This window comes from Hermetia illucens, chromosome 5 (genome assembly GCF_905115235.1).
Source record: "Hermetia illucens chromosome 5, iHerIll2.2.curated.20191125, whole genome shotgun sequence".
Taxonomy (NCBI): Eukaryota; Metazoa; Arthropoda; class Insecta; order Diptera; family Stratiomyidae; genus Hermetia; species Hermetia illucens.
In genome coordinates this window covers 9,343,645-9,487,823 of record NC_051853.1, presented here as the reverse complement: position 1 = coordinate 9,487,823, position 144,179 = coordinate 9,343,645, and the positions used below count along the sequence as shown (strand labels likewise).

The 144,179-nt window shown below is 43.6% G+C and overlaps 1 protein-coding gene across 1 annotated transcript; it reads left to right on the top strand.

Annotated features, from left to right (window-relative positions):
• The first annotated feature begins 43,795 nt into the window (after positions 1-43,795).
• LOC119656702 (zinc finger protein 236) lies at positions 43,796-142,804 on the top strand. The gene is made up of 3 exons (XM_038063211.1): positions 43,796-44,825; positions 135,610-136,324; positions 136,532-142,804. The coding sequence occupies exons 2-3, from the start codon at positions 135,617-135,619 to the stop codon at positions 140,933-140,935; spliced, it is 5,112 nt and encodes a 1,703-aa protein (XP_037919139.1). The 5' UTR covers positions 43,796-44,825; positions 135,610-135,616; the 3' UTR covers positions 140,936-142,804.
• Positions 142,805-144,179: the final 1,375 nt, after the last annotated feature.

Below are 144,179 nucleotides of genomic sequence, written 5' to 3'. Positions count from 1 at the left end.
TTCTTGGGAATGAGGACATGGACGTTGCTACATCACCAAGTGTGGCGATATCCAGAGAAATCGGACGCAAAAAGCGGAACTTTCGGCGAAAGTTGAGGACAAGCTAGTAACGTAACTTCACTAACTCCAGAGTTGAGTCTATACAGACTCTCGTGGAAGTACACCACCCGGGAGAACAGGTCTCAGAAGTGGGAAGAAGTTAATTGGCGTTTTCTGCAAACCATTCAACATGAAGATGTTGCAAGAGGAATTAGGACATTGCGAGAGCGGTTGTTACCCATGAAAAGGCGAGAGCTGCTATACTACCATTTGAACATTTTAAAGTACCTAGCATGGATGGAGGGTATAGAGCACTTAGAGCAGCTTCTAAGAAATTTGAAATAATAAAAAAACTTGTTTTTTTCTTTTTCGCTGGTGTAGATATATTTACTCTTCCAAATACCGATATTTCGGGAACCATTTGTTCCCTTCATTAGTGCTAACAAGTCTTAAAGGGTCTTAACTTCCTCTCTTCTGGCGTTCCACATTCTCAATTACGGGCCCTTTGTTTTTTTATTTTTTATTATCGACCTTCCCCCCTCCTTACTTGTCCCTGTTTGCTCTATGCAGATAACCTTATGCTGTTTTCCACTGTATCGTCGCCTATGGACTGTATATCCCTTCAATCTAACCTAGACACTCTGGTTCGTTGGTGCTCGACTAATGGTTTAGCGCTAAATGTCAGAAAGTGTCACTCTATGTGCTACCCCCTAAAATCCTCACTCACTTCTTTCTCCTACTCTCTTAACGGACGTTCCCTTGCATGCTTAAATTCCACTCAAGACCTCGGACTCACTTTCGACAATAAGCCCCGCTTTGACACCCATTGCCTCAAAGTCACCAATCGAAGAGCAAAATTGCTCTACTTCGCTCCTCCTCTGATTTTAACTCCATCCAACCCTCCTTAGCTCTCTTCAATTCCCTCGTGAGGAATACCCTCGAGTATTGCTCCGTGATCTGGTCACCCTCCCGTAACTGTGATTGTGTTGCCCTTGAAAATGTGCAACGTAAATTCACCCGTTCCCTCTTCTTTAAGAAAAGCTTCTCTCGTATGGACTACCCCTCCCGCCTCCGCTTTCTGAACCTTCCCTTGCTACAACAGCGTACATCCTATCTGGATCTAAGTACATTTTTTAAACTTTCCTCGAGTCTGCCATGCCCCCAGGCTCGGCATACCCTACAACTCGCATTACCCAAGCTGCGGAGAAGGAAGGGAAACTCTCAGGCACTTTCTCTGCGATTGCCCAGCTCTAGCTAGATTCAGGCTAGGGACACCGGGTGAACCATTCTTTGGGGACCTCAGAGAGATTTCTAACTGCAAGGTGGGAGATCAACTTTCTTTCGTGAATGCTATGGCCCCTATGGGCTGGCTCTGAAGATCCGAGCCGGCTACACTCTGCCTCCCTGCTCTCATAACAGCAGTCACGGTCTTAAGAGTGGCATCAAAACGGCGCACCACAGCGCTAACTGGGCTCCTCGGAGCGGCCACTGATACCTACCTACCTACCCTTCCTCGAGTCTGATGGACTGCTCCGCCGCTAACGCCATTACCTGCCGTCCTGCGTCTTATAACACACGTAACGCAGACATTTTCAACGTGCCCTTCACAGTGCTCGAAGTCTACTTTCATTCCCCGATTGCTAGGCTTTGCCGAAATTACAACCCACAACAACTTGGTCCTTTTAGTTTCTCTACTTTAAATAGTTTTAAGCATAGAATAAGATGATTGCTTCCTCCTCCTCCTGAGGACAATAAGTGATTGGAGTTTTCTCTGTTTGTTGTCTGTTAAATTAAATAAATAAATAAATGCTGACACTAATATTACCAAGTTGTTGGCATACGCGACCACCTTCAGCCCGCTGCTGTCCAATATTCGCAAAATTTCGTCCATCACTATTAACCAGAGCACCGGGGAGATGGCACCACCCTGGGGCGTGCCTCCGTTCACAGCTCTGGTCAAGGTTCTTAGTATGGATATAATCCAATATGTAAGATACCACTCCAATCCAATACTGGTCAAAGCTTCCTTGATGACGTGAGGCTGATTGGTCGAAAGTCCCTCGTGGAGTCATGGCTCTCTTTCGGTATGAAAACCACTCGTTCGCACCTCCAAGACTGTGACTCTGGTCCTAAAGAGATACAGCTCCGGTAAATCTCGACAAACAATGGCACAATTCTTTCTGCTACTTCTGTAACATGACTGGTATTATGCATCAGGACCCACTAACATATCCTCGGTAATTACCGATTTGATTATCTCACACGACTCGGGTGGCTGGAAACCCTCCAAATAAAGCTCCCACTCACAGTCCTCCTCGTTGGCGGGAAAGTGCGTCTGAACCAACAGCTTCATGGTTTTACCAGAAGGCGTCCAGGCGTCCAGGAACCTTCCAACATTTTAAGAAAGGATGGACTTTTATCCTCCTTGGACAGAATCTTACTGAGCCTTGCGAATTCGCTGGTGCATTCGATGTTCTGACAAGACCGCCTCTTGGCAGTCTTGATGGTCGACTTGTATTTCTTCAGGCAGTCCTAGCTGATTGCCAAAATTTATGCCTGTAACAGATGTTGAAGTTTTCCCTGAGGCTATAGAGATCTTCGTTTCACCACGGCGGAAGTGTCTTCTTGCTGTATTTAGCAGAACACGGGACGAGTGGTATCGAATTCCTCTTGCAGAGCCCGGACCTTTGACTCCAGTTCGTCTGTCGTCCCCAAGAATTTGATTACTTAACCAAACCTCCTCCATTTGATCCTCCTGGGGTCTCTGAAGGGTCTGGAGACCTCTGCGGTGACATCTAGACAAAAAAATATCCAACTATGATCTGAGGAGGCAGGAGAATCTCTGGTCAGGCTTTCTCCAGTTCTCCACCCTAAGAATCCCATTTTCAGCTGGTAGGCTGATATCAGGGACCTCCTACCAACCGTCACAGTTTTCCTAGCTGGGAAAATACAAGGCTGGTGTACTGCTCCTGCTACACATCGATAGATTTGTATTAATAATAAAATCAAAGAATGATTCACCTCTCTCGTTGATTTCCGAGCTGCTCCAAAGCGTATCCCTTGCATTGCCGTCGCAGCCTATCAACAGGTTGGCCTACTTTGTTACTATGGTGCTCGTCAAATGTTATAGTTCTTCTGGCGGAGCTGATCAGTCGTGAGCCATGTAAACCGGGGAAATATACACATTCTCTGCCCCCGCTTAATTCAGTTTAACCACGGTTACAGCTGAAACTCAGGTCCGGACACAGAAAACCGTGTAGATTCTTCCTCAAGACGATACATGCTCTCATCTGTCCTGGTCAGCGTCTCCTGTGCTGTGGAATAAATAATAGTATTTGCTTTGGAACCCCTTGATGGTTCGGTCGCTCGCCTCCGAACCAGGGCTCCTGTATTAATGCGATATCGATATCTTCCTCCAGGAGGGGCTTAACCGAGGAGCACTTCGAGTGGTGAAGATAAATCTGCGTTACCCTCAGCATGATCTGCTTGCATGGGGGGTTCATCAGTCCCCCTCGGACCGTCGGACCGTCGATCCCCATCTCCTCCAACAGGTCGTTGGTGGCGTCAATTGGATCCAGGTTGTCGTCCGGTTTGCAGAGCGAAATACTTTCACTTTTGCCGTCAAGAATCCGAACCGAACCGCCGTTATAATCTACCTTTCGAGTGCCTCCAAGCACTCTCCGCATATGCGGAGCAGACAAATTTGGCTGTTTGTCTAGGGTTCCTCCCCCCTGATAACTACACAGCCGTCCATGGAAATCCAGGAGTTTTGAAGGCGGAGGAATTGGACGAGCTTGTCCTTACCCATGTGGATCTTCGGCAACCAGATGCGAACGGTCCACACCTCCGGTCCTAGTTTACTGCTAGCGGCCACGGCGCTGAAGGGTTTCGCAGTTCGTGGCTCGTCGGCTGGCTGTTGCTACGTACTTTTCTTCAGATGTTGCTTAGCATCTGAGCTCTTGCCCACTCTGCTCCACTAGTAATCTTGCTCGACATCGTCTTGAGATCGATTGTGTTTCAGAGCGATGGGCTTCGCCTTCTACTCGTCGGCCAGGCGTTTGCTGTTGTGTTCCTCAACAATCGCCTGGTGTTCAGCGAAGTCTTTTTCATCCCGTTCGTCGACAGTACCGAAGAAGGTATAAGAAGGCCTATTCTCAAAAATCTTGCCAAGAATATACATAGCCTTCTGGTACCGGCTCTTGAACAGGACGCCAGTTGACCTTCGCTTCTTATCTGGTTTCGACTGACCGACATTCTTGTCGGTTTTCCTTTCGAAGGTTTCGGGAGTAAGAGTACTGTGTGGGGTGCTCGCTACATCCAGTTTGACACCAGTGGATTCTAGACTGGAAAACATTACTCCGTCTGCCGCCTAACTCCCAGAGGTCCCTGCGGTTGGTTTCAACACATCGGTACTACTGTTGGACCGTTTGTACTGCTCTCGACGGCTATTGTCTCCTGATGATGCCAGTAGCTCGTCCTCCGATAATGAGTCTGGTATCACCACCTCTTCTCCTCTCGTCGGTTTGTTTTGTTTTTGAGTCCATATCTTGGTCCCACGAGTATTCCCGGAAGAATGTCCACCCTGGCTAGCCGGGCCACCAGGATAAGGATCTTATTTGAAATTGAAGGTTCCCAAGGTATTCAGAACTCGCATACTATACACCAAGCCTCCCATTGGCCACGCTGCCCTCGGCGTATGCTGTTGCACCTTGGTTTGGAGTCCAATTTATACCTTCTCTAATGCAGGGAGAACGATCCCCGGACTGTTGCTTCGGCTCATCCCCCCGGCCGATTAATTTGCCTAACCTAACACATAACCAGCAGGCAAGTGGATCCTTGTCAGTTGGATGAGCCTACCCCCACCCCGGCCCTACACACTCTTGGCCCGTCCGAAGACGGTTTCCAGTGGTCAGCACGAGGAGGTCGTGTGAGGACTTACCAAATTATGCAACTGCAAACTGAAGCATTATCAATCACTGACTGAATGTACAGCTCTTTTTGAAAGCTTCCCTTATACCAGTTATTGAAATCTGGGTAGTTTTTTCAATTTACCTTTCAGGGATCGTGGCTCAGTCGCTCAACGCACTTTTGTACTTCACTCAATCTATCTTTCATGGATTCCTAAATAAAGTAGATTAAAATGGTTCCATGGTCATCGTGGTCTGAAAGGGTGATATCGTTCGACATTCGCGACTCTCGGATAAAAGTCACTATACTAGAGGATCTACAATACGGAAATACGGAAAATCATTGGCCTCAGGAACTGACAACTGTAATGGTAAGGTTCCAAGCTCGTAGACAATCCGGCAGCCTGTTTTTGTTCGAATCATTTCAACATCGACGCTAATAGCAAGGAAAGTTCCCATCCTTTTAGGTTTTCTCTTGGTCTGCTACCTAGCAACATTGAAGACATAAAGCAATTTAAGAACCTCATTTTCATTATGATCTTCATCCGAAAGCAGAGAAAGCACTTATAAATAAGTTTCAGCTCATTGACTTTCTTTAGGATTACGTGCACACTCTCCCATATGCCATTGAAGAAGATACAATACTGCCTCAACCAATGGCTTCAAGTTCGTCGGCAAAGTTGAGCGTGCTATTATACACCTACTGGACAATCCTTTCCCTTTGACCTTGAGGTAATCCATCGCCCGGAGACAGTTTTTTATCCTGAGACAAGTACTTACCCTTGAGTAATACTTCAACCTAGCTTAGTGTCAGACGTATTGACAGATGAAGCCTGCTTCATGTGGCTTGTTAAGGGTTGGTCCCAATTAAATATGTAGAGAATCCCGAGAAGTCCAGACTCAAGCTCTCCCTAGATGAGCTTAGAGTTGTCCGCTCACTTAAGGTGGGGCCAGGAAGATCGGAGTTAAGTTATTTGTTCTTGTTTTTTTAGGTGTCACGAGGGTTTATCAGAGATTTCATAATTGACCATCACGACCTTTGTTTTACCAGGAAAAGTAAGTCGATCTTGGCAGAGCCTCTGTTACCTTTGAGATAAGGCTAGTTGAAACTGGACCCCAGAGGTCCCCGTTCGCGACCAGACCTTAACCACAGTGACCACTCAGCTTTTGGCACCGTAGTCATAAACAAACAAGTCAAAGAGTTGGCAAATACAGTAGACTCCTGATGATACGTATGGTTAAGGACACGGATGGAGATACGAATTATCAGGATTCCTCTGTATAAGCATAAATTATCTTATTTACAGCCAAACACTCAACTTCGAGGTTCATGGTGTTGACAATGTTTCCACGTACTCGTATCTTCAATAATTCGAAAGCTTTCTGTAGGTTACGTTAATCTAATTTTTATTTATCTCTCCGGAAGTCTTTATAGTGAAATAACACCAAAAATAACTCCAGACAGGTTCCAAATGGTCATTCAGAAAATTTCTAGCATCAACCGGACGCTACCTGCAGAGGAATTTCGCCATTCAAAACGCGTTTGATCTCAGGACAAGGCCAAATTTCCTCAGGCACATTTGCTCTAGTTCAGAGCACCGACATGACGAAGATAATTAAAAATCATGTATGCACCTATGTCTGCATGTAGCAATGATTTCTTCTTGCAAATAGTCAACTGGTTTTCTCTAGCCAAGGTATGCTGACTAATTAAGAGTAGATACTATTAAATGCATTAACGGTCCCACAAAATAGATGTTAGTACGCATGAATGCATAGTACGAACAGATATATTTCTAACGTGAAGGTCATATGTGACCGTCAAACGCATTTTTCTCATGCCGTCTTGAGCAAGTTTTACTCCCAAAATCGTTTGGCTCAATTTCCATTTTCGCAGAACGCAATTATGTTATTTATAATGCTCGAGGAAAAAAGTCTTCCATTATATTTTGAACTGTTTTTTTCAGCCCAACAAAGATATCTTCCCGGGTAGTAATCTCATCTGGGTCCATTCGATTGTTGTCAGACTCCAACCCTAGCTTGTTCTTTCTACACTTTTGCCACCTTGGCACGGAAATGGTCCGTGGACATTATGACCAATAGCACTTACTCGTAAAGGGTACAAAGTCACATCAACTTCGTAGTGTCACGTTCTAAGTGGTCTCACTGTCATAAAGTTCCACGTCATCTAGAACGAGGGTTTCAATACGAAACTATCAGGAACACTTGCTGACACTATCGTATTTCTGCCCATCATCCATTGAACACTAGAGAAGCCTCTTAGAGGCTTAACTCTCAGTTACCTGGGGAACACCCAGTGAAGTCAAAGTACCTCTAACTCAGCCTTTACCGCTGAGCAAGAAAAGTTTCTTCCAGCATCCACGATTCAAACGTGTCTATGAACCACTGGGCCCTTGTACTTGTTGTCAACTTAAAGCTCCGTCCAAATCCAATATATCCACAGATCTCCTTCTCCGGTAACCACAAAATTTGAGAAGATGTTCTATGGAATTGTTTACTGGGTACCGCTCTCCTACTGCGGCGGAATTATTTACGACAAGAGCCGTAGTTAAGCCACTTACGACAATTTTTGTCCATATATGTTATCTTATTGCATAAAGACCCAACTACCTGTAGCAATCTTGTTAAACTTTAAACATGGTCTTCTTCAGGCACCTCCCCTTCTTTTTAGATAAAATCTCTCCGCTAAGAAACAACACCATTTCAACGTCGAGATTTTCTGGATCTACCAGTAGTTCGGTCTTCTGCTGTGGTACAAACGTCGTTGCAATTTTGTAAGGTAAGGTAATTTTGTAGCGTAATTACCCAGTGAAACAGCTGAGTTACCTTTTCCATCGCTTTTCCCTTCGGGCCGAGATCTTCTTCTAGGGTGAGTTCCGTTCCCTTAAGTTGAGCTTCACGAAGGCTACTTCAAAAATGTCCGCACTACGTGTGTAATGAGAGGCCATGCGGAAAGTAATATCCGAGTTAGCAGAGCAGTCCATCAGGCAACTGCAGAGTTTGAAAGCAGTACACATATCAAGGTAGATACGGCGTTGCTGCAGGGAGGGGAGAGTGAGGGTGCGGAGTCGTGACGGATAGTCAACCCGTTAAGGCTCTTCTCGTAAAAGAGGGTCCGGGTGAATTTGCATTGTACAACTTCAAGAGCGCGAAATACACGGATGCGGAAGGGAAACCAGACTACACCGCAATATTCAAGGATGTTTCTGACAAGGGATTTGAAGAGTGTCAAGGATAAAACCAGACATTTTGAAAGCTCTATTGATGATGTCAACAAAGTAGATATTGAAAGGAAGTTTGTCGTCGAATATTACACCCAGGTCTTTGAAGGAGGTCAGTAGTGAAAGAAGTTGTCCACCAAGAGAATAGGAAAAGGATGTTGGGGAGGGTTTAAGCGAATAGCACATTATTATTATTATTCTGTTAAGGGAAAGACGCACCGCGTCCTTGAAGAACTATTGTGCCCCTTTTACTGGTTATAGTGTACCTGTTGATCATAGTATCTCAAGCAGGCCTGTAACCGTTAGGAACTTTAGTATGTTCCCCATTTCCAGAAGTTTCAGCTTTGCATCTGGTATTAAGTGTTCTCCCAGATGTATCGACCTACTTTGCACAAGTGCCGGACACTGTCCCAGGACGTGCATAGAGGTTTCGTCCTCCTCCTCACAGAACCTGCAGGCAATGTCCGTAGATATCCCTAGCTTCCCTAGGTGGTAGTTCAGCCGACAATGACCAGTGAGAATTCCCACTATGATTCGAAGGTTCTTTTTGGTGAGGTTTAAGCAATTCTTTGTGCGCATGGGTTCGTATCCCCCAATAAGCACCCTGGACTGCTCCATCCCTGGTAGGCCCGCCCAATATAGTTCCCCCAACCGTTTCTCTTCGTTTCTCAGATTCATAGCCATGAAACCGTTTCCGATTCCACAGAAGGGTTCTGGCCCGTGTAAAGGCATCCCTGTTCCCTTCTTGGCTAGTTCATCCGCTGCCTCATTGCCTTCCAGCCCAGCATGGCCTGGAACCCAAAGTATCCAGACCTTGTTGGACGAGCCGAGTGTATTCAGTCTCTCAAGGCATTCCCATACCAGTTTAGAGTTCACCTGGTTGGACCTAAGTGCCTTGATCGCTGCTTGGCTATCGGTGAGAATAGCTATATTCTGCCCCCTGTAGTTCCTTTGCAAATTAAAGGAGGCACATTTGTCTATGGCGTAAATTTCCGCCTGGAATATGCTAGTGTACCTGCCCATTGGCTCAAAGTACATTTTCCTTGGACCAATGACACCGGCACCCGCTCCCTCTGCTGTGAGGGATCCGTCAGTGTACCAAGTAATCAGTTGCTGGTTTAAGCCGTATGTGGCAACCACGCTCTCCCAGTTTGCCTTGTTACTCCAACGTGTTTCAAACTTCTTATCGAAGTGAAACCTCGTTGTCATGTTGTCCCTCGGTATCAGTAATTCGGGATACCGCCTAGAAAGGATATCAATCTTCCTTCGATTTAGGCAGCTCCCCGCCTCACTCATGCTACCGGCCATCCTGAATATTGATCTCCTTGCCTGCATCTGTATGTGCAGATGGAGAGGGGTTAATCCCAGAAGGACCTCCAGGGATGCCGTTGGGCATGTCCTCATTGCCCCACTGATACACACGCAAGCCAGCCTTTGGAGCTTATGTAATTCCCTGGCTTGTGTGCTGAGTTGGGTTCTTTCTGCCCAGATTACCGCTCCATAGGTAATCATTGGTCTTACTATTGCAGTATATATCCAAAGTAGTATCTTCGGGCTGCAACCCCATTTTTTCCTGCTGTGGATCTGCAAGTCATCAGAGCCCTCGTGGCTTTCCGACAAGTGTTTCCGACATGTGTCTTCCAGAGTAATTTTTGGTCTAGCGTGATTCCCAAATATTTGACCTCTGTTTCTCGTTTCACCTCCATATCATGTAATGTTATGGCTTTCAGGTGATCCAGCTTACGCCTCCTAGTGAATGGTACTATGGTGGTTTTGGTTGGGTTGATCCGCAGTCCCACCTTCCTGCACCAGGCACTAGTAACCCTTAATCCAGTTTGGATTCTATCACATAGGGTATCTTCAAATTTGCCCCGACAGATTAGAACAATGTAGTCCGCGTAGCCCTGGACTTCTATTCTAGTATTAGTTAACACGTCCAGGAGTTCATCCACTACCATACTCCATATCAGCGGCGATAGTACTCCGCCCTGTGGACAGCCTTGAGTGGTGTTCATGATAATAGAATTTGTACCTGTTTGTACCTCTATTTGTCTGCTTTCTAGCATTTTGCCCATCCAGAGTGCTAGGGTGTTTCCCACTCCTTTGCGGCTCAGGGCATCCTGTATCTCTGTGTGCGATGTGTTGTCGAATGCTCCTTCGATATCCAAAAACGCGCACAGTGCAATTTCTTTTGTTTCTATGGCGTCCCGTAGTACCTCTGTCAGCTGATACAGAGCAGTTTCAGTTGACCTTCCTGCCCGGTAAGCGTGTTGACAGTGATGTAAGGGATTACACTTTAGAACGTTAGTTCTAATATAGTTGTCTATGACCTTCTCCACCGTTTTGAGTACGAACGATGTTAGGCAGATTGGTCTGAAAGATTTAGGGTGAAAAGGATCCTTTTTACCCGCCTTCGGAATAAAGACCACTTTTGCCCGTCTCCATGCCCTTGGTATGTAACCCAGTGCTATGCTCCCCCTTACCACCCTCAGAAAAGACTCTAAGATAATTCCTAGGCCTCTCTGGATAAGTGCTGGGAAAATGCCATCTGCTCCGAGAGATTTCATTGGTTGAAAGGTTCCCACTGCCCATCTTAGCCTAGCTTCTGAGCATACCGCTTTTGCTAGTTTCCAGCTCTCTTTCCTTCCCCTTTTATTCGTTGTTGGGGTGTCAGGCAGATTATTGTCGCCTGCCGCCGAGGGGTAGGACCCCGGGAAATGAGTTCTGAGAAGCAGGTGTACCCTGTCCTCCTCATTCTCGGTGAATGTCCCATCTTCCTTTTTCAGGCAGACAGAGGATATTCCCCCGTCTTTGGCTACAGCCTTGTACAGCCTGGTTGCTTCTGTGATCTGTTCAATGCCTTCACAGAATTCCCTAAAGCTGTTCCGTTTCGCTTCCTTGATCGCGTTGCTATACGCAGTCAGTGCATTTTTATACCTCCGCCAGTCCCCGGTTCGTTTTGCCCGGTTAAAGAGTTTTCGTACCTCCGTTCTCATTCTGGCTAAGTTCCTGTTCCACCATGGTACATCCCTTGATGACTTGACTGTCTTGGTCGGACAGCTGGCCTCATATGCGTCAATGACGATTGTGTTGAGGTCTTCCACCACCGTTTCTAATTCTAATTCGCTCCTGATGTCACCGCCCCCTTGAAGGTGGGCAATGTTGTTGCTCAGGTGCATTGTGTAGGATTCCCAATCCGTTCTCTTGGGATTCCTTATTATTCATTTTATTTCGGAGTTACCCTCAATGTCGAATCTGATTATCCTGTGATCAGACATTGAGGGTTCATCCGACACCCTCCAATTCCTGACCATCCCATTCATTAGGGTATTTCCTAGAGTTATATCTAGTACCTCTCGTCTGGTGCTGGTCACAAATGTTGGAGTGTTCCCTACGTTGTATATTTCTAACTTATTACTAAGAATAAATTCGAGAAGGTACTCACCTCTACGATTAGTGTCACTGCTTCCCCACACTTCGTGGTGGGCGTTGGCATCGCAGCCGAGAAGAAGTGGAAACGCCCTCTCCTCGCAATACTCCGTCAGCTTTGCGACTTGTTCCGGTGGAGCCCGGCTCTCGTCTCCTGGAAAGTATCCCGATGCTACAACTACCTCTCGAGTGCTCCTCCCAGCTTCCAATGAGACTTGGATAGCCACAAGGTCCCCGGTTTAGAACTCTGAAAGACATATGTATTTTAAATTACGTTTGAGAATTATGCAAGCTCTTGGTTTTTCACAAGAGGAGTCCCAAATTACCTGCATGTCTCCTCCTTGCAGATTGCGAATCTGCCCCCCGTACACCCAGGGCTCCTGAGCCAGCACTATGGAATTTGCCCTTGCAATCACTGCAGATGCAGCTCTCGCATGGTGGAGGTTTATCTGGGCTATCCTAGTGCTGGCCATTAGCTCCGTTATTGTTTGGAGCTCTTCTCCACTGTCGGAGTGTCACCCTCCTCCTCCGACATGGCGCTTTCCTGCGCGTCGCTGTCCACCCCGAGCCCTAGGAGTCCTAGGTCTAGGTCGTCCAGCTTCTGCTCTTCACTGGGCAGCAGGTCTATTTCCCTGGTTGATCCCGTTCTTTCCGCCTCTATGGCTTCCGCGACTTCTTCAGGGACATCGGTAAGTTTTCCACTCGATGCCTCCTCCGAGGTCTCTTTCCTTGGCTTTTCCTTGTGCACATGCACGGGTATGTTGCCAAATCGGTAGTTGATATGACAACTCCGACGTTTAATTGCCTCCAGGGATCGGTCATCTACCCCGATCGTGAGGAGTTTACCCTTTCCCTCCACCTTGCTTCTGAAGACTCTCCATAGTCGAGTATGGAGATCTTCGTTCTGAGCAATTAGGAGTCTCATAAGGTCTTCTGTTACTATTGCCGCGGCCTTTGGGAGAAAAATTGTCACCATGTGGGCTCCTGGTATATCATCTCCAGCACATGTTGACAGTTCCACCCCTTCCCAGCCTGGCAATCTAGGAATTATGGTTCTAACCCATTCTGCGGTACCTTCCGTCGCGCAGTCCACCAGTATAAGGCCTGGTCGAAAGCGTATCCCGGTGAACACCGGTTTCGACGTCCAACCCTTGATCATCTGCTTGACGACAAGTTCTTCAATGATTTCCTGTTCCTCCCGAGTGAGTATTTGCTCGGGAAACCTTTTTGGCAGTATGGCCAGTCGAATGCCCTTAACCGCACTAGCATAGCTAATGCCGGGCTTCCTGGGTCCTGCTTTCACTCCTGACCTGCCCGGGTTTTCTCCTCCCGTGGGTTCAGGCCTGGGTTTTTTGGGAGCATTCCCTTCATGCGGACTGATCTCTGCTGCTCCCCGCTTTCTCGGCTCCGGTAGAGATGGCTTAGGTCTGTCCTGAGCCTTCTTAAGGGCCTCTTCTGGTTTCAGGCCTTCCTTTAGATAGCGCAGGTACCATTTAAGCCCGGCGCCACTGAGACCTGTCTCCTTCCTGACGTCTGTTATATTTATCTCAGACGTGCTTTTGCTGGTCCCTGCTCTTTGAGCAGTGGTGTTCGTTGGTTGTAGTCCACGCAGTATACCAATGCTCACCTTGGATCCACTGCTTGACGTCCCAACTTCTCCTTTCTTGGGTGTAGTCACCTGGCTTTCAGTAGTTCGGAGACGTGCCTCCGCCTGGTTAACCAGTTTTGGTGCGGTACGGGGCCCCGGTTTTTTGGTTTTTGTTTTCTTTTCTAGTTTTGTACTCATTTGATTCCCACGAGTATGGGGGTTGAGAGGTCCGCCGTGCCATAGCCCCCCGTAGCACGGTAAGATCTAGCTTACTCACTGAGGCGACCAGGTATCAGTGAGGCTCCGTTCGAATACAGTCAGTTACCCCCGACTGCAAACTATCCAATGGGCACGGTTCGCATGGCACCCTGGATTGGGGGAGGTGTTTTTCGACTCCCCAGTCTAAATCCGTAGCGTTTTGTTAATAGTAGGGTCACCTCGTACAGGGTGTGGCTATCACCACTCACTAACGGTCTTGGTAGACGAGAGGCTTGGCCCTCGAAAAGGCACACACCGTCCCAGAGGAGAGACAACTCATCCTTAGAGAAAGATAGGTTGGCCTCGGGGAGCTATGTTCCGCATCAGTCTATCCTGCAGTACACTGCTTGACCCCGAATAGCACATGCAATAGCATTTGCTGATAATCAGTGTCAGCTTGTTGACCGAACACCCACGGATCAAATTATTAAGGTTAGAATGGAAGAGAGCGCAGTCCAGCGGAGACGAAACAGAGGCAAATAATTTAAGGTTTAAGGCTTTACGCAGCAAACACGGGCAGATGAGGATGAAGACGAGGTTATTTATACAAAACTGGAAGGGTAGCGGACCAATTATAGAGCCCTTGGGGACACTAGAGGAAGGAGAAAAGGAACGAGGTGAGTAACCATGAAAAGAAACTTTGCCGTTTCTGAGAAAAGTGCCTGTGACAGACTGACAGACAGACAGACGGACAGACAGACGGACAGACATAACGATTCTCGTTTGGAGCGCGGAAGGTTTTGTTTTACATATTATATAACAAATAAATTTTCTTTTTTTTTAAATTTCCAATTAATCGGTTGGCGAGTGAAGCCCGAGTTCGATGCCCACTTAAAGTGGATAAGTTTTTATAAACTACATTATTATAATTTCACTTTTTTGAGTTAAATTACTGTAAGCAGTGGAGGAAGCGGAGGACTCCGGTGGGCTTCCCACTAGCAAAATGGCCAGTGGGGAGTCCCCATTTTGATTTTTAGCACGAATGATCCTTTCAAGCGGAGCGCAAAATTAGTGCAATCACTGCCAGCGAATTCGGCGGAAAAACGCATGTTGGGCCCTAAGAGTAGCAGCAGTGTAGTTACTGCTGAAGCCGAGGGTGACGCATTTACGAGGCTGGGATTGATGATCAATAATCTAATGGAGTACGTTAACCAACGTAATAATGTACACCACGCGATTAAAGATCAGGTGCGTTCTATCAGGGCAACATACTTCAATGCCAAAGAGGACGTGAAAGCACGGGCAGAAGGAACAATGCCGATAAGCCAACAAAAAGCGATGGTTGCCGTAGCGACTGAAACCACGCAGAAGACATCTCTTCTCAGAAAGCTCTGTGGCAAAGAACTCTTCCAAAGTGAAAAGGATATCTCGGAAATTCGGAACAAACGACTAAGAGATCCAAATGAAGAAGTGCTATCTCCCCAACGAACAGCAAAAAGGAAAAAAGAGAAACAGATGCCGGCGCAACCTAGGAACGACGGAAGATTATCTGGGCATGGGGAAAAGGCCACTAACAGCACCGAAGACACTTGGACTAAGGTAGGACCTAAGAAGAAGCTGCAAAAAAAGAGCCAGGGCGGACGCGCTGATAATAACAAAAACCAGGGAGTTGACGTACGCGGAAATCTTACGCAAGGTTAAAGCAGATGCCTCCTTGACGAATCTGAGTGCAAATGTCACGCGGATAAGACGAACACAGAAAGGCGACCTGTTGTTCCAACTTACAACCAGTGATGACGGAGGCGAAAACCTACGGAAGAAAATTAAAGCATCACTAGGTGAGGCTGCGGCGGTCCAAATGAGTAAGGATTCGGCGGTGATCGAATGCAAGGATTTGGATGGAGTCACCACAAAATGTGAGATCTGCGAGGCCTTGCAAACCCAATTGGGAGTACAATCAGTGAGCGAGTCTAATGTGCTACGACTTAAAAAAGCGTACGGCGACACGCAGATAGCGTCGATAAGTCTTCCTATTGAAGCAGCGAAAAAGGCGATTGCAGTGGGCAAAGTACGTATTGGATGGGTGGTCTGTCGGTTACGGGAACAGAGTCCAGTACATAAATGCTATAAGTGGTGGCAAGTTGGTCATATAGCGAAAGCTTGCAAATGTGGAGAACAAGGCCATTTGGCAAAGGACTGCAACGGAATGCCCAAGTGCGTATTCTGTGTTGAAGCAAAAAGTAGTGACAGCGCCCACATTGCAGGAAGCAGTAAATGCCCAGTGTTCAGAAAAGCGTTCATAAATAAAGCGAAATGAAGTTTATGCAACTCAATCTGAATCACTGTCGAGCGGCCCAAGACCTACTTTCCCAAAGCGTATTCGAGAACAACGTCGACGTTGCGATTGTATCTGAACAATACGAAAATCTGCATAGCGGAGTATGGATAGCAGACAAAACCAGTAAGGCGGCGATATGGAGCTGCTGAAGCCAAGCTATAGTAGATGCGAAAAGACATCCAGAAGACGGGTTCACCCGTGCCAAGATTGGAGGGATATATATCTATAGCTGTTACGCAGCACCAAGCCTCACATTAGAGGAATTCACGTCATTGCTGGAGAAACTATCCTTCAATGCAAGTCGCTACAACCCCAAAGTAATAGCCGGCGACTTCAATGCGTGGGCAGAAGAATAGGGTAGCAGAGAAACCAACGCAAGAGGACGAATATTGCTGGAGACATTCTCGCGTTTGAACGTGGTACTTGCCAACTCTGGGGGAGCCAACACATTCCGGAGGGGAGAATTGCAATCGGTGGTAGACCTCACCTTCGTCAGTGATACCCTAATCAGAGACTTGGAGTGGCGTGTCAGCGAGGAGTACACACACAGCGATCATCAGGCTATCATCTTTCAAACCGCGCAAAGGAATAATTTGAAGCCATTAACACGAATAACGATGAGCTGGGTAACTAAGAACGACGCAGAAATGTTCAAGGAGATACTTCTGGAAGATACATTTCTATCGGGAAGCGCACAAAACAAAGTTTCACAGGTCGTGGAAAAATTGCAGCGGGCATGCGATGCCGCTATGTCTCGACGTAGCACTTTCCGAAGACGAAATCCTAATTTTTGGTGGAATTCCGAAATCTCAAAGCTAGGAGACGCTCCCAGCGCAGAAGAAACCGACCTGAGTTCGAGGAGCTACACGTGCAATATAAAAATGCGAGGAAAAAATTGCAAGTAGCTATCGCAAGGAGCAAATCCGGATGTGTACTGAAGCTGATTCTGACCCATGGGGTAGCGCATATAGGTCGGTGATGTCATCACTAAAAGGCGAGCGCTCCCCACCGATTACTTGCCCAGAGTTTTTGCAGAATATAGTGAACACTCTATTCCCAGTGGATCTGAATGGTACAAGTCTGCCTGCAGTACATTTAAATCCCGACGAAGTTCCGATAGTGGTAAATGAGGAGGTTCTAGACTCAGCAAAAAGATTGATAGAAAAAAAGACTCCAGGACCGGATGGAATCCCTAACATTGCCCTGAAGGTAGCCGCCAGGACAGCACCAGGTATGTTTGCCCAAGTTTTCACGGCATGCCTTAGGGAAAGAGAATTCCCCGAGCAATGGAAGGTACAAAAGCTAATACTCATTCCGAAGGCAGGTAAACCATTGGGTGACCCCTTCTCATATAGGCCGATATGTCTGGTCAATACCATTGGCAAACTATTTGAACGAGAGACTGTTCGCTGTTGCGGAAAAGGAAGGAGGCCTTTCCGACAAACAATTCGGATTTCGTAAGGCAAAATCAACTGTCGACGCAATCAGCATGCTGACTAGCTTGGCTCAGGCTGCAATAGAAGAAGGAAAATGCTGTGCAGTAATAACCCTCGACGTAAAAAATGCGTTCAATAGTGCAAAATGGAAAAAAATCATCGAGGCACTCGTCAAGATACAGGCCTCGAAGTACATTGTACGCATTGTCGTCGAGTTTCTCCTTGGGAGAAGACTTTACTGCGACTCGGACGATGGGCTAAAAATATTCCCGACAACTTGCGGAGTGCCACAGGGTTCTGTCCTGGGTCCCTTGCTGTGGCTAGTTATGTACGATGGAGTGTTGACGCTACGCCTACCGGACAACGTGACAACTATTGGCTTCGCCGATGATATCGGAATAACGTTGGTTGCAGAGCACCAAGACGAGATCGAGATCTATGCAAATGAAGCGATATGGGAGATCAATTCCTGGTTGAGAAATTCTGGCCTTTCACTTGCCGAGCATAAAACAGAAGTAGTTCTCATTAGCAAGAGAAGAAAGAACACAACTGTGAAGATCAAAGTTGGCGGATAAACAATTTACTCCCAACCATCGCTCAAATACTTGGGAGTAATTATTGACAGAAGACTCAACTTTAAAAGACACATTGAGTACGCTGCAACTAAAGCGTCTTCCATCCCTGCAACGATCTCGAGGATACTACCGAACATTGGTGGGCCAAGACAAAGTCGCCGTCTTCTGCTTTCTAGGGTAGTCAACTCCGTGCTACTCTACGCAATTCCAGTTTGGGTAACTGCTCTGAATAACAAAGTCAACTGCCGAAAATTGGGAATGGCGTATCGGCTAAGTGCACTCCGGGTATGCAGTGCGTATCGGACAACATCAGGAGAAGCAGCATATGTACTAGCAGGGATGCTCCCCATAGACATCTTGGCGAAGGAAGGCCGGCGACTCTACGACAAAACAGCTAGAGAGTCTAGCGCATTTCGACGGCAGCTGGCACGGTGGGAATCTATCGAACGGTGGCAAAAACGATGGGACGAGTCCCAAACTGGTCGTTGGACATACCGCATCATTCCGGATATTTGGAGATGCTTTGAACGAAACCATGGGGAATTAAGCTACGAGTTAACACAATTCTTAAGTGGACATGGAGGTTATCGTGCTTATTTACATCGATTTGGTCACGACGAATCACCATGCTGCCCAAGATGTGGTAACGTGGCTGAGAATGCAGAGGATGTCATATTTGATTGCCCCAGGTTCACCGCACATCGAACAAGAATGGAAACGGTCGCAGACAGGCGTTTAACACCCGAAAACATTGTAGAGTTTATGCTGGAGTCAACGAATACCTGGAACCAGGTTGTAAGGAAATTGCAAGCTATTCACCAACAGCTTAGGCAGGAAGAACTACGACGAAAACAAGGAAGGGAGAGAACCATAATGAGCCGCAGTTAAAAGCTAATCCAGCCCCGCGACGCAATACTTTATAGGAGTTCCGTGGGGAGAGTGGAATGAGAAGGAGGTGGCTTTAGTGAGTAGAAGTCTCACATAACTGCGTGGCAGGAGCCAGCAGTAGGTTTTGAACCTTTCCACCCAACGCCGAAAAAAAAATACACAAGACAGACAGACAGACAGACATTAAACCGATTTTAATAAGGTTTTGTTTTGCAAACAAAACCTTAAAAATGAAAAATGCTACATACAACGAAATAATGCAGCTATTACCGCGGGCACTACATAATACCAACACTTGATTCCACTTAAATCCCCTCTTCCTTATCTCCTACCCTCTTTCCTCGGGTCAATAAAACAACATTAATTGATCAACTCGTCTTCCCAATTCAAGGATGATGACAGCATCCCTTGCCTTGATCACAATGAACCAAATCTTCATAACAGCAAGGGTGGAATTGTGATCCAAATGTTAATTACATTGAGCTCCAGACAATTAGATATGCTATCTTGCCTTTTGAATTTCTGCAATTCAGCCATCGATAAAGAATTTAAGATGATGACCATCGATTCATCTGCTCAGAAAGCTTTCCATTGAACACCTGAATCGTACGGAACTCAACTCACAATCTATCCAAAGTTTCCAGATACTCATACTTCAGTCATACCAACAAATTTGAAAAATTAATTTCCAAACGCCATTGCACCTGTTATGGATGAACCATCGACTCATAGGGATGTCGGATATGAACAAATATTGAAGTAAATGGGGAGCAAAGACGAGAAGCAGGAAAAAAGTGACAACGAGGATCATTGTCTCGTCTTGAATTTCACCAGACAGCTCGGTGTGTGGGGTGGACATATCAATGAGCATGATTCCATAAAGCTGCAGGTACAACAGCAATCCTGTCCAAAGGGTCCTCCGTCCACAGCCAAATCGATCAATTAGGAAGCTCTACAACGGCCTCTCCAGAATTAATACTTTGTGCTTCAGAACTGAACCATTCACTCATCCTGTATCCACAGTCATCAAAGGACGCGATACATGGACATGTGAATGTTGCAGCTGACCGGACCGAGTCGTGAACAAGGCAAAAAGGAATTGGCTGTGAATCAGAATTTGATACGAAACTCAGGGGACGGGAGGGAAGGGATTCGGATAAAAAACGAAAAGTGTTACTTCCATCCTTCTTGCCCAAAAAATGGGAAATTACAGGGACATGCTTGTGAGCACATATACGTAGGTAGACGAATATCAAAAGGGACAATGACGTCGATGAGGACAGTCGGAAATTGCATCCGCATTTGTAGTCCTTCTTCCCAAAACTCCAACAACAACAAATCAGAAAAACCGAGAAGGTTTGGTATTTGGTTTCCTCGTCAGGTATCGAATCATATGTGTACACTAAATGTCAAGGAATCTAAAGGTTATTAATCCCGCGAGTTGGTCTGAAAGGAAAAAGTGCTCAATTAAGAAATTAAATGGATGGAGCACTATTTGTCTTTTCGGAGGACTTCAGAAAACAAACAAAAAGTGCCACATTTTATGCAAATTACAAGTACTCCACAATTTTGTATTGACCTAAGAAATCAATGTGGTAATTATAATGATAAAACTGTACTAAGAAGGCAAGTTGGGCCACACTTCAATATATAATGAGGTCAAGCAGTGCACTGCAGGATATGTAGACTGACGCGGAACATAGCTCCCTGAGGCCAACCTATCTCTCTCCGAGGGTGAACTGTCTCTCCTCTAAGGTGATGTGTGGTTTTTCAGGGGCCAAGCCTCTCGTCTACCAAGACCGTTAGTGAGTGGTGATAGCAAAACCCTGTACGAGGTGACCCTACTATTAACGAAATGCTACGGATCTAGCCTGGGGAGTCGAAAAACACCTCACCCAATCCAGGGTGTCATATGAACAGTGGATTTGATAGTTTGCAGTCGAAGGTAACTGACTGTATTCGAACGGAGCCTCCTCACTGATACCTGGTCGCCTCGGTAAGTAAGTTAGACCTTACCCTGCTATGGGGGGCTATGGCACGGCGGACCTCCTAACCCCCATAATCGTGGAAATTAAATGAGTACCAGCAATAAAAATAGAAAATTAAAACCAATAAAATGGGACCCTGTACCGCACACAAACTGGTTAGTTAGGCGAAGGCACATCTCCAAAAGACTGTGAGCCAGGTGATTATTCCCAAGAAGGGAGACGTTGGAACGTCAAGCAGTGGATCCAATGTTAACGTTGATATATTGCGTGGACAACAACCAACAAACGCCACTGTCCAAAAAGCAGAGACCAGGAAAAGCACGTATATCAGACGTCAGGAGAGAGACAGGTCTCAGTGCCGCGGGTGCTAAATGGTACCTGCGCAATCTGAAGGAAGGCCTGAAGCCGGAAGAAGCCCTTAAGAAGGCTCAGGATAGACCTAAGGCATCTCTACCGGAGCCGAGAAAGCGGGGAGCAACAGAGATTAGCCCGCATGAAGGGAATGCTCCCAAAAAATCCAAACCTGAACACAAGGCAGGACAAAACCCGGGCAGGTCAGGGGTGAAGGCAGGACTCAGGAAGCCCGCCATTAGCTTTGCTAGTGCGGTCAAAAGCATTCGACTGGTCATACTGCCAAAAATGTTTCCCGAGGAAATACTCACTTGTGAGGAGCAGGAAACCATCGAAGATGGAAGGATGGACTTCGGAACTTGTATTCACCAGGATATGCTTTCGACCAGATCTTATACTAGTGGACTGCGCGACGAAAGACACTGCAGAGTGGATTAGGACCATAGTATCTAAATTGCCAGGCTGGAAAGTGGCAGGACTGTCAACATGTGCAGGGGATGATATACCAAGAGCACACACTATGACAGTTTTCCTCCCAAAAGCCGCGACAATGGAAACGGAAGATCTTATGTGCCTCTTAATCGCTCAGAATGAGGATCTCTATACGCGACTATGGGGAGTTTTCAGAAGCAAGGTGGAAGGAAAGGGTAAACTCCTCACGATCGTAAATCACTCGGAGTAGATGGTATTTTCCCAGCCCTAATCCAGAGAGGCCTAGGAATCATCGGAATCACCTTAGAGTTTCTTTTGAGGGTGGTAAGGGGAAGCATAGCACTGGGATACATACCAACGGCATGGAGACGGGCAAAAGTGGTCATTATTCGGAAAACGGGTAAAAAGGATCCTTTCACCCTAAAGCTTTCAGACCAATTTGCCTAACATCGTTCGTACCCAAAATGGTGGAGAAGGACATAGACAACTATATTAGAACTAACGTTCTAAAGTGTAATCCCCTTCATCACTGTCAACACGCTTACCGGGCAGGACGGTCAACTGAAACTGCTATGTATCAGCTGACAGATGTATAACGAGATGCCATAGAAACAAAAGAATTAGCACTGTGAGCGTTTTTGCATATCGATAGAGCATCTGACAACATATCGCACATAGAGATACAAGATCCCCTAAGCCGCAAGGGAGTGGGAAACACCCTGGCATTCTGAATGGACAAAATGTTAGAAAGCAAGCAAACAGAAGTACTGACAAGTACAAATTCTATTGTCATGAACACTAGTCAAGGTTGTTCACAGGGCTCCGCTTATGTGGAGTATGGTAGTGGACGAACTCCTAGACATCCTAACAAATACTTGAATACAAGTCCACGTTACGCGGACGACATTGTTTTAATCTGTAGGGGGCAAATATGAAGATACCCTATGTGATTGAATCCAAACTGGACTAAGGGTTACTAGCGTCTGGTGCTGGTAGGTGGGACTGCCGATCAATCCAGCCAAAACCACCATAGTATCATTCACTAGGAGACGTAAGCTTGATCACCAGAGAGCCATAAGGTTACATGAAATGGAGGTGAAATTAGAAACAGAGGTAAAATATTACGCTAGACCAAAAATTTCTCTGGAAGACACATGTCGGAAACACTTGTCGGAAAGCCACGAGGGCTCTGATGACTTCTAGCTCCATAGCAGGAAAAACTGGGGTTGCAGCTGAAGATACTGCTTTAGATATATACTGCCAATGATTACCTATAGGGCGGTAATCAGGGCAGAAACAACCGACCTCAGCACACAAACCAGGAAATTAAACAGGCTCCAAAGACTGGCTTGCGTGTGTATCATTGGGGCAATGAGGGCATGCCCAACGGCATCCCTGGAGGTCCTTCTGGGATTAACGCCTCTCTATCTGCACATACAGATGCAGGCACAGAGGGCAATATTCAGGATGGCCGGGAGTATCAGTGAGGCGGGGTGCTGCCTAAACCAAAAGAAGATTGATATTCTTTCTAGGCGGTATCCCGAATCATTGATACCAGGGGATATCATGACAACGAGATTTCACTTTGATAAGCGGTTTGAAACACGTTGGAGTAGCAAGGCACATCGGGAGAGCATGGCTGCGACATACGGCTTAAACCAGCAACTGATTACTTGGTACACTGACGGATCCCTCACAGCAGAGGGAGCGAGTGCCGGTGTCATTGGTCCAAGGAAAATGTACTTTGAGCCAATGGGTAGGTACACTAGCATATTCCAGGCGGAAATATACGCCATAGACAGATGTGCCTCCTTTAATCTCCAAAGGGACTACAGGGGGCAGAACATTGCTATTCTTACCCCACCCCCCATCTGTCCAGGCCCAGCCCTATTAGACCAATATTTAGGTATTAATACGCAAGGTTCTACTGCTCCAATCTGCTTTTTTTTTACGATTCCGTAGGAAACCGTGTGACAATTCCTGCATATATTCTCATATATCCACAGATATTCTTCAAGCTCAAGCTCCATTGCGAACCTTGGGCGATAAAACATCACATGCTTTGGATCCACCAGTATATTGTGGCATCTATGACAATTCTGTAAATCATCCAACCACTGCCTGTAACAACCACCGTGTCCTTTATGGAACTGTCTAGTGTACTAGTTGGTATTTTCCTGTTTCCACTCGTAGACCTGTGCCACCTGCCTTGACAGAGATCATTTTGTCTGACTCTGACCTTGCAACATTACTGCATTCTGTGTGCCTCTCCATACGTCTAGCGTGGTACAGCGCACTCATTTCTTTCGCCAGAATGTCCGCTGGAATCATATCCGCCACCAGTGCTGCCTCATCTGATGTGACTCCAAAAGCACCGAAAACACTCAAAGCCTTCAACCTGTAAACCGAATTCTCGAGCTTCCCTCTCCGAGAGTTTGCAAGCGCCTCCGCCCACACTGGCTAAGCGTAAAGCTGATTCGATCGCTTCAGTCCGGCTAGAAACAACCCCGACAATGTTTCGGCTAGACAATATTCGACAACATTTCTGTAGTGGGCGTTGTCACATATTTTTTGCAGCTCCACTGCAGTTACTGGAAGTATAATGCATTCGTTGAGCTGGGTCGCTATGTTGCTTCTATTCTGAATACAGAGTGGGAAGGATCTCTTTCAGGAGAGATGGGCAAGTCACCTGGGGTGATCTTCGCAGCCTTTCAATACCGCCCTATAGGTCCCACTCCGATAGTTTATATCGGCATTGTCGCACAACTGTTTGAGGGAGTTATTTTCAATCCTTTGAATGGTTTCTTTGAAGCGGCTGCGCAGCTACCTGTGTGTTTCCTCTCGACCGGGGTTTTCCCCTAAGCCTCTGGTAAAGCGTCCTTCTCCGGAAACATGTGACTCGTAAACTTGGGATTTCTTTGTTGCACCAGTAGTTGGAATGTGAAATGGAGGGCAGTCGCCTTCTAGGCATGTTAGCATCACATGCTTCTGCCACCCAATGGGTAGTTTGGATGACTTTTTCTCTAGCCGTACTAAGGATATGCGGATCGTGAACGTCGTGGAAAACGTGTCCTCCCCGAAAGCTTCACCGTCCAGCCACCCGGCATTTTGCAGGAGCTCTTTTTCGAACTTAATTCACTCTTAATTTCAATGCATATTGCCTAGTGGTCATTGTCAGTGTAGTCCTTACTGACTTGCCAAGCGACTCTACTGACCAAAGCGATGCTTACGTATGCCAAGTATACTATAGACCCCAGCTAGCCTCTCACTGCTGCTAACAAGTTTGTGCTCCCACGTACGCTTTTTGCTTACTCTTGTGTAGTCCAATAAGATCGAATTGCTTCTCCAATGCCTCGCGAACCTCCTCTTTCATAGTAATCTCATCAATATCTTTGTAGATTATAGTGATCTCCTACCTACTCCTTATGCCGGCTTCACCGACCCCTCCAATAAGCAGAAGTCTCCTAGTAGATATAGGGCCCCCAACATTCGCCATTAGCCGACTCAAGGCCGGGACTCCAGCTTCAGACCTGTCTGCTGCTGATCTGATTTGCTCGAAGAAGCTCATCTTCGAGTCGAGCATTAAACCAAGGTATTTAACCGCTGGTTTTGATTCCCTAGTCAACTTGCCGATCGACGTGGAACGCAGAGTTGGGGTTCTCATTCTCGTCAAGATTACTACTTCGGTTTTTTTCAGCGCAAGACTGAAACCATGAGCAGTCATCCATCCGCTAACCCATCACATCAATATGCCAAGTCTGCTTTGCCGGAACGTCGTCTGCATAACCGACCAGACTCGACTCATTGGGTAGATCGAGTCTCAGCAAACTATCCTAGGTCTTTCAAATAAGCCTTAGGGTAAGTCCCTGGTAGTACGGATCACTTCAGCGAGTGTACTCCTGATGAGCGAGAACCGCTGCATCGAGCTCTCTCATTGTGAAAAGGGGGCAATCCTCGACGCTTTCCGCGTTATTGACATAAACCCACACGGAATGTCTGGAGAATAATGCCCGTTCAATGCGGTCCATTTGGTCGCTACTTAGTATGCACGGCTTTCGCGGAGCCCCGATTTTCCGGATGACAAGCTTATAGTCAAGTTTCCACGGTTCCTTATTCACCTCGTTAACCAGGTTCTGCCAGCCGCGAGCTTTGCTTTTATCTATCATGCTGCGGAGTTTCCTTTTAAATAATCTATACTTTGCCTTTATGCCGCAAGCCTCCTCGTTGGCGTGAAAACCTTGTACCAAACGGCGGAGCTTATAACACCCCTCCACAGGTCGGCAATTTCTGCCGTCCACTAGTACAGAAAAAGCTTGCCGCGGCTGGGGCCCCTTCGGGGCGTGAAAGCCTCACACGCTGCCATTATCAGGTTCATCACTGAATGTACGACGGTGTCAGTTCTAACGCTACCACCCCCGGAGCGGCCCACTGCGGCTCTGCCTGCTCCAAGAGCTTCGACGAATTTCCCGATGTTCACCCTCGCGACATTCCGCAGTCAGAGGAGCGTCGAGTTTGTGCTCGCTGGCAAGCAGCGTCAAGCACTTCGGACGCGATGTACTGGTGGTCACTTGCGAGAAGTCTTCTAGGACTCGCCACCCGTGCACCGATGGTGTGAGAGATTCCGACGCAAAAGTGATGTCAGGAATGTTTTCTTCACAGCCTGGGCGCCGAAACGTTGGCGTGGATCCGATGTTTAAAACTACGAGCCCTGTTCTCGCCGCCATTTCCAGAATCCATATCAATCTGGAGTATACTTGAGGCATACCCCATTCAGGGACCCTAGCATTAAAATCACTGCCTACCAGGATTCGCCCACCCGTGCTCGAAACGGCGTCCTCTAGAGCATCAACCCGACGCCGAAAGTCCGGCATCGTCTCGTTATCTCTAAACACCGAATCCAGACAAACCCATTCCCTCGGCCATCGGCAAGAACACGAAGATGAACGTCGTCCTGAACCCAAATGGCAGCGGTGCCCGATAAGTCGAGATGCCATGAAACCGGGTCCCTGTTTCGGTATTGCGCGCTGATTAGCACTAGATCAGCATCTACCTCGGCAGCGAACTGCGCTAGCAAATGGTGAGCGGTGGCACTCCGGTGCATGTTAATTTGTAAAATGCGGGTCATGCCATTCGCGCCCTAGCCATTTCCAGGTCCGCCCTAAAGATTGAACCTCGTCCCAAGTGTGTGCGACACACTCACCGGACGCGCGGTGATCTCTGCAGAGAACGCAACTTTCGCTTTCATTGCAGGTCTTCGCTTGGTAACCTACCAGCCCGCATCTCCGGCATGCTGTTTTTCTGTCCGGTTCCTTGCAAGCTGCTGATGTGTGTCCATAGTCCAGACACCTTGTTTTTGGGGGGTAGGGTAGGTGAATGCATTTACGCACACAGAGTTGGACTCCCGATTCGGTACGTCGTCGGACTACCAACTAAACACCTCCCCATCGTCAGAGAGCTAGCCTGGAACCGTTTGTCACATTACTTCGGGCCAGCCCCCGAACTCTCCCGCCTTGCGGAGCCTTCAAATCAGGGAATTCCTTTCACCGGTTCAGAGACTGTGCGGTACGCAGACGCCGCCCGTAAAGCTCCCCGGCTCTGTACTTGCGCGAGGCATCTACGATATACCTCCTTGTTAAGAGCGCCAGCCCATACCTCTGCGCCGTAGAGCAGGGCAGACTGCGTTGAGCTCATCAGGAGACGTCGCCTACTAGACGTAGGACCCCCAATGTTTGCCATTAGCCTACTTAACGCCGAAACTCCAGCCGCAGCCTTGTTCGCTGCTGCTTGGATTTGCTCAGAAAAGCTCATCTTTGAGTCAAGAGTCAACCCGAGGTACTTTACCGCTGATTTTCACTCGATTATCGACTCGCCGAACGATATGGGACGCAGGGTCGGAATTCTTTTTTTAGTCAGGATGACTACTTCGGGTTTTTTCCAGTGCAAGGTTGAAACCATGAGTAGTCATCCATCCGCTTACCCGTCGCATCAATATACCGAGTCTGCTTTGCGCCTGTTCAACAGTGCGTCCAGCAACAAGCGCTGCGACATCATCTGCGTAGCCGACCAGGCGCGACTCTTCTGGCATGTCGAGTTTAAGCAGACTGTCATAGGTAACGTTCCAGAGGTCCGGCCCTAGGATGGATCCCTGTGCTACCCCCGACGTGACCTCCATCCACCTTTGACCCTCTAGTGTTTCATAGAGCAGGGAGCAGTTCCTCAGATAGTCCCTCAAAATCCGTAAGAGATAGTTCGGCACGTTGAAGGTATTGTCTAGTGTGCCTAGAATGTCTTTCCATCTTACGGAATTGAAGGCGTTTCTGACGTCAAGCGTTACGAGGAGCACCACCTGTCGAGTTCGGCGGCTATGTGCCTCTGCTCGTCGAACGGCGTCCACGACCTGCATGACAGCATCAATTGTCGATCTCCCTGCCGGGGAGATAAATCTCCGGCAGCACGTATCGCTTCAGCGAGTCTACTTCTGATGAGCTTTTCGAGCACTTTCCCAACAGTATCAAGCATACAGAGCGGGTGGTATGAAGACGGCAGTTCGGGATCGCCTTTCCCTTTAGGGATCAGCGCAAGCCTCGCAACTTTCCAACGAGCAGGGAAAATGCCCTCTTTCAGGCAAGCGTTAAATGCGCCGAGCAGTAGGTCTGGCCGGTGTTGGAATACCAGTTTGTACACCTCTGCTGGAATACCATCGGGTCCTGGCGCCTTCTTGTTTTTCATAGAGAGGACTGTCTGTTCCAACTCATTTATAGAGAAAAGTGGACAATCCTCTGCGCTCTCCGCGCCGACGTCACCATCTCATACGGGGTGCACAGGGAAGAGTGCCCTAGGAAACTCTCCTTAAGTTCATCCTAAAAGTATTATTATAGGAATTAATATAAAACACAATTTTGGAAAGTTTGAAGGAAATCCAACTTTTATTAACAAAGTCATAGAAGGTGGAAATTTTGTATTTCACGTACGTTTATCGCAATCTAAGACGTGTATAACGTCATCACCATATAAATTGATCTGGTGATGGTGGGGTTGGATATGAAGGAAGAAAGGGAATGTTTTGAGTTTTAAGCTATGGACGAGCGGAAAAACGGGCTTAGGAAATTTCTCACACGAGGTGATCATAAAACCTTTATACCTGAAGCGTCCAGCCCCTGGTACTCCGACCTGTTTTGACAGGCTTACCTTGCTTTTGGTTAATAGATCCAACTTCTGGAGGTGAAAGACCTTCCCCTTTTTATGTTGATAGTTTACGGGCCAAATGGGACTTACTAATATTGTTCCAATATTATTCGAATGGACCAACCAACTGTCAGCTTGTATCTCATCGCAAGGCCATTTTTATCAAACTCAACTTTTAATCTGCAAACTAACCCCTGGACTCAACCTACGTTACCACATCTTTCGTAACTTATTTGCCTCCAACTTTGTTAGTTGCCCGTGTTTATTTTCGATTGACACCGTTGTTAATTCTGATAGCAGTCCAATGGTAAAACGTCAGAGCTATAATGGTCTGGGATCGTTTAATCTGTTGCATGATTATATTCCAGAGAGCAAACAGAGATAAAGCATCTTTGTGTTATCCGAAACGGTTTAAGCGCGTTATCCATCAATTTGTCATCGACATCAATTGATAACAGATAGCGTCAACTTTACCGGTATATGTTGTTTGTGATGTGGCATGTAGTGTGGATAAGAGCAGCTGCAAATCCGTCATAAACACATGGATCCCAGGAAAAATAGGATCCATAAGTAAACAAGGGGTGATCAGCACCCATCATCACATTAGATGCATGCGTTCATGCCTACATATGTGTACGGATGTATGTCACAAAGAGTTACAGATACAACACCTTTCTCTCAAGCCACACACCTATCAACTCAGTATTGCCACCCCTGGCTCGGACTGTATGGAACTGTGACTAGCAGATGGGATGTCCCCGTTCCCCTGCATGTTAGCCTTCTCAATCAAATCACGAAATGAATTATCAAATCGTTTGTGATGGGAATGGTCGATGCAACAACACTAATCAGGAGTCGTTATCAGGAATTAACATACTTTGATAAAGCCCAACAAACAACACCTAGGAAGCGGCTGGATGGCTTGAGAGATGAGACTGCCATCAAGGCAACAAGAGCAGCTTTATCTGCTTTCATGAACTACTTGTTGGGCGACATTTGTTTACCCTGTGAAGGGGATGCCTCCCTGTTTCACTCCTAGCCGTTATCAGTCCCCAACTAGAACATACAATGTATCGAGCCCACAACGCGTTCAGGTGGGTGAATCTCCAGCGTTTACATGCTTTGGTGCTTTGACGGTACTTCATTGCTTTCAAGCGTGCCTCGTTGAGATTATTGATTATAATTTTAATCTATTCCACGGCTCCGCTCTACAAAAGAGAGCCGCATCGGGTTGTATGTAATCTTTGCCCAGCGTTATGGATGTGGAGTCATTGTCTAAACAAGAAAACGTGTGACACAGTTTCACACAGCGTTCGCGCTCCACCTTTGGGAGATCTGAAGGCTTCTCTGTACATAGTGCACATAGACATCTGCCCAAAAGCCCCCAAAGTGGTTAGCACGCTATTACTCATTAATCTTTTCCCCCGTGAAGGGTGCGCAGGGGGGGTTGTCAATTAATTCGGTTCAATAAGCATAATAGCGAACTGCCTTGGTGGAGAAGTGACGAAACGTATTACTTTCTGTGGATTGAAAAATGAGGCCCCAAGACGCGACATCATGCAGTAATTTCACATTAAAATTTCCAATCACGTCATATGTATTTTGTTTATGTCGCCGGCGAATCTTAAGAAAGCCAACGATAAGATTTCACTCATCATTGATCGAACTTTTTCAATGAGACATCGAATTTGTTTATATGCACGAATCATGAGTCCAAATTTTTGAAATGAAATCTTCACGTCTTTTGTTCAGCCATTTAACCGTTAACATTTCTGGAATATATTTCTGGACAAATAGTCGTACATCTTGCAGAGTATTATCTTCTGAACATACTCTACTCATAGTTCTGCCACTTAGAAAAGAAATTAAGGAATGTTGACTTCCTACTATCATCTCCAAACCAATGCATCCTTGCTTGTCAAGAGGAGAGTTCAAAAGGGGATTCCCCGAGTCCGAAGTTTTCTCGAGATCTGAAACAGAAATTTCAGTGAAAAATAGGAATCCCTTCCGCATAACTGTCACCCCAGATCTTAATAATTTCCACCTCGGGTTCCGTTTTCTGCATAGTTATCTATCTGGTCCCAGGATTTCTCTGCATGGCCCTGAATGCATCGCATCTTTCTCAAAAGGAATTTGAATTGTAGAAAGTTTACCTTTTCCTGGACACCAACGTATAAAATAAGCTTGACCAACTGTGTTTGTGCTAGGGTAGGAGAGAGGCATAGCCTCTGAGACTCAGACCGTAGTGTTCTATTTTACTCGACACCAAACGCGTAATAAAATATCCCAGACAAGATTATATCGCAGGATTTCCGTTAGTAGACGTGATAATACCCGCTGCAACTGGAGCACTTCAACACCAAAGTTCCGATAACTGATGCACCTACTTACAAACAAAATGATCTGTGGATTACGATTCCACATTTGAGGATGGACACGTATCCTTTTATAAAATTCGTATTCATGTGCTCAGCGAATCAATCTGCAGTCTTCCTGCTTTTTGACAGGATAAACATGTTTGGTTCTCACAGGAAAAGTTTGGTATGATTATTTGACTCTGTCCCCGCCCTTATGGGAAGTTTCTTCCCACGTTTGATTACAGCATCACAGCCGTAGAGAGAAAATCCGGTCCGGGGATGGAAATTATGCCGAAAACTGGGCCGGGGTGAAAATTATATGGGTCTGGGGTGAAAATCGCCCGGGGCTCCATATTATCCCTTTTGAAAATTCCTATTACGGCCCCTCGAGAAAAGTCCGAGCCCGGGGGAAATCCCTCCTCCTTCCACCCTCTCTCGTCGAACCTGAGCAGCGTTAGCGAGTCCTGACACTCCAATTGTTGATTCTCATTCCGACATGGGGAAAATTGAACCCTCTTCCACTAAGATATCCGAGATTTCATCCCTGTATCCCCCAATGTAGTTCTACTGTATTGAAGTTTCTACATTCCTAAATGATTTTTGAGGTGATCAAAGGACAACTCAATAGAGCTTGACCATCGCTGCAAACTGGAGTAAGCAATCAAGGATATGGTGAGAGCCATCAGAGTTCTATATAACAAATCGCGGAAAGATTTGAAGGCGAGACCCAAAATTACTCCTTCGACACATGTGACGCAGGTGATACCAAACGGATGGGCAGACGAAAAAATAGGGTTCGGGAAAAGGAAAACAAACATCCAGGACATCAGCAGGTTCCCGAAAAACGAAAAAGCGTATCACCCACTTTGAAGAAAGTCCCTAAAATCTCGGTAGGCGGGAAAATAGTACCTAAAACACCAACCGAGCCGGTGTCTCAAAAAGTACACGATGGTTGGACTAAGGTTGCACCAAAGAAGCCAAAGGTGGTCAAAGGGTAGTATAAGTCCCCATAAGGCGAAACATGGATTGGTACCCTCAATGGAACATAAAACCTGGGAAACGCCGGCAGAATCAACACCAAAAGCTCTACTACCAAACCCTATCTCTACCTCTACGTGGTGATCTCTGGGAGCACTTTCTTAACGAAAAGCTGCAGACAGACAAGGATGAAGGCCAGTCCCCCGCGCCCAGAAACTGGACAAAATGTACAAACTAGTCCTCCAGGTTAGGGGTTGGGTAGGGATGTCAACCCTACACTGAAAACCGATGTCACGAAACCTCAGAAGGAGCCTCGGACAGGATTGACTGCACAGACCACCAGTCAGAATGGGACAAATTGTACCAACTCCAGGTTGGGGATTAGGTAGGGCTGACCACCCTGCACGGAAAACCGATGTTACGAAGCCACAGACTAAGCCTCGGACAGGAAGGACTTTACAACGACGAACCAGGCAAAGACAACGCTCCCTGCGCAGACCGAATGATGCTCAACAGCTAGCCGATACCCTGTCCCAATATAAGGCTTATATTAAAGCGCTGCAAGACTGGATAGGTACCAATTTCCTGAAGAAGAGCCCCTACACCATATATTATAGTGGCCATCCAGTAAACCATATGCTCGGAATAGGTTTCTTAGTCAGCCAAAAAATGAAACCTGCTATTATCGGCTTTGAAAACATCAGCGAAAAGCTATATACTCTGCGTTTGCGAGGCAAGTTTAAAAATATAAGCCACGCCCCTTCAGAGGAGACTGCAAAGTCGGAGAAGGATACATTCTACGGTTCTGATGGGATCCCGGCGCTTGAAGAAGGGCTCGAAAGTGGCCAGACTCGCGCTGATCAATAAGGGTAAAGGAGACCCCCGTATACATGCCGACCGCTGTGTATGCTTGACACGGCCGGGAAAGTGCTCGAGAAGCTCATCAGGAGTAGACAAGGCAGTTCGGGTTCAGAACAAGGAGATCCACAGACGCTAGAGGGCCAGAGGAGTATGTAAATCACATCGGAAGTAGCACAGGGATCCATCCTAGGGCCGGACCTCTGGAAAGCTTCCTACGATAGTCTGCCGAGACTCGATATGCCCGAAGAGTCGCACCTGGTCGGCTATGCAGACGACGTTGCGGCACTTGTTGCCGGACGTACTGTTGAACAAGCGCAAAACAGACTTGGCATATTGATTCGACGGGTAAGAGACGTGACTGCTCACGGTTTCGGCCTTGCGCTGGAAAAAACCAAAGTAGTTATCTTGACCAGAAGGAGAATCCCGACCCTGCGTCCCATAGCGATCGGTGAATTGACTATAGAGTCAAAACCAGCGATTAAATATCTTGGTTTAATGCTCGACTCGAAGATGAGCTTCTTCGGGCAAATCAAAGCAGCAGCGGACAGGACTGCAGCTGGAGTCGCGGCCTTGGGTCGGCTAATGGCGAATGTTGGCGGCCCTGTATCTACCAGGAGACGGCTTATGGGAGCAACCCAGTCGGTTTTTCCTCTATGGTGCGAAGGAATGAGCTGATGCCCTTGACGAGGAGGTGCATCGTGAGCGCCTCGCTCAAGTGTAGAGGTGGGGAGCTTTACGACTGGCATCTGCTTATCGCACTGTCTCCAAACCGGCCATGATGGTGATCGCGGGAGTGAATACCGTTGCCCTCTTTGCCAAGGAGCGCAAAGCTATCTATTGCCGTAAGGGCGAGAACTTAGGAGAGGTGATTGCCCGTGAAGAACGTCAACGCACCCTTACCGAGAGACAATTCTTTTGGGAAAATGCAACAAGAAGCAGATGGACTGCGCAGCTCATCGTCAATTTAGACCTTTGGCTGAACCGAACGCACGGTGAGATTGATTATTTCCTTTCCCAACTTCTAAGCGGGGGGGGGCGTTCAATCTCACCTACACAGGATTGAGAAGGCGCGATCTCCTGATTGTGTGTTCTGCAATGGAGCGACGGGCGATGCTGAACAAACCTTTTTCTCCAGATACAGGTGGGACGGTTTTATGCAGACACAGAGGAGCTCTCTCCAGACAACATTGTCAGAGAGATGCTGAAGAACGCTACCAGCTGAAGTCGGGTTGCGCATTATATTCGGGCTCTTCTTATTGCGGAGTGATCGGATGGTAAATGGTTCCCTGTTCTGTTCTTCTTTCTCCCTTCCCTCCCGTTGGTGTAAGGAATTCCCTGACTTGGAGGCTCCCAAAGCCGGGAGAGCGGGAGGGCCAGTCCAAAGTGATGTGTCAAACGGTTCCAGAATAGTTCTCTGATGACAGGGAGGTGTTTAGTTGGTAGTCTGACAGCATACAATTGCGAGAGTCCAACACCCTGTGCGTAGACGCATTCACCTACCCTACTCCCGAAAAAAATGGGGTCTCTTCTGCACTTCTTGGCAATTTTATTTAATTTAATTTAACGGACAACAAACAGAATAAACTTCAATTAATTATTGTCCTCAGGGGGAGGAGAAAGCAAAAATCTTATCCTACGTTTAAAAGTACTTAAAGTAGAGAAGTTAAAAGGACCAAGCTGTTCTACGTTGTATTTTCGGCAAAGCCTAGGAATCGGGGAATGGAAGTAGACTTCGAGCTCTGCGAAGGGTACGTTGAAAATGTTTGCACTACGTATGTTATAAGACGCAGAATGGCAGAATATGCCGTCAGCGGCGGAACAGTCCATCAGACCCGAGGAAAGTTTAAAAAATGTGCATAGATCCCGATAGGATCTACGCTGTTGTAGGAAGGGAAGGTTCAGAAAGCGGAGGAGGGAGGGGTAGTCCACACGAGGGAAGCTTATCTTAAAGAAGAGGGAACGGGTGAATTTACGTTGCACATTTTCAAGGGCAAGACAATCACAGTAACGGGAGGGTGACCAGATCACGGAGCAATACTCGAGGGTATTCCTCACGAGGGAATTGAAGAGAACTAAGGAGGGTTCGATGAAGTCAAAATCAGAGAAGGAGCGTAGTATAGAGCCTGACAATTTTGCTGCTCGATGGATGACATCGAGGCAATAGGTGTCAAAGCGGAGCTTTTTGTCCAAAGTGACTCCGAGGTCTTGAGTGGAATTTAAGCAGGATAAGGAATGCCCGTTAAAAGAGTAGGAGAAAGAAGTGGGTGAGGATTTTAGGAAGTAGCAAATTTCTGACGTTTAGAGCTAAACCATTAGTCGAGCACCAACCTTGTCCAGTGTCCAGGTTAGATTGAAGCGAAACACAGTCCATAGGCGACGATATAGCGGAAAACAGCTTAAGGTCGTCTCTGCAAAGAGCAAACAGGGACAAGTAAGGAGGGGAGGAAGGTCGTTAATAAAAAATAAAAATTACAAAGGACCCAGAATAGACCCCTGTGGGGCGCCAGGGGAGGCGGAGAAGGAGCCGGAAGTACAGCAGCCAAAAAAGACGCAGCAGGATCGGTTGGGAAGGTAAGAGGCAAGCCATAAAACAAGTGGGTTGGGAACGTTTAGAGGCAAGAGTTTGGATAGAAGTATCTTGTGATTTACAGTGTCGAAGGCTTTAGCGAAGTCAGTGTAAATGGTATGTACTTCTTGTCGTGAATTTAGTCATTTGGCGACAAAGCCACGTTTAACGAAGCCGTGTTGCTCTTTCACTATGTGTTGGCCAAAGTGGGCGGACAACCAAACGCTGACATATCTTTCCAGGATTTTGGAACAGGAGGGACAGTAATTCTCGGCAAACGTACGGTATCGAGATGATGAGAGCTTCTTTCCACAAGCCCGGAAAATGATTCTTTTCGAGGCTTTTGTTGAAAATAAGAGATAGGGCCTTCCCCTATCTTATTCACCAGTTTTGAGCAAAAAGAGGTTTGGAGGACCATCGTAGCCAGGTCCGACATTGCCTCAAGTTTGCCAATGAGGCACTCGACAAGGATAGGGGTAAGAAGGGGAATGCGATGCGGGGCAAGCTACATCCACTATCGGGAGGGGTTCGGAGGAAGGAGGGGAACATGGACTGACGAAAAGTAGCGGCAGAGTAAATCACAAGATAGTTGGGGGGAGTTAGCTGAGAAGCCAGAGAATTTAATGGACGGAGGGGATGACTGGGCAGGGCAGCTGGAGTTGCGAATGTAGGACCAGAAAGGTTTCAGGTTTCCGCACTTTAATGAGTCTTCCACACTGTTCAAATATTCGTTTCTGGACTTACGTATTAAGGATTTGACCGAGGAACGTTTAGATTTAAAAAAAAACTAAGTCAGCGTCGTTTCTAGAAGGCAGGAACTTCTTCTTCGCAGTCGGTTTTTGACGTAGTTTTTTTGTGAATTTCAGTGGTGAACCAGACGGAGTAAGAGCGTAAGCACTTAGGAGAGAAAGGAACGTAACAAGGAAGAAGATCAGATAAAATGGTATAGAAGGTGTTGAATGCTTGGTCACACGTAAATGAAGAAAGGAAGAGGACCCAGTTGATTTACGCCAGGGCTAAGTTCAGACCTTCGAAGTTCGCCTTCGCCTTACGAAAGTTGAACTTGGTAGACTTGCGAGCGACAGGGGAGTGGATTGAGGATATCTGAACATCGAACTCGAGAGCAGGATGATGGGCATCAGAGGCAACGTAAGACGGAGCATGAGGGGATTGGGAAAGACAACGCACAGGAAGGTTAGAGAGGACAAGGTCAAGAGTGCGATCTAAGTGGTTCCTATAAAGGTAAAACTGGAGGGCGCCACAGATGTACATGAAAGTGAATAGAGGAAGGGAAGGGTGGGTGGAGTTATTAGGAAGAGAGGGAAGGGCAGGAGTAATGGGTCAGGATAGCATAGGAAGATTAAAGTCGCCACAGAGGATGAAAGGAAGTGAGGGAAACAAAACGATTAGGACCTCTGTTAATCTGTCGCAGAAATCCTCGAACAGAGGATGTCTTGCCAAGCGCAGCGCAGTCTCTATCACAACGAAAGACAGAGTAACCTTCGAAGAGATCAGAATCTAAAATCCTGTCATTCAGCCAGGTTTCAGAAATGCAGATGACATGATGTTGGAATGCTAAGGCAGACAGTTTGAAATCCGACAGCTTGGCCATTAGACCCCTTAGATTTTGATAAAAGAGTGTATAGTTGTCGGAATCATTGAAGTTCGGCGAGGCAAGCGGGTGGGCCGGAAATTTTCACGAAGCTTAGTCCTTTAATAAGGGAAATGGATGCCGCAATAACCACAGCTAACAAATATCCTGGAGATGAAGTATCTCCAAGACCTCTGATGACTGTGATTATTGCTGCATCCATTTCCATCTGTAGGTGCTGTGGAGGGCTGTGTTGTGGATGGCTGCAGTGTAACCTCTCATCTGATTGTCAGAGGGGATTCTGGGCGGTGTTGTTATTCGAGCTCGGAGCACCATGTCAACGAGATAGTGATCCGAGTCTATATTGGCCCCCCTATAAGTTCTGACATTTATCAAGGCTAAGAAGTGGCGGCGTTCGATCAACACGTGGTCAATTTGGTTGAAACTGGTCCCGTGTGGAGAGGCCCACGTTTGTTTGTGGACCGCTTTCCGCGCAAACCAGGTACTTCCAACAACCATTTCGTGTGACCCTGCTAATTGAATAATCCGCAGTCCGTTATCATTTGTTTTTTCGTGTAAGCTATGGGGGCCAACGTATCGCCTGAATACGGGCTCCTTCCCTACTTGGCTGTTAAAATCCCCAAATATGATTTTAATATCATATCTGGGACAGGCTTCGAGGATTCGTTCTACTGCCTCGTAGAAGGTACTCCGACTCTGCAGTCTCCTCTGTAGGGGCGTGAACGTTTATGAGGCTTATATTTCTAAACTTGCCTCGCAAGCGCAGAGTGCATAGCCGTTCGCTTATGTTTTCAAAACCGATAACAGCAGCTTTCATTTTTTGGCTGACTAAGAAACCTACTCCGAGCACATGGTTTACTGGATGACCGCTATAATATATGGTGTAGTGGCTCTTCTCCAGGAAACCGGTCCCTGTCCATCGCATCTCTTGCAACGCGGTTATATCAGCCCTATATTGGGACAGGGTATCGGCTAGCTGCTCATCAGCTTCATCTCTGTACAGGGAGCGCACGTTCCATGAGAAAATGCGCAAATCGTTGATCCGTTGTCGTTGCCGGGTCCGTCGTTTTAAAGTTCGTCCTGTCCGAGGCTCCTGTTGTGGCTTCGTAACAAGTTGTTTTCCGTGTAGGGATGTCAGCCCTACCCAACCCCCAACCTGGAGGACCAGTTGGTACAATTTGTCCCCTTTTTAGGCGCGTGAGACTCGCCTTCATCCTTCTCCGTCTGCAGCTTTTCGTTAAGAAAAAGCTCCCAGCGGTCACCACGTGGAGGTGGAAATAGGGTTTGGTAGTAGAGCTGTTGATGTTGGTTCAGCAGGCATTTCCCAGGTTTTATGCTCCATTGTGGGTACCAATCCACGTTTCGCCCTGGGACCTATACTTCCAACTTATTGCTAAAAATAAATTTAAGAAGGTACTCACGTCTTCAATTGGCGTCGTTGCCTCCTCAGACTTCGTGATGAGCGTTGGCATCGCAGCCGAGGAGCAGTGGTAACGCCCTCTTCTCATAATACTTCACCAGTTTAGCGACTTATTCCGGTGGAACCCGGATTTCATCTTCTGGGAAGTATACCGATATCCCGACTGCGTCTCAAGTGCTCCTCCCAGCTTCCGATGAGACTTGGATAGCCACAAGGTCCCCGATCAGAAACTCTGAAAGACATATGTATTTTAAATTACGTTTAAGAATTATGCAAGCTCTTGGCTTTTCACAAGAGGAATCCCAAATTACCTAAATGCTTCCTCCTTGCAGATTGCGAATCTGCCCCCAGTACACCCAGGGCTCCTGAGCCAGCACTATTCCAATGTTCTCCTTGGAACTTGTCTTGCAATTACCGCAGATGCAGCTTTCGCATGATGGAGGTTTATCTGGACTATCTTAGTGCTGGTCATTGGCTCCGTTATTATTTGGAGCTCTTCTCCACTATCGGAGTATTGCCCTCCTCCTCTACTTCTACTTCTCTGGTTGATCCAGTCCTTTCCGCCTCTATGGCTTTCGGAACTTCTTCAGGGACCTCGGTATGTTTTCCACCCGGTGCCTCCTCCGAGGTATCTTTCCTCCGATTTTCCCTGTGCACATGCACGGGTATGTTGCCAAATCGGTAATTGATATGGCTCCGACGTTTGGTTGCCTCCAGGGATCGGTCATCTACCCCGATCTTGAGAAGTTTACCCTTTTTCACCATCTTGCTTCTGAAGACTCTCCATAGTCGGGTATGGAGATCTTCATTCTGGCCCATAAGATCTTCCGTTTCTATTGTCACGGCTTTTGAGAGAAAAACTGTCACCATGTGTGCTCCTGGTATGTCATCCCCAGCACATGTTGACAGTTCTGCCCCTTCCCAGCCTGGCAATTTAGGAACTATGGTCTTAATCCACTCTGCAGTGTCTTCCGTCGGGCAGTCGACCAGTATAAGACCTGGTCGAAAGCCTATCCCGGTGAATACAAGTTTCGAAGTCCATCCCTTGCACATCTGTCTGACGATAAGGTTTTCGATAGTTTCTTGCCCCTCACGAGTGAGTATTTGCTCTGGAAACATTTTTGGCGGTATGGCCAGTCGAATGCCCTTGTCCGCACTAGCATAACTAACGGCGGGCTTCCTAAGTCCTGCCTTCACCTCTGACTTGCCCGGGTTTTCTCCCCTTTGGGTGCAGGTTTGGACTTTTTGGGAGCATTCCCTTCATGTGGGCTCATTTCTGCTGCTCCCCGCTTTCTCAGCTCCGGTAGAGGTGGGTTAGATCTATCCTGAGCCTTCTTAAGGGTCTTTTCTGGTTTCAGCCCTTCCTTCAGGTGGCACAGGTATTATTTAACACCTGCGCCGCCGAGACCTGTCTCCTTCCTGACGTCTGATATATTGATCTCAGAAATGTTTTTACTGGTCCCTGCTTTTTGAGCAATGGTTGGTTGGTTGGTTGTTGTCCAATTATTAATTAAGTTTTATTAGATAAAAGTAAATCTTATGCGAAGCTGCATTGATTGAGGTTTGTTTGAATTAATTTCATGGGGTCCTTTTTGCATTCCTTGGCAATATGTCATTTTTTCTCTCACCTTCCTTATATATTAGATGGATCAGTGCCGCTAACATGAACGACTCATGATAGATTCTGCTTCAAGTTCCTCTAATCTCCTCCCCCTCGGACACCATCATTGTGGGGGAACCTGTAGTAGTTTACTGCTACACTAAAGGTGTCCAAACATGAATATGGAATTTAGGGATTTGAACTCTTCCAAACTTCGAAGCCTTTGATACTGTAAGTCACAAGATACTTTTGTCCCAGCTCACCTATCTCAATGTTCCCATATCAATTATAACATGGCATATCTCTTGCCATTTCAACTGATCCTACCGAGTCTCTTTTAATGGCTGTTCACATCCTACTCCTTTTTCTCCTCTTTTGGCAACCCACGAGACCCTATTCTGGCCCCTATTCTTTTTATTGTTGATCAGCGACTCCACTCATTCCTTGCTCGTCCCTGCCCGACGACCTTAAACTGTTTTCCCCTGTAATATCACCTATGAACTGTGTCTTCAAACAGTCAAACCTAGACACTCTGTTTTGCAGGTGCTCTGCTAGTGGGTTTGCGCTAAACTTCAGCAAATGTCACTCAATGTGCTACTCACTCAAATGTTCACCCACTTCCTCCTTGACGGTTATTCCTTATCAAATCAGAACTACACTCAAGACCTCGGAGTCACTTCGACAATAAGCTCTACTACGACATCCACTACCTCGAAATCACCAAGTGGGGTGTAAAATTGTCAAGCGTTATACTGCGTTCCCTCCGATTTTTACTACTTCCAACCAGCATCCTCGAGTAGAGCCCCGTAATCTGGTCACCCTCATATAACTATAATTGTCTTGTCCGAGAAAAAATGCAACGTAAATTAAGCCATTTCCTCTTGTTTAACAAAAAACCTGCCACACTAGTATTATCCCTCACGTGTCCTCCCACTCTCTTAACTACTCGCCCCTATTACAACGTAGAAGCTCTCTTCATTTATGTACCTTTTTCAAACTTTCTCCGAGTCTGATCATCTGGCATCATTTGTCGCACTGCCTCTTATAACTCTTCTGTAGGTAGAGTAATACCATACCACACCTTCAAAAATATCTTAGACAATGTCCGGTACTTATATAAAGTAGGTTAATGCACCTGGGAGAACGCTTAATATTAGATACTAGGCCGGAAGTTGAAAAACAATAGTTCTTTTAGGAGGCAGTGCAGTCAGAGAGTGCAGTGCGTCTTCAGAGACTTAAAATCAGGGAATTGCTATCAACAATAGTGGAGAGAGGAGGAAGGGAATTCTTAGTTCAAGGAACCCCTACCATTCGTCTCCACCCCCAGCGCATCTGTCAAGCTCTATATCCTTTGCATCGGTAAAGACCCGAAGTAACGCGCAACGCGACTCCACCTGTTAGGAGAGAGATATCTTTTGCTTAAATCGAGTTATTGGCAAATCCCACCCCACCTTCCACAAGAAAAAAAGATGTGATGGACGTCGCCCACAACCGAATTGAAAGACACACAATCAGGAGATTGTGCCTTCCTAATCTTGTGCAGGTAAGACTCGAAACTCCCATGCCCATTTAGGAGATGGGTAAGGAAGTAGGCAGTCTCACCTTGTTGCCGATTCTGCCACGCACCTAAGTTGCCAATGAGCCGCGCAGTCCATCTGTCTACCTGGCGCTTGTATATGGATTGACGCTCCTTAGCAAGAAGGGCAACGGGGATCACTCCTACGATCACCATCACGACCGGTTCAGAGATAGGGCGGTAGCAGACGACACCCGCAAAACTTCTTCTTCGCCTCTGTACGTAGAACTCCCAATGTTCGCCATTAGCTGATTTAAGACCGAAACTCCAAGTGAAGCCTTGTACGCTGTTGCTTTGATTTGCTCGAAAAAGCCCATCTTTGACCGAAGAGTCAATCTAAGGCACTTAAGGTTGGTTTTGACTCGATTGTCGTCTCGCCAATCGGTATGGCACTCAGAGTCTGGATTCTCTTTTTAGTCAGGATGACTACTTCGGTGTTTTCCAGTGCAAGGTTAAAACTATGAGTCGAGGTGAGGCATGTCCCATTCAGTTGTTGTGGTATTGAAGTCACCCCTGACCAATATCCGCATCTCCGTGCCCAAGATAACGTCCTCCAGAACATCAAGTTTGCCTGGAAAGTCCGGCATTATTTCATTCGGTGTTAGATAGACACTGAAAAACATTACCCCCAACCACCCAATCCAGACAAGGCCATCCCTTTGGCCTTGGCCAAGAACCCTAAGGTGGGGGCCGTCCCGAACCCAGACAGGAGCAGTGCCATGCAGCTGGGTCCTTGTTCCAGTACTGTTGAGCACGTGGTCAGTTTTAATCTGCGCAGCGAACTGCGCTGTAGAGTAAGGATCATGTTGACAGTGTCCTAGCTCTTTCTGCTCTTAAGATTGGACACCCGCCCAAAACCCGCAGTTGTACCACGAGTTTTCATCAGAGACCTTCGCCTAAACTCCTCACTCCCACCGGTGGTGGCGTTACAAACTCGGAGGTCGTTTGCATGAGTAAACCCTTAGCAAAGCTGCATTGATTGAGGTTTATTTGAATTAACTTCATGAGGTTCCCTTTGCACTCCTTGACAATATGCCATTTTTCCTCTCACCTTCCTTATTTATTAGATGGGTCAGTACCGCTAACATGATCCACTCATGATAGATTCTTCTCCAACTCCTATAAAAAAATTAGATTTTATTCGAAATAAGAATTAATTTTTATTGAATACTTGAAGTAGGTCCTTTTCTAATGCTACACTCCACGGTATTGGCTGTGTCCTGTCAAAAAAATTTTCTATGAGATTGGATTCCAGCAAAGACACCAAGCCCAAGTCCCAGAAGAACCATCCAAACTGAAAGAAAAAAAAAACGTCTTTAAAATTAAATTCAAAGAATGCAATCGAAATCCAGACCAAATCGCCTGAATTCCAGCGCATACACACCACCCCCGGTCCTATTGGAAAGTCCTGCTCCGAACAACAGTTCAAAATCCGACATTTTCCCAAATCTCGGAAAGTTGACCCGTCCCACATGCAATATTGATCCGGGGAGATGCCATTAATGCTCTGATTTCCACCAATCTCGGCTCACATCAGCCGCCGGCATCTCTGGTACAGGCGCCCGAAGATGAGGGAGCGAGAAATCCAATCGAGATCGCAGGCACAGCAGCCAACCAAAACGGCCGCAGATGTAAATAACGGCATCAAACCAATCTCGGGCAGATGCCTCCTTCCAGTCGCAACTTCGCTCGCTTATTTACTTCCATCGCGCACTGTTCCCTGTGTACCAACTGAGAGGAGCATCTGTTCTGCGGCCAGAAAGAGAGAGAGAGAGAGAACGAGAAGAGGACCAACTACACTGGATTACAAAATCCGAGGGGGTTGAAGCTGCTCGCTTGGGTTCGATGTCCTGGAGACGGCGAGATTCGAGGAAGCGACCCAGGGGAGGCTGCTAATGGGAAGGGGAGAGCAGGAGGGCTTGGATGGAAATGGGTTTCGGCGGTGATTTTGGGCTACCACAGACGCGACTGATTAGCTGCTGGGCGCAGAGCGGGATTGTGATCTCCGGCGAGTGGAGGAGATGCATCGAGTCGACTCTTTCCCTCACACGGTGTGTATCCCGCATATTTCACCTTTCCCGTCGGAGTCGGGTTCGAGCGCTCTCATTGCCCAACCGCGCTCGGTATGTTTACCTTTATCTGGGCGACGGTGTGTGTGCGCCGCGCCCGATGTGTGCGTTATGTACACGCGAGCCGAGCTTCGTGTTTTCTTTTGTGCTCGTTTTTTCTCAAGCATTTCTCCTGGGGTGACTCTGGCCGCCGCCGTGTGTCGAATGTCGACCTGGCCGAGCCGTCCGGCGTCTTGGAACTGAGGAGGGTTCGGCGGGCCGGCGGCGACCCCTGCCTCTGGATCCGGAGGAAGCGCGCTGGCAGCGAGCGATGTCGGGAATCGTCACATCTCCGAAGACAGTTGTAGGAGACGCATCTGGGCCGAGCCGAGCTTGAGGTCTGGTCCGAGTCGTGAGTGAGGAGTGAACGTTTTCAGTGGACCACTCGGCGCAAGCCATTTCACGACTGCTTTCATTTTCCGAGTTTGCAACGGGCGCACAGCACGCCCGACCCGCTCACGAACAACAACAAACAATTTCGATCTCGGAAGTGCGCTGCGGAACTGTATCCGGTCTGGTGCGAAAACACTTGGCGGACGCTTTCCCGATTCCTGGAAAATTCGTGATTTGTGTCTCGAGCGCGGGTGCAATTCGACGAAGGGACGAGCATTTTCCGCCCCCGGAGTGGCGCAGGCATGCGCGAATCGATACGGACACGGAGCCTGATTTCCGCAGACGAGACTGACGACGGCCAGACGGCCAAGGAGATCAGGGAGTCGCGGCGCAGAGGCCTCGCGACGAGGTCAAGTGAGTGAGGGTGGAGTGTGAATCTTCCCGCGGGAGCGGAGGCGAGTCGCAGGTGAAAATTTTTTGACGATTCTCATCTTCGGCGCTATCTTTGCAAAGGTGGACTCGCGATAGGCGCGCGCGTCTGCCAACGAACCGTACCACGGAGTTGTCTGCTGCTGGTGTCGCAGTGGTTTGTGCCTCGCTCTTTTCCGCGCGCCAAAAAATTCAAAAAAAAAGTCAGGAACGTAATTGAGTGCGAAACGGTGGAAAAGCCAGTGACAGATTTGTGAGAAACTAAAGAAAATCCGCGGAGTCAGAAACAAAGTGAATTCAGGTGATGACGAGGATTCTGAACAGGTGAAAAGTGCTTTGTGCAATGTCCGGGTGCTGCCAATTGGATTTAACGGAAAACTCTCGTAACGGTAAGTCGCATTTCACTTTTTTGGTAAACTTTTTAGTTAAATTTCATCCAAGTTGGGGGATGCAGACAGTCTGCGGACTGCGAAGGTGGAAGGTCTTTTTCACAGTGGATGTGGGTGGAGAGGGTGTGAATGGTGGTAGGAGGCGTCAGGGAAGTCCAGACGATTCAGATCTGCGTGCAGAAGTCTCTGGTAAAATTTGACTTTTTGGCTGGACCCCATTGCGATAGATCCTGCCAAAAAGCACGGCCTAAGGGAGATGCTAAAAATGGGAAGGAAATATTTAAAAAAAGTGTGAAGTAGTGGCTGCAAGAGAACGACGTGATACCTTCCCCTAATGAACGACCGATAGTGATTTAGTCATGCAATTGCGGGGGTGCACCTCTTGCGCCAAAAGAGATTTTCCACGTCAGAATTTCACCTGCCCCAGGAAGCATATTTCCATGCGACCTTGCAGTTTTCCTCCCTTGAAAGACGTGTCTCAATTTTTCAGTTTCAGGACGTATCTAAAGTCTTTAGTCTCAGGACATTGTACTTTCTCCATTTCTATGAACATAAATTGCTTTTCCTGGAAAATCATGAGCACACAAATCACTGATTGGGTCCTCCCACTGTTGTCTCACCTGCCAGGCAAAGGAAAAATTTATGCGCAGGCCAGCATTTTTCGCAACATATCAACCGTGGAATTTTTTTCGAGTAGATCTGAAGATGTTTGGATTGAATTTGGGGCTATTGCGAGTATGTACGCTTACAGTTACTTGTCAGGTATTTACGCGCATCAATCTTACGAAAAATGTGAAAGTTGGAAGAGTGGAACGACGAAGTAACGTCTTCGATTGCGGATGTTGAAAGGGACTTTAACTGCGGATTACATCTAGTTTTATGGGGTTGCACAGGCTTTAGGGGAATCTTCAAAAATAGGAAAAAGGGGGCGACTGACAGAAATCCGTTCAAAAAGGCGTCCCGAGTTCGATGAGGTTACGAAGACAACCACGAGACCAGGCATTTTCCAATGAAGTTAAATGAAGGAAAGGTCTTCCTTACATTCAGTTATCTTCTTTGAGTGACCACTTCATAAAACACACCCAGTGGCCGCTAAATTTGGCTCCCTGCCCCTGAATCATTTTTTTTCCAAAGCAGTTTTGCTCTTTTCCAAAAAATGACCATTTTCAGCAGAGGTTACCAGGTCCGAATTAGTTGAGCGTCAGTTCCTCAACTCACTGCCCCTGGTTCGAACCTCGGTTTGTCATGAATGTTTGTGTTCGTCTTTGTGTTTGTCATGCCGCTGTAGGTTTATCGCTTGCACAACATTAGATCCGATGACCAGGCTCAATGTTTTACCAAAAGGTGGAAGCAGGTAAACTAGCTTTAAAGGAGTATAACGGGTCAACCACGCTACGCGAGGTCTCCTTGACATTCAGTTATATACAAACACACCCAGTGACACGTAAATAATTCGCCAAATTTGGCTCTCTGCTCACCGTATCATTTTTTCAAAGGTATTTCTGCTCTTTTCCAAAAAAAAAGGTCAATTTCCTTTAAATTATTAGGAAGAGACTAACATATCCGAATCGGTCAATTCACTGCCCCTGGTTGGAACCTCGGTTTGTCATGAATATTTGTGTTCGCCTTTGTGCTTGTCCCGCCGTTGTAGACTTATCGCTTGCACAACATTAGATCCGATAACCAGGGTCAATGTTTTACCAAAAGGTTGTATCAAACCAACTATCCTTAAAGGGGTATAACGGGTCAACCACGGTACGTGCCACCGTTCAGAAGTTTCCCAAATGTCTTCCAGCTGCGATACGCGTAATGTTCTTCGTATTTACTCTCCCTACCCCTTCAGAGGTTTTCCATTCATTGTCAAATGTCTTCTCACACAAATATGCTGGCATACGTTTCATCCTCTGAAGGGACTTCAATTTTTCTTCTACTAAAAGGCCAAATTATCCCGCTCTACCCATCCCCCTAAATATCTAAATATATTTCTCCCTCGTTCTTAGTTTTCACTGCAGTAATTAATTCCTGATCCATCTTACAAACAAATACCTACCGCAATCTCTATAACTACATCCTGGGTCTGGTTCTTGCCAATATTCCTAACTATCGGTTCCTTTTATCACTTAGTAACTTGAGGTAAGCTAACTGATGCCCACCATGCGCCTCCTAAAATTGAATTTCATTTGAATCGATCTGGAGCACAACCTCGACGAAAACGCCGAGATTTATTTTTCTGAAGACCAGTTTCCCCGGTCCAAATAAGTCTCTTTCTACAACTGACGAGTCCCCCCCCCCCCCCGCCCCCCTTTAGTCAGGCTGCATTCAAGCCTACAAATAACTGACAATTTCCTTCCTGGTACTGTTCCTGTCTCTTGTCCTCACTTCCCGAGGTACCTCTGGTTTACTGGGCGAATCCGTGATGTCCTACATTCGAGACACCGTTCTTGGATGAGATTTTGCCATTCTACAAGTACCAAAGATCAAACTAACTCTCCAGCCTTATATTTGTCAATAAAAACTCTAATTAAAAAATGCAGTTCGCCAATATTTGTCAAGCCCACCATCAGGGACGAAAGTTCAAATTCTTCTGCTCTCATATTTGAGTTTTCCGTTTCTCCCAACTTTATTTCTATTTCGTCAATGACCTTGTGACCTTCTCTGTGATCATCCTACCTCAGTTTTGGTATGACCAAACTCACTAAATGTACATGTCATGGTTCATGGAGTTGAATGGTAACATTTTTTTTCCCCAATAGATGGTTAGAGGCTGTCGTGATGGTTCGTCGGAAGTGGATAGTTTTTCTGCGGATGTCAAACTCCACCTTTCTATCCTTGTTTATCATTTTGACATCCAAAAAAAGGAAGTCTCAGATCCACTTCCGTCCTTCCTCCACTCAGGTGAACCTTCTCTCTTCAGGAAGTCCTCTTCCAGGTAGTAGAGCGCCTCCTTTACAGGAATGCTAAGGTACACAGCTTTCACATCGAAGGATACTAAAATTTTGCCGTTTACTCTTTTCTTCAGGGTTTGGCCGATTCTTTCAATGAACTCTCCCCTGTCTTTCACCGCGTATTTGTTTTTGAGCCCCGAACTGCTTAGTTTCGATACTAGCTAGTTCCTGAGTTATGGAGTTTGTTGTGGCGATTATCTGCCTATTTAGACTTCCATGTTTATGGATGTCTGCCAGGCACCTGATTGTTGAAAGGGTAGCATTGGACACTTGCAAAGTTGAAAGGCTTCCAATGACACCTTCACATTCCTTGATCGTTTTTTCCACCCGTTTGCTCGATTCTGGTAGGGGGTCTTTCCTTAGTTCATAGAAGCTGTCATAACATTTGTCCATAACTGCTTTATCGTACTCCTCCTTGACCATGATCACCATGGCACTTCCTTGTTCCGCGTGTATGTAGAACACCGTTTTTTCCTTGACACTTTTGACGATGGCGGCTTCTTTATTTCTCTTTTTGGCACTATTGTCCTTGGCATCATCTAATATAATTTTGGCTGGACCTATCCTTGCGGTTTCTTTTTCACCTATTGGGCGGTATTAAATGGCCGCTTCAAAGTCCATTGCTATGTCTTGTATTGGTAGCGTGCCTTCCTTTAGAACGTAGTTCATCCCCTTGTTGAGTAGGGCTAGTTCTTCCTCTGTCTCAACCAATACATCTACAATTCTTCTCTCGAATGCTTCCATTGTCGAATTTCCTATCGACTGTTGTGGTCCCGATGGTTTCCCAAATTTCTTTCTTAAAAATGTAAAAATCTTTCTCCTTTCCAACATTTTTTTCAATAGTTCTTCCCACGGGATCGTTCAAAATAGGCAGAAAGAGGTTCGTAGTACTCTCTCAAACAAAAAAATGACATTACTCTGGCTGAAATCTTCCATCCGATATCATTTCTTACCTCCATTTCCAAAATTCTCCGGAGATATGTAAATGACAACCTTTCCGATTTTTTTGAATACTCGATTGTGAAGGAACACCAAAGATTTCAACCAAAGCATTCCACTGTCACCAATCAGTTAAAGATTACCAAATTTGCTGTGACTTCTCCAAAACTTTTAATACTGTTGACCACTCCTACTTTTTCAACGAACTCATTTTAGCTTATGGGTTTCTATCTACTCTTCTCACCTGTTTGAAGTGCTACCTAAGTGGTAGAGTATGTCGTACCTCCTTCAATGGTGATACCACAACTTCCTTTTTCCCTCTTCCGGCCCCCAGCGCTGCATCCTTGGTCGGTTTTTTTTTGTTTTCATTCTTCATAAATTACCTTCCCTCCTTATATAACCTCTTCTGTCAGGGCCCTAGGACAGGATCCTTGTCCGGAGTAAAAATTAAGAGGATCAACAGGGCCAGGAATAAAAATTATCCAGATTAGCCGCGCCTAGGGTAAACATTATGTGGAAAAACCGCACCGAGGGTGGAACTTATGTGGTCGCCCTATCCCCTTTCTCTACTGCAATATCTATTTCGGGCTCTCAAGTAAGCACCTCACACACCTACAGTCTGTTTCTTAGATTTGACGTATCCAAATTGAGCATGATATGTCATCAAGGTACTTTGGCTTCACACAATCTCGAACGAAAAGCTGTTGCGGCGTACGTGTCTGATACTTGGAAACATGCTTATTAGAAGGTTCGACATGCCAAAATATGACGGAAATTATGCAGGTCTTCAGTATGTCGAATTTAAACAGTAAATGGCCGATTGACATTTTATCAAAAGGTACCTATGGTATATAATTTAAACCTCAACACACACAGGAATACACCTGATTTTCCGAGGTGAATAGTAATTTAATGTCTTTCTCGTTAACCAGAAGGGTCGTTCCAGGAAAGATCTGAATGATTTTTAACCTCTCCGTACTGTTGATACTGTAGTTTTACTCAGCAAGGAAGCATTTTGCCTTCGGCGGTCCTTTAGATCATGATGTTCATCTTATTTGCATTGACTCTCAGTCCCATTTGCTTCGCTAATTTGTGGAGCATCACCAAAGGTTCTGTTCCCTGGCCCGTCGGAAGAGGGAGGAAAAAGCGTCCTGGTGCTACCTTTATCTCCAGCAACTTGTGTGTTCCTGAAAAAAACTCTTCGTTTTTCTTGAGGAACAGGCTGCTGAAGTAGCAGTTTATGAGATGATATTGATCCTTCAATATTACCCCTAGAACTGAATCCTATTTAAAACTTTACCGTTAGGAAAACTCATCAGCACAGTTTTTTTTTCGCTGGATCAACCTCGCACAAAAACAACCCACAAAGGACCATAGTACCTTGCACCCGTTTACCATGAGGCAGGATCGCAGCTTTACGCTGAGGAGAGTTTATCTACTATTTTTTGCCCCGTGGAGTACCAATTAAAGAACTTGCACACAGCAGTCCCCATCAGCATCCTAGGAATCAGCAAAAGAAAGGCAAACCGTGGATCTAACTCCTTCCATATAACACCTTCACATCGTCTTCGCAGCGCTACAACAAATTTCGAACCTCGATTTCGCCCAGCATTTGCCTACAACTATCTGGATCTAGTGAACGCCTCCTCCAATTTCTTATATCTAATTGCATTTCACCGTTGGTGTCGATTGCGTCCTCCAAAGTTTCATTGGGAAAACATATCCTCAAAATAGTATCAGATAGGTTACCTCGAAACTGTTCCCTTTACCTGGGCTTTGAGCTAGCATGCTAGATGCAGAGCATAACGGAGATAAATCAGTCCATCTGTCAGAATGAATTAGTTAGTTAGCTCCATATCATTATATTTCTGAAGGCCTCTTTGATTTCCTGACAACCTCCTGAACTAGCTAAACGCTGAAACTTCAGGTGTCAAACTTAACCTCGCGTAATCTAAGAAATTGTTCTTGCGTTATCTCTGTGTTGGATCAAGAGCTTCCCAAACTATCTTTCTACATAGCTTGGATACGAGTCCTGAAATAGACAATGCAGAAATGATTAATGTGATTACTATGCGAGACTGTTTAACAGGGTGAACAGGTACACGTCGTTTTTGGGAAGCAGTATTACGACAAACAATACAAAACTTTCGGACCTGTGAGCCCAGCTACCTGGAGATGCTCGAAAATGACCTTCCTCCTAGGAATAAAGCAGCTTCCCAATTTTGATGGCCCGTACTTCCAGCAAGACGGTGCGCTACTGCATTATGCAGTTATGGTCCGTGGCTACCTAGATGACGTATTCCAGAGACGTATTGTCGGTCGGCGTGGGGCCATTGTATGGCCTCGTCGTTCCCCGGACATGACCCCTAATGGATTTTTACTTGTTCAATCTGCAAGAGTTAGAGGCGCACATTTATGACGCTTTTCAAGACATAAAATAATAGCACTATGCGAAAACGCGTTCTGAAGGAGTGCGTTCAGCCCCTCGACGACTGCATCAACTCCTACGGTGAGCAATTCCAACACTGACGATAGACCCTTGGCAACATTTTGTACTCGCTTTTCCTCAATATATCCGTCTTTCGGTTGTTTTCCGCGTTTTATTTTGGTGGGAAGGGACTTTTGTCACAATGTTAAAAGACCTTTGGACCACTCTGTATTTTTGGTAGATTACAAAAGTCTTAGTCTTAATATTTGATTTTTTTTTTTGGAAAAATTGAAAATGTTCCTTGTCTTTGCTAAAAAAGATTCTGTCTGAATCAGCTGATTCCTTCATCAAAAAAGGACCAACGAATTCGCTAAATGCTTTATCAAAGAGGACTCCCAGCGTTCAAGGAGACAACTGGTTTCTGAAATATGTATTTACAAAATGAAATACTTTTTCATCCCAAAAGCTCTGTTTTTACAAGTTCCGCCTGAATCCTTTTGATTATTGAGTTCACCCAGCACCAATCTGCCTCCAACTTCAGCATTTCCCCGACGATTTTCTGGGAGCTTGTGCTGATTTTCAGAGAGCCTTCCAAACTCCTACTCTCTGAGCAAAATCGTGGGCAGTAGAACATGGTATGCCCTGAATCCTCGGGTGTCCAACCAAATTCAGGGCAAAAGGGAGTAACCACCATGCCTTGAGTCCTCGAGTGTCCAACCACATTCAGGGCAAAAGGGAGTAACCACCATGCCCTGATAGGAATTGAGTCAGGTAGTGGTTAATTTCGTTCTGTGGTCGCCCTGGCACGTTAGTGCTTTCCTCCGGTGTAGAGCGAACCTACCCGGCTACAAGTAATCTGTGGTTGCATCTCTATCAGTCTGTCTATCTGTTACATGCACTTATCTAAGATACGGTTGCACCGATTGATACGAAATTTGGTAGAAAGGTGGGAACTGTGAATGCCCACTCATGCAATGAGTTACATCGTTTTCCATTGAATTTAAAGGGAAGGCGGGTTTCCATGCATGCAGAAGGGATGTACATTTTTTTTCTCAACAAATATAAACAAGTGGAATACCAAGTGAAAGGTCTCGGTTAGAACTTCCCAAAACCGGTTTTAATTTTGTTGTAAAAGTTGGGAGCGTGGGGCCTATAAAGTTATAATTTCTTCCGCGGACCCATTCTCAGAAACTATACAACCGAAATATGTGAAGTTTGGTGGAGATCGTGCTATTGCTAACAAAGTTACAATACCTCAAAATTGTGTCTTCCGTGTAAATTTACTGCGACCCAAATCAATGAATATCATTATTACACAAAAATGAATAGTTTGGTATCCCAATGCACTCAAATATCCTTACATAAGATATACACAAAACCGTTCATACCTGAAGGGCCGAGCTTCCGGTTTTTGACTTATTTCAAATAATATCTTGGTATATTGGTTAACAAATTACTCCGAATATCACCTAAATATGCCTCTCATTTATTTTTAATACAAAATGAACCCGCAGGACAGTATGGACGCAACAGCTCCTGACAATAGGGGGCTGGAAAAAAGGGGATTCCCCCGCGCCCAGAATTTTCTTGGGGGCCTGAATAGAAATTTCCGGGAAAAGGGATAAGATCAGGACCCTAAATAATTTTCACCTTAGGGTAGGTGGGTAGGTATCAGTGGCCGCTCCGAGGAGCCCAATTAGCGCTGTGGTACGCCGTTTTGATGCCACAAACTCCTAAGACCGTGACTGCTGTTATGAGAGCAGAGAGGCAGAGTCTAGCCGACTCGGATCTTCAGAGCCAGCACGTAGCATTCACGAAGGAAAGCAGCTCTTCGACCCTGCAGCTAGAAATCTCTGTGAGGTCCCCAAAGAATGGTTTGCCTAGGGTCGGTAGCCTGACTCTAGCTAGAGCTGGGCAACCACTCGGTTTCCAGGCATGATCACGCGGTCTTGCGAATTCAGTGACTACCCGCTGTGGACAACTGCACTTCCCCACCAGAAATTAAAATTCAGGCTGTTGCGCTACATGTTAATGCGCCTCCGGTGATAGGAACCAAGCAATTTCTTAGAAGGAGTATCTTTTAGCTGTCAAAATTCCACACTTTGCGATTTTGTCGGTGGCCCGTATGGTGCCGTTTCTATTTCTATGTAGCTAACTAATAATGGTTACATCCGCGCAGAGTTTGGTTCGGGAGGTATTGGGCGGCTTCGCAGTGACAAGTAGCCAATTGGCGTGGTACGGCGTTTTGACACCCCAAACTCCTAAGACCACGAATGCTGTGATAAGAGCGAGCAGGGAGAGTCCAGCCAGCTCAGATCTTCTGAGCCAGCCCGTAGCATTTACGATGCAAAGCAAGTCTCTCACGCTGCAGCCAGAGATCTCTTTGAGGTCCTCAAAGAAGGGTTTACCTAGTGTCCGTAGCTTGGGTCTAGCTAGACCTGGACAAACGTAAAGGAAATGGATGAGAGTTTCCCTTCCTTCTCTGCAGCTTCGGCAATACGAATTGTAGGGTATGCCGAGCCTGGCGGGATGGTCCCCTATGGGCTAGTGTCCGATGCAGACCGCCGTAGTCTTGAATGCATTGGCACGCGTCTGGCAGAGGAGCTCTCGTGATCCGGCTATATTATAAGCGATCCAAATTCTCCGTAACTTGGCGCAGCACGTAAGACTTCGCCATCTAAGGCCCGCGGCTGTCAGGTAGTTCACCTTTAATCCTTGTCATTTTCACCTTGGATCCGTTTCTTTCGCATAATTCCGGGTCTGGATTTCCTTTACGCAGCTAAGCTAACCATCTGCAATCTTAATATTTCGCATCTCTATTTGATAAGGAGCTAAAAACTTCACACACAAGAGTACAGGTCAGTACTGAAAGTTCAATTAAAGGAAAGAAATCGAGTCTCTATCCCCTAGAAGAAGTCAGGGACGACACCATTTACATTAACAATAAATGGGATAGGGTGGAAGATCTGGAAGAGTGTGGAGAGTTCTTTGTGCTCAACTCCTGTGACTTTAAATTCAGGGTCTCATGATGACGTTCTTAATGCAGTTTTTTCTATCTTGCATTCATACAAACAAACATACATATCTGATATCATGTACGATTGCAGATGGGTTTTTTTTGTATCTTGAGCCTCTACCATTGGATACAGTCGTCATCGTTTCACTTCTCCAAGTTCATCTGCTCTTTTTACCTTTAACTCGTGGTTGTTTGGACTTAACATCTTTCTGAAACGTTTTAGTATGATTTTCTGTTCATTTTGTAAATTTTATTAATGTGCGCACGCAGCCAATCGTAACGAACTCGTCGCCCAAGCATGGTAGGCTATGAGTACCAGTGCAGAGGCAAGTTGTTGGTTATTTCCCCGGGGTCTCATTTGTAGATGCGAAGATTCCAAGACGAATCTTCATGCTTCATCTCCATCAGCACAGATGCCTATACATGCCTATAGCTGTGGTATAGATGACTCAGTGCTGGTGCGAGACCTTACCGAGGTCTGGGCACTCGGGGGTCTGGGAACATGCAACCTGAGAAAAAAACCAGTGAATAGCAAGACGGCGTCTGGGGCTGTGCGATGATGACAAAATAAAAGACGCAAAAAGATAACTAGCAACCTGAAGATCTTCCATCTTGTAGGAGCATAGACTTGATCTTGAATATTCTGAAGATCGCTGGTCGCCTCTGGGTTCGATCAGAGTTTATGTATTCAAGAAACCCAGCTGCATTACTTATCCATGTCTTTGGCATTCTGCTTGGAGTCTTGTGGAGCAGATTCGCCTCTTAATGGGTTGGTAAAGAGATTTAATGCAAACTCTAATTCATGCTTGTTGTTTTGTGGTTTCTGCAGATTGGTCAACCCCACCGATAAGGTAGGACGGTGGCGAATAGTGCCATTCCACCAGGTTGTTCCTTTGTCTCTGCTATGACTTTGTGCGACTGTTCTGCGGTGATAAATAATGGCCGAGCACCAGATAAATTCCAGATATCCCGCACCGACTTAAAATTACCTGTCCGTCTCGGAGCTATCTCGCACCCGTTCCCTTCAGAGGGACTCGGAGGAACTCATGCGTGTCACCTAGTCGAGTTTATTTGTATCGCGGCAGTATGTGGAATCAGGTATTTTTTGGGGGGTGATGTTGTGCCAGAGTACATCTGGATGTTGTGAACAAAGAAACGATCTTAATTGCCTTTTAAAACTGCGAGTATCTTGCGAGGAAAAAAATTAAAAAATGATGTTCATCCTGTTCCTCAACATGTGTCAGCACCGAACAATGACTATGCGGGCGGAACCTAATGATTAGAAGGTAGCGACGCTTCGGCAAAATGTGGTACAGTCAACCGGTTGGGCTTTTATCGAATTTATTGAATCAAGCGAACCCAGAAGCACATTATCTTGACGGCTGATAGGTTGCGTCATTCTCCAACGAAAACGTCATGCTGACGTATCTGAACGTTCTGGGTTTCAACTAATAAGAATCAAATCAAAACTCATCAGAAGAGATTGCTTCCTACCTTGGTGCATCAGGCATTCAAGCATCGTAAACAAACTTGCAGGCTTTTGCGAAAGATGATTGCCTTTGTTTCAACCACAACAATTCTTATCTTATCGGTCATATGTTGTTGACTTCCAACGATACAAAAGAATCATTTCAAGGGAATCATCATGAATGAAATTCTACCCAGAAACGAAACTCAGATATCTAGAAAATGTGTGTGAATTGAAGATTGGCTCAAGGTTCCACTCTCGTTTCTCATAGACTCTGAACCCGACCCTTGACAATTCTCCCCCGGTCAATTCACACAATCTGAAACCTCAAAAACTTCATCAAATCCAAATATCATAGAAGAATCTAAGAACCGCAAAAAAGCAACACCAGCAAGATGATGGACTCCTGCAACCACAGTCCACTTCCTTCCATTTGATATAGTTGATGGAAATTTTCAATTTTTCAAAGAACATTTAAATAGAGCCTTCGGTATCTCTGGCAGTTTTGGTCGATTGTTTGCGGTATGCAGTGACGCCTGGGTGTACCGTGAAATGGCAGAAATATTTTGTATATATTTTTATAGGCACAGACTTGCATGTCGTTGGTCTTATCATTCAAAACGTGACTCGAATAGAAAAGATAAAAAATAAAGAAATATCGAAACATGCAGAGTAGAAAATATTAAGTGGTGGTGAACGCGGCAATAATTAGTACAGAAATTGTAGAAATCACTGCGGTCACTGCGAGTAGTTGTGTTGTAAGTTTTCGAAATGCTGGGATGATAGCAATGGGAGACGCTGTCTGGTCTTTTGGAGGTGCTCGTATGACCAAACCGTGAACCATGATTGTTGAGGCTCATGCATTGACGAAATGTCACTGAGGTGTGACGGTGATTTATGGACAATATTTGAACTAGTTTAATAGGCAAAGGGTTGAGTAATCTTCTTCACAGGTTATTCATTGATTTGTATGTCAATTTTAGATATTTTAAATATCTGTCATCTGCAACGTCCAGAATCCTTCCTTCCCTCGTGCTGTCAAATTTATGTCAAGTCTTCTGAGTTTGAATGAACGAATAATGGGAGAACAAGCATTTTAGTGGGTCGAGAAGATTCCGCTTCTGAAAGGGATAAAGACTGAAGAAGAAGATTAAGAGACATTCTGGGGGGCTGCCAAATTTTTTAATGGAAATCGTCAGTTAGTTGTAGCTGCCTGAATCCCCCATTTCACCCCATTTTTTTTTAAATATATTTTCTATAGCCTGGAAATGCTTTATTGTTCCTTTTAGCATTCGATTTTTTGGTGCCTTTTTTCTAACAATACGGATCCCTGTATTTGGTTTATCTTATTTTTGAATTTTATGGTTTATTTTGTATATCTCGGCGCTGCTTTAAGGATTTATTCTGTTCCAATATCCTGCCTCCTTTCTTTACTCAGCCGATCGATTTCCCTAATTTCCGGATCATTTCTAATACTTCCTTGCGAAAAGTTGCCGGAATATATATTGCCCAGGTCCCTTTCTGAGAGGCCTCGCAGGGTATTTCAGAGGTTAAGCTGAAAAGGGGACACTCCGGAAACTTGTATTTAGGATTGTCCCTGAGGCTCTGAAGCATTGCGTCATCCTTTTGTGCCTCGGCAATTGTCGAATAATCGACCGTGGCAGGGTGAAATGCGTGACAAAGCGTCTGCGACAACATTGCCCCTGGCCGGATATGTGCTGGATGTCTGAAGTAAACTGTCCTATGAAGTTCAGGTGCTGAAGGGGAGGAGAAGAGGAGACACTTTGTCGGTCGTCTACTTAGAAGCGAAGGTAAGAGACTTGCGGTGGAATATCGGAAGTAGCTCACGATCGTAGGTGATGTAGTTCCGTTGAGCTGTGTTTAATTGTTTGGAAAATAAGCTCAATGGCTGCCAGCTTTGGTGAAGGGCAGCAGCTACTGCGATGTGTGAGGCATCGACGAATACAGCTGGGGGGCATTTGATTGGAGAAATTCCAGGAGTGTAACGTCCACTAGTTGTCGTTTGGCTAGCTCAAATGCCTGGACGACCTCTGCAGATAACACAATCACGCAGGAGTCTTTGGTCTTGGGGTCCAGACAAGTAGGCATTGAGGACCGTTGATGTTATGCGCCGTTCATTAACATCATTCAAGTACACGAAATAAAAGCTAAGGCTTCGCAGGACAGAGTGGATGAACCTCTGAAAGGTTTGCGCCGCATTGGATTAGCCAAAAGGCAACCGTGTAAACTCGGAAGTGTGCATATTGCCGTTTTCGGAATGTTTTCTACAGCTACAGTAATTTGAAGATACACCTTGGCTATCTTCAAGGTCGTGAAAACATGAAGTTATGCACAAAGTGCGTGGATGAGTCTGAGCATTTAGATGTCAGTAATCGCCAAATGATCTGCTTTCGTTGTTAGACTTTGGGATCATGTGCAGTGGATAAGACCAGCAGTTATTTGATCATCATCATCATCAACGGCGCAGCAACTGGTATCCGGTCTAGGCCTGCCTTAATAAGGAACTCCAGACATCCCAGTTTTGCGCCGAGGTCCACCAATTTGATATCCCTAAAAGCTGTCTGGCGTCCTGACGTCAGGAGGCACGGTCTGCCTCGTCTTCTTTTTCTACCATAGATATTGCCCTGACTTTTCGGGCTGGATCATCTTCATCCATACGGATTAAGTGATCCGCCTACCGTAACCTATTGAGCCGGAATTCGCAATATCCTATTTTTCCCTGGTTCATGGTTAACTCCATAAGGTCGCGAACTTCAAACAGCATTCTGTCATGGACCTTATCCTGAATTTCCATTTCCGGCTTTCTGTGAAGTTTTTGCATAACAAAGCACTCCTCACATTGTGTAACTAGGCCTTTTCTCCCCATTCTGGTGGTTTTTAATCAGTGAGCAAATAGCGTCCTAACTTCTTCTTCTTTTACGGTAGCCAAAATTTCGTTCATGGGCTTTTCCCAGAATCTGCACTTTGAGCTTGCTGTGGAGATTTCCCAGAACAGTGTACTTGTGACTTTTCTCTCTCTCTCCATTTTGATGGTTCATACTGGGTTATACTGGGTTTCTACTCTTTGAATAAGCTTAGAATTTCGGTTTGTTTACATTAAAAATATTTTATCGGGACACTTGAAACGCTCTTATATTCGAGAACGTTCGCGAATAACGCTGAAATAGACCGCCATTTTGTTGGATATTTCAACGAATTCCTTGCTCTTCCTTACAAAGCATTTCCCTATTTGTAGGGTAACCATTGTGAATACTATCAGAGAATCACTTTGAAATTATAACTATGAATCCCTTTCAGAACTCCCGTCATTATGTTTATAGAATTCGAGAAAGTATTTTTCCTTTGCTTCACTTACAATAACTTTGCTAATAATGATGCGATCACCACCAAATTTTCCAGTATCATCGTATATATTATGTACAATATTGTAGGACGAACTTAACGAGGTTAATAGTGAGTTTTTAAAGCAAAGTCATATACTATTATGTAGTCTTTTAGGCAGATAGATAGATGGACCTAGATATAAAGCAGATGGACCTAGATATAAAGCAGAGGGACCATCATGATTTTTTTCCAGATTTTTAGGTTGGGCGGTTTCTGTTGAGCACTCTTCTTAGCGGTCGCTAAGAAATCCACGGCAAGAGGGTTCATACTGCTTTTTTAAAAATATTATCGAAACTAAGGCCTGCTTCCGATAGAATGCAATAATGTCTTCAGATCTCGAACAAGAGATAGTGAACGAGTCATGGTTGCTTTCGGGAGCGAGTGTGCTATATGCATGTAGATCCAATTGGGTGATGTCTTCAGTTCTGTTCCCAAATGGAGCCATCCATCACAATAAAAGAAGCAGTTTGATTTTCAATATCATCTTCAACATTGTTTTTAAATTCAACTGCCGATCGTATTTTGTTGAGAGTAGTGGGGCCCTAAGTTCGCATCAATTTGATGCCGGACCGGACCAAATGGGGAGCAACTTACTCCCTCTTTTTTGGTCCACGGACACCTCGTTTAGGGCTTAGCACCCAAACTTTAATAAAATGTTAGGCGATGACAGCTTTACGGTTTCTTACCAGAGCAGAGACAAACCGTCAGACGCTGCCTCACCTCTGTCCTGGGAGCAGCGTGGCCGAAGCGGCTCGCAGATATTAAGTGCTTCTTTCCAGTCCATCGTCACAAACAAAAATGCTTAGTTGTAGACATCGGCTTCGTCAAAATGTCAGTTGCCATTGATTCTGTCTGTGAGAAAACAAACTCCTTAGAGTAATCACCCTGCAATTCACGCTGATAGGAAGTCATTAGCTAAGATTGCTCTGAGTGAAGCCAATGTGACGGTCGACCTAAATAACGTACATCGGTTCCTACTTTTCCGCTCCACAAAGCTGTTCAGATGTTAGAACCTACGTCTCAAAGTTTACGTATCCTTTTTGCTATTACTCTGGTATTACAGAGTTTTTCTTCAACCCGCTCTCCCTCTTTAACCAATTTCACTTGCAATTAAGTTCCTAAATTCAACGAGTTCTGTAGTCGAATTTAATTTTACCAAAAAACACCACTTGTTGTAATTGACAGATGTCATAGCTGACACCTAGCTCCACCGAGAGTTGATCTATCTACTCCACAGAAACAATAATAGTACAATTTCTTAAGGCAGTCTTCCGTCGCTCAACTCGATAGGTAGTAATCAACACCCCCTTAAACACACAGCAATCTATGCGGTAGAATAGCGTAGAGCTAAAATATAGTCAATACCATGCTCTCAAGCAGAATAGTCAGACCACCTTCAATGTCAACGAACTCCATCACGAATTCGCCCCACGGACTCTCGTCTCCTATTTTGGAAGCCAGTGAATGGAGAGACAAACCTAAAGGCTTTCCACGCTGGAATAGGATCCTCATGTCATCCGTCCGCTCAATAAGATCTGCGCACTGAAATTTTCAATCTGATCTGAGTGGTGGTGTTTAGCTCGTCATATAAGAGGGTGCAACACCCAAGAACTCCGGGTTGAGGATATCGTTTTTAAGTTTTAGTGTAATTACGTGAAAATTTCTAGCTATAAAATTATTTGAAATAATAAAAACTAGTTTTTTCTATTCGCTAGTGTTGATTTATTGGTCTTGCGAATACTCATATTTCTTGAACCACTTGTTCCTTTCATCAGTGCTAACAAGTCCTTTTTTCCCCTATTCGCTAGTCTTGATTTATTGGCCTTGAAAATACCGATATTTCGGGAACCATTTGTTCCCTCCATCAGTGCAGTGGGAGTTCGGCAGTACTTGATAGCTAACTCTGCTTCCTTTGTATGCTCTCTAAATCTAGTGGTTACCAGCCTTTTTGTTGGTCCGATATACACCTTCGGACAATCTGAGCAAACGATTTTATATATACCACTCATTTCCCCTACCATTTTTCGGTCCTTTTCTCTAGCCAGCTGAGATTTTAGCTGGTAGATACGACTTGATCCTACCAATTGCATGTCGAACCGCCATTAAGTCCGTTTTATATGCTTGGACAGATTTGAGAAGGTGACACTTGATCTTTTTAATGCGGTAGAAGTCGATTATTGGCTGTACAGTGTAGTGAGGTTACCACATTCTATCCTTCGTGCTTGTCTCCTGATCATCGTATCTATGGTTTTGCTGGTGTACCCGTTCTTCCTTACAGTGTTCATGATGTAGTGTTTTTAGCTCTTTTAGTCTTCCTCTGTGAGTGGGATTGTTAGAAGGCGGTGAATCATAGTGCCATAAGGTACCATTTTATACTGGTAACTATGGAACGAAGTGACGGGGAGTGACCGCTTGGTGCTAGTGGGTTTCCTGTGAATAGAAAAAGAAAATTGTCCGTTTTGACGTTTGATTAATATATCTAGGAAAGGCAATTGGTTATTAACTTGAATCTCATGAATGAAGGTTATTTTAGGGTGTAGTGTGTTGATGTTATCCAAAATATTGGTGATACTTGTTTCCGAAATCACTGCCAAAATATCATTCACGTACCTCAACCATATATTTGGCAATAATCCAACCTGCTCCATTTTTTTCCTCCATTGATGCCATAAAAATTTCCCTTAGGGGTGGGGAGAGAGAATTGCCCATCGCTATACCTGTTGTTGTCTTGAAGTATTTTCCCCGGAATGTGAAATAATTTTCATTCATGCAGAAGGAAGCGAACCTTGTTTTGCCTTTCTCTTCCATTCTGGTGTCGAACCAAACCATAGTAGCCACTCTTCAAATTTTTTTATTGCGTCTTCTAAGCCCCAGCAGGCTGGGAAATAAAGCTTTGACATCAAATGAGACTAGGCGTTCAGTATCCGCCAAAACCCCCACTACACTCAATCTTTCAATCGATTCTTTCAAATTTTTGACAGATTGTTTCCCCAATTTTGGCATTGCTTAACCAACCACGCAATTTTATAAGTAGGAGAGTTAGAACCGGCAATAGCCTCCCTCATCTCGTTGCCTGATTTGTGTATTTTTGGTTGGCATCGGATTCTAGGTACAGAGGGGCTTGGCATCCGGAGCTGGACTGGGTTATCAACCACTAGAGAGCATTATTTTAGAGCCTTCTCTATTCATTTTAAGGATCCTGGTAATGGGTCATTCCTTAATTCAAAATAGTTTTCTCCAATCAACTTTTCCATTACTAGGTTGTCGTATTGTTGTTTATCCGGAATTACAATTGCATTACCTTTGTCTGCTTTTAGGTAGTATACCGGCTTTTTCTGCAGCTCTCGTACTATATTGGTTTCCCGCCGGTTAGCAGACTTTTAAATCTTAGTTTGGTAAGCAATGGCTTTGGATAGTTCGTGCAGGATTTTCTCCTTTGCTTCGTTACCCATGAACATCTACAACAACGTATTCAACTGGCAGGTCTGTCTTTACGGCATAGTTCCAACCCTTGTTTAGCAGATCCATTTCCTCATTGCTCAAACTAATAGATGATTTATTGATAACTTGATTAGGAATAGTACTTACCGTTGGTTATTCCTGTCTAGTGTGCGGCGAGCTCCTTAACAATATCCGTTTGCGTTCCTTTTCACACTCGTAACCCCGTTGAAATTTGAAGAAGGTAGATTCCGTACAGTTTACTGCTGCAGCTAATTGCAAGCGCGCATTGTATGCCTTCAGTGAGGTAGATGCTAACCTTTCATGAAGCTTTTTTACACTAGATGGGGTTTCCTCCACTGATCTAGTAAGATTAGAGGATAGACTTAAACCTGACTTAATACTAACTACACGGGACTTGGGCGTGACACCACATTTCAAGCATAGTTTGAGAAATTTCATGTCTTCACCAAGTGCCACCATGTTTTTTTTTTTGCTGACTTGTTAGCACTGCTGAAGGGAACAAGTGGTTCCCGAAATATCGGTTTTTGCGAGACGGAAAAACAAGTTTTTATTATTTCAAATCGTTTTTAAGTGATTCTTCACACAAACTAGTGCGAAAGGTACTATAATGCAATGTGGGACTGAAAGTTCTTGAAAATTTGAGTCAAAGGAAGGATGGGGTAATTAACAGTCTGAAAGTTATACTCGCCACAGATCTGAAAACCTAACATCATTTGGCCTTCAGTTGCGTTTCTTGAGTAACTCAGCTCTGCTCAGCGTTCACATATTCTTCACAACACGAAAAGGATGTGCTTCATCCGGCAATGTAATTTGGCTTATTCCCTTGTCTTTGAATGATCCTTCATCAGGATTATTCATATGTCATTTCATTTATTTATTCTGTCAATACCTTCATTTCGAAAGAGTTGAAATCAAGCAAAAGCCTAAAAAGAAACACCCGGAACTGTTCGGGTTTTTCCTTGATTTTCAATTGGCTGATCCCCCCACGTCCTGACTTATGTGGGCTGGAGTTTGGAATATCTCCTGTTTCGGTATCTTTCAAGAAAGGTCCTTTTTATAAAATGGGTCACATCTACCAGCATTTCACTTGTTTTCCATGTGTGTTATTAACATGCATCCTTCATCGACGACATCTAGTGAAGAAAGGACAACTAGGTCCTTTAATTTGAACCCAATTCATCTTAGAAATTTCCTTCCTTAAATATGCAATCAGTTCTCTGATTGCTTAAATGCCCTTCTACCGTTTCAATCAATAATTTCTGTGCACTCGCAAATTCAATTAAAACCTGTCTGTCAAATTATCCCCAAAAAACAGGCTCTGTGATACCCAACAAAACTATGTCCCAACAGAGCGTCAAACCTAATGACTTAGAAATTATATGAAATCGAAACCCAGTAGACAGCTATCATTTTCATGAAATCGAGCCTTACTCTCGACAAGCGACCGCAACGGACCGGACCCGGACATGGTACCAGAAGAGAGGAACCCCTTCGGACCAAGATCAATGACGCAAGAAATGAATTTCCTTCCGATTTCCTTCGTCGACGATGAAACCGCCACCACAACATCATGTTACCATTGCCTTGCATCACCTTTACCTTTTACCTTTCCTCAAGCTCTTGGCTCTTGGCATCCCAATAGCGCCAGCAACATCAACACCGAGGACACAAACAACAATGGAAGTGAACCGAGAGCTGACTTTTAATGTGGCAGATGTTTTTTCCAATTTTCAGTCTGGCGTTTTTTTGCCCTCGGAACATTTTAGCGCTTTTTATGACGTAGAGAAAAGTCGGTGGTGGATGATGAAGGATATACCATGGGGGCGGCTAGAGAAGGGGAGATAAAAACGATGTCAAGGTGTGGCAAGGTATGCATGCATCCATGTATGTCTTTCCACATGTTTGCTCTCCAAAAGAGTTGGGGTTGCCATTTGATTAGTCCTTGGTGGAAAAGTCCTAGCGAAAGGATAACTGATTCCCTCAGATTGCCATTTGTTGTTTTTCTCTAATACTAAAATGAACTACCACACAGGAGGCAGTCGCATAGCTTGAGTCCTTCCTGTTCTTCACTACACCTACCACTGACCACAAACTAGATATCGTCCTGCAGCCAGAACACGCCAACACTTCTACTGGAATTATTTCATTTCGATTAGACACGTATACAGGACATTGAGTGGTAACACATTGCGTTCGATGCACTTGCGCATGAAAAAGGATCCGGCATACGTGGAAGGGAAAACCTGAACGAAACGTTGCCCTTTCGGAAATCCGTTGAACAGTCAGACATAACTCGGAGAGGGCACCAACCCTCCGTCAACTTTAACCCTCATTCTTTGTTCATTTGTATGCAGCCCGTGCGAGAGACAGGTGCATTCGGGAATTATTCGCGTGATTATTACCTGAAAGGAAAAAAAACATTATGTACACAGTCTAAATTATACAATTACTTCCGTTGGTATCATTTTGGAAAGGAGTGTGAAGTTTGAAAGGGAGTAATTTGGAAATATCGATCAAATGTGGTCCTGAAATCTTTTGGAGGAAAAAAGATACAACTCGCATGCATCTATCTATATTTGCGATAAGCAATGCATGCGGAAGATGACGGAGGAATGCAAAATATTGCAGAAATGTGAACCTCTTCCCAGAGCCCATAAAAACGAATGCCAATCCTTGATTATCTGCGTTTTTTCCCGACACGACTTCACCGCCACATTTCCAAATAAAACCATTTTCTTATCGCTGTTGCACCGAGAAAATATCACGACTAGAGATAATTTTGCATGCTTTTAACAGCCATCATCCGACTTTTTTTTAGAGGTTTCATTAACGAGTTCGCATTTCATTTGCGCGTTTGTATTGTATTCCCAATGTCATCTAAGTTATGAGACGACAGCCATCAATATTGCAACGTGAACATGTGCAGCGATCATTACGAAAAATATAATGTGTTCAAAATGAATTCTTTTCTTATCTTTAAGATTGCAAATGTTGTTGCTTTCTCATTGCGATTTCGAGATAAAGACAGAGAGAAACGTGATTTAATGTCAGGTAACGCCGAGCTCTATGCGAAATAAATTTCAAATGTATCTTAAACGTGGAAGATTTATATATTTTGCTGGAGATTTGAAGACGATGGATATCTGTCTGGAGAGTGAATTTTGATGGTCTTTCTTGATGCCAGAACCGTGAACTTCCCGTGTTTTATGGATACAAAAGTAAAAAGGGATCGACATCGTAAATAGATGTAGTTACCCTGGACGTTAGGTGTTTAAAACGGATAAACATTCTTCTATAAAATTATAGGACAAACGGTTTCGTCCAGCGCAGAGGCAACTCGTCAGACGCTGCCTCACCTCTGCCCTGGGAGCAGCGTGACCGTGAGTGGCATCAGATGGAAAACACTCCTTTATATATTTGGAAAAATACGCCAAGGGTGCGAATTATATCCACTGACGAATTGCCTCTACCCTGGACGAAACCGTTTGTCCTATAATTTTTTAATGCTTGGATGCCATGCCCCAAACGAGGGATCCGCGGAGCAAAGAGACGTGGGAGTAAGTTGCTCTCCATTTGGTCCGGTCCAACAACAAGTGGTTGTGGATTTAGGATCCCTCACTTATCCTAAACAATTCTTTTATACTTGAATCAGTTTTTCAATCAAAATTACCCCAATGAAGGTAGATTTCGAACCAGTTTATGTAGCCAGATTATTCGTTTGACCAGAAGATGCTACTGATTGTCCTTAAGCATTTTGGTACTGCACAGTAAGGGTATGCTCTAGATTTCCTATCTATTGCCAAAATCTGGATTCTAAGTCTGAGGGATTGCTCCACCCATTTTCTTGAAGCCTGGACCCATTATCAGGAGGGATGAATTTGTCCTTAGACGATCATGTTTTCAGATCCTTCAGCTTTCCGTATCCTTGTTTCCTTCAGGAGTTTATTTTGCAATTGCAGTGGAGTTTGTCTACAACGCCTCGTTCGTTTTGGTGTGTTACTGCATTCAGGTCAAGCCACAGCGATGCGGATACTTCTGTAGCAACCAACGTATCTTATAAGAAACTGGATAACATAGTAATTGGCCTAAAAGCGTTTCCGTGCAACTCAATCCCTAATTTTAAGAATGAATTTATGTTCTTTCGTTCTGCATAGGCACAGGATTTGTCTAGTACAGCAAACTCTCATCATGTCGGCCACTAACATCTGATGTGATTTGGAAAGGGTTGAAAGCACTTAGATGCATAAGACGATAGACCCCATCCATCAGTAACGGTTAAAATTGAATGGATCGCTATGAGGAATCTTCGATTGTGTATCGCCACTTGAGATTCGGTCGAAATCTGTTTTTAGTAAGGAAACTCTAAGTGTCCCTGAAAGCTTAGTTTGGCTTCAACTATCAAACCCAAGTAATTATATCCACTTGAACTATGTTTTCCCCTCTACGGTTTGTGACCAGGACCAGACTTCCATTTTCCATCAGTTATGGTCAGTGCAGTCGTTTCTAGGCACTTCACTGCTTTCATTCACTCCGCAACGTAGACTTCCACCTCTGAGTGTTCCGTTATGACAACCATAGTCCAAGTCATCCACAAAATCAACAATTGCATCCTTTTCTGACACCGGAAACGGGAGCATTCCGCTATCGAGCCTGACAAGAGGGGATATGAAAGGGGCTGATTTCCCCCCGCCCCTATTAATCCTTGAAAACATATAAAAGGCGTTGGTCGCCCCCTTTTCGATGCAGAAGGGTTGCGGATAAAGCGCATATTGCCAAATAATGCGACAAGGCCCGAAATCCGTGTTGTATGTGGAACCCAGAACTGGAAAGATTACTCTTATTTGCAACGAAAAAATATTATAATATTCATTCGACCCCCAACTTTACAGAAGGATTCAGGGTTTATATTGCCAGACCACTTCCGAGGCTTTACCTCACAACCTAAAAAAACCTTTACCAGAAATTAGTTTGGTGGAGCCCTACTATGACTTCTGACCAATGAAGGTTATATCAACACATTTTGAAAAAGAGACTCCGGCTCAGTTGTGGAACTGCCCGTCGTTAACGCTGCGCGGTTGCTTATCAGGTCTTCGCACTTTAATGGAGATTATTCCCGCAGCGACCATGAGGTAATCTCACTCCCGCTAGGGAAGGGAGAGGAGGAGGCCGCAAAGCTTACCAGCGAAAACGAGGTGGCTGGCTCAAGAGACGACTCCATTTTGAGGTGATGCAAATTCTCTACTAACAAAACTAATTGCTGGTAGAATCGTAATCTGCCTAACCTTCGCTCCGATTATCATCAAGCTAAACGATTGCCCAGAGGGCGATAGGTAAGACTGATTAAAATATAAAAAACCTGCGTACAAAGAAATCTGAAGTTAATGGTGTAACGAAGTAAAGGATATACTTAAAGGGTCTCTTCCTAAAGAAGAGGCGCGGCTAAGGTAACACTCATAGTGACCATAATTTCCTGTAACTTTTCCTACGACAGTTCTGTTCAAGAATACCATACATTGGTCTCAAATACCGCAGCCAGTATACCCTCCTCAAAAGTCGAAGTAAGACAGCCCACCCTCTTGTTCAAAAATCGTAAACTTTCACCAGCACCACTTTCAGGACCACGAAAACTTTGAGCAGAATATATTCCCTAAGGCAACAGTGAACATCTTAAAATTTAGCGCCATTATTTTTGGGCCACGCCTTCTCACGTACAACGTCAGAGAGAGCGGAGCAAACGTATATGTGGATTCCTTTCATCTTCCTCATCATGAATCTTGCTTCCGGATGTTCTCCTTAAGTCCATATCTCCATCTATTTCATGGGTACGCTGGGTCCTATATGGCTTACTAATTATAGCCACATCTATGCGTGAGCTAAGTCCGTTGCAGTGCTTGAAGTTCTGTGATATATGCTCGAGACTTTCCTGCACTCTGAGAAACTTCTGCTGACTGCATTATGCCAATGATCCACGCTCTTTATATTTTCACAGCATTTTCTGCATTTTTTAGACTTATAAAGCTTTTGCAATATGGCCGAGGCTAAGGTATCTGTATCATTGTCCCAACGCCACTTGCTTCCTAAGTAGATACATAGGCCTGCCTGGTTTTACTCTCTCTGCTGCCAACGATTTCCTTCAATTCTTACTTTCTGATCTCGTCTATATCTTTGGACGAAATATTGACCTCCTTATGTCTGCTTCCTGTTCCAAAGACTTTTCATCTTGATTCAAGAATTTAGCTACGGTTATATTCCTGGCTGTCTCCTCTAACATAAGGTCCCTTTCAAGGACCGCCTGTTGCGGTTTATATTCCGAATTTTGACGTAAGACTCTTCATCTCAGTCTAATTACGCGGTGTTTCTAGCGATTAATTAATTGAAAAAATAAAACTCGTTTTTCCTATTCGCTAGTGTTGACTTTTATTTTGCAAATACCGATATTTCGGAAACCACTTGTTCTCTTCATCAGTGGTAACAAGTCCATCCATCCATTAGCACTGATGAAGGGAACAAGTGGTTCGTTTTATTTCTGGATGTCCTTCTCGTAGCAAACTTTTATCTACAGGCTTGCGTTTTGCTTCCACTGCACTTGCTTATCTGGACTGAGGATAAGTATGCTCATATAGGCAAACACATCCGCCGAGCCTTCCTTAGCCACAGGAAGTAACGCACCTGGTTAAAGATTCTGCAACTTCATACAGGTAGGGCTGTAACATGACAAAGACAATGGAACATTCTCAAGGAGAATTTGCTTTGTTAACGTTTAGTTTGATAAACACGGAGTATTCATCTTTCTTATTCAATGCCGTTTCATCAACCATTGTAATCGCATAATCGCAGGAAGAATGGTTGGAAGTAGCAGAATCTACACTTCTTTCATAGAAATTTTTGATTGCGCTGCAACTGTCATCACTCGATTAGGTACCCAGTGAACTTCTAAGTTATTCAAAAAAAATCATTTCACCATGATTGAAGTACTGTGACGAAGCATATGTGCAGCGGGAACACTCTTCAAATAAACTTATTTTTTAGTTGGGAATTGATTTAGCAACAACTTTGCAAAAAACGACTATTGAGCCCGAGGACAGATGGCTTTCATAAAACAGCAGCGTCGATGACCACTGGTGGAAGCTTTTCCCCCATGGCGAAAAGCAGAGGAAACTTCTTCCAAATTCTTTTGCGAACTTTCTAAATCTGTGTTTATATGGTAGAGTAAGTGAGGATTTTTCTTATTAATATTTTGATAGCAAATTTTACAACGCAAAGCATTATCGATAGAAGTCATCTTTCGCGAGTACTTGATCCTATGTTGATACATTCTTTGTTCTCAGAATTTGAAATACTGGCGACACCCCCTTTCTAATTATCTCAACTTATGAAAATTTATTCAGCATAGGAAGTGTATAAATGAAAATAGGGTGGAGTGTGGAATGCATTATGGTGTGAAGTCCTGCTGTAAGCCGAGTATGTCAGAAGTTCAATCCCGTCTTGTTCTTTGACTCTATTTTCACCAGGTAACGTGTGGTCTAGTAAAGCAAACTCGCAATGTATTGCACTTTCCGTGGCACACACAAAAGTGTCTTGTAATAATTCTCGTTCAGCTACTGGTTCAACTCTTTGTCGGATTTTGCTTACCACGGGTGTGGAAAAAGATTCACTTCAAAGTCACAATTCGGCGGATAAAATGGTCACCATGTAGATTCTCTAAGGGTTTTCGGCATCCCATTCTTCTTCTTCAGCCTTTGTCCCATGTATCTCTTGTCGTCTTGATCGATTGCGCCATTTCCTCAGTCATAGGCCTGATTTAGACGGAGTCATGAGGTAGTTAAATCGTCATCTAGCGTATCAAACCATCGTGTTTCGGACGGCGTTTTAGTCGTTTTCCATCTTGATGTTCAGATCAATCTTGAGAAGTGAGTTCTCGTCAGCACAAGTTACATGCCCATACCATCAAACACGTCTCTTGGTCATGGATATCCTCATTTTGGATGTGACCATGTCGTGTTACATCACTGGTCCACCGCAACATTTTCGTCTCTATTATCGCGAGGCGCTGTTTATTACCTTTGAAAGTCGGCCAGCACTCAGAACTATAGAGGGCAACAGGGCCGACAATCCTCCAGTAAATTCTGACTCCGGCACATGAACTTTTTCTCCACTAAATTATATGTCAAATTTCGACAGCCTCTGTTGACCTTCTAGAGGCGTGAAAATGTTATACAACTGCGTTTTGCGGAATTTCAAGTTTGGCAGACAATCTGCTAGTAATAAAAACTTGTTGTTTCTTTTTCGTTGGTGTGGATATTTATTCTTGCAAATACCGATATTTCGGGAACCACTTGTTCACTGATGAAGGGAAGCTACAGATATGTAGCTTCAGTATTCATTTGAACTTTTCATTTATCCTAATATCTTCATTCTTTTTTTTCTTCAGCCTTTGTCCCGTTCACAAGCGGGGTCGGCTCGTCGTGATCAGTTTCGCCATTTGGCTCTATCGAATGCCTGATCTGGATGCAATCTCGAGGCTTTTAAATCTCCATCCAGCGTATCAAGCCACCGTTGTTTCGGCCGGCCTTTTGGTCGTTTACCATCGACTTCGATGTTCAGACCAATCTTGGCAAGTGAATTCTCGTTAGCACGAATTTCGTGACCATACCATCGAAGATACCTCTCTCGCAATTTTCCCATGACCGGTGCACCCCATAACGACTGCGGATATCCTCATTTCGGATGTGATCAAAACATGTCACGCCGCCAGTGCAACGCAACATATTCCTCTCCATTACCACAAGACGCCGTTCATTGTCTTTTAAAGTCGGCCAACACTCAGAACCATAGAGGGCGACAGCACGAAAAAAACATTGCCGTAAATTTTAGATTTGAGACATTTGTTGATACCACTTCATCCAGGTTGCGTTAAAGCGTGAATCAAATTCATTATGCAGTTCTCCATTGGCTGATAGCATTGACCTGAGATATTAAAACCGCTCAGTTCTGGGCAAGTCACTACTGCTAACAGAGCTGAGCGATTTAAGTATCTCCATTCAATGGTATCAGCCAATGGAGAACCATGTTATGCTCCTTACATAGGGAAATACAAAACCTTTTATACTTGAAGCGTCAAGCTTGCGGTTTCCCGACTTGTTTAATGAATTCCGGGAGCTTTTTGATCAAGGTAGTAGATTCCATTTTCGCTGGAGGTCACAACTTGTCGGATAAAACGATTGTCACGCAGATTCCCCAAGGGTTTGCAGCCCTTTTTCTTCTTCTTCTTCAACCCGTTCGGTAGTGAAGTCGGCTCGTCTTGATCGGTTGCGCCACTTTGCTAGGTCATAGGTCTGATCTAGATGCAATTCCGAAGCTCTGAAATCACCAGTTAGCATATAAAGCCGTAGTTGTTTGGGCCAACCGATGTTCAGACCAACCTTGGCAAGTGAGTTCTCGCCAACACGAATTACTTGTCTGTTTTCGACGATCCCCATATCAATCGTGAATGTCCTCATTTCGGATGTGATCATGGCCTGTTACACCATTGGTCCAACGCAACATCTTCGTCTCTATTGTCGCGAGGCGCCATTTATTGCTTTAAAAGTCGATCAACACTTAGAACCATTGAACAGAAACAAGATTCGGACTTTTCAATCAGCTTAATATCTGCAAATTTGAAAAATTTTCCGTCAATTTAATGACATCATTTCCTTAAAGACCCAAATTACATACAATATTTAGTCCATGAAAGTAGCCCTGACTTCATACCTCTCTATACCAATAAGCCCTAAAAATTCCGTCGTTATTTACAATTCCGATTTCCAAATTCTTGAAAAACTCCACCCAAAACGTAAACACGACCTTGAAAATTTATATTATTTCTTTCCGAAATGAAAGTGAAAATTAGTACAACAATCCAGACAAGCTTCAGACAATAATTATTATCTTTTTCGTACATCTACTTACTACGCTCGTAGTCAGTCAATATAATGGAGGAATGTATATTTGTATGTATGCTTGCGAATGAAATGCACTAAATCGTGGCAATTCATTTTCATCCAGTTTGCTGCCGCCTCCACTTTGGCACAATGGCCAACTATGCACGGCATATGACTCGCACAGAACTGCTGTTGATGGAATAGAAAGACGAGACCAGACCAGACCAGACCAGGTATTAAAAATAGTGAAATTCCCACACAAAGCGAAGCAATTAACTTCCGAGCGGCCTGAGATCCGCTTTTCCTCCCGCCTAGGCTGACTGGCGGTCTAGCAAGCGGGCGAAGAAGAAAAGTGAACCCAACTCCAGCGTGAAGCAAATGCAAATTGAATTATTCACTTGTTAATCTCTTTCACATTATCTAAATCTGTAAATAATTGCGGCCGTAAAATCAGATACTTGTATTCATACCCTAATTTTCACTGAATCTCTTCATCAGTCCCCTCGTGGCCAGCCACCCACCCACTCGGCATCACCCAGACCTGCCACGGAATGGTTGCAGCTAAATAGACCATTAAATTTACAAACTGCCATTGTTAGTGGTGCGAACAGATTACCGGAATCACACAATAATCTCCGACCCCTAAGCTTCGAATCTGCAAGTGGAAAATGGGAAATGGGAAATGTCAAGGGGATGGATGCAACAATTGCTCTCTACGATGGATGGGTGCCAGGCGAAGAAGCCGGTTCCAGCCGAAATGAGGAGCACAGGCCGGTTCACAGGCGAATTAGAATGTCGTCACACCCCTCTCATATCGGAAAATTGAAAGCAACAAAGCGTTAAAACTGAAATAATGGCCACTTATTTATGCTGGAAAATATTGTTGAATGTCTGTTGCTCGATGCGTGTGCTGGGCTGAGTGTGGTTGACCTTTCACATTGACTCCGACACTGATTTGTAAATTGTAAATCACGTACGCGTATGTTGACACAGAGCGTGTGTAAAGTTCGACAGGATATGGGCTGCAGGTCGAAATGGGGGTTGGGAAATTAATTTTAGTAACTGGTCGGAAATAACAATGCCAGTTGACGATTATTCATATTAAAGCTTAAAATTAGAGCTCGAAAGGGTTGGGGTTAAGGTATTTTGGGGAATCAAGAGAGTTATATGGCGTCAAGAATCGTTGATAAGGTCATCCGAGGGAGGGTGTGTGTCATGATACTTGGTGAATTTCCACCAAAGGGTATATTGCTAGAAAAGTTATGAATACTAAGCTGCAGTCTTGCTACTTCAAATAAAATGAGGCGTGTAGTCAACCTTGTGTTCCCTTATATCCTGTCCTGGGTACCACCCCTCCATGCTCCGGTGCAATATGTTCTAAAAAGTCTGGGTGAGCTAACCATTTCCTCAGGTGAAAACTGCTTCTTGGGAAGAGTTAATATCAACTCGGTTTGTATCCGTTTTAGATGGCTTAGGCATCAACAAAATCGGTTAGGAGTGCATTTTCTCGAGGATATGCCAAGAGTGTAGCATCAGCCAGTTGCTGTCGGGATTTATCCAACGCGCGGACAGCCTCTCCAGACCACACAATCTCTCGTATATCTTTTGTTTTGGGGCCAGACAAGTACGCGTTCAAAACGGACTGATGTTGGGCAGCCTTGGGCAGGAAACGACGATAGAAGTTTAGCATGCCCAAGAACCTCCTCAACTCCTTCACAGTTTTCGGACGAGGGAAGCTTGAGATGGCTTGCACCTTGTCTGGGTCGGGCTGTATTCCGTCAGGGGAAATGAAGTGGCCGAGGAATCCCACCTGTGTCTGGAGAAACTTGGATTTATCCACGTTTAGGACTAAACGGGCCTCAAGGAGACGTTGAAAAATGCACTCTAGATGGGCTAAGTGCTCAAACTCTGAGGAAGACCAAAACATCATCCAAATACACGAAACAGAAGTCGAGGTTTCGCAGGACCGAGTGAATGCACCTTTGAAAGGTTTGCGCCGCATTACACAACCCGAAAGTCGTCCGCATGAACTCGAAGAGTCCAAAGGGTGAGCATACTGCCGTCTTTGGAATGCCTTCTGGAGCTACAGGGATTGGGTGATACGCCTTGGTTAAATCCAAGGTCGAAAAGATGCGGTAGTTTGCGAAATGATGCGCAAAGTCCTGGATGAACGGAATAGGATATCGGTCAGGAACAGTCTGTGCGTTTAGCCTTCTATAATCCCCACAGGGGCGCCATTTGGCTTAAAGACCATATGGAGTGCGGAAGACTAACAGCTGTCTGAAGGTCTGCAGATACCCTCTTGGATAAGTTGCTCGAATTCTTTACTACATTCAGTAGTAACTTGGCTCAATTTTTTGACGAGTGCCCGAACACGAGCGTCAGTAATGTCCTCCAAAAGTACGGAGAGATTGTTGTTGGGATGAGATAATATTCTGCCTGACGAATTAAGATTGGTTGTGGAGTCTATAAAGGACCTGTTCTGCAAGTCCACTAGCAACCCATAATGAGACAAGAAGTCTGCGCCTAAAATGGGGAAGCTGACATCCGCCAGGATGAATCGTCACGGGAATTTGCCGCTGCAAGTTTCAAAAATTGTGGGAATAGCCGGTGATGCCGGGGCACGGGAATAACCGAAACCTCCACGCCAGTATCAACAAGACAACTGTGCCTAAAAGGTTCATAAATTGTTAGGCGACGTGGCGCTGCGTTCTGGGTGGCCGTCGCCAGGACCCCCCGCGGACCTAGTTTTTTGAGGTAGGCTCGAATTTACACGGGAGCGTACATCTGGTAGCTTTTTCGCCGAATCTACGATGGTACCAACAAATGCTTGAGTCCGTAGGCTGTCCCGACGACCTGCTACGCGATCGCCCTTTTCGGGCGTCCGCCATGCAGGCCACAAGAGCAACGATTTCGCGCTTCAGCTCGCCTATTTCTCCTGAAGGCTGCTGAACGTGTGACGAGTGTGCACCTCATGCACCTTATGAGCTGCAGCGGCCAGCGCCTCCAATGAACCGGAGACGCACGCGAGGACCGCTTGAGTGCTCTCCGGAAGTCGTCGCAACCAGAGTGACTTTAGCAAGTCGTCGTCGATCTTGCTCCCACCCAATTCGCCAAGCAATTGGCTGGGAGCTCGATCGCCCAACATCAAACTTGCCAGCAAGTGATCCAGCTTAGCTGACTCATTTACCGACAGGCGCTTAATTAGCTCCGTTTTGAGTACATTGTAGGAGGTCGTTTTGACAATGTCTGCCACAAGGAGGATGGTCTCCTCATCCAGACCTACAATGGCGTGGTTAAATTTGGTCGCGTCCGCTTCCGGACATCTGCAATTACGCCTCTAGATAGATGAGCCACAGCTCCGGGTTCCTTCGCCAAAAAGAGGGACGCGCACAGCGAGGGCAGTCACTTGAGGGTCCGATGGGCTTGCCGCTTCTTTGTTGTCCAGAGACATGACAATAGCTAAGTTAAACGATGCGGGATGATTGAGGACGTGGCTGTGCAGAATTTGAACAGCCCCTAATTTGACGGCAGCAGACCGCGTAGGAAAGAGAAAAGAAGAACCACCGATGCACTCCGGAGCGGACGTTTGAAGCGCAGACCAAATCAAAACTCGAGCACGAGAAAGCCAACGGCGAATTTAAAAAATGCCGTCGCCGTCTCTTGCGGTGGTTCTACAATTATTATTAATTCTATAATTATTAATAAATATGGTTAATGCTTTCGGGGAATGTTCGCCTGATCTCTGGCACTCATCGACGGAGCTGTCGGGCTGGTGCTATCTGCTGGGGATCGAACTGCTGCTGTGTTCCTGGCGACAAGCCGTATCGTCGAGCTGAGGACCTATAATATAAAAGCATTCGCCTGAAAGAGAAAAGGTTTCTATTATCCAGAAATATCACTTTCCTTGCTCTATTCAAGAGTTTGTGCCTCTCTCTGAAGCTTGGAAAATCGATGAGACAATGTCTATGATCGAAAAGTCAGATGTGGGTGGCTCAGCTTCTAAAGATATCGAATTGGTGAACTTTGGTGCAGAATCGGGATCTCTGGAGTTCCTTACTAAGGTAGACCTAGACCGCATATCAATTAATGCACCCTTAATGATAACGATACCTGATGGACGACAAGATCCCTCCCGTGCTTCTACCACATACCTGCAATCTAACTTGGTTTACCATAAAAATCTATAGAAGCATTCGCCTGAAAAAGAAAGAAATTTCTATCATCCAGAAATATCACTTTCCTTGCTCATTTTAATCGTTTTCGCCTCCCCCTTAGATCGATGATAAAAAGTCGCATAGGCAATATTTGGCAAGATGATCCAGCTCGGAAAGTCGATGAGACAATATCTATGATAGAAAGAGAAGACGTAGGTGGCCCAGCTTCTAAGGATATCAAATTGGTGAACTTCGATCCAAAACCGGGATCTTTGGAGTTTCTCACTAAGGTAGGCCTAAGCCGGATATCAATTAATGCACCCTTAAGTCAGAACTGTAATAAGCGTATGCGGTGACGTACTTAAAATCCCTCAATTAGAATTGAATGTGAATGTCTATATTGGGCGCACGTTGTGAAATGTTTCCTTTCCATAGTTTCGTTAAACTTCCGTTAAACACAGGAAATTCGGTAACAACCGAATTCAACATAAGAAATGTCAAACAGATGCTATAGGAAATGTCATTCGATATTTATTCTTGCGAAGTGGTGTAAGCAAGTGAGAAGTGAGATGTTCGAAACGTCAACTCGAAATGGTTATTATTGGAGCGAGTCAACGCCTTTATGACCGATAGTGAGTTTTGACAGATCTCTAATTTGCATTCGTTAAAATTTTGACATTGTGATCTGCTCATTATAGTTCCGGGTTTAAAGATAACGATACTTGATGGACGACAAGATCGCTCTAGCACGCGAAAAATTCAAGTAGTTTTTGTCGTGCACTCGTACTTTTCGTAATCCTACTCAAGCTTTCCCTTCTTTCATCAATTTCGCGGGCTCCACTGCCTATTCCCCGTAATAATCCTGTAACTTACTTTACTTTGTTCGAACTTCTTTTTTGTCTTCAGCTTCTCATATTCTTCCTTTTCCACGGCCTTCCTAGATGTACGGTATTCTAGGTCGTCCGCCACCCTTCCCCTCACTCCTTAATTGGATGAATTCCTCATTGACAAAATTGGCTCCAATGTTGAAGTTGCGATGGTTCCTAGTAAAAAATTAACAACACATTTCCCTCCCTTAAACATAATTTTCAATCAAAATACTTCGGAAAGAATGCCTTCAAAGAGTCATTCCCCTACTCAAATTGAGACCTTCCGCCTTATTTCGCTCCTCTCCCCGTTCTAAAATCCTCCTCACCTTCAAAAGGACATTCCCCTACTAAAGTTGAGAACTTTCGCCCTATTTCACTCCTATCCCCATTCCAAAATCCTCGCGAGATACATATGTTGACCGCGCAATTAGCCTCTACATAGCAATAAAGCAACGTGATTTTACAGAACATCAGTCTACTCCTTCCAACCTACTCAGTCACTATTGCTTCATATCTTCATGTACGGTGAGGGGTATATATTTCCATTTCTTTAAAGCCTTTGATTCTTTCGACTCCTCCCCAGATTCGCTTTACTCAACTGTCCTCCAGCAATTGACACATGGGTCGCCTTCTTCTGCTTAACCAATCCAGCAGAGCGTCTTATCCATTTCTTCCTTGTCGTCTTCCTCTGGAGATTCACAAAGCTTTATGCTAGTCCCCCTACTATTGTTGCTCTTTATTAATGACCTTTTTTTACCAGATTACGCAGGTGATTCTAAACTGGTTGCTCATTATTCGTCCTCGTTCCACTTCCACTTACTTGAAAATCGATTTAAGTCCTTTCATGCAGCGGTGCTACTAAATGCCACCTGACGTGTTACATTGCCAAATCCTCCCCTATTTCTTTTTCCTGGCCTCTTGTTAGACAACTCTCTTACATCTGAAGTCATTTTAAGACCTGAACATAACCTTCGATGACAAGTCCCTTTTCAACTCCCACACTGGCGTTAAGGCCAATTGAAGTTCCAAAGTGCTTGGTTTTATTCTAGGTCTTTCTTCTGACTTCGCTTCAATCCAGCCCTACTCAATACTTTGAACTCACTTATAATCATCCTTCGATATTGCTCTGTGATTTAGTGTCCCTTCCGCTGTTAAAATTTATATTTTTTTTATGTATTATTGCTCCTTAATAGAACCGACAGAAGAAAAATGTTAAAAGAAGAAGAAGACGACTGACAGTCCATCCAGGATAGAAGCAACTCATCAGACGCGACGGGAGCTTTTTCCTGGGAGCAGCGTGAACAAAATTTTTCTTTAGGAATTAAGGCAAGAGGACCAAAAATAGAGTGAGCAAGTTACTCCACAATTGGTCCTGTTCGGCATCAAGTGGATGCAGACTTAGGATCCCTCAATCCCCAGCCAAAAAAAAAAAGATAAAACAATATTTCTTGGAAGTGGTCAGACGATCCAATCTTTCTGGAGTCTCACTTGCTTTTCTACAAACGAGCCTCTTACTATTTCACGATTTTGTCATACTATCGTATATTGCAGATTTCTTTGGTGTATTTTCCCTAAACCGTATCGGGAGACTTCGGATGATCCCATATTTTCATGGACGCGAAATTGTACTATTATTCAACAAGGCCTGGTCCTTATTTATCAGATTTAACATTGTTTATTTATCTACTATCTCGACATCGCTACTAATATTTCGAAGAATTCTTTAGATGTTTAGCGTAGTACTCTGACTGTGAACTTCAATTAGTTTTTTTTACAACTTTTTTCGAATCAGATTTCAAAGCCTACTCCGCCGGAGGTTACATCTATCAGTCGAATTAACAACACCACTCCCCCCAGATGAAACCTAGGCGTTTCAGCGACTGAACCCAGAACTGCGGTTACCATCATTCGGCGAAGTGAACGCGACGTTGATTTGGGGCGCAAACGGGCTTCAGCCTTTTGTGCCCCCCGATCTCGAGCTGAAAGAAATGCTCTCCCCGCTCGAGAACACGGTACGGGCCTTCGTATGGAGGCTGCAGCAGCTTCCGAACGGCATCCGTCCTGACCAGGACATGCGTGCACCTGTCCAGCTCCTTGGGAGCGCAGAAGGTGCGGATGTGTGTCCGGTGGAAGGTGTAGTTTTAAGTTTAATCTGTGAGACCCGATCTCACTTTGGAGTCTTGTGTTCTCCCCGTATACCAGCTCCGCGGGGCTGGCAGCAAAGTCCTCTCGGCGGTTGTTCGGAAGCCAAGTAGGACGAGAGGCAAGCCTTGAGTCCAGGACGGATCGTCGCGTGCCATAATTGCGGCTTTCAGCGTCCGGTGCCACCGCTCTAGCATCCCATTGGATTGCAGGGGGTATGCCGTAGTCTGCTCGCGTTAGAAACCCAGGAGTTTGCCTAACTCCGAGAAAAGAGTGGACTCAAATTGCATTCCCTGGTCAGTGATGATCACTGCAGGGGCACCAAAGCGAGGGATCCACTCTTGACAGAGGGCTTCGGCACAAGATTATAATGTTCTTCAGAGGTATTGCCTTAGGCCACCCCGTAAACCTGTCGATGGTTGTGAGGCAATACTTGAAACCGTGCAAAGGGCCTAAGATGTCGAGGTATATGGTGTGGAACCGCTTGGTAGTGCGGGGAAATGAGTCCAATTCTTCACGAAATCTGTATTTGAGGTTGGATTTGAGGCTCTGAAGTACTGCGTCATCGACGTGCGCCTTGGCGATAGCCGAGAAGTCGAATGAGGCGGGGATGTTAACCCCGGAGACACGTGACAAAGCGTCAGCAACTATGTTGTCCTTGACAACTCGTGACACGTGCTGTATTTCGGACGTGAACCAGCTTATACAGCGCAGGTGTCGAAGCTGACGAGGGGACGCTTTGTCGGACTTCTGTTTCAAAGCATACGTGAGAGGCTTACGGTCCGTGAACACTGTGAACGGCCTGCCTTCTAGGGAGAAACGGCAGTATTTGATGCTCAAGTACGCGGCGAGTAGTTCTCGATCGTAGATACTGTAGTTGCATTGAGCGGGGTTCAACTGTTTAGAGAAGAAGCTCAACGGCTGCCAGACTTTATTAACCTTTTGATGAAGAGCATCACTTACTGCGATGTCAAAGGCATCAACAAAAACGGCTAGGGGTCTTATCGAGGAAATGCCAAGCATGTAGCCGACAGCCTCTTCAGACCACACAATCTCTCGTGTGTCTTTTGTTTTGGGGCCAGACAGGTATGCGTTCAAAACTGACTGGTGTTGGACGACCTTGGGCAGGAACCAACGATAGAAGTTTAGCATGTCGAATTTCGACTTCTCTTTTTGCAATGAAATTTTACTTATTTCGGGCACCCATTATTCTCCTTTGTAAGTGTAAGTTCTTCTCAATTTTATCTTAATATCATTAGCTACTTTCCAACAAGATCTTAATCTTTTTGTTTTCAATCTGTACATTTGTCAAGGTCTGATCTGGTCTGGTCATATTATGATTGCATGATGAAATCATTGTGCGCAATATCATTTGAAGATGGTTCCCGAAACACCGTATATGCTACAGGAAAATAGAATCTAACCAAAAACGGAATAATCTTCTACTGGCTGTTACTTAAAAAGATAGGTTCAGACTAGACAACGAACATGTCCCAAGGTCGCCAATGTAGGAAAAATCTTTTCAAATTTGGATCCAACCCGTTTGTACCTCCTCAACTGAATCAGATACACTTTTCGCCTGAGGTCCTTTCTAATTTTCGTGAATTTCTGAGGTTTGACGGTTACCTATGCTAGCTTTTGAGGTTTCTACTCTCAAAAGAGGTTCCACTCCGTCCCCGCTTATGTTGGTCATTGAAAGTCCTGTTTCACAGGATATTGTCTCTGGGTTTCCTTCCTAAATAAATGATCCTCTACACATGTCTACTTGATTCTATTTCAATATCTAATGAATTCACTTTAATCCAAATTTAATTAATATGAATATGAAGTAAATCAAAAGGAGACCGAATACGGTATAATTAAATGATGGCAATGGTGCCTGACTGGTAGTCCTTCCGCTCTCCTTTCTATATTAGACTTGATATAATTAAACTTTGAATGCCACCCCAAAGTCTATAATTATTTTTAGAAAATATCTCCAAAAATATACATCTCTTACTCATCTTTTCATTTGGTTTGCTGCAATAATTATGTGTAGATGTTGCCTTATACATACCTACCCCGTTTAGACGGTTAAAACCCATTGTGGGCAATTGTAATCAATGAGTAAGCATTTGAGTGAATAATAATTATTTTCTTATTTTATGGATCTGAAGTGGCCACTGCTCATTCAATCTTAACTACTTCTCAGAGCTATGTAGATACGTAAATAACGTGGAAACTTTTGGCTATATAGAGCTCACCTACTCCCTATAAAACACGAAATTTTATGAGGTTTCCTTTTATGCCCACGCTTGAGTAGCTACACACCATCGCTGCTCTGCCAACTACAACAGCGAAAATCCTCCCTAACAACATTTAGACGATATCATTAAAAGCAGATCCTGCATATGCCCAGTCGTTGACAACCTCAGCAACCCTCATGGCATCCGAAGGTGGCCTTACCTTGGCTAACTGGCACATAGTCTACTAGGTGTAGTGGAGAAAGACCGCGTCTACTATCATCAAGACCCGTTTTTCAGACGCTCTGTTCATGTTGAATTTTCATCCCCCAGGGTCATACCACATGTACTCGTCTATATAGAACCATAAAAATGTGAATATACGATGTGGCATTGTTGTGTAAATGTGTGGGCCATGAGGGTGAAACCCCATGAGTATAAAATATCCAAAAGCTTTTCCGCCCCACCCTCCGTTCGCCACCCACTCGCTAAGGTACTCTTTGTATGGATGCGTCATGAAAATTTTCCAGGAAGGAAAATCTCTAGCGTATCTGCAGGGGGCAAATGTATTCATCTAACGGAAACAACTTGATGGGGACTGCAGATACATCCATCTCGTCCTTGCGTGCTGGAGACAGGTGTCAGATGAGTGCGGCCCTCTCTTTCATTGCTTCCCGCACCCGTGAACCTTCTCACGATTTGTCTGCAAGTAGCTTCTAGTTCGGCCGAGATATGGATTTCTTTCCGTGGTGCGCATAAATTTATCTCCGGACGAGGAAAAACCCTCGGATTTTCGTTTTGTCCTGATTGGTTACCATGCAACCGGGATAATATGTTTCCCAGAATTTCACTTTTATGTACTCCCGACCCCGAGCTATTCCACGAAGAATACAGCACGTATTATATAGAGTAGGAATAGATTGGACGTAGTCTCATGACCTCGGCATTATTTACCCAACTCCTGGCCTCATACTCCACATGCGAGTCCATGGGACGAAAAAGGATAACAGATCCGTAACATCGTGATACAATCAGGCGCTTGCACGTATCCCAACTGTGATGATTCAGAGAGAGAAGAGCTGTTTCTACGCTAGTCGAGGAGGCATTATTCAGAATGTAATGAATGCTCCATCAGGCTGGCCCAAATGGGTTTGCACAGCTACGACTGGGCGACAGCTACAAGGGGTGGCGAATGGTACGAGTCGGAAGCGCGAAGAGGGTGAGTGGATCTGATGATCAAAGCAAAGATAGACTACCCTCTCTCATGCTGAAGCCACATGGGTACAAGAACATGCCTATTCGGGGGACTGGCACGTAAGCGTTTTTTATCGGATTGTCGGGAGCCATTTATTTTGGAGAAAACGTCTCCCTATAATTTTCGTTGGCTTTGTGCTTCAACACAGCTCGAGAGAAGTCCTCTAAATGCTGCTACGTACGACATAGAAAAGATACCAGATACAATAAGTTCTGGGCGAGGGTGGCATTGTATTTTAGGGTGGATTGCGACCAGGTGGAGAGCATTGCAGATTCGCATAGGAAACTTTACTGTAGAGAAGAGTGGCGCGGAGTTTGGAGCTGGGTCATTCTTGTTTTTTTTTTTAGAGGACGTTCAGCAGAGACGCGACGTTCTCGACCATCATTGCGATGGCGTCTCTAAAGATCGATACGATGCGGGGCTGAAGTGGAGATGAGGGTGCGGCAGTTTCATGATGACTTCTTCTTGTTTGACTGTTGTGTATGAGTCTGTGGGTGGGGGGAGTTCCTTTCTATCTGATGGTGATGTTTTGTGGCTGCTGCTGAATGCTTTTGTAGGGTGTTTTCTTGGGTATTCTATAATATTCTAGGCTGATAATAGTGTAACGTGAGCAAAAGAAATTATGTCGATGGGAAGGAGACCCAACGGTAGTGTAAAGGAAGAGATAGATTTTATGGAGAATGGAGGGCGATTTTCTTCGGATTCGGAATTTTTTCATTTGGTTCTATAATCCGCTTTGATTTTATTTTTAGTAAGCTAGAAAAAAAATATGATAGTTTACGATAAATTCCGTTTTGGTTACTTTTTATAAGAATAGCATTTCAAATCATTCACTACGCATCATATAAAAATAGAACATCAATGCCCCCCGATTCAAACTAGGTTAGAATTTCAATCAAAGCAAATCGTACTGTTGGACTGTTGCCAAAAAATTGCCCTCAATATATGTTTTTTTACTACACTACATTCATTTTTGAACCTGTCTACTACATAGCTAATAACAAAATGCGAGTCGCCATTTTCTCGGCCCAATGCCCGGGGACATTTTTTTTTGTTTTTTGAGACTAGGGTAAGTGAATGCGTTCAAGCGCAGAGTGTTGGACCCCCGCAACAGTGCGCTGTCAGACTACCAACTAAAAACCTCCTTGTCATCAGAGAACTACCCAGGAACCATTTGACACATTACTTCGGGCTAGCCCTCCCGTTCTCCTGACTTTGGGAGCCTTAAAGTCACCAACGGATGGGAAGTAGAGGAAGGCAGTTGTTAGTTTAGGGATCCCCTTGCCATTCGGTCCCTCCGCCGGTCGAATTCAATCTTCTTTGTAATGACAAGAGCCCGAACATAATACACAACACGACTCCAGCTGCCAGCGCTCTTCAGCATCTCTCTGACAATATTGTCTGGAGGGAACTCCCCCGTGTCTGCATAAAGCTGCTGAGAAAAGCCATCCCACCTTTCGCAAGAGAAAAAGGTGTGTTCAGCGTCGTCCGCCATTCCATTGCAGAACACACAATCAGGAGATCGCGAGTTTCCAATTCAACCACGAGTCTCTATGCCCGGGGTACAATGAAACAGTGCAAGGGGTTCCTAGAAACGAAACTCAATAAAAAAACATAATAATTAATGAAAAACTTCCCCTTTCCCAATTAAAAGGAATCTGGAGTAAAAAATAAATTCAACTGATCCTATTGGGGCACAAACATCGAATTATTTGACATTTATCCCATGTTCAAATTGCTGAAATCGATCCTGAATTAAATTAAACCTTTTTGTCTTTGAGTACCCTGAGCCACAGATGGTTTTCCCAACAGAATCTTTATGTCTATACCATTAACCGAGGAAATGTCATTCACGGGAGGCTCTACGAAGGTGTTGAATTTCATAAACGGGAGGCTCCACGAAGGTTTGGAATCGTAGAACCTCGTTTGACCTCGTTGTCTTCCTCATCATCCTTCATCTTGGTTATTCGACCAACGTAGAATTTGGATTGGGTTCTAGTTTTGAATTCAACTAACACATAATCATCTAAAACAGGAAGACGGAATAATTCTGTAAAATGATCAAGCTAAATACCAAATAAATCCTTATCCACGTCCATATCGTCGTCCGTATCTACATGTTGATCGTCTCCATCGTCATCCTCTGATGATTAAAGCCCTCTTATTTGAGAAAATTTGTTGTTCTTTGTTCCAAACAAGTTCCTTTTGACTGCCTTCTTCTTGGAAAGTGGAACTGGCTTCTTCTTTTTTGAAATGGCTCTCATTTCTGGAGCACTCGCAGCTATCATACTCTTGCCTTTGTTCTTCGACTTCCAATCAGCTTTTCGTTCTCTCGACCACGCAAATCTTCAGCAGAGAGGAAACCTTGACTGAGCCAACTCCTGGATGAACTGCACTGATTTCTACGTGGTTTCGTTCTCCTCAACCACGAAAATTTCAGGAGAGAGAAAAGCTTGACTTGGACCAGCTTCTTAATGAAGGACACTGATTTCTGCGTGATTTGAAGTTGTTCCTTCTTCTACTTGTAGAAAGTACCATTGGGCGACGCACTTGAAACAGTATAACCATGTGTCTTCGGTGGTTGATCTTCCACAGTGCCAGCAGGCGGTTGATCAGTCACATAATGGCATAAGGAGTCTGCTTCGGTAAGAACATGTCGATCAAATGGACGTATCCCACTTTTTTTGAATTTTGAAATTGGGGAAGGTGAAGTCAAAACTGAAACCCCATTTTTCTCGCACAACATGAGAGCGACAAATGGCTTTCTACGTTGTCAAAAATTAAGAGAGTAGGGTTCTTCCCAGAAATTCAGGTCTGGCAAATGAAATGCTTAATAACTTCGACAAATAGTTCTGATGTCATCCAACCGGAAGGCGTGCCTAAGCTAAGTGTGCCTGGAAATGCTCCTTGAGCCATATGTTCCTTAAAACGGACACGTGGAAAAATCATGACTAGAGGAATAGTGCTATCAGATGCAAAAATTATGGATATCATGATGACGTTAGTGTCTTGACTCCACTTGTGGCTTTGCACACTTGCTTGATCCATTTTTCAGTCACTATTCGTTGGGGTTTCTGTACAGTTGAGGTGGCCGTTTCATCTGTCCCATCACCAAATTTTGGATGCTTTTTGTACAACATTTCCAATTTATTGAAGAGCATATCTACATTCTTTTTGGTGAAAGGAGTAGCACGAGTCAAGCTACCAGTCTCAGTGGTTCTTTGGCAGAGTTTGGGGTGCCTTTTCAAAAAATTGTAAAACCAGTCAATGGCTGCTACTTTCTTCTTTCTCCATGATGGAGGACATGGTATTTCGTTCATCACTGCCATTTCATATGCAAATCGTCAACAATCCTGTAATGGTAGGCCATAGTACATTTTAGAGTACATAATTAAGAAGTTTTTCAGTTTCTCCTCTTTCTCTGTTGTGAAAACCATCCTGAATAATTAGGCGCATATCTCATGTTCTCCTCATTACGTTTTCTTTTGTTTTTTTTTTTTTCACATATCTTGATAACGTGACATGATTCACATTCTTTACTCACACTGCATCCGCCCAAGACCATTTTCGCTGGTACCTTCATGTCATCTTCAACAAAGAGTCCCTTGCTGATTTTTCGCTGTCAATTTCGAATCATTATAAAATTAAACGAAAAAAAAACAACTACTCACTGCACCGTGAAAAACACATGGGGCCGAGTGAAAGACTCGTGAAGCTTCATGAAACATTTTAGTGTGCCCCGAACGCCTAGGTTTCAAGGAACCCCATACCAGCTATTTTGGTTACTTCCACTTCCTACGATGAACATGAAGAGGTAGAAAATTTTATTGTTACCTTTAAGTGTAAGATATTCAAAAATTTTATGTTGAGGATGCTGATAGTCCTGAGTCCACACCCACTTGATGACGGACCGGACCACTTGGGAAGTAACTTACTACCTCTCTTGATCCACGGACTTCTCTTTTCTAGGTCAAACACCCAAGTTTATCGAAAAAGTTGACCGGTTTCGTCCAAAATTTTGGTTTTACCACACAAAACCACACTTTACCTAGTGGAGTTTGTCGCACAACTAATGGAAAGGGTATGATTACTGCCTTTCTTTGGGGTTCCTCACTCAGCGCTCTCTGTCAAAATTTTCATTGTCGGTTGGCTCAGTGCACCGAATGTTTCATTGCGCCTCACCCTCCCCTATCTTTGCTTCAGCTGATTAATTTCTTTTTTTTTATTTGTGTGATCTCCTAGTCATAGTGGATATTGTAGCTTCTGATGAACCACGATGCGGAAGTAATCGTCCTTAATATTTTAGGCTGCATTCTTTGAAGGATTTCAATGCTGGATGTGCGAGCAGATATCCAAAGTTGTGCACCAAAAGTCCAGATTGGGCTTATCGCTGCTGTATATACCAGCACTTTGAATTCCATCGGCAGCTTGGAAAATTTGTCGGAAAGCCAGTACAGGATTTTGAATCTTAGGTTGACCTGAGTTTTCTTTGGCCTCAATATGGTAAACCTTCTGTCTAGGTGTATCCCTAGATATTCCTCCTCCTTATACTAAGGAATGGATACGCTGTTAAGCTTAACTGGGGGACATGTTCGTTTTTTCAATGTGAAGGTGACATGACAACACTTTGCTTCATTTATCTTGATTCGCCAGTGGACCCACCATTACTCAACCTCTTTCTCTTTATTCTCGAAGTGGTCTCGAGATCCAACACGAGAATTGACATGAGTGCGGAGTATCGGCGTATCGTCAACGAAGGTGGAAATAAATAAGCGCTCATTTGTGAGCAAATCTGCAGTATATACCAAATAAAGCAGAGGGTCGAGGACACTATCTTTTGGTAACCCCTTTTGATGTTAAATTCTCGTAAGATGAAAATTTCTCCTTTAATAACAAATCTCCTCCGAGTCAGATACAACTCTAGAATTTTGTTGGTATTCGCTCGTAGGTTTTCCTTGATTTCGCAGACGAGGACTTCATACTAGACCTTGTCAAATGCTTATGCAGGAATCATTTCAAGGAATACGGCCGAACAGCTTATCTCGAAGGCCACCCAATGAACTGGTTCAACAATTCCACGTTTTCTTCTGAATCCGAAGTGGTAAGAAGTAATAATGTCTTTTTCGTTCAAGTGTTTTTGAAGCTAGGATACTAGGAGCTTCTCGAATAGCTTTGATAGTGAGGGAAGCAGGCTTATCGGTCAATCGTGACAAGGGTAGGATCTTCACCTTCCTTCGGGCTCATCGTTACATGTGACAATTTCCAACATTTGGGAAAATATCCAAGACGAAAAAAACCATTAAATATGTGTGTCAGTTGAGTGATTGCAGATCTTGGCAGTTCTTGGATCATCATGCCCATAATAGGATCGGAACCAGGAGCCGAGCGAGAATCGTAAAACTTGAGAAATTTTGAAACGAATCGGTTGGTGTGCATCTTTGAGAATCGACAGTGGTAATTCTCAATAGCTTGTGCGAATTCCGACCTCGTTCCAGAATTCTAAAGGGACCTTGCATGATTGCAGCGGTCTCCGGGAAGCGTCCATCCTAATGACGACCTTGTTTTTTTTTTTGTTGAGGAGGTGGAAATCACTGGTCTGGACATACCAGCGTGTGGGATTTTTACCCACTAAAACCACCCCCGACTCCCTCCCTGCCCCGCGGAACCACCATAAGGTATTACATCACGGGGCGGAGTCACCTCACTCTAGCTTAATCCCATTTCTTCTATACGCGGCGCACGTGACCGCGCTTTTCTCCTTTCCTCTGCCTTTCGCAATTTATCTTGAGTTGATGCGACCATGGAGTTGACTGCATTCCAATTCTTTTGATGTGCTAGCATTTTCGGGACCACATTTTCTGGTACCAGCACCTTTCCTAGAGTCTCCTCTAGATTCCTCCTTTCTTCCACAAATCTCGGATAATGGAAGAATACATGCTCTGGGTCCTCTGGGACTACATCACAATTTGGACAGTCGGGTGAGGTCTCCAATTTAAACCTGTGAAGGTATTGGAGATATCCTCCATGCCCCGTGAGAAACTGGGTGAGATTATAATTAATCTCACCGTGTCGTCTCTCCAACCACTCCTTGATGGCAGGAATGAGCCTGTGAGTCCACCGACCCTTTCCCGAGCGTTCCCACCGCTCTTGCCATCTATTTATGGCCCTCTCAGCGTTCTTCGTCTGCGATAAGGGAGAGATTGGCTTCGCATTGTATATATTCGCCATCTCATCTGCCAAGATGTCAATCGCCATCGTTGAAATTACGATTACGCTGCATCATCTGAGATAGTTCTGAAGGCAGAACATACCCTCAGGGTTGTCCTCCTGTAGACTGCATTCAGTTTGTTAGTGTTAATTGACATTCGCAGCGCCTCCCACCAAATTGGGGTCGCATAGAGCATGATTTAAGTCACCACCCTGGCTATAAGCAACCTAGAGGTATGCCGTGGCTCTTCCACGTTCAGCATCATCCTCGCCAGGACCATACTAGCAGTGGATGATTTATCGCAAAGATACTTTACGTGTTGCTGATAGCTGAGCTTCCTGTCTATCACCACCCCCAAGTACTCGTATTTGATGGTCGGCTTGGAAGTGATGATATGATTCCCGATTCTAATACAGGCGTAATTTATCTTCCGGTGCTTAGTGATGAGGACCGCTTCTGTTTTTTCCTCCGCAAGTGTCAGACCAGAGCCCTCTAGCCAACTTTTAACAGCACTGATTGCCTCGCCTGAGCATAACTCAGCATCTTCGAGAAGTTTTGCGACAACAATCAGCGCTATTATGTTGTCAGCGTAATCCAACACTGTGACTTCCCACGGAAGAGGAAGATTAAGTACATCGTTGTACATGATGTTCCACAGTAGTGGGCCCAATACGGAGCCCTGTGGGACACCCGCGGAAACAACATACTCCTGGGGTCCGTCATCAGTGTCATACCAGAGCCTCCTTTCAGTTAAGTAACTATCGACGATAGCAGCGAGATAGGCGGGAACACCAACCCTCGCCAGGGATTTGCGTATTAGATTCCAATTGGCCGAATTGAATGCATTTTTCACGTCCAGGGCTATTACCACGCAATATTTGCTGGTACTACCCTTTCCGTGAATTGCATCTTCGGCCAAGCCAGTAACCAATTTGATGGCATCAATGATTGATCTGGCTTTTCGGAACCCATACTGCCGATCTGAGAGGCCGCCTTGGCTCTCAACAACCGGGAGTAATCTATTATATATTACCCGCTCCAACATTTTCCCCACCGTGCCCAAAAGACATATGGGTCGGTATGACGATAGTTCACCTGGAGGTTTACCAGGCTTAGGCAGAAGTACCAACTTCTGTCGCTTCCAAGCCGCCGGAAATATTCCTTCGGACATGCACGCTTCGAACAACTCAGCGAACATGTCCGGCCTGGATTTCACGGCAAGCTTAAGGGCCTTATTCGGTACTCCGTCCAGGCCCGGCGCTTTATTGTCTCCCATTCTGCCGCAGATCTCCAGGAGTTCGTCTCTGATGACTGGAGGAATTGCCGTCACATTCAGAGGTGGTTTGAATATGTCGGTGCTCTCCTCTTGCTGGGGGAATAACCCCTGGATGAATTTCAGCAAAAGGGTGGGACACGTGATCTGCGGAGAGGAGCGGCCTCTGAATCGTCCCATCACTATTCTATAAGCACTCCCCCACGGGTTTATGTCCGCTTCTGAGCAGGGCTCTTTAAAGCATTTCGCCTCGCTTCGCTGGATGGCGAGCTTGAGGGTTTTGCGGGCTGCCTTATAGACGCACTCTTTCTGCCCCTGATCGACTCTACCTACCGCCCTCTGAGCCGCTCTTTTGGCTCGGTGGCAGGCTGATCGAAGACCGGCCAGTTCATCATTCCACCAGTAGTTTGGTCTTCTACTGGGGAATGAGCACCTCCTAGGCATAGACGCGTCACATGCTTTGGCGATGCATTGAGCCAGATGGACGGCTCTTTCCGTAGAGGCGCCTGCTTTATCAGGTTGATCTAACCACACCTGTATGAAGATCTGCTCATCCAAAGATTTTGCAGACCAGCCTGAAACCTTTTTCGGTTTCGAGCATGATAGCTCTTTGCCCTGTGGCTCGACACATGTCTCAAAGAAGATTGCCTGGTGATCGCTGTGGGTGTAGCGTTCGCTGACGCACCAGGACAGACCACCCGCCGGGGAAGGGCTAACAAAGGTCAGATCTACAACCGAGCCTGACCCCCCTTTCTGAAAGGTGTTAACAGCACCTTCGTTAGCCAAAACCATGTCCATCTGCGCAAAAGCCTCTAATAGACTGCGCCCCTTAGCATTTGATTCTCTGCTACCCCACTCTAGGGCCCAAGCATTGAAATCACCAGCAATCACCTTTGGACTTCGTCCCCTTGCGTCGAGAACAAGATTATCAAGCATTTGCTCGAATTCAGGCAGTGTCAAACTTGGTGGGGCGTAGCAGCTGTATATATATATACCACTTATTTTCACCCACACAAAGCCACTGGCTGCCTGACTTGCAGTACATTGTATGGCTTGTCGACCCCAAGCCCATATCGCCGCTCCACCAGTTGAATCTGTGACCCATACGCCACCGCGACGGTTTCTATACGGTTCACTTATGATGGCAACTTCCATCTTGGATTCGAACGTGGTCTGCTCAAGTAAATCCTGAGCGACCCTGCAATGATTGAGGTTTATTTGAATAAACCTCATTTTCTCATTGCAGTGAGCGCCTTCCTAAATTCCGGACATTTGCCACTTCCGGCAATATGCTGGTTATCCTGTCCCTCTTTTGTTACGCACAATAGGCATTTGGGGTCCCTATTGCACTCTCTGGCAATATGACCTTTCTCCCCACACCTTCTGCATCGATCGGATCGATCAATGCAGAAGATCCTAATGACGACCTGTCTATACGTCTCAAGTTCCCTGAGTGTGTTGACCCCCGATGTCGCGTGTCGGAGGACGGTGGAGTTGGTCGCATCTTCGAAACCGCGTTCCCAAGTAGACGCAGCATTCCTGATTTGCTAACTCTGCTCCGGTGTCCAGCACTAGGTCGGCGGGGAGGCGCAGATTCTCCCCGTACACCATATCCGCAGGGCTGGTCGTGAATTCCTCTCGTTGGGCTGTACGGAGGCCGAGGAGAACGAAAGGCAAAGACCGCGACTACGACGGCTGGTCAAAATCCATTAAGGTGGCCTTCAGTGTCCGGTGCCAACATTTCAGTATACCATTGGACTGTGGATGGTATGCAATAGTCCTATGCCGTTTGAAGCAAAAGAGCTTTCCTAACTTCGCGACAAGGGTAGATTCGAATTGCATCCCTTGGTCCGTGATGATTATGGCTGTAACACCAAAGCGCGGAATCCACTCTCGATAGAGAGCCTCGTCAGACAGAGGTATTGCTTCAGGCCACCGCGTAAGCCTGTCGATGATTGTGAGGCAATACTTGAATCCGTGAGAGTCTTGCAAAGGGCCGATGATCTCGAGATAGATTGTTTGAAAGCGCTTAGTTGACCTAGGGAATATGCCTACTTCCTTTCGTATGTGTTTGTTGACCTTGCACTGTCTGGCCCAAGAGTTTACGTCCTTGTTCATGGACGGCTAGAAGTATTTTTAGATGACTGATTCGTGATTCTGATGCCTGGGTGCGGAATGAATAACCTGGATCCCCTATCTATGGTCTCGCAGAGTAAATAGGAGTTTGAGCTGAAAATAGGAAACTCCTTGAACTTGTATTTGGAGTTTGCCTTCAAGCCACAGGAAATGGAAGTACAAAGCGTAATCGGAAAATACCCAAATTTCATATGAATCGGTAACAACTCAAATCGATTGTCACCTTCAAATTTTGTAATCATAACCCATCGCAATGATTCCGTAAGACAATATGCACAAAAAACCACCATCATCACATGATTTTCCCAAATCACAGATCCCAAGAACAATTCATATCTACGAAATTTTGTTATCTTAGTATCGAAGAGGCCATCAATTTAAAAGAATTCTGTATTGCGATCGAATTAAATGGGATTCCCAATATTGATTTGCCACAATATTGACTCACGTTGAATGTTTGTTACATACAAATTCAAATTCAAAAGAAAATGGATGGTTTATTGTATTGTTTGTCTACGTATGGATCTCGGAGCTATCCGCGGGCCTGATAATAATGAAAGCATTACGGGAACGATCTGACCGAAAGAATTTATCTCTTGACAGCGTTCAGTATATTCCAATGTCGCCTTTGATCCAATAATCACCCCCCATTGTTTATTCAGTGCACATCTTCAATTTTTTTAATATATTCACCTTCAAGAAGATCTTCTTCTCAATACGTTACGTACATGGATTCTTATGGTTGCTATATGTACGGCTTAGTGAATCATTTGTATCTGATCATTGAACTTTTTCTCAGTTCTGGCTAACTGCTGGACGACTATCATCTTCTTCTCCCATCATCATACCTACATATATGCATAAAATGGCTTCCTCCCGCTCCCGTTACCGATCACGACGCCATGTTTGGATAGCTTGCGAGATTTCAATTTATTAGCCCCATGTGAGGCTTGGATAAATGACTCGGTCCTCCTTGGAGTTGATGATTTACGTCTGAACCCATATCGATATCAATAAAATTCAGCAAACATTGGAGCCTTATCACTCGAAAAAATTTTGAAGAAACCAAAATCTTGAACAAACAAAGCATCAAATATTAATAACACTTCATAAAAGACTTCTCTGCCGAACCGGAGCTACATACGAGGTGACAACAGATAAATTGAACGTTTTACGTCTTTACTGCCGAAAATCTCATTTAGGTTTATATCTTATCTATCAATCGAACGGGGCGGTTCGATCGTCTTGAATAGTATCACGTCTTCAATATTTCATATGTGTATCTATAGATGTGTCTTCTGGCAGGTAAATGTGCAGGAGATTGAACGTTTTATTTTCATTAAGCCTGGAACTCTGCCAGATAACATGGAAAAAACTCAGATATTTTTTGGCAAATTAACTTTCAAGCGCACTGAATGTGTCTCACTTGAAAAGTATCCCCCGAAATTGAAATGAAAACAAGATGTGGTTATTGTGAAATCACTTATAGAAGAGAGAGAATCAAAATGATAAAAATGATGTGTCTTGAAACATCTGATAACGGAAAGACTTCAGCTTTTAATTATAATTGTTTGGCATTCCCCGGGGTATTGTCGCAATCACGACATTTCGGAATTATTTTCGGACGATGATGTGTCAGGCTCACCTTTTTTTTGATAGTTACAGCTTCGACAGGAGATTAATATGAATTTCACACAGATTTTTCAAATGTTACTTTTGATCAAGTGGAAGATAAAGCAGACAAGGCTTGCAGCAAGAGGGTTTGACAATTGATAATTTTGTAAAGCTTGCTATCATCCCATTGTGACGTCGGTAACATTTCATCGAATTGTGAACTCAATAAAATGGTCATAAAGCACTCGGAGTATGCCAAGCACATGATGTCACTTGACAGCATCCTAGATTTTTGACATCCCCTTGGTATGCCCTTACGGAATAAAGGAAAGATATTCGTGAATAATCAAATCGGCTTCTTTCAGAATAGAAGCAACTTCTCAAATGCTGCCTCAACCCCAACTTGTGTCCCAGCAAAAACCATATTCCCTCTAACTACGTGAAAACAACTCTTCCATCTAGATACCCTGAGTTAGGATTCCACCACCCTAGCCTTCCTATAATCTGAGTATCTTCAATCGTTGTGGTCAACCTGTCTTAAACCGAAGTCAGCAATCTTGTGCGCAAGGATCCGTCTATGAATGGAGGGGTCGAAGTTATTTTATACAAAACACCTCTGCCGACAAAATTTCTTATCTACTAACTTATTGACAATGGTATAAGGACGACTCGCATGACCCGAATCTTCTACATCCTCACGACTTTTTCTGAATACGTTATGCCACTCAATAAATACCCCAAAGCAATTCTGCGACATTTTCAACGACTCCATAGGCAAAATTTCGAGCAAACTCGTTGTTCTGCTTTCTCTTTCTTTAGTAAAAATCGTCGGACAAACCTGCCTACCAAACCCACACTAATAGACTTATCCCGCCCAAGCTTCACAAGAACGTCGAGGAAGGTTGTACTAATCTACGAGAAAATTTTACCGATCCGGCTTACCAGCGCGATTTAAATTCACTAGTCCCGGTCAAATTTGATCAGATGGTATATGCACAGGTCTTCCCCAAAATTGGGTCGTGAATCGCCGATTGCACTGCAGTCAAATTTGTTATTAGACCCCCATAGACCGGTTTTCTGAATGGACATATGATTTCTCTCGCTATCGGTAAGGATTCTGGCCAATATGTAGCTCAATCCTAACGACGTCTTGGATTTTATTCTGAATTCCTCCGACATCCTTATATATCCATTCATATTCCTCTAACTTTCCTCTTTACATTTGACAGCAAGAGAATCGTTTCACCAAGTATTTTATCCAACCTTAAAATGGGCCCGCTTTAACCTGATTAAATGTACTTTGGAATCCTCTCACCGATCCCAAGCCGCCTTGCAGTTAATAAGCTCAACTTTTGGTATTCCCGGTGTGCCTCTATTCCTTGTGAAGTTGGTATTGCCTTATACGCTTTCAATAGCATCGATGAACTCCTCCCTGAATTACTTCCCATTTTACCTTTATTCACGAACTTCACGTCTTTACCACTGTCATGCTGACATGTTAATATGTAGGCAACAACAAGTTCCTGATATCGACCTACGAGTAGTTTTCCGAACGAATGTTTAGAGTAAGCTCTTTTGACGCTTCCTTAGAGCAGTTACTAGAAAAACAAAACAAGATTCATTTGCTTCATGTTCCAGTGCACAGAATGACAGGTTCCAGCAATGCATATCGGCATGGCTACAAGCCTACTTCACCAGACGCTCAGAGGTAAGTAAAACTGGTCAAAACAGGAATGTGGGGGCTTGTTGGGTGACAATAAAATGCCACCGTGACTCTTCAAATTGTCACAAGGCTCGGTACTGTGCCCTCTGCTGTTCACTGCAACATACGTTGTATGCGCTCATATTTCCCTACATCATACGTTGTATGTGCTCATATTTCCCGCCCCAGAAGAGCTTCCAATTACCTACGGATGACTTGACAATAGTTGTGACAACGAAGCACTCAGAGAAAGTGACTTCGTGAAAGAAACAGTGAGAGCGGTGACAGGAAAGGACCGAACTGACCTGACTAATGAAAATACGGGGGTAGTCTTCATCACGAACCGTACAAAAACAACACTGTCAAAGAAGAACTCTGTGGAAATACGGTCTTCTCTAAAGCCCGCAACCCACGTTCAGTTCCGCCTGTCGATTACGCTAGATGAGCCCGCAATGCACCCGCCCACCAGTAGAACTGAATGCACTCTCGACGTAGCGACAAGCCGCAACATCATTAGTTCAACTGTGGACGTGGAAGGCCTTGAGAGGAAAATATGAGATATTTTTGCGCGTGAGCATTTATCAAAAATCTTCGTCAGCCATAAAAATGTCCATAAAATTTTCGTTCACACCCTGAAAAAGAACAAGAAATCTTCGCTCACAGCTTAAAAGAAACATGTCATGCGGTCACCGGCCGCTTGAAGAGTCCAAACTAACAGACCAGAGCCTCCCATCCAGGTTACGGTCAAATACGGACTATTCCGGCGTAACTGACAGGCCAAACTGTACGTGGATGGCGGACTTTGAAACGAGATATTCCATTCTGTACGTGCCGCTGTTAGGTCAAAAATGCCTCACAGAAATAAAAGCAAGTGAGTTTGGTTGATGGTACATCAGAACCATCAGCTCTTGCAACTACGTCAGACGAACTAGTGCTGGTGGTAACGGAGTGATCACAGTGGATATATTCGCACGAGAAATAATTTTACTGTACCAGACAAGACATAGGGATAAGTGATGTGGCAAGATCAGAGTCTCATGTTTGCTAGCATTGCAGATGAGGCGAGTCCTGAAAAGATAAGTGAATGTACGAAAAATGAATCTACTGTGCCATACCATGGATAGTGGACGTATGAGGCCATTACTAACATTAGGGAATAGCTCAAGTTCAAACCCGGTAAAACCAGCTATTATATTACCCAGATCTCCTTCTTGCTGGGGGCACTATCTACGACATTTTGGAAGATTCTACCAACTGCCCTGAATACACTAGCCTGGTAGAAAATCAAGGGTGAGTTATGTCTTTCTTGCCGATATTCACAGGCGAAAAAAGTCCGAACGAAGTATGATGAGCATGGGTCCAGGGAGTTTAATTGGAGAGATAATCAAGTCAAGGGAGAACTGAGTTGCAGTCGCCAGACAAACGCACCTCGTGTAATAACACTTAAGACGCGTGAAGTCAGGACCAGGGAGAGCGGGGTGATCTATATTGGGTTCGCATTCGATATACACCCATTTTATCTGAGACTTTCACGTGGATGAGCTGGAGTGGATGTATCTCTCTAAGCCTTTTACGTCTCTGAGTAGAACAAGGTGAAATATGCACATGCACAATACTGCTCTTTGTCATGATCTTTGAATTGTGGTCCATTGTGGACGATCTCGGGCCATCACAAAATCCGCAGCCAAAGCCGTATCGAAGTGTTTTTTTAGTACTGACATATATTTACTTGCCAAAGCACCTTTGAGGATTTGTTCATTTGAAATAGTCCAAGCTCTTCCCTCATTGCATTCAATGTTGATGAACAATCAAGCGAGAATGCGAATCGTCGTTAACGTTCCGGTTGGCCACACAAGTCTTCTAAGGCCATAATTCTGGTATAAAACTCATCCCTTTGCAGACCTCAGAGGCAGTTATAAGAGGAAGAATAGTCAAACCCTCAGCTCACCACCTCGAGGTGGCTATCATAAAGGCGTGCAAATGGAATGGACACCTCTGCATTTAACTGCTCGTAGGCCTACATTATCACTTTTGCGGGTTTGATTAGACTGAAAAATAGCGAATGTTATGTCGCTATCAGGTGATTATTGCCCGGTGTCTCATTTGCCACGTCTCTGAGTACTTTGATTCAATGTTATGGTTCCTGTTAGATTGTCAGGCTCTCCTGTGCATCCTGCTTTCTGCTGTGATATGAGGTCCTTATTCTGTGATGTGCCGCGCTACAATTGATTTTAGCGATGCGCTCGTCCTTTTCTTATTCCGCTTCGGCTTCTCTCGCGTGGCCTAGTATGCCGAAACCAGTGTTTTAGTTTGTGCTACATAACTCTTCTCACGGTGTGAACACAGTAATTTGTATATTCTGCGTTTCAATTTTCGGCCTTTGGAGAATCCTAGCATGGTTTCTATTTAGTGCATCTTACTCGATGGCACCATGACATTATTCAAACCTGTCATCATTCTTTTAAGTTATGATGAGGGAGTTAAGTGTGTGACCTACGGCGCCGCTCCATCTCAGGCAGGGTCTGCCTCGTCTTTTTACTGTGCATCAAAGTATATAAAGGAGCAATTTTGTGTGGTTGCGAGTGAATCGAACTTTCTGAAATCGTTGGGTATGCGTGAGTTGTCCATAAATGTCTTAAATCTACCTTGTCTACATTTTAAGGGGCAAACCTTTGAAATGTTAATCCTATTCATGAACAGGTCACTCAAAGAGGTTGACAGAGGGTTTTCCACTGCTACACCGCTAGTTCCTTTCTTAAATTGTATAGACAGATAGCTTTCTGTCATGCATAGCCAAGCAAATTTCGTTAGCATCCTGGTTTCCCATTTCCACGTCAATGATGTGAGATTTTTTCTTAGTAAAAACTCCTCCAGATAAGGAAGCGTCTCTTTCGCTTTAGTTTCTTGATGAGGTCCTCTTTATTCATAATGGGCTTTCCAGCGACTAGTCCGCCAGTTGCTTAAACCTACCTAACAGCCACTTCGCTATATTTTGTATGGACGAATCAGCAGCCGTTGTAATTTCCCGGAGTTCGCTTTAAGGCTTGTGGACTCTCGCTTCACTTCCTCCACTTTAGTTCCGACCTTCAAAACTGAAAAATCACAAAAAAACAATGCTACCCCAGCAACAGACACGCACGTCCCCTAGTCAGCTGACCTGCTTGTTCATCCCCACTCAGCTGCCTAGTGTCCTGCTAGCTCCATACAATTAATACAGAATTCATCATCATCAGGTAACAATCAAAGTTGCTTTTTAAGGTTTTGTGCAAAACAAAACCTCATTAAAATCGATTCACTGTCAGCCTGTCTGTCTGTCTGTCACACGCATTTTTCTCGAAAACGACTAAACCAATCCGAACGAAATTTGGCGGACGTATGGAAACTAGGAAATCCCACGCATACGGTGAGTGGCATAAATTTACATGCGGCTTAAAGAGGGGGCCCCGAAAAAAAAAATTTTTTCATCGAATATAGTCATGTGAGGTATCAAATGGAAGGCCTCGATTAGTACTTTTCGAATCTGATAGTTTTGACGTGGATTGTAAAGTGCGCGAGTAAGGAGTCGAAATGTACACACTTAAAGTGAGACATTACTCATTTTCGGAAGCTACCCAATCCAAAAATCCGAAAAAAATCAGGGAAGGTGCGCTTATATGAAATTTAGGCCTCAAAATATGTTCCATTCCGATATCTGCTCAAATAAACATACTAATAGTATATTACCAATTTTTAGAAATTGACAGAAAAAAAACCCTTAGGAGTACCAAATTTTGGGGGTATAGAGGACAGTATCGCACATACGCGTGCCAAGTTTCATGGAAATCCAGCTATTAGTGACAAGGTTATGGGACGTCAAACTTATTAATTTTGTGCAAATTAACTGAATCCTAGCCTATGCTGACGTTATAATTAACGAGAATAATTGACATTCGAGTGAAACACTAAAAAGTCATTCATGCAGAATTTACTTCTTCCCAGTCTGTTTTCGTATCTGTTGTAGGTCAACGTCGTCATATTTGTGAATAATAATTGAACTCTTAGTGTGAAGCCTATAAGGTATATCAATACAGTGCTTTTAAGATCAATTTTTTTTTTTGTAAATGGATCTTAGAAAGGTAAATATTTAACTATGTACACGCGGAGCTGTCATGTACTCATCGTTCCTCTCAGAAGGAAAAACAAAACCTTTTATACCTGAAGCGTCTAGATTCCGGCTTCCCGAATTGTTCTATATTTTCCATTGAGTCGTCCTGCATTGAACTGGCATCTTTCCAATAACAAAATTTCTTGATGTCCCAGCATTGATATCTGCGTGAATAGCATTTCGCCTTAGTCCGAAACAGACGCTAGAAATTCATTTGGTAATATATAGCACTATCAGGTCTTTGGTGAAAACAACAACAAAAAAAGTTAATGATCATTTTTGAAATATTTGAAAATTTCTTTCCTATTTTTGGAAATACTTAAATGTATTTCTGGATTTCGAGAAGTTTAAAATGTGAAAGAGTTTTGTCGATAGAATTGTCAAAAGAAAAATAAAAAAATTATCACATTAATCATAAAAAATCATAGTTAACATTTTGAAATAAGTATATAAATGTCGGGATGTGACACGGGGAATCTAAAGGAAGAGGTGTTGAAGGAAGTAAGCTAAGAAAAAGAAAACGTGCTGCATGCTAGCAATTTAATCCTTTTTGAGTTCGCTACCGGACAAAGCGAATGATAGGATGTACCTGCTGCAAAGCTGTCGTGCCTGCAACTTTATTTGTGTGCAATCGATAGGACATTGTAATCTACATATTTTGATTCACATTTCCCAAGATATATTTGGTTAGATTTATCTTTTAAAGCGCAACCAATTGAATTGAACCCTTTTTCTGAAAGGCTACACCCCGGTGCCTAACATAAGTCAAAAACAGGATGAAAATAAGTGCACTCGCTAGGAAAATGGATTCAGATGTAGGAACTTCAATCAAAAATTTCAACTTGAAACATTTGTTATTCTATTGAAATGTCATTAATCAAAATGAGTGAGTGAATCTCGGCTCAGAGCTCTAAAGAGAAGAAAAAATAGTTTTGAGAGAGAAGGAAGGGCTAAGGAAGAATGGAAGGGTTCTAAGAGAAGAAAAATCTTTTCACTTCTACAAAATTTATGAATGAGTGCAGGCAGGAGTGCATATAAATAAAATATCTAACATGTCTGCTCTGGTGGGTACATAAGATACCTTTTTCTCTTTGCCTTGTTCTCCAGGCTTATTCCGTCCTTAAGTCACTTCATATATTTCAGCTAAATCCACCCTCTTCGCAATTAGGCAACATAAAATAGTAAATATGAAAAAGCTCTTTTCATCCCTTATCAATCTTTATTCTCACCGATGCGAAGACAATTTTTCTAACATTTCCACCATATTTAGAGGTATCCGAGTTGAAAATCAGGTGAGGCTTGGTAGCGTGTAACCTTAATACGAACACACGAACATACCGCGTATACCTGTGTATAATACGATGCGCTACGTTGGCAGACGCTCAGGAATAAACTCATAGGGAATACACTTGAGAAAGTCGACAACTATTGATCCGTTACCATAGCTACTGGACAGGGTCACACACGAAAGCTATGGCTTCTGTTTCTAATTCTGTGCCAATACCATATCTGCAGAAAACGAATAGATGTCGGAGAGCAGAATTTTCACATTTTCACACCCCCCTGGAAAATTGAGCTAGATATTAGCACAATTGAAGCAAAAGATACAATTTTTTCACTAAATAGATTCTGGGGATATTGTTTAGTTCTTCACTAAGGTTTCACGCATATCAGTCATACACGTATGTTTGTAGATACTCGAACCGAAGCACATCATTCGAATGCAAATAGGTTTTTTTATGGACAAGGTGAATTTTCTGGTTAAAGTGATATGAGTACGTTGAAACGCATTTACATCTCATGGGTGTTTTGCAATCATTCATTACAATGAAATACCGAAATACTCCATTTAGGTGAAATTGGTGTTCTCATCATGCGGGTTATCTTTTGCCAATGCACACCTACCTACGTTACATCATTCTATGTACAGCATATCCACTGCTATTAGTGACCATGACAACTTACTATGACACATAAACGTTTCACACAACCAACTATAGATACATATGCGACAAAAAGATTATTATTTACACAAAAACCTAATCGGGATTTTCTCAACACTTGACGCACCTATATTTTTCTAAATAATAATGATGTTGATAAATGTACTAAGTACGGCACATATCTATCTCTTCGATAATAATACAATAATACAAACATAGATACGAGTTTTAGCTCAAAGAATATCCGTTTGTGCTTCTTCTACTCGTATTTGACGTGCAAACGATTCTTTTCCGTTAAAAGTTCCAAATACCTGGACGTGAAAATCTTCAAGTATTTCGTATCAATACTTGATAGATAGATTCCAAGTGATCTTATCATTTGTGTGCTGTGATCAATATTGAATCCGAAATTCAAACACGGGAAGGAGTATCTATTGGCGTAGATCAGACTTATAATTCCTCAGAATATACGAAAAATTTAGAGTTGTTTGCACACAGTCAGTATCAATTTGAAATGACTTATTTGATAATTGCTTATCTATCGAAGATCACTCACGATCCCACCTCATATATCTTCTAAAGTAGATCACTTGCAAGGTAAACGTATTTTTTTTTCTCTCTGTGACGAAAGATCTTTACGTTCGTAGATGGTGCTCAACGGACAGGTAATGATATAAACCACTTGGGATTTTATCTCCGTGGAAATCATTTTCTACATTGAATTGATTAGGTGTGACTGTTTATCTGCATTTCGACAATGTGCAAAATATCTATTTAAAATAATATTAAAATTGGATTTTCCATTCCTTTCACCTTCGTATTCATTTTCCTGAAAAATAAATTCGCCTTCACATAAGATAAACGACCTCCAATCTGTCCCTTTGTACGTGTATCTTCCTGTTCACTCCTTCATCTCTTTTCCGTATTGTTATGATACTATGCTTCAGTTTCCCTATCATTACACTCTACTGTTGCTGTTGTTGCAAGCGATAAGTTCACAGCAGCGAGACAAGCACAAAGACGAGCACAAACATCCATGACGTCTGCAGCGAGACTGAGAGGCTGACTCTCAATCGCCACAACCATCGCACTGTGAAATATTTTCAGTGAAACAATATTTTGACTTACGGCTAACAAAGGGACCTTAAGGATGAGACCTGATCAGGTACAAAAATTCTAGATACAGAAAATCATGTTCGCATGATGAATCTCCTACGTAATAATTAGAAGAGGGGGAAAGGATGAGAGGCAGGTCGGGGGCAGCTTAGGTAAAAGAAGGTTTTTGTATTATCGACGATAATTACTCTTCGCTCCCAGCGGTTTGACGTGGTAAAACGAAGACAACTCTTCGTTGTTGTTGAGAAAAATGCTACCATGGGATTCCTCTCGGTTTTCATCAAGCAGGAAAACGGGACGTTGTGGAAACTAATTAGTTTGTAGGCAATTGTCATTTCGACTCAAACACCTGAAAATAACAGGAAAGGATTTTTTTCCAGAATTTTACTCACTGATTCACGATAAAGGCATCGACCCTTGATATTTCGCAATCTTAGTAGAAGATTTGACAGGAGATATATTTGTCATTGTCTTCATTTTTGAAAATCACCGAGTCCGACCAAAAACTGAGCCAGGGAGAGATAGGAGGTCATCAATCAATTGTTTATAACAAAAGAGTTTTATTTTTTTTTGGGTAGAGGTAGGGTAGAGAGACTTGAAGGTACCATATGCCTTCTTAATTTAAGACACGTTGGAAAATTTAGAGTTAATCGTAACTCCTAGGTGTACTAACTGCTTTATATTGGATAATTATCGGTTTTTAGTGAGAAGGACTCATTGGGTTTAATAATACTTTTTGTCAGCTTGTAGTAACCCCAGAAGGATTTAGGGGAATAGTGGAAAAATTGGTCAATTTTGGAATTTAGTTAGGCTTGGTTACGTTCCTAGTTGCTACGTACACAATGAGATCATCTACATGCTGTAACACCTTGATTGGGTTAGTAGAGTCGGAAGATTTGAGAATGTGGCAGTGAAAAGACAAATAAGAGTGGTAGATAGAATATACCCCATGATATACAGTGAAAATTATCCTAGCAGACACCCCTAATAATCGGACGTCCCTCTTGGGCGGACAATTTTTCTCTGATTATGATTTTTTTGTATATGTCAGAACAATGTGCCTCTCTTGGGCGGACGCCCCTTTTGACCAGACGCGGACAGTGATTTTATCATTTAAAGAATACTCTAATAGCCGGACACAAACCTCTTAAAAGCGTTCACGATGCCTCAAATTGTGTGTAGAAATTCAAATGTAAAAGCCCGCAAACTAATTTGGATGAGAATCGCTCAATTCTCTGAAGGCCATCGCCACTAACAGTGATGTTGTCTGCTTCACTGAAGTCGGTTGTCAAAAATCCTACTTTATGCAAATTCACCTGCGATGAAATGTATTCGTGAATCAAAAAAAAGTGGTAACGAAAAAGGGATGGAGCCTTCCCCGTGAAAGCCACTTTCACAGACGAAACGCGGGATATTTTCGCCAAACATCCAGGACATCAACGCAGACATAGGGTCCATAAGTAGGCTCAACACGTTGGTTGCATATCTCAGCATAATGTTAGCATCTATCGACCAGCAAACGAAGAGACTGTTTCTGTGGCGACGAGTGATTCCTCAAGGGCCCGAAATTTCCTCGAGGGTCTGGTAGGCATTTTAATGAAAAAACGATAATAGGGGAAGGGCGCATAATTTTTAGTCTGGATGCAGGTGTTTTTTTCCTACAGCCTTGAATGAATTCATTTTTGCCTAGTGCAAGCTCGGGAAAGAATAGCTACGTAAGGTGACAGAACACTTAGGCATATTTTGCATCAATATTCTACAAAATTACTACAGTAGGAATAAAATTATGTACAAATATGGTGGAAAGTACAATTCTAAACTTAAGAAAGCAATCACATCGTCCACACTACCTCTAATGCGGTTAACTCATTCATGAGCTGCAGACCGGGAACAATGGAGAGAGGAGCTTTCAGCACAGTCCACTTGAAAATGGAAGATACTTCACAAACTGCTGGGTATATACATATAGCATCAACTGGGACAACAGCGGACGCGTTTCTTCCTCCTTATAGTTCCGATCGCCGACGAGGACAGACGTATTTTCAATTAAACGCTAAAGTCCAAAGCGGTTGAAGTGATCAAAAACTTTTCCCTGCCAACCACGGTGAAGGGTCTGCGAAGTTTCTTGGGCATGTTAAACTTCTATCGCCGTTTTTCTTTCCCAAGGCGATCATCACCAAGCGATCCTCAACGCTTACTTGTCTGGGCCCAAAACAAAATTCTCCTGTAAGGTTGTGTGTTCTACTGAGGCCATCCGGGCGTTAGATAAAGTCAAACAACAGCTTATTGATGCTACACTACTGGCATTTCTTCGACCAAATGCACCTCCAGCCGTGACACACTCAGACACAGCGGTAGGCGCCGCTCTTCACCAACGGGTGAACCAAACCTGGCAACCGTTGAGATTCTTTTCGGAACAACTCAACCCAGCTCAATGAAACTACAAGGCCTACGATAGTAAACTTATTTTCACGCTTAAAAAAAAACCGACGAAGCGTCCTCGCTAACTTCGGCAATTGAGTTTCATCACCCAGTTAACTTCCGACATTAAGTACATGTGTGAAAAAGACAACGTCATTGGGAGCGCTTTATCATGAATCTCGGTGGTCACAGTCCCCGCCGCGGTCGATTATACAGTAAGTTCAAGGAGTTTCCTATCTTTGGCTCAAACTCCTCGGAGTTAGGCAAGCTCCTGGGTTTCAAACGCTACAGGACCAATGGATACCATCCACAGTCTAATGGGATGCTGAATACTAAAGACAGCCCTAATTGCTCGTGATAAATCGGTCGTGGTCACAGTCCTTGCTTTCCGTCCTCCTCGGCCTACGCATAGCTCATCAAGAGGAGTTCACAGCCAGCGGAGATGGTGTATGGGGAGAGTCTGCGATTCCCCGCCGACCCTGTGCTGGATATCAGAGCAGGGTTAGGTGACTCCAGCATGCTGGATCTGCTCAGGAATGCGATTTCGAAACTGGGGGGGGACCCCCACTTCCCGACATACAAAGTCAACACTTCCTGGGACCTCGAGATATGCTCGTAGGTCCTCATTATGGTGGACGCTAATCGGAGGCCGCTGCATCCAACATAAGAGGGTCCCTTTGAAGTCCTGTAGCGACGAGTGCACTCCTTCAAACTCAACGTTCGGGGCGGGCCAAAATAAGTCTCCTTGTCGAGGCTGAGCCGAGGGACACTCCAAAATAGCGTCCGCGAAGCGACGAGGGCAGATGTATTTTCAATTAAGCGCTAAAGTCTAAATCCTATTCATCCCATAATAACGTGATATGCAGACTCCAGAACCTTCGAACTTCATCAACGATACCGAGGCTATCTTCTCGCCATATTCAACGTTAAAAGAGGTGAGACTGGTGAGACACTTTTGTCGTTTCCACGAAGCGCATCGGCTCTCCTTGCTGATGATTAGCAGCTCCTCCGTCGTTGTCTTTTTTCATTTTGGGCTCTACACCGCTCCAGATTTCTGGTATCTCCCCCATAGTCCTAAAAAGCTGCGCCTCTTCTCTGGCTAGACCTCTGCGCAAACTTTTTCATCTGTCTTACGCTATTTTTCCATCGGCTTAGGAAATTGCTCATGTCTAGTCCATATCTAAAACTACAGACGAATAGCATTAACTTCAATTCTGTCAAAAGTTTTCGAAAAACATAACAACTCAGAATGAATGACCTGTCTTGACTCAAACCACCTTATCAACGAGAAGCAATACGGATTTCGTTCTATGCGCCCGACCGGTGACTTGATGACCCTTCTCACGCAAAAATGGGATCATTGTCTTCATAATTACGCCGTCAGGTCATAGTTGTTGCCCTTGATATTTCGAAGGATTTTGACAGAGTTTGGCACCCTGCCCTCCTAGCCAAACTTCGCCCATTTGGTCTTGATGACAAACTAGTCAAATTGATTGAAAGCTTCCCCAATGGCTGTTCCCTTCGAGTTGTATTGGATGGTGTTGAATCAGAACTTCATACTCAAAATGCCGGGGTACCTCAAGGTACTGTTCTGTCATCCACGCTCTCTCATCTTCTTTAATGACCTATTAAGTAGCACTTTCAATCCAATCCACAGTTTTGCTGATTATAGTATCCTTGACTTCGCGTATTCGTTTCATTCGCTGGCTGACTCTCGTCGTAGTATAATACATTTCGTGTCAACCGGGAGCGCTTGTTTGAGTCATTGAGTGAGGACATATCGTCTATTATTATTTAGAGCAAAGCAAATCGTGTTCAGTTCAATATTGTCTCATTTCGAATAAACCATGTGATCCCCCTCCTCACAATCTATTCTTGTCGATGATGGGAATATTCCGGACTCACGCTCGCTCAACATCTCTAGTAAGCTCAGCTGGACCGACCACATGTTCTGCATTGCGAAAAATGCAATGAAATGTTTGAGGTTTCTGAATCGTTGCAAGAAGTATTTTTCACCATTAGAACTAGCGCAGATCTACGTATACCACTCTTGCATTTGGGCGGGTGTAGGTATAAATGCACTGCTCTTGATAAAGGTCAACGAAGAGATTTTAAACTCATCGGTGATGTCAGGTTTACATCAACAATTGAGCCCCTTGAGCACAGACGAAATGTTGGATGTCTTTCTCTCCTCTCTCGTTATTATAACGGTCACTGTTCCCAGGAAATATAAGGTCTTTTCCCTTATAGAGCCTCTCCCAAATGCAACACTCGGCTAAGTAGGCACTCCTATTCCCATACTCTAAGGGACAGTGCTAGTCGCACCGTGGAATACCACGAATTCTTCTTATCTCGAACTATACGAATGTGGAATACACTACCATCTTCTGTCATCCCGTCTGACTCCAAAATACAGATACAGTTTAGGCAAGGCCAATTCCTTTACGCGCAACCTCTTCCTCATTCCCTAACTTCCTTCCTGCTCGCCACGGCTGTGCTCTAGTTTTATAGCATCAAAGCGCATCCCTTGAGTTTTGACATTATCATAAAAAAAAGCAAAAAACTGCGCAATCAAAGAGTCCTAAAAATTCAATTTGGGTCCTTCTGCAACGAAGGAATTGAGGAAGCTCCAATGTATATAACATAAATTGCGAATTTGGTCCTGTATCTTGTATCTATTAAACTTTTTCATCGAATAAACCTCGACTGGTTTCCTTGTGCACCTTACGTCAAACTACCTCAAAATCCCAAAAAAAGGATTCATGTCGTCATCCCTAAAATGATGACCGACTGCCCGGCGCTAAGTCATAAAACAATTTACCCTCCCCCTCTCTGAGCACAAAGAGCATCACATAAGGAAAAGTCAACAAGAAAATGTATCTCAAGCTGAGGTCATAAACGGTTAAGCCAATGTTTTGATTCTTTTATGAATAATGTGCCACTGGCTGCACTGTGTCGAGACCAAACCCCTAATTATCACAAAAGTGCTCTAACGTCCACAAGGCAAGGTCGTCGAATCTTTTCTGTATTTGTTGTATCTAAACGTCTTCCGGAATAGAGACGTTGGGTTTAAGTTCCTAAAACTGTTTAGTCGTCTCCTGATATTTCTAGCAAAGAATCTGCAATTAGCCGACAATTACCTGCATTGAAGATGGAAGATTAGGAGTAGAAGATACGGTTTTTGGATATGAGTGCATATGATTTCTTGGTGGAATTTGCGTGTTCTGGTCGCAGGTAGATGATGCAAGATGACTGACTTACTAGGTGACTGCAGGGTAAGGGCAGTGAAAGTTCAGATGCGCAGTTCATTACTGAAATAGTTGACGTCAAGGTATCATCATCAGTTTTCCAAGACAGTTCGTTTTTATAGAATAGTTCGTACTTCTTTAGATAAGTTTATAAATAGGTGAAAGTTAGTGAAGATATTTCGAGTTAGTGAGGAAATTTCAAGTGTTTGGAATTCAAAGTATCTGTGAACGTGTGGAAAAATTCAATCAGGTTAGCTTTTCGAATAGTGTCGACGTAGAGTAGTTGTAAGATTTTCATCTATGTCCTTCCCATAAATCACTAAGAAAGAAAGTATCTTTTCCTTGAATCGCATAGATTTCGGGGATTTTCTCTACAAATTGACTGTAAATTCTTCTATCGATATCTAATCTTCAGTATATCGTTATCGTGAAGATAAATCCACAATGTATGCTGTATCCGCAGAGAGAGGAAGTACACATTCGTCACTAAACTTCCCAATACAAATTTCCTGCTTGGAAAAGTTCGAAACTTTACCGGGCCAAGAAATATTGCAGTAATAAGACTCATCGAAATGCAAACACCAAAGCACTAAACTATTAAGTCGCATTCGTTATATTTGTATCTACATTCATACATAATATCGCATCTCCGCTAATTGTTTACACACTTTAAAAGTATCTTGAATCTTATCATAAAAAATATGTTCCTCTCAATACATTTGATGAAGCCGCACCGCCGGCAATCTTCTGATTTGACTGACTAGCAACGTGACGAGAAAGTGTTGAAGCATCTTTTCCAGACAGTTATTGTTTTCTGCGAGAATACGAGTATTATTCTCGGCACCTTTTAAGATATTCATTGATTCAGTCTCGTAACCAAGCGTAACCGAACTTGATATTCTGATTTAAGATTTGCGTGAATGTGATTTATTTGAACGTGTGATTACAAACTAGTTAAGTACTCGCTCTCCTTAGATACTGTATCTTAAATTCAGATGAAAAAAGATCCTTGTTCTAATCGTGAATTCCCCCAGAATAAGCACCTACCACACTCAAGGAAGTGTTATCTGAAATTGCAGAAGAAATCGCACTGAATCATCCAGGTCTAGTCCCAACTTTTTAAGATTATCACAGCCATTCTCCGCTGATATCCCTGTACGTTGCGGAAAAACACCGCTAGAGAAAAGCAATCAATTTCCAAATCGATAGGTGTATTTGATCAGGGCGGGAATGCATGGACGACTCAGCAGATTGCTGTGATTTTCTCTGAAATATTAAAAAAGTCTTATCTTAAATTTTGTCGCACCGGTACGCCCGTCGCCGTACGCGCTCATTAGTTCTGTGATGTTATGTCGCAAAGTCAGGGGATATCTTTAAGAGTGTTCAAGAAAATTATCTCAGGTATTCAATGTTCGACCGACGTCGCGTACGCATTAATCAAGATAATATTTTGGGATCATAGCAGAACGGAATAAGTTTTGTGATAATTATTCTGAATACTTGGAAAGATCTCGTTTTTGAGCTTCCTTTTTTTGAAAGTAACTCAGTGGAACCCTAGTGTCAAATGTGATGCAACGCAGGACATAGTGTGATAGTGTTTTTTTTATCACAAAAAAAATTGACGAACGCTCATAATCGCCTAAAGCTATCAAAGAGCCATACGTAAGCCTTCAGCGGTTTATATCTCATGGATTTATGTTTTGTGCTTTGTGATTTTGAGTTTGTGTTGTAAAACAATGGAATTATGTTGGATTACGTTTTTAAAATGCTGATACACTGGTCTCATCGGAAAGTAAGTATTCAGCTGTTTCAAGTGATTGAAATAAATGACACTCAGATGTTTGTTAAGGTCATGAATTTTGTTGTAGAAATCAGCGGAAGAGTAAGGATAAGGTATCGGTACAAAATTGTGATATCAACTCACAAATTGCATCACAAGTATCTCGAAGACTCAATCTTTGCTAAAACTAGAACGATTCAATTCAATTCCTGCCACTCGAGCATATTTCTTTTTTCTAATTCTCTTTAGATGGGTATCACCCTCCCGGCGTCGTTGCTCCGGTTCATCATGGATGTTTGTGTACAACTTTGTGATGTTCTACTGCTGTAGACTTATCACTTTTCCAACATTAAGAAATTCCGTGCAGAACTTCACGTGGCTACCCTTATCCCTGGCGAAAAATTTAGACTAAGTGCACAGAGGACGCCAGGGGTTTTCAGTACTTTTTTTTCAAAATCAGTAAATCCAGAAATCCACAAAAAAAATTATTTATTTTTTTTTTAATAATAAATTTATTTGTATGATTCTGTGAAGTTCTTGAGAAAAGTTTATTATTCAAGTGCTGAGTCTACCTCTACTATCGAGACTAGACGTACTTACAGCACGTCCAATATCTGCGATCTGTTCCTCCATTTTTTACGAAAATGATTATCTATCGATACAGACGATGCATTTTTCGGGGAGTCCCAGGGAGAGTTGCACTTTATTTTTGCCCATTAGGTTGAAGGAACCCTTATATCGGCGTGCTTGGAGAGACTCACCCCCATATTCTGGTTGAAACGAATTGCACATTCGGGGATTTTGTCGGACCACTCCTCTCCTGAACAGAGATTCCTTTAATTCACCTGAGAATTGAGAAAGGATCATCACTTCCTCCCAATTATATACCTAAATTCCTTCTTTTTTTCCACGGCTGCTTAAATTTCCTTTTCTTTTTTTTTTGCGTGGCTTTTTTCAGGATACCCTTCCGATTTATGTGAACCATGCTTGTGGAATGGGTTTCAGCAACTTCCGAGAAGGGATCTTTGTCTCACTTGTTAGCGGCTCATCTACGACGTTAGACAATTGAGTAATGAGACTGATTCCATAAAAACCGTATATTTAAAAATTATTCTACAACTCTGCCATCCCTTCAAGGTAGTCCCCTTGGCCAGCTATACCGCGATTCCAACGCGTTTTCCACTCTTCGTAACACTTCTGGAATGCTTTGACTGAGATGTCCGCGAGTACCCTCGTCACGGTGGCTTGGATGTCCATAATTGACTCAAAATGGGTTCCTTTGACCACCGATTTTGTTATAGGGAACAAAAAAAAAGTCACAGAGTGACATATCATACCGCTCAAGCAGCGTGGAATCGATTTCCACTTGTTCCAAACAGTCTTCTGTGACGGTCATTCGATGCTGCTTTTGCTCCTCAGAAAGATTCTTTGGAACCATATTCGCGCACAACTTTTTCATCCCCAAATCGTCTGTTAAAATTTGTCGGACCGTTTCACGGTTCATACCCAGTTCCGAGGCCAACATTCGAACTGCTAAACGCCGATCTTCACGGATTAGGGCGTGCACACGCCTTGCATTTGCGTCAGTCCGTACCTCGACTGGTCTCCCACTCCGCGCCTTGTCCTCCACGCTTTCACAACCCTCCTTAAACTCTTTATGCCATCGAACCACCTGAGCACGACTAAGAGCACTATCACCATGCACTTTTACAATTTTGGCGTACGCTTCCGAAGCTGTTTCGCCCAATCTGGCACAAAATTTTATCGCAATGCGTTGCTCTAGGTTTCGTTTCTCCATTTGCGTGGTGAGCACCACCAACACATGTCTACTCAACACGACACAGCAGGCGAACTAAACAAGCTAGAGCGATGGTGAATATATCCATGGAGAGGGGAAGGATGCCGAGGAAGGGGAAGGGAATTTGAAGGTTACAGGTTTACCAGGTTTACCACAAGCGCGGCAATAAAATCAGTCTCATTACTTAATTGTCTAACCTCGTAGATCGAGTTCGCAATTTTTCCCGATTTTCAATGTTCTGGTCTATCTTAGCTAATGAGTTCTTTTCAGCATGAATCACATCATCATACCATCGAAGACGACCCTCTCCTTACTGCAGATCCTTTGCAGCCTCGGTCGCCAATTTGGGAGCTGAGAGCATTATTCCGCATTGCTTTAATTCACGGGAGGCTTCTATCATTGACATACAATAGATGCCGGCAATAGTGCATTTACCTTCGCCTTAAATTCAATTTTTATGAACGGAAGCTTAGGAAATAATGCAAGTGACATTCCTAATTGGCACTTGCAATTCAATTCATGTAAATTAATTGCATTCAAAAGTAACAGCTCAAAACGAAAAGCGCCGCCATATTGCAAATGGCTGTTATCTGTCATCAGAGCGAACCTTGCCGACATGGAGCGAACTTTGCCGACCTGAAATCTTCATTGTACATCGAAGCTGCGTGCGGTCCGCACCTTCTCTCCTCCGTTTTCCACACACATCTTAATTATGTTTGGGCCTATAGTGCCACAAGGGTTGGCCTTCAAAACTCTGTTTGTTCAGATTCATTGACCGTGTTTCGGTTTTGATATAGAGAGACCAATTCAACCCACCGCATGAATTCCTCTGGCACTAGGTGTTTAGGTGGTAAATGGTCAAAAGGGTGATGTTTCTCATCGTGTTTCCCCATAATTAAGTCAATAGTTCCAGAGTTCTTGATCAACCCAAAGTGGTTCACTCTAATTTGGACGATGTCGTGAATATAGGATGCATTATAAAAGCAACGCGCATTTACCGGGAAAAATAGATCTATTCATCCGATTGGTACGGACGGTTAAAATTCTTCAAAATAATCTCCTCCGATACACCTACGGAGACGATTCTCCCATGCCTGGAAAGCACTGGAATGCCTCTTAGAAACTTTGTAACTTGAGCTTGAATGTCCTCCACCAACTCCCAGGGCACATGGAGCCAAGTCAGGGCTGTAAGGAGACTGGGGCACAACGTAGGTGTGGGTGTGTGTCGGCAGACTTGTTAGAACTGATGAAGGGAACAAGTGGTTCCCGAAATATTGGTTTTTGCAGAATAAAAATCAACACTAGCGAATAGGAAAAACAAGCTTTATTATTTCAAACGTAGGTCTTGTTTTGGGCCAGGAAGTTGGTAACGACGGAGACCGTGGGCTGGGTACATTGTAGTGGTGGAGCTTGAAAACATCTTTGATGACAGGCCTGACACGTGCGACCCGTCGCTTCAGTCTCTTGAGCATCTCCAGGTAAAAGGCTGCGTTGACAGTTTGTCCTTTCGGTACAATCTCAAAATGGACGATTCGTCTGACGTTGAAGAAGACAATTAGTATTGTTCTGATACGATACTTGCTCATGCGCGCTTTTTTTGGATTTGGGAGAAGATTGTGTATGCCATTCGGAGCTCTGCCTTTTTGATTCTGGATCTCCTTAAAGGCCTCTTGAAACATTTTCCCAAGCCACACACAAAACTTGATCGCGTACCGCTGTTCCAGTGAGCGCTCCATTGCGCACTGACATAATCGAAAAACAGATTTTGCGCAAAGACACGCCCTAACTTTCCTTCTGCTCAGAGCAAACTGGGACAAGGCGCATTTGAAAGAGGTCTGATCGCGCTGCGATGTATAGTAGCGTCAAAATAAAACAATGCGCATTACTTTTATAATGAACCCTGTACGGTTCGAGTCAAGAATATGTTCAAAAATCTTCATGATATGAGATGGGACGGTAATTTTAACATTCTGCTAGCCTGCCCCATTTTTCTGAATTGGCATCTTTGTGTTTTTTCTTGCCAATCAGATAGTATTTTATCCTCTTCAATAACGTAATGGAAGAATTCACTGAGCTATTGTGTTGAGTCCCAGCTCGTCGCTCTCCGAGGTTCATCTGCGATGTCGACAGGCCCTGCTCTTTTCCCCAGTTTGCTTCCTTTGATCTTTTCAATAATTTTTTTTGAGCGTATTTTCCTAGATTTGGGGAAGAAAGTTGTTACTATAACTCTACAAAAGAAACACCTACGGCACGCTCTCACGTCTTTTGTTCCTCTTTATGGAATCTCACTTTGATAGAGCAGCATCGGTTTCAATGCCAACGACTGACTACCATAAACTTGCTTGAGGTCATGAACATTGTCGCGGGATCTGTCAACCGAAGAAAAGATTTCCATCAAGAAAAGAAGATGAAACTCGAAAGAAAAAGCATGACAAAAAATGAATCATGATAAAGTGACATTTCGATATTATTCGGATGACACCAAGTTGGAAGATTTCCATAGCAAATGCAGCTACGGGCGTTAAGTCCATCACACAAATGAAAGCCAATACCAATAAAAATGCGTAAAACGAAATTGTGATCTTGACAGAAACGCCCCGCCTCCGGACACTATCTTTTTTCTCCAGCAAAAATTCAAGGCTCAACTAGGCGGTTTGACCTGTTGTATATGATCTTCTACATTTCCATACAGACTACACAGACTTCTCGAAATGATTCGATTCCAACCACCTGTCTTGTCCGATCTGCCAAACTAGTCATTTTTGGATTGAGTTTGGTAGCCAGTTTCTAAATGAACAGGAAAAGAAAGATCTTCCATTTCTGGTGTCAATTTTTTTTTTTTATTTAAATAAATAAATTTAGTTGCCCTTTTCCTTAGCCAAAAAAGTAGGCTTCTTTTTGGTTTCACCCCAATAGTATGGTTCATTTTTTCAAACTTAATTATTGTTGGTTGCCCTCTGCTGGTTTTGATTGCCTTTGGGTACGCTTTTTTGCCTTTCAGCTGTTCGGTATCCTTAATCCATTTTTCTTTTCACATATCAATGATCCTCCTTCCTTATTCACTTGTTTGTCACTATATTCTATATGCGAACGAGTTAAAAAACACCTGAAGCCCCTAAAGAGTTGGGGCAGCATACGAAGAGTTCCCTCTGCCCTAAGGACGAAATCGTCACTAATTTTTGGAAAAGGGGATATTTACACAAAAAGGCTGGTCCGAGGAGAAGTAATATGCTCCTCAAAAGTAGTGCAGTCCACTATCAAGTAGATAGGTACATGAGGACCTCCTCAAACGAAAAGTTCATGAACCAGTTAGAGTTTTTTTCATTGTCGTTTCATCTATTAAAATAAATACGCTTTAATCAGATAATAGCGAACTGTCACTGCTTTTGAAGCGAGTTGGAACTAAACGTGAACAAATGCCTCTACATTATGTTATTCATTGAGAAGTTGCCCGCTTTTAACCTCTAACCACGTGGAGGTGGAGATAGGGTTTGGTAGTAGAGCTGTTGGTGTTGGTTCAGCAGGCATTTCCCAGGTTTTATGCTGCATCGTGGGTACCAATCCACGTTTCGCCCCGGGACCTATACTACCCTTTGACCTCCCCTCAAGTGATCACCCGACCAATTTCTCCAAATGTCCCCGTAGATAGGAATCAATTCAACGTAAAGAGGGTGCAAAAAGTGTCCCTCACTTCCGCTCTGCTCCGTGCATCCCCCCGCCCCACCACAATCACCGCTGTTTATGACTCTCAGCCAAGCCTTCTTTCTTATTCCAACTGGACCACCTCTTTGGCCTCACTGACCCCTTCTTTGGCCGTATAATGGCCAGGGGTCGAGTAAGACCCGAAACCCTCAGCGCTTCATCGTCCCTATATTACATTCCGATCGGCTTCTTTATTTATTTATTTATTCTTTTTTGTCATTTTCCACCCTATGGAACACAATCTCTGACTTCTATCACAAAGAATTTGTGTGTACTTAAAATTCCATTTTGAATTTGCTAGACAACCAAAATGAAGATGCTCAGACTCAAAAATAATTCGCTCATATTAAACGTCAAACGTTTACTCTTCTCGAACTCCTCGAGGAAACTGACTCCAATCTCGCTTTCCTTAACGATACCAGACCTAGGGAAGTCCCCAACGTAAAACTGCATGTTCCATTTTCCGCAATAACGCGGGCAGAGGCACAGCCATCATAGTCGTATCGTGACTAACAGCAAATACCATCCCATCGAATGCACTTGCATGAAACTGCCAGTGGTCAGACTACCTGTCAGGGGCAGCGGCGTCCTCCGGCTCTCTCTACTTCCAGGGCGATAAAGGCCGCTACCTCACTCCCATTCTGTCCGAACTTTGGGAAATCACGGGCGGTTTTGACGCTTTGTGTGCTGGGTCGTCTTCTGGACAAATCGTATTACAACTGACAAACATGCTTCCGACAAAGAACAGATGGAACACTGATTACCGCCCCATCTCCGATATGATTAAAAGCCAGTCCAGCAAATATAATGGATCTATTCGATCCAAACTGAATGCATCCTACAAGAAACTTCTCGAATCCCTCAAACCTGGTCCCCAAGTTTTCCCAACAATTAATCGACTCGCAGAATGGAAAAAAATTTCTCTCAACGTCAACTACTCCCCCATAAAAATAGGAAACCTCCAGTTCCACTCCCTCAAGGAAAAAAAATTTGCTTGCGAAGACTACTTCAGCCAATTATTCAGAAACAAATCGCCAGCGGACCCCATCTGGAACTTGGTGGTCACCACTAATGTTATCGATAAAAGGTTGAGTTTGGCATAGGCATAGGCAACTGGCATAGTTCCAATCGGCCCGTTCGCCTCCTTTTTTACCTCCCAAGAAGAAATCGAACTTGCTGACATCCAGACTAGTTGATAAAGCCATTGTGGAGTTTCCACTACTTAAATCAACAGATACAGTCAGACAGCTGCGTCGTTTCTTGGGTGTCTGGGGTTGGTACCATAAGTTCATCCCTGATTTCGCAACTGTTACAATTCCTTTGACCAATATGCTATGTTCGGGTCGGCGATTCGAATGGACCGATGATGGACTCCAAGCGTTTCATCAGGTGAAGAAGGCACTTACTTCTGTTCCGGTGCTCCTTAATGCAGATTTCTTCAAACCCTTTTTGATATTTTGCGACACCAGCAAAGACGCCATAGGCGCGGTTCTCGTGCAAATAACACCGGAAGGAGACGAGTTCCCTATTGCTTTCATGTCGCTGAAACTTAACGCTGCACAACGCAATTACACGGTGACGGAGCAGGAATGCCTGGGGGCCATGCAGGCCATTTGAACATTCAGGACTTACGTGGAGAGACATAAATTTGAAGTGGTCACCGATCACGCTTCTCTTAAATGGTTAATGAGCCAAAGCGATTTAAGTGGTCGTCTTGCACGATGAGCGCTGAAGCTTTAAGGTTTCAAGTTCACCACAAAGCATCGCAAGGGACACAGAATATCGTTCCTGACACTCTGTCTCGCGTTCATGGTTCTGATGCCTTGAAGACAACAGCGCTCAGCGACAAGGGCACCACTGAACTCGACTTGAACTCTCCCGTTTTAAAGTCAACTGTTAATTATTATTAACTCATATAACAACCTTGGGGTGACGTTGGATACCAAACTTCGAGTTAATCTACTTTATATGGGTGTCATTAGTCGAGCGTCCAAAGCATCTTTGTTTATCCTTCATCTTTTTGAATTAATTTACTGATATCCATTTTTTGGTCATGCACGATGAACGGGACAGCGCGCTTATCAAGGAATTCTGGATAGCGCTGAAAAGCATTTCGGGGAAACCGCCAACGATTTCACTTAGGTGTGAGGTTGGCGCACTATATCCCATTTAGGACACAATGGCAAGCAGATATATTTTTCGGTCATACTTAATTATTTCTCCGTATTAGCCAGGAATATGCTGCTATAATATGGTCCTCTTATCGCAATTTTAATCAAATTAATTCAAAAGAAGTCCACTCGCTCTCTCCATTTTGAAAATAATTGCACCTAGTTATCCTGACCGTTAGGCTTCCCTTGGTCTATCATCCCTATATATCACCAAATGTGTCCTCTTCAAACTATTCAATGTCATGATAGCCAACTCACTCCATTTCGATTTATATTCCTGCACCCGGGATCCAGGTTCCTGTACCCCGGGTGTAACTGCTTTTGAAGTACCATTCGCGGAGTTCTTGTGTTATTTCAAATGTCCCTACTGAAGCTGAAGCTCTACTGACCAAATTAACGAAGTGCAAGTGAAACTGATGAATTCAATTGAATTATTCGATAGTTTCTCTTTCATTCTTAACATTTTCTCTTTATTTCATTGAAATCTCTTCTTCGAACCCCAAAAAAAACCGAGCCCAAGGGAATCCTGTAGAACTAATCTATTTTTGCCTAGCTGCTGTGGAATTATCTAAGCCTCACCAGGGGGGGGGGGAGGAGTGCAAGGGGGAAGATTTTCCCCAGGCCCAAAGTTTCCTTTAAGTTTTTCACTAAGAAAATTGCTGTCCAAATTTCATTAATGGCAAAAGGAGTGCTGCCATAGGCCCAATGTCGGGCAGTCAATTGGCTCAGTTGTGAATGAGTGTCTGAGTCAAATTGGTACAATAATCCCGGGCAAGCGCAGTATAGATCATATTGACTCTAAGAATACGGTTACGAAATGAAGTGCTCTAACACGCTTCAAGCCAGGCAATTAGATAAATGCAGGGATTTTTATTTGGACCACCTTCAAAGACTTACCATTGTTGGCTTTGATAAACTGATGACACTTTCGCTCGGAAGCGTTGTCCTAACCAGAGCATGGGTGCTGAAATATTGTATGCCCAGCCTTTCTCCAACTCCGATTAACGTTTACAGTCAGTTGACGCCTACTAACTCTCATAAGGATAATGAATTCTAAGCCACCCTGCTTTTCAGTTTGGCAAACAGATTTTACAACTTTCACGCTTCTCTTCACAACGAAGAAGAGAAATAGGTAATTCCTCCCGGGCGTGGAGATTTTTCAAAGGTCCGAAAAAGAGATTTTAAAGCAATTAGGTGTGTTTGATAATACAGAGTGGGTCGTCAGAGCCTTGGGAGATGAGTACTACCCACTGGAATCGGAGAAGAGCTGCTGGAAATTTACAATACGATATTCAGAACCGAAACTTGGGGTCCGGAAGACAAGACTTCATAAGGTCTTCCAGCCCGTAGTAAAGAGAAGGCCAGACAGGTTCGCTCAGTTGTCCAAAGCATACATTACAGAGAATATCTTCCGTGGCGAGGCAAAAAGCGTAAACACCGAATATCGGACTCGAAAAGCAGCTGACGCTATAGGGATAATAGAGGAGCCCCTATTCTTTTGACTTCGGGCTTGGATTTTCTTTCTACGGCTTTGGGGCTATCCTTTCTACAAAATTAAGTGTAATGATGATGAAAGCAAAGCGCAGTTACCTTTAAATGTTAAATAAGGGTACGGATAATAACAGTAATATAAAAAGAAGAGACTCTGCAGCCGCTATGATGCATAAAAAGACGAACATGAAACAATGGAGCACTGGAAATCTAGCTTATACAAAATGGGACAAATGATGTTCTTTTGCTGTAAGTTTTTTTTTAATGAAAAACTTTGGTTCTGCTTGTGAAATTAGAATTTATTCCATCAAGTCCAGAAAATGATATCAGCCGAGTTGATTATAATACGGGCCCGTTTTATGGCATTTTCTATCACTTTTGCCAGAACTTCGGGCGGCAGGCTCTTGCATTCCTGCCGAATATTCTCCTTAAGGGCTTCAAGAGTCTAAGTCTTGTTGACGTAACCCCGCGATTTCAAAAAACCCCATAAAAAGATGTCTGGAAGTGTTAAATCGGGTGATCTGACCGACCAGTGCAAATGACCAGACGAGAGATTAAGCGACCCACCCGGAAATGCTTCTTGCAGAACATCGGTTATGGCTCGAGTAGTGTGCATCGCTGCAAGACCTGTAACCGCTAAGATGGAAATGAGACTCATCGTTCATGATAATTTTCAATGGAAAATCGTCCTCCTCTTCGTTGAGTTTCATGATGACTTGTGCGTAGGTTAGACGCCCTTGACGGTCCCTGCTTCCACTTTGTAAGGGAACATCTTAAAATTTTCCACCAGAATTCTACGTAGGGATCGCCGGCTAATACCGAATTGGGTGGCACGTCGTCTGGTCGATGTTCCGGTCTTCCCTTCGACATCTTGGGCAACGGCTCGATATTCTGAGAAGAACGACTGCTCCGGGACCGGGCAGTCTTCGGAACATCCCGTGTTGTCCCAGTTTCTTCAAGGAGAGTGGCCAAATGCCCGCCGCAGAGTTTGTCCAATTGTTGTAGGACGACCAGGAAATCTGCAACGAAATTCACGCTCGGCAATACAACCCACGACCCCAATTATTCCGCGTTCTTGCGAAGTAAACCGATTCATGGCTTTTGGCGATTTTTAATCTGCGTTTTTTTACTATACAAATGTCAAAACCGAATTGACAATTGACGCCATTTGCAAAAGTTGTGGCGTCTTCCAATAGAGAGATTACCGATTGGTTAAGGTTGCCCGAAGGGCCATTAAGAAGAGGAGACTGCTAAGACCATGGGACGTGAAATCCAAAGAACCCTTTAAACTCATGATTTCAGTAGTAAAGTAGTCTCCTTCTAGTTGAATTACTGACTGATGACAGTAACTGCTGAGGACAAAACTTTCGACAGTCCCTCAATTGGTACACCTCCAACACTATAAATAATTTTGAGCTAAACTTGATGTATATATACCGCCATTCCACCATTTTTGTGCTCTTTAACTTTATATAGTCATTCATCTTCCACTGAAACTCACAGAGCTTATGGTGTTCATTTAGGGTGGTTAATACCATGAGCCGACGATCGTCTCGAAACCAGCGCTCACTCACAGTCCGAAAAAAAACTTCCGAGACATCAGAAAACACCGATACCCTTATCACATTTAGACAATCCTACTATTGGAAAGCCGAGAACCATCCAAAGATACACAACTGCTGATCTAAAGAATTCGCGTATTTGGTACGTTCTAGATTACGAATGTCCAACGAGAGGCGATTTTCTTTTCAGGTAAATGTTGCGTTATCGCCGTAACGACAATGATTAATTGAGCAATGTAATATGTATTGCTGATTAAAACTTGCTCCCATTCTGCATTGAGCTGACTAGTGCAAATCGATGGCTTATTTTTCAGATATTTTATCTATATAAGACTCCACTAGTCAAGGTGTGAACCCGATACAATGGGTACCACGTCAAAGACCAAATAACTCATACTATTGTAAATTTAGTGTTAAGATTTCGAAATCAAATATTTATTTCTGATGACTAAGAGCCAGATTTTTATAACGCCAACTTTCATTTGTATCATACAATGAGTGTTATTCGAGCTGATATTATGATTGACTTATCCGATCGACAGGTGACCTGTATTGCACGTGGATTTCTTTATTAATTTGGTGGCATCGTCCGGGGTTTTTTTTTAGAAGAAAAGCAATAAATATCGAGCGTGCGACAGGGCTGATGCCAAATTGAAGAAATTTCCATAATCAGCAATCAGCATTTCATAATAGCAATAGTCGCAAGAGTATCTTGAACCAGAATATGAAGTGTCCAATTACCTATGTATCCGGTACAGACATACAGACAAACATGAATGTCAATTCGCCTTTGTCTTTCTGGAAAAAAAGCGCACTTGCATATAACAGGTTGGAGCAAAATATTCCCAGAATTTCCAACAATGGAAAAGTGGATACCAGTCGAACTCTCCTGAATAATACCGAGTTTTGGCACTTTTGGGTGGCATAACCCAATATATTGATCATTACCCTTGGTAAACTCCATGAAAAAAAAAGTATCTTCATTCTCGTGAATTCCTTTAAACTTGAACGATTGCTATCTTTAAAAAGTATATATCTTCCGGAAATCGGCATAATCAATTTGTTCGTTTGGATTGATATAATCAATAAAATCTGTTCCAATATCTTAATAGAGCGTGCGATAAAATCTAAACTTTTTGAGTTATCTGTACGCCGTAGAAGATTATCTATCTATTCAAGAATATTATTCATCATAATTTCGAATGCTCGCTAGTTTCAATTTCAAACAATAAACGTACAAAAAAAAATATAAAACACAATTACCTGAGGAATCAGATAACAAAATATTACGTATTCCATTTCAGCAAAATCATTCGTTTTATGCATACGAACAGAAAAGATCACCTGAGAAGATTGAATTGTTGAAAGAATAAAAAAAAAGAAATGAACAAATAAAATAATATAAATGGCACTTAGTCAGGCTGAGCAGATATTTCAATTCTTCATTTGTAATTTTTAAGAAATATCTTGAATTGTGTTTACTTAGAAATTCAGTAATCGGACGCTTAGCATACCATGCATCCAAGAATAACAGAAATTGTTGAAATCAGAAAAGAAATATATATACAAGATTGAAATATATCAGTTAAGAATATGCCGACTTGTAGCATATATTTATGCATATATAAATATAAATTGACATATTAACAACAATTAATCAGAAGATTTTTATGACTGTATGGTTGAGGTGATCTGAAACTGATGACCAGTTGCAATAGCTGGAAATGATCTTTTTGTCAAGTTTGCGTCTTTTCAAATTTACTGCTTTTTAGATGGATTTAATTTAAGATAATGAACAGTTAATGGACTTATAGATATTAGTACTAATTACAAATAGGTATGAATCATCTTCAACTTTGTTGTCAAAATTAGTCCAAAATTTGCTCGATCATTCAGAACACATAGCTGAAATCTTCACCATATTTTTGGTAAGGACGTGATTGCGCCTTATCCTTAAAATTTGAGGTTGCAAACATACGAGAAACTTTTTACCAAGAATCCTTGTATTCAAAGTTTACCCGTAGGGACTTCCTCATACTTTCACGTCAAAATAGAAGGCCAATATCGTCTCTGGTTTTACAGAAAAATCTTATTTTTGAGAATCCTACTCCAATTCTATGTTAGTTGAAATCTTGTTATCGATTACTATCTTGACATCTTGACATCTGTTAGATGAATATACTATGTAAAATAGTCAAGTGGCCATCCTGAGTGGCCAAGATGACCTAGAGGTAAGAGCTATCTCAAAACTTAAAAGTTATTGGCCAAGTGGACCGTGAAGGTCTGCCTGTAATTACTGAAGTTCCATCAAAGCGGTCGATTGACACGTTCTTGCACGCCTTTGTGCTAGCCAGTTTTTCAATGAGCCACGGCCCTTGAGGTTCCCTCCCTTCCTTGACATCCTCAGGCCATTATTTGAGGGGATGTCCCTATAAGTGTGAGTTTCGCGAGATCAAGGAAGAGGAGAGTAGAAGGGAGTCCTCAGATCAAGGAAACCTTATTATACTTCATGATCCCATATATTCTAAGTCATAAATGACAAATGATTATTAGAATAATAAAAAAAAATAAATCATTAAATAAAATAAATCATTAAATAAAATAAATCATTAAATAAAATAAATCCTAAAAATAAAAGTAAAAAGAGAAATAATTCATAATAGAAGTAAATAAATAGAATAAAAAAATATAAAATAAAAAACAAATAAATCGAAAATGATAAAATAATAAAATCCAAAAAGAAAAAGAAAGGAAAATAATAAGAAATAAAATTGTTCAAATAACAACAAAAAATCACTCTTACAACCCCACCCAGAGCTCTGCGTGATTCATTTGTGTTAATGTTTTTTTGTATATATAAATTACTTTTATAGCACAAAATATATTTCCTTATCACAATCCATATATCTATCTTTAAAAAACAATGAACACTTGCATTTCTTAACTTTTAATTGTCTTTTTTGTTCTTATACTTCTTATACTACTTTTGATCTAACCAACAAGGACATTTTCAATTATCATAAGAGACTTCATTAACTTCCGACCGAAACCGATAATCTGGAGGATTTCTCGCATACTTTGTTAGTATAATAATCACTTACTTGCGATCAGATAATTCCTCTGCTTGGTTGCTAGTTGAACATGACCCTGAACCCACTGGGATCCATCTATTGCGAGGATTTCACCAGAATGCCGAAATTCGCACTTTGAGAATATTTGCCCTCTTATTCGGGTTGGCATTGGTAGCGATACAGACTTAATCAACGATATCGCGTTTTATTCTATCAGCCAACAATACACTTCCAAACGCTTCTACTCTCTTCGACCTTCAAAACTTCTTCTTTTTCTTCAGCCTTTGTCCCGCCCACAAGCGGGGTCGGCTCGTCGTGATCGGTTTCGCCATTTGGCTCTATCGAATGCCTGATCTGGGTGCAATTTCGAGGCTTTTAAATCCCCATTCAGCGTATCAAGCTACCTTTGTTTCGGCCGGCCTTTTGGTCGTTTACCATCGACTTCAATGTTCAGACCAATCTTGGCAAGTGAATTCACATATTGCGTCGTCGAAATTTTTACACGATCGGTGCAACCCCATAACGATCGCGAATATTCTCATTTCGGATATGATCAAAACCTTCAAAATTTCACTCCCTGAAATTCTTTTCACCAATCCCAGTTGCCGATTCACCCCCATTGATCAGCTGTTCCCCATGAACAGCTCCATGTGCCGCTCACATTGCCTTGAATTGTCAGAGTTCATGTTGCCATCAATATTTGCAGTACGTTGAAAGATGGGACAGGTCATTCCTTTATGTCACGATTAATTCGCCCGAATGGATTCAGTATTGTGCAACATACGGCGAAATTTAAGGTAATTGCACACTATAGAATGCATTATTTGATCAAACTGATCCCGAAAAAGGCAAATGAAATTCCGCTCTCGTTGCGAAACCCCGGAAAGTATAACTATATATACATAGTCGGTTCTGACAGTAACAGGACTCATCTCTAAGGTTTTTTTTTTAAAACAAAACCTTATTAAAATCGGTTCACTGTCTGTCTTTCTGTTTGTAACATGCACTTTTCACAATTGGGTGGGAAGGTGGCAACTGTGAAACCCCACGCATGCGGTGAATTACATTGCTGCATGTTGAAATTAAGGGGGAGGAGGTTCCCTATATGCCTAAAGGTGAGGTGCACTTTCTTTCCACCGAATATAGCCATGTAGGGTATCAGATCAGCCTCGATTAGATATTAATTTTGACAGTAGTTGCAATGGGGAAGAGTGCGAGGATCCGGGACAATTACTTCAAAGATCCATTCTCAGAAACTACTTACCTGAAAAATCTGAAAAAATATAGTGGTCTGTACGCATGGTATCTAGGCCCCAAAATACTCTCCACTGCAATATCGGTTCAAAGTTAATAAATATTAATATATTTTTATATTTTGAAAATTTGACCTCAAATCTTTGCATATTATTTAAAAAACACCAAAAAAGGTCGGCCCTTCGCCGTAATCTCCATTGACCTCAGGAAGGCTTTTAATGCGATACCACATGCCGTAGTAACCCAGGTCATTGAACATGTGGGAATCGATGATAGAACCATACAACTGCTGATGTCCAACTTACAAACTGCGAGCACAAATATCTTCATCGAAGGAGCCCCGACAGAGAACTAAAACAGGGCGACCCAACATCACCGTCCCTGTTTAACTTCGTCCTCGACGAACTAATCTCGTTCCTATGTGAGATGGCACCGAATAGCACCCCCTGCCTGACATATGCGGACGACCTCGTTCTACTGGCGGATAGCGGGAAGGACGCCGAAGCCCTCTTGGCTAAAACAACATCCTTCTTCAGCCAAAAAGGGCTTGAGGTCAACATGGAGAAATGCTTCTCAATAGTGGCATCAACTATCCTCGGGAAAAAGAAGGTTTTTCACCACACCATGCCAACTTTTAAAATGGGAAACGCCAATGTAAAGCCGCTCTCGGTGGTGGAAACCCTTAAATACCTGGGGGCAGTATACACAACGTCGGGAGCTTTCTCCGTAAAGATCGGGGACCTCCACCGACAACTAACAGCTGTAATGATGGTCCCGCTTAAGCCAGAATAGAGGATAAAAACTATCAAGCAGCACCTGATCCCTCGATTGATACATCGTCTTACCACCCCAGGGATCACCATACAAACGCTGAAACGAGTGGATAAGGCAATTTGTCGAGCAATGAGGAAGGCTATCCACCTTAGCCGACCCCGCTTGTGAACGGGACAAAGGCTGAAGAAAAAGAAGAAGGAATGACTAAAATAAATTCAAATTTTAATTTGATTTATAATAAAATCAGAGTTAAAATGGCGTAGCGCCACTTTTGGTTGTTATGACAGCTTCTATACGTCTAGGCGCGCATTGATTCATATAATTCTATTATATCTTTTTGTCTTGGTTTATTATACTAAATTCAAAATTGTTTCTTGCAAATTTTTTAAAGTTACAGACTCTTTTTCTTGATTTTGTTTGCTAATAATGTCTGATAAACTCTCAATTGGATTGAGATCTGAGCTATTTCCAGACCAATAAAAAAGTTTAAGCCCAAATTTTCCTTGTAATTTTGAACCTAAACGATAGCACATAAAAATATTTCCATTAAAAGAGCTAAATTTGAAAGCTTTGTGGAAAGTTCTTACAACCCTGGTTCGATTGCAAGGGGCCTCGAAATATGGCATCATCATAGTCCTCCCGCGGCTCCTCTGCTGTAGGCACCAGAGCTGCAATAATGATGTCAATGTATTTTATGGCACTCACGGATAACCTCAAGAAAATTAACAACCCAAATCCGCCAAAGCCGTTTTGACGTATCCCCACATCAGCACATATGGCGAATATTTATTAGTGCTGAGAGTCTTTCCAACTCTGTATCGCTCACCGCCTTTTAGTCTCACTCACAATGTGCCATCCGGGCCAAAACATTTAAACTTTGCTTCATTTGAGAATATGACTGACTCTTTTCCAATCAGCCGCTATTTTAAATAATAAAAACTTGCTTTTTCTTTTCGCTAGTGTTATTTATTGGCTTTGCAAATACCGATATTTCGGGAACCACTTCTTCCCTTCCCTTCTTCAATGCTAACAAGTCCCTGAGTCCACCGAGCCGTGATGTTTTCTCTCGACCTTCGATTTTATTCTCGGGAATAGAAAAAAGTGGCACCAAGTGGAAAAAAAAATCGGTGTTCTCATTCACACGATAAAGAATATACTGTCAGATTGGTTTCCTTCTGATAAGGCTAGATTTTTTGTCCCGATCTCAGGTTTAAGGGACATTCAAATCATCAGCAATCATTCTGAGACTCATCCTACGATTACTGTTTAGTAAATTTTTCACTCGCAAGGCATTTCCTTCGATTTTGCTGGTCAAAAGGCGTTCGCAACGGTTGTCGTCTTCTACCCTTTCTTTATCCTTTCGGAATAGCTTGTGCCATTCAAAAACACCCGATCCTCCCATGGCAACATCACCGTAGGCCTCCTCTATCATGTCGTGAGCCTCTTTCCCTGTTTTACTAAGCTTTCCAAAAAAATGTTATCGTGTACCGCTCTTGCAGTAAACGTTCCATGATTCTCTGTGACGAAGCGTTCCGATAGGGGTTCACAGTACAGGCGACCTGCTCTTTCGACAACCAAGAATCGATTGCCAATTTTTCCCTGAGTTCCCAATATCCTCCTCTACCGATACTGCGCGCATAAATCACCTGACATCCACTCGTTCTTCCGGGGGGAAAAAGTCCTACTATTTTCGGACCAAAACAATATATGTAGATGCCTTGGTCGGTCTTCCTAAGGTATCTGCGTTTAGTGAAATCCCGATTGAAGATAGTACCAACTGCACCCTAGATGATTCTTAAGGATAAACTTGAAGAAAAATTTATATTTAAGTCAGCTACATACATACCTTGTCTGCCCCCTAATCAATGTTAATTTCATTGCGTAAAAATAAGGGCAATTTTTTTCAAATCGGTGCTAGTATGGACCTCTTTCTATCTATGGTAGTAAAAGAGGATATCGACCCTGCCTGAGATGGAGCGATGGCATAGGCCAGGACGCCAGACAGCTTTTATGGATGTTGAACTGGTGGACCTCAGCGCAAAACCGGGATGTCGAAAGTCCTCTTCAATTTTAGTGAGACCAAATTCTCTTACCCATTGCGTTGGAATAACTCTTCAGTTTGGTTAAATGTTTATTGCCGGAACGCTCAATTTCGTCCACTATTATCTTGGTTTCCAAGTCTTTATAAGACTGCTGCAATAAGTCAAATATTGGATGGTTTGGCAGCGCCCCATAGTTGAATCCTATATAACCATACAGACTTAAGGGGGTGTTCTCATGTGACGATAACAAGCATTCAATCATTAAAGTAGGTCCAGTATTGTCAAATAGATTCAACTTTAAAGAGATCTGTCATAAGAATATGAAAAAAAACCCCAACCCAATATAAGAAACCAATAAGCAGGCCATGTAGGGCTTATGGACGACAGAAAAATTTCCAGGTGCCTACTCAAAGGCAAGGTAGAAGGTAAACGACCACCTGGAAAACCGCAAATCAGATGGGGTGACTCAGTGGACAGGGCAACCAAGCAGGGTACGAAATTGGAAGGTGCGGTCGTTTTCCCGAGAAGATTGGGGGCTACAAATTCGTCAGACCACGAACCGATATCACACAAGAGAAAATATTGTGTAAAAAAATCTAAAAGGGCCACCTTCCCTGACCTTTCAAAACTCTTCTTTTTCCTGTAATTTCCGTCACAACCAAATCCATTCCAATCGGAGCTGACTACTTTGCTCTTATCAAATTTCCACACATATACAAAACATATTTGCAAAATCATCAGTTGATAAGCTTTGATCTTTTTTTTGAACGATATCAAACATGAGATGAGACCGAATCAATTAGATATTTATTACATTATTTCCTGATTCTGCTCCGTTTCCAATGATGACGTTGATGATGATATTCACCTGTCTAATTACTACATGGTCTTGATAAAGGAACGTTATTAGCGTAAATCATTGCTGCAATTGTATACGAGTGAAGTTTTAAGATAACGCCTTTTTTTTTTGTTTAATCATTTGGATGGTTCAGCAAATCATCACACGATGATATGACTAAATTTATCGATTTAATCATGAGACTAAATGGGCACAAACTTTATAGATTGATATTTATGTTCCCAGAGATGATGTGATTGATTTTTCTCGGTTTTTATTACTCATAGAAAGGGGGAATCTATGTATGATGTATGACCTGAATGCCAAATTGGACCAGTGAGATGTTTGTGAACTTTCTGCCAAAATGCCTTACTGTCAAAATAGTGAAAATGAGTTTGGTTTAGGAATGCTGGAATTAAGGCATAAACGAAGTAGTTTTCATATAGCACCCTTCGCCAACCAACTACGGATCTTAGTTTTTTGAGGGTGTACAGTTCTTCTCAGACGTAAACCGATTGGTAGTCCCTCCTTTGAGTCGTTCCCACAGAAGTCATGCCACGCTTTGAGATCGGTCACCAACCTATCGAAATATTCTTCGTTCCTTAATTTTTCAGTGACTTCCTAATCGGTGGGCAAATCCAGAGGAGGACCTAGAGCCTATATCCTTCATTCTTCATTGACTCATCAGCACTACACTTGGTCTATGGTATAAATAAAAAAAATTAAAAAAAAACGCAAACCATTGGGACTCCTCACGATGGAAGTTGAAGTTTTTGTCTGGCGAAGCACTCAGGCATTTCCCTCCTTACTTATGGTGTTTCCAAAATATACCTAACCATGGTCCACAGCCCCCGATGAATTTCTTCAGAATGTTTTTGAACACAATTCTTGATAGGCCCTCCTACCAGTTTGCACACTTTTTCAAGCTCTTTGAGACAAAGGATGATCTAATGGTCGTCCTTACTGCTTTCGATATTGAGGCTTGTGTCAATTGGTACGATTCTGTATGCAATATTCTAGTATTTTTCGAACACTACGTCAAAAGTAATCGGTGGGAGAGTGTTGCCCCCTTCGTAGACGTAGTACTGAGTTCTGGCGCTTGATGAAGCTAGCGGAGACCTCCACGTGGCATCAGTTTGTAGCTTACCGTTTGGTCGTTTGCAAATTTGCTATGGAAAATTTGCAAAAACAAAGAGCACATTTGAAATTTTGTTTCCTGATTTCAAAATCGGCAACGGAAGCTTACCAAATCCTTCAAAAAATTTTCAAAGCGAATAGAATGAGCCACACATGAGTTTTCCAGAAGTTTGGAAACTTCAAACTTAGTGAGATGAGTTTTCAAGACCGTACCCCTTCTGGGCAATCTTCATCATCTCAAATCGGTCAAAACCTTAAGAAAATTTAACAAGATTTGTCATTTCAAGGTCGTAATTTCAGAAGAGATAGACATGAGTGGGAGCTCATGCCAACGGACTTCAACTGGGGCGTTGCAAATGAGGGGTGCTGCAACTAAGTTTGTCCAACGTCTTCTCAACCAAAATTTAAAAAAAAAGTATACAATCTATTGAATTTGAGCCAGGATTTGAAAGAAGAGATCCAAAATGAGCCATACTTTTTGTCCCAAGTCATTAAAGGTGATATGAGTTGATGTTACCGTTATGAACCAGAAATCAAACAGGCGTCAAGCCAGTGGAAGACTCTCAACTTCCGCTGACCAAAAAAAAACAACAGCAAATTAGGTCGAATGTGAAGATAACAATCATTGTGTTTTTTGTTGCTCGTGAAATTGTCCATCGAGAAGGAGGTTCTAAGACGTCTGCAAGAGGATGCGCGAACCTAGCTTCGTTCAGCTTTTCCTTGTTTCCAAAAGTTAAGGAAAGCGTTTTAACGATCTGGAGATGGTTAAAATAGGTTCATAACGGAAAATGGATTATATCAAAGAGGAAGGCTTCCAGAGGGGCTTCAAACGGTAGGAAGAAACGCTTGACTATCCCTCAGATGAACCGATAGGATAGGGTAGGACGCCAGACAGTTTTTAAGGACAGGTCTAGCCCGAATACTGGTTGTTGCACCGTAGACGACTGTGAATCTTTGGGGATTACATTTATGTTCTGCTCAGTTCTCTCATAGTCCAGGAGTCCTCGTGGTTTTTCTATTGAGCTTTCTATACGAATGCGGTTTGCCTAGCGCATTATATTCTCGTAAGTCGAAACTGAATTATTTTAGTGAATCCAATCCACAGCGAAATTCCTCATGCAATCACCGATTACGTACAAAAGATTGACACCAAAACAACGGTGCTCTTATACTCCTTAGGTTGGTCAATATGCTCTTAGCGTTTTTTACAAAGAGTTCTATTGGTTCAAAAAATAATTATAACAATAAATTAATTAATAATATATTCGCCGTTATTGCTGCTCACATCTTTCGGCTAATTTGTTGATCTCGTTCCGCCAAAAAATGTCCGGTGTGGAGCCAAAGGGTTTGTTTAGGCCCCCTTCGTTGTCAAAAGTAACGCGTGTAATTTGGCTCGACAATGACCGGAAAAAATGAAAATCCGTTGAATCTGGAGAGTATGTGGTGCATCCAAAAGAACCTCTTTGTCAATTTCTTGATGTGTGCCTTGGATGACTGGTGTAACATGTGGCCTCGTATTGTCGTGAGAGTTTGACGTTGACAGTCGGTACTCTTGACGTCCAATCATTAAAGCTGAAAATCGGGTGCAACCACCGAATTCTTCCAGTCAATACCGATTGACATCAAATTTAGGGTGGGGGCAGAGGGTGGCATAAGAAACAAAAATTATTTAGGGCCGATATGCGCCGCTCCCCGGAAGGGTATGGACATTTTTTTCCGAAATAAACATAAAAGTCGATTAAATGGTCCATTCTAAGCAAGCAATGTCCGGATAGCTGAGTGGTTAGAGCACAAGGCTGTCGGAGGGAAGGTCGAGGTTCAAATCTCACTGATGGCAGTGAGATTTGTATCGTGATTTGACGTCGGATACCAGTCGACTCAGCTGTTAATGAGTAACCGAGTCAAATCAAGGTAGTAATCTCGGGCGATTGCAATGCAATGCAAGAATATTGACCAGAAACAAAGCATATTAAATAAAGAAAGCAATGGATCTTTTCATTTTGTTAGTACAATGTAGAAAAAGTTATGCCTCGTCAAACGTAAATTCATAACGTCTAAAAAAATAACACCTTCAAGATCAAACAACAAATAGAGTGCGTAGTTTCGAAAAAAAATGTGATTTATTCGAAAATTTATTGGTTATTTTTTCCAAAAAACGAACCATATTTTCAAAAATAACTCAAAAAACAAATATGAGAGTGAAAAACTGCTGTCTTAATACTTAAGCGAGAAAAAGGACATATTTTTGTTCTTTAGTATTTTTTCACTATCTTTTTTTTTGGGGGGGAAGAGGGGGTAAATCACACTCTTCTCTGAGGCGCACATCGGCGCTATATAACTTTTGTTCCTTTGCCACTATCTACCCCCACCCCAAATTTCTTGTCAATCGGTCTTGACTGAAAGAATTCGGGGGTTGAAAGATTTAATGACTGGACTGTGAGTCGGATTGCTTCAACTACGCTGGACTATGTAAAGCACCTTGTTGACCGTACTTTTTTCTTGTTCTCATCTACTAATGCACTATACCCGTACAGACCCACCAAACGCAAATCATCTATTTAATCATCCCCGTTGACGTCACATCGGCTGCAGCAGCTTTTTGACCTCTATGGAATAAGGCGAAATCATTTGCTGTGGAGAATGTTGATTTTTGCTCCCTAAATACTCCACCTTTTACCCGAAAAAAATATAAACAAAATCACCAAAGTTTTGTAGGAAAGGAAAGATTCTTTCCGATGACTATAACCAAATTGTTAAAAAAAAGAAAACACGAAACGTTATGAACTTTCCAAAAATTAGGCGTTGACGGCTTTACGGTTTCTCACCAGGGCAGAGGCAAATCGTCAGACGCTACCTCACCTCCGCCCTGGGAGCAGCGTGACCGAAGCGGCTCGCAGATGTTGAGTGCTCTTTTATATAATTCGTAGAATACAACATAACTACGAATTATATTGAGTGCAAATCCGCCTTATTGACTAGAGCTTGGTCAGAGCTGAAAATATCTTTTTTTGAGAATTGTGCGGTCCTAAGTCCTACCAAATGGGAAGCAACTTACTCCCTCTTTTTTTTGGTCCACGGACCCCTCTTTTTAGCATCCAAACTTTCCAAAAATTAGGCGTTGACGGCTTTACGGTTTCTTACCAGGGCAGAAGCAAATCGTCAGATGCTACCTCACCTCTGCCCTGGGAGCAGCGTGACCGAAGTGAAATTTCCACAAAAGCGAACACTTTTATCTATTATAACTTTGTTAGTAATAGTGCGATTTCCACCAAACTTGGCAGGATGAGGAGGTCTACATTGTTGCATCATGAGTCTAGGATGAACTTAAGAGGGGTTCGCGGTCAATTACTGAAAATTATAGTAATATGCTATTATTAACTTTATTTGAACAGATATCGATATAGACGGTATTTCGAAGCCCAAGCACCGTATAGTGGCAGCCTCTTGATTTTTTTTTCAGATTTTTGGGTTGGGAAATTTCTGAGAATGGGTCCGTCAAATAAACGATCACTTCCGACCCCCGTACTCCTCACCTTTCCAACTAATGTCAGAACTAAGCCCGGCTTCGGAAAGTACGAACCGAGACATTTCATTTGATACCCCGCATGACAATGTTTGGTGGAAAAAAATCACCCCCCCCCCCCCCCCCCCCTTTTGGGCCCTTGAATTGAATTCTTGAGATATGGAGACTCTCGTGGGAATCTAATTTCCTTAAGTCGTTCACCTCCTTCAAGATATTAGCGTGGTCCAACGACATATGATGTCCCTGCTCTATTATATGTCTGGCAACCGCGGACCGTATGTGTGGGTTATTTTTATTTCTAGCGGATTCCACCCTGATGTGGACTGGTCGTTTTGTTTGCCCTATGTAAATCTTGTCGCAATCTGGACAGGAGATCTTATAAATGCCGTTTTTTTCCGTAGACTCTTTTTTGTCCTTGATTGGTTGTAACCTGGTTCTAAGTAGGAATTGTCTACTGGTCGAGATGACCCGGGATCCACATTTATGTAGCCGCTTTTTGATGTTCTGCATTCGACCCGAGTAGGTTAATGTTATCCATTGCTTAGGTCCTGTGTTCACCTCCTGGAAGTATGTTGAAAGTTGCTGTCTTGAGGCATTGCGTAGTTTCTTTTTGACCAGATTTTTGATGAGGCTCCTGTTGTATCCGTTTCATTTCTTTATTTCTTCTTTCCTCATTGAGCGGTGTTGTGATCATCCTGTGAATTATAAAGTTGTATGCCGTCATCTTACGGTGGAAATCGTGGTTCGAGGTGTATATGATGGTTCGTTGTATCTGGGTCGGTTTCCTGTAGATGTCGAATTCAAAATCCCCTCTTTCCCGGATTATGTTTAAGTTTGGCAAACGTTATCTCCCCTCTCCTTTCGATGTCCAGGGTGAAATCGATGTTTCTGTGTGCCTGGTTGAGTTTCTCTTCTGCTTCTTCCCTTTTGATAATTGCTAATACGTCATTCACGTACCTGATCCAGACTCTCGGGAGTGCCCCAGCTTTCTCGAGTTCATCCTCCAGGTTCTCCATAAATACCTCGCATAGCAGCGGTGAGAGGGGGTTGCCTATTCCTGCCCTGAAGTTTGTTTTATAAAATTTTCATTCATGCACGTGAAGGCCAGTTTCTTACACAATTTAGCCTTCTTCCTCCATTCGGATGAGTTAGACTTCGGCTAACAAACAACCTCCTAATTTAAACCGGAAACCGGTAAGGTTTTGTTTTACACAAAACCTTAAAAACCAGTAGCAGATTATTCTATTTTTGGCTCATATACCCTTGTTCAGTGTAAAATTTGGTACTGGGGAATGGGACAAATGGTTCCTGAAATACTGCATTTACTATGGGAAAGTAAAATTTAGCCGAATCAAACACTCTTTGATTAGTTTTTGTTTGAAAAAATTCATATTTTGACTATGATTTGTGTAAATTGTAAAAAAACTTCAAGAAACTTTCATTCCCATTCACTGAATACTATCACTCATACCGCCATTCAATGAAAAGCGTAAATTCTCTGAAGATTATCTTTCATCTCACTGTATCAATCTTGATCAATCTTATTTCCTATTACTCACCTGCTCACCCATACTAAACTACAATTTCTTCTTTTATCATTCACAGATAACACATGACTAATCGAATTCGAACCGAAGTGCCACCGATAAAAATAAAAATTACAAAAATTATGAAAATGAATCAGCAACAATTGCAAGTGGTTGAAATGATGGAGCAGCATCGTCGCGCTTCAATCACATCTGAATCATCTGTGGAAGTCATGGATCTGGCGCGTACTCCAAACCAAAGAATCAATCGAGCCCCAAACAATGACTCGAGTCCCAGCAATTCGGAACACAATGAATCCGATAGCTACGAATCAGACACGGAGGAATGTCCTTCAACCAACAAACCCCATCCAAACAGTTTCTCCAGCAACGAGCGAAGGAACTCAAGGATCAGCCTCAACTCGAATGGCGGAAATATTCGGAAGAAATTTCGAAGTAGTACGCCCAACGCTAATATCAACGCGAATAATTATAATAACAATAACAACAATTTGTTGACGACAAATGCAATAAACAATAGTTTAGTATCTAACAACACATCGAATCCACAAACAGATCGAACCCAGAACGAGTCCGGCTTCGTAGATTTGAGTAGTCAACATTTGAATTCTAGTCCGGAGCCACCGGGAGCCATTGAACGCGATGATGTTAAATACATTTGTCCAATATGCGAGGTAGTCTCAGCCACTCCACACGAGTTCACCAATCACATTCGATGCCATAACTACTCCTCTGGTGATGCTGAGAATTTTACGTGCCGTATCTGCTCGAAGGTAAGATCAACAGGTTTCAATCTTATGAAGAAATTCGAATGGTTCTCAACTGGTCGAGGCACGCACCCTCAATATTGGCTCCCTGAATAGAGAGAGCTTGACTCCATCCATGCCAGGTTATGAACCGGTTTAGAACCACTGTATCTAGTATCTCGTATCTATCTATAAATAGACTAATGGCTTCCGTACATTCTTGGTTCGTTTCAGGTACTTTCGTCAGCCTCCTCATTGGACCGTCATGTTCTTGTGCATACGGGCGAGCGTCCATTCAATTGCAAGTACTGCCACCTCACGTTCACGACAAATGGAAATATGCACCGGCATATGCGCACTCATAAGCAACATCTACAGCAGCGGAACGCTAACTTAGCCGGAGGCGGCGGTGGTGGCGGTGTAGGTGGCAATAGGGGCCATGCTCCTCCTGGAAGTGCAAGCGGCGGCAGTGGAAATGGCGATGGGGAGAGCGATGAAAGCGACGGTTGCTCAACGGACTCCAGTGCAAGCAGCTCAAACAACAACAAGTACAACAACAATAATAACAACAATAACAACAACAACAACAATTACAAGCGAAAGAGCACCGACGATGATAGTGGGCTCGTGAAAAGGCGAATGAAGACCATCAACAATAACATCATCAGCGAATCCGAACTAGAATACACCGGGTCCTTGCAGAAGCTCTCCTGTCCGCTCTGCAACCGGAACGACTTTGCCAATATGTTTGCCCTTGGTTCGCATATGGATCGCGAACACCCCGGCATCCCCGCCAAATGTCGACAATGTGAGATGGTCTTCAAGAGTCATAAGTCCTTAAACGCTCATCGTTGCCCACAAAAGACAAATATCACCCAAGGATTCAAAGACATGACATTCGTTGACTTCTCCAGCGAGAAATTCCCGCTTATTGCCAAGTCCCTGTGCGAGCAGTCAATCCACACCCCAATCACTAATCAGAAATTTGAATGTTTGAAATGTTTTCGCGCCTTCCCGTGCGCCAGTGCCGTTGAAATTCATGCCAAAGATTGTGGGGATTCCCCGCAGGACTACTCGATTAGAAAACGTGCCGCCAGCGAAAGTTCAGAGGAGGAAACCCGTCGAGATGAATTTTTTGCTCATTTAGATTTACGAAACAAGTCTGCCATGAGTTTGGCCAGCACAATGTCATCTCCACGAACATCTGAGAAATCAGACACAAATGTAAAAACTGATCTCGAGAAGACATCGCAATCTGCGAATTATAATTGTAACGAATCCAAGGATTTAGCTGATATTCAGTCGATTTTGAACGTGACCTCGTCATCGAATAGTTTCCTGAGGAATTTCGAGAGTGTTGTCAACACACCACCAAACAGTGATTATCTGCTGGGAAAGGACGAAGAAGAAGCCCAGGACGCTTTCACATCCGAGTTCCGGAAAATGAAGCTTCGAGGCGAGTTTCCATGTAAGTTGTGCACTGCAGTGTTTCCCAATTTACGAGCTCTGAAAGGACACAATCGGGTGCATCTGAGTGCTGCAGGAGCAGGACCGTATCGATGCAATATGTGCCCATATTCCATCCACGATAAGGCTGCTCTCATCCGACACATGAGAACGCACAATGGCGACCGGCCTTATGAATGCGCAGTTTGCAATTATGCATTCACGACAAAAGCGAATTGTGAACGGCACTTACGTAACCGACATGCAAAGACCACAAGAGAAGAAGTGAAACGTGCCATAATTTACCATCCTTCCGAGGACTCAAGCTGCGAGGATCCCATCAAGAAACTCCAACTGTTCTCCTCTCCTGAACTTGATGACGACGAGCCATCAAGTGCTCCGAAAGACCGATCAACGCCAGTTTCACACCTGAAAGAGATGCTGCAATCGAGCAGTCCAATGAAAATCCAAGTGAAAAGTCTTGAAAAGCTGATGGACAACTCAAACGTTACGATGAGACCGACTGAAGAGAAGGAGAGTGACCTAGACAGCAGTGCAACATCCACTGACTGCACTCGACCGATCGACCTGAGCATGGACGTTTTAGATCTAAGCAAGAAGACTAAAGTGGAAGAACCAAAGCTAGTTGAGAAACCTGAGCCGAAACCTACAGATTTGTCAGCGCTAGAAAAAAACCATCAATGGCTTCTGGCTCAACAGCAATTCTTCAAGGATTCCATTCCACAAATCGATCCTGCCCACTATCTTCAACTTTCTCAGCTCTGTCGCAATCTTATGTTTCCTTCAATACCGCCCTTCCTGTTCCCGAATTCATTTCTTCCAAATAACTTCGGCGATCTCAATAAATTTCCGCCTATGCTGCTGAACCCCATGTTTCCGGGTGCCACTGAAGGAACCCCAGAACCGGCAGGAATGCGTGTTCAATCCAATGCTACACCGCATTCTCCGCTTAAATCTCTGGAAAATCCACTGCAAAATTCTCCGGCTGCAATTCAGCTTCATCCGACGGTACCACAACAACTGAACATTCCCCGTCACAGCCTAGGTAGTAGCCAGCCTCCAGCGAATATGATGCCGCAGATCCAGAACACTGGTCCGGTTAAAATGGTCATAAAGAATGGAGTGTTAATGCCAAAACAGAAACAACGTCGTTATCGAACCGAAAGACCTTTTACATGTGAACACTGTGCAGCCCGTTTTACTCTTCGCTCGAACATGGAACGTCACGTTAAACAGCAACATCCTCAGTTCTGGGCTCAACGCCAACGTGCAGGACATCATATAATGCGCCGAAGTGGATCAGCTATGTCACAAATATCCTCGACATCTGTTTCGCCCCAAACTCCTGGTTTGCCAACCAATCATTTCACTGCCATATCGGATCAAGTGAAATACGCTATTTTGGCGCAACAGTTGAAAGCTCGCAAGGACACTGACATCCTTCAACAAGCTTTAACCCAAAACAAAAATTCCGACAGCAATCACTTGAACTTAATTAACAATAACGTCCACCAGAATTCGGTGGTAGGAAATGGCCTAGAGGATGATGACCCAAAGCTGATCATTGACGAAGGAAACGAAGGGAATGACGAAGCCGAGGAAGATGACGAAGACGATGACATTTATGAAGAGTCCAAGCCTGAAGATCTCTCCTCGAACACATCAACCTCAGCTGCAAGAAAAGTCGCTGATAACATTCTTGAACAAGCAATGAAAACTTCATCTCAAGCAGTTTCCAATGATTCCGCAATGGAAGATGACGGTGAACTCAATGAGGCTCACCTGAACGCTTCGAACAATATGTTGGCTCAAGCCGAATCCGTGGGAAAGTACCTCAAGAAGGTGGCTAACTCGTCCTTCAAAGATGATTCGTCCGATCTGGTGCCCATTTCCAAGCTAGTTGACAATGCTACCAACTCCTTGACATCCTTCAATAATTACTTTCGTCCAACCGACATGGCCAATCACATGGAACAAAGTGATGAGGAAGGACTAGTAGCATCTGGAAGCACATCTGAAAGCAACAATTCGGGAAACGAGGAACCCCAAGGAAATACCGGTCGCGATGGCAAACGCAAGTCAGCTTATAGTCTGGCACCGAACAGAGTCTCTTGTAATTATTGCCAAAGAACATTTCCTTGGACGAGTTCTTTAAGGCGACATATCCTGACACATACTGGACAGAAACCTTTCAAATGTTCACATTGTCCGCTTTTATTCACTACAAAGAGCAATTGTGATCGTCATTTGTTACGGAAACACGGAAATATTGAATCAGCCGTGTCACTTTACGTGCCTATCGAGGACATCCCTGAACCAGTTCCCATTCCAAGGGTTGAAGAACCGTCAGAGGAACAGCACAAATCTCTTCAGTTGGCGACAAGTGGCTTAAATTTGACAGTCCCCAATGTGAAGTCGATGGAGCCACTGATGACATCCTCGGATTTGCCATTCAAATGCCATCTTTGCGACAGCTCCTTCGCTGAACGAAGCCAATGTTTGGAACACATAAAAGTGAATCACTCACAGGAGTTTGCACTGCTGCTGGCAAAAGGAGCTATAGACGCCGAAGCGGACTACAACCAAATCCACTCAACGGAGGATGATGAACGGGTGGGGGAAGGCCGGGGCAAATATCCCGACTACGCCAACAGGAAAGTAATGTGTGCCTTTTGCATGCGCCGGTTTTGGTCAACGGAGGATCTCCGCCGTCATATGCGAACTCATTCTGGAGAGCGTCCTTTTCAGTGTGAAGTCTGCCTGCGGAAGTTCACTTTGAAGCATAGCATGCTACGCCATATGAAGAAGCACAGCAACGGGCACAGCAACCATCAATCCAGTCAAATCAACAGTGGCTCGGACATGTCTGAAGATGAACAACCCACTACAGTGTTCCATAAGAATCCTTTGCTTAGTCAAAAGATCCGCGAAGCACTGAGTCGGGCCGAGGCTTGGCGAAACAGTGCCCTGAGTGGTGACCACAAAGAAAATATTGCTCAACATTCTCAAGGGAAGAGAGCGGACAAAGACGGTTCCGGTGCCAGCGGAATTGGCAATGACGAGAACTCAGATCTGATTAGTGACCTGTTAGGAATCACTGGCCAGGGAATTCTCAACAAACTCTTATCGTCACCAGACGAAGCTGCCAAATTGCTCGGAGTCGACAAATAAACAAATCTGGATGTACCACTCCTGAATGTTTTGTAAATTGATACCTTCTCTCTAGTCAACTATATTTGAAAACAGAAGCCTAACAAAAAGATGAAACCTGTGTTATTGTGGGAATATGCCTGCATCGCCTGCAGAGCCTCCCAAGATCCACAAGAGATCTGAGGTCTTGCTGCGTATCTGTCGTACCTTTGCGTTCTCGTAAACAAACAAATCGATACTAACCCACACATTATTCAAATTTTAATCGTAGTGAAGTAGTGTTTAGAGCCATCTCAAGAATTATTCGCAATTAATATATCAACAATATCTGCACCGCAATGTCATGTTAGATTTAATCCTTATCAACTTTTATTGTTTCATATCATATTCAAGTAGTTTTTGGAGTCGTCCACTGGTGTTTCGATATCATCATTATATTCCGAGCATTCATGAGAATACCAACGACTTTTAATCTGTTGGGGTGAATGCGATGGGAAATTTATCTATTTTTAGTTTTATGGTTTATATGTTTTTGGATACTGCACCCTGACTGGTCGCATCCTGAAGTAATAATTTGCTCAACCCCTATTTGAATCGTCCAGAAAAAAACTACACTTAAACGAGGCTTGACTTCAAGGTACCTTCGCGTCATTGAAGCGACCAATTTCAATCTACCAAAAAAAGTATCTTTTATTTGTTTTCTTATTTTTCATATCTGGAAAAGATTTTTTGTGGTTTCCGCAGATACTAGATTTTATTTTGACATTTAAATTTTCGATTCATTGGGCCTAGATGGAATTCGCCAGGCTTTTTCAAACTCCAATTTGACGGTTCATTTTCCTGTTGGTGTTTATCCTTGAACATTCCTAGTAGCAACATTTTTGTAGTTGTATAAGCAATTTACGACGATAAATTGTAACTTATAGACTCTAAGCGATTGAACTCTATGGGAAGGCAACCTTGACCATTTTTAAACTTGAAAATCAAAATTAGTTGTAGTTAGCATTTACGCCTATTTAAAGAGGACATACCTATATATCAGTAACATAATTTTCCAATATGATTGACATATACGAGTAGTTACTTAACGTGTAGAACGTGCATTTGAAAAAGCATCGAAAAGAGGCAGAGTTTTAAGGATATAAATTTCGGGAATTTGGTCCCCAAAAAAAACCACTAAAACATTGTTTAGGGGCGCCCTATTCTTAGTAAATCTGGGTATAAATACGTCAAATAAGTTACTTACCTTCTAAGAACAAATAAATAAATAAGAAAAATAAAAGCGAATCAATTTTGACATTGAATTAAACATTGTACATGCGCAGGCCTTTAATACCGAAGTGTGGCTTATTCTGTAGTTAGTTGCTGATCCTCGATAGCTACTGCTTACATACTAGAAACCTTACATGAATACTACTTAGTTGAAATCAGATTTTTTAAATATTTTTGTAGAATCTTAATACTTTTAGTTGATTTCTTATTGTGATTTACTTTGATAAAACAAAAGACAAAACATTTATAAACGAGTTTAGAACAACGAACTGTTATTTTAAATCTTTTTTTATTTTTAATTATTATTATTATTTTTAAGTTTCTGTTGAAAGTGAAGTTCATTTGTTTAATTTATTAAAGACTTAACTTAAAGATATATATTTTACGCAGATCCTAAATTAGAGTTTATAAGGGAGTTGATGAATACAAAGCAGAAGATTTTTTCATTTTAGTTTTATTGTATTTTAGATTTATAATAAGAGTAGTTGTAGAGCAAGTTCAATTGTATTTATGATTAAATATTCATTGACTTAAAATATATTGTAAATGGTATCTTTGTGACAAAAGAAAAAGAAATACAGCAATAACCAAAGCATTTGTGTGTAAAATAAAAAAAAAGGAGTTTTATTTCCAAAGAATTGTAATACAAGGTGTCTCAAAAGAAATTTTATATTTAGTGGATCGATTAACAAAAAGTAAGCCGTATATAGAAAAAATGTTTATTAATTGTTAAAATACACTTTTCGGGGATTTATTTCTTAAAAATAATATCGTCTAAATGTAGACCCTCGCGTTCCCGGCACTCATTTAATCGAACAGTAAAATTACTTATGACGTCTCGGCAGGTGGACTCAGGGATGACTGCCATTTCGTGACGGATATTTTCTTTCAAATGCGCCAGTGAAGTTAATTTATTGGCGTAAACTTTAGATTTAAGATAACCCCATAGGAAAAAAATCCATAGGGATTAAATCTGGACTGCGTGGAGGCCAACTTATGTCACCTCTCCGGGAGATCAATTTGCCTGAGAAAATGTCACGAACACGTGGCAGAGACATATTGGACGTTTGTGAAGTTGCTCCGTCCTGTTGGAATCATGTTCTTTGGTTATAACCAGAAAAGTTTTGCAGTTCAGGTACCAAGAAGTTGTCTAAGATCTCCACATAACGCTCTGAATTCACTATAACTGCACGCCCCCTTTCGTCTTCAAAAAAGTAAGGGCCGATAATTCCTCGCGCCGATATCGCAGCCCAAAAGGTCAGTTTAGACGAATGTAGGGGTTGTTGATGTTTGCATTTCGGATTCGCTGCACTCCAGTAGCGGCAGTACTGCTGCCGAAAACAAAATGTTGGTAAACGTTGAAAATTGCTCAATCACCTGATTTACGAAATTAAGCCTGTGACTGGCATCTTAGGGCTTTAATTCTTGCACCAATTGAATTTTGTAGGGGTGCAGCTTTAGATCTTTGTGCATAATGCGATGTAATGATGATCTATGCACGCTTCCAAATTGAAAGGTTCGGGTCGTCACGAACAGACTGATTAACATTCTCCAGGTTTTTTACCGTTCTTGATGACCTAGGTCGCCCGGATGTTGATTTATCCAGCGTTGTACCAGTCTCTTCAAACTTTTTATACCGCATCATTTAAGTGGCGAAAACCCTTAATACTGCAGAATTTTCTACGCGCTACAGTTGCCGAATCGCCGTTTTTGTAAAACTGTCGCACGCACAACGCGCGGTCTACTCCCGAGAAACGCTCCATAGCGACTGAATTCCCCAAGAGCCAGGCTACCGATTGACATAGCCCCCGTGCCCCTCGGATACGTTGCGTTCACGCAGTAAGCTAAATAAATATAAAAATTCTTTTGAGACACTTTGTATATTGATACGTGATGCCCCGTGTGGAGAGACGGTGCTTTCGGGAGACCCAAACTACGGCGCAGGCACTAACAGTAAAGACAATGTCAACTCCTTGCTTTGGCCTAACAAAAT

What these genes read in the sequence shown, in the direction of transcription:
- LOC119656702 (XM_038063211.1), top strand. Translation starts at nt 135,617, where the DNA reads ATGACTAATCGAATTCGAACCGAAGTGCCACCGATAAAAATAAAAATT. An exon ending in CGTGCCGTATCTGCTCGAAG is followed by an intron (nt 136,325 to 136,531) that starts GTAAGATCAACA and finishes GGTTCGTTTCAG; the next exon opens with GTACTTTCGTCAGCCTCCTC.